At 35.3% G+C, this 142,743-nt stretch overlaps 7 protein-coding genes and 1 long non-coding RNA gene across 13 annotated transcripts; 2 read left to right on the plus strand and 6 right to left on the minus strand.

Moving 5' to 3' along the window:
* Window positions 1-3,176: 3,176 nt before the first annotated feature.
* Window positions 3,177-56,559, minus strand: LOC127839769 (receptor-type tyrosine-protein phosphatase T-like). Its single transcript, XM_052368155.1, has 20 exons — window positions 56,362-56,559; window positions 21,698-22,073; window positions 14,175-14,261; window positions 11,584-11,718; window positions 11,104-11,267; window positions 10,821-10,908; window positions 10,620-10,684; window positions 10,293-10,329; window positions 9,943-10,046; window positions 9,473-9,598; window positions 8,884-9,032; window positions 8,299-8,434; window positions 7,527-7,655; window positions 7,277-7,379; window positions 6,874-6,950; window positions 6,289-6,423; window positions 5,539-5,676; window positions 4,735-4,889; window positions 4,183-4,318; window positions 3,177-3,780 (listed from the first exon to the last, which is right to left on the minus strand). The coding sequence occupies exons 1-20, from the start codon at window positions 56,557-56,559 to the stop codon at window positions 3,691-3,693; spliced, it is 2,628 nt and encodes an 875-aa protein (XP_052224115.1). The 3' UTR covers window positions 3,177-3,690.
* Window positions 56,560-60,441: 3,882 nt separating this feature from the next.
* Window positions 60,442-62,136, minus strand: LOC127838140 (uncharacterized). Its single transcript, XM_052365712.1, has 2 exons — window positions 62,000-62,136; window positions 60,442-61,874 (listed from the first exon to the last, which is right to left on the minus strand). The coding sequence occupies exons 1-2, from the start codon at window positions 62,000-62,002 to the stop codon at window positions 60,867-60,869; spliced, it is 1,011 nt and encodes a 336-aa protein (XP_052221672.1). The 5' UTR covers window positions 62,003-62,136; the 3' UTR covers window positions 60,442-60,866.
* A 1,323-nt stretch (window positions 62,137-63,459) lies between these two features.
* Window positions 63,460-77,811, minus strand: LOC127838139 (uncharacterized). Of its 2 annotated transcripts, none has more exons than XM_052365710.1 (4): window positions 77,627-77,811; window positions 76,062-77,258; window positions 68,954-69,145; window positions 63,460-64,412 (listed from the first exon to the last, which is right to left on the minus strand). In XM_052365710.1, exons 2-4 carry the CDS (start codon window positions 76,848-76,850, stop codon window positions 64,209-64,211), a joined length of 1,185 nt encoding a protein of 394 aa, XP_052221670.1. In that variant the 5' UTR covers window positions 76,851-77,258; window positions 77,627-77,811; the 3' UTR covers window positions 63,460-64,208. The 2 variants fall into 2 exon arrangements, with proteins under 2 accessions (XP_052221670.1, XP_052221671.1); XM_052365711.1 differs by lacking the exon at window positions 77,627-77,811 and adding an exon at window positions 77,506-77,585.
* On the plus strand, window positions 77,339-87,148 carry LOC127838141 (uncharacterized). Of its 4 annotated transcripts, none has more exons than XM_052365716.1 (5): window positions 77,339-77,357; window positions 81,320-81,396; window positions 82,761-82,906; window positions 86,333-86,500; window positions 87,037-87,148. In XM_052365716.1, the coding sequence occupies exons 2-5, from the start codon at window positions 81,344-81,346 to the stop codon at window positions 87,093-87,095; spliced, it is 426 nt and encodes a 141-aa protein (XP_052221676.1). In that variant the 5' UTR covers window positions 77,339-77,357; window positions 81,320-81,343; the 3' UTR covers window positions 87,096-87,148. The 4 variants fall into 4 exon arrangements, with proteins under 4 accessions (XP_052221676.1, XP_052221673.1, XP_052221675.1 ...); XM_052365713.1 differs by lacking the exon at window positions 77,339-77,357 and adding an exon at window positions 80,384-80,513; XM_052365715.1 differs by lacking the exon at window positions 77,339-77,357 and adding an exon at window positions 80,568-80,637.
* Window positions 87,149-89,582: 2,434 nt separating this feature from the next.
* Window positions 89,583-100,626, minus strand: LOC127839146 (laminin subunit gamma-1-like). Its single transcript, XM_052367345.1, has 7 exons — window positions 100,584-100,626; window positions 99,611-99,725; window positions 98,534-98,733; window positions 97,296-97,454; window positions 95,423-95,522; window positions 94,742-94,869; window positions 89,583-93,925 (listed from the first exon to the last, which is right to left on the minus strand). The coding sequence occupies exons 3-7, from the start codon at window positions 98,552-98,554 to the stop codon at window positions 93,788-93,790; spliced, it is 546 nt and encodes a 181-aa protein (XP_052223305.1). The 5' UTR covers window positions 98,555-98,733; window positions 99,611-99,725; window positions 100,584-100,626; the 3' UTR covers window positions 89,583-93,787.
* A 45-nt stretch (window positions 100,627-100,671) lies between these two features.
* LOC127839770 (laminin subunit gamma-1-like) lies at window positions 100,672-115,807 on the minus strand. Its single transcript, XM_052368156.1, has 4 exons — window positions 115,761-115,807; window positions 102,177-102,314; window positions 101,554-101,731; window positions 100,672-100,704 (listed from the first exon to the last, which is right to left on the minus strand). The coding sequence occupies exons 1-4, from the start codon at window positions 115,805-115,807 to the stop codon at window positions 100,672-100,674; spliced, it is 396 nt and encodes a 131-aa protein (XP_052224116.1).
* A 1,246-nt stretch (window positions 115,808-117,053) lies between these two features.
* Window positions 117,054-119,159, minus strand: LOC127837346 (uncharacterized). Of its 2 annotated transcripts, none has more exons than XR_008029244.1 (4): window positions 118,945-119,159; window positions 118,468-118,672; window positions 118,007-118,169; window positions 117,054-117,498 (listed from the first exon to the last, which is right to left on the minus strand). It is a non-coding gene; the product is annotated as an uncharacterized LOC127837346 (long non-coding RNA). The 2 variants fall into 2 exon arrangements; XR_008029243.1 differs by having other exon boundaries at window positions 118,003-118,169.
* A 13,738-nt stretch (window positions 119,160-132,897) lies between these two features.
* Window positions 132,898-136,198, plus strand: LOC127837344 (piggyBac transposable element-derived protein 4-like). Its single transcript, XM_052364302.1, has 2 exons — window positions 132,898-133,641; window positions 134,286-136,198. The coding sequence occupies exons 1-2, from the start codon at window positions 133,234-133,236 to the stop codon at window positions 135,513-135,515; spliced, it is 1,638 nt and encodes a 545-aa protein (XP_052220262.1). The 5' UTR covers window positions 132,898-133,233; the 3' UTR covers window positions 135,516-136,198.
* Window positions 136,199-142,743: the final 6,545 nt, after the last annotated feature.

Raw genomic sequence — 142,743 nt, forward strand, 5'->3', positions numbered from 1 at the left:
CAGCTACATTATCAAAGTTTCGGGATTAAAAAATGGTCTAAGGCTTTATAGTTTAACATATTTTAAATACTTATCTGGGGCAATAAAGGTGATAAATATAAACAGGATTATCTTTAACCATATAAAAATCAGCGGGCGTAATCTTACTTTAAGGTTTATGTGACATGTAAGAGGGATATGTAAAAACTAGGGATGTCAACGAATATCCGAATATTCGAATATTCGGTCCCGGACCGAATATTCGGATACTGTTTTCCGAATCGAATATTCGGAAGAAAAAATAAAAAATCGATTAATTTCAAAGACTTTGTATTCGTAAAATTTGCTTCAAACATTGTCAAAAAAGTTGTTCCTCGTGTCATAATGTTTATTCCGGTAAGCGCGATAATGCGTCGCTATGGTGATGACAGTATACCGGTCATAAATCCCGCCTAACAAAGCCAGACACTTTGTGTCTAAATTATAATAGTTGCAAATCGCGTCGGCAATCAAAACACCGACCTGCACTTGATCCAATGACTCGAATTACATTTAAAATTATCAAAGATTAAATGAGTAAAGGAAGAGCCAACTTTGTGTAAAAAACAAATAAGACCGTATGGCAATTAAAACACCGACCCGTCTTGATCTAATAACTCGAATTACATTTAAAATGATCAAAGATTAAATGAGTAAAGAAATAGCCGACTTGGTGTGAAAAACAAAACAGATCGTATGGTTATAATCACGTTGTCCAATCAAAAAAGCTTTTAGAAAATAATTTACTCAATCTCTAATGAGTACCTCTAATGAGTATTTGCGTATCGTATGGTCCAAATTTTAATTAATTACTCAATATTCAATCAGGTATTATACTATAAGAAATGTTTTTGGTATTTCACCCTCATTTTATTGAAAATATTATAACTGCTACACGCATAAAGTAAATATCTGTCCAAGCAAAATGCCACCTACGCCTTCCACTGATTGGAAGTATTTCACGACATCATCCGCAGTCGCCGATACAAGTGTCTTTTAAACGTGGCAACTTTAAAAGACTGACTGTTTAGTCTGTTAAACAGGTTCAAAGTGTGTTGTGGCTATGTACATAATTCGTTTAAGTTCAGCATAAATTATATTTAGATCTAACTGTTTTGTCATGTAATTATTTTGTCGTCTTGTAATATTATGTTTCTCGTTCTATTGTTGATGTACACTTTTAATAGTTTAAAAACAGTTTTTGTCATTCAATTTTAACAATAAAAAGTAATCATCAAAATCAGCTTCGAATTAGCGACGGCAACGCTGTGTCAATATTTAGTCACTTCCGGTGAACTTCCGGTAAAAACGAAAGTAGAATTCATGGAGTAATGGTACGGTAAACAAAGTTCACTTTTTTCCAACAGATGTTGACCGAATATCCGAATATTCGTTCGGAAGGGTGACCGAACATTCGAATACCGAAATCGGTATTCGTTGCCATCCCTAGTAAAAACTTTTCATTTGAATTTTCCGAGAAGGATAATTATTGTTTGCAATATTTTACCATATTCCGAAATGTGCGAGTAGATTGTGTGCTCATATATGCAATATTTGGTTACGCAATTATTTTTGTTTCCCAAATTTATTTTCTAACATTAAAAAGAAGCTTATTTTTATCACAATAATCACAACATACGTGTTCTTAGCAGTATTACATTTATGTTTGGCTGATTTACAGTCATTATCAAACCAAATAATTTTTCTGAGGGACTATCATATTTTTAAGCAAAGCATTTATTTGATATAAGTTAGAGAATGATAAATCGTGTATATTGTATTTAGAAATTCCGACATACACTCCTCGGCATACACTGCTCGATAATATTTATTGCGTGTGAACACTTTTTTAAACGTTTTTTGTTTAAAGAGCAACTATCACTTTTTAAGTTGGATTACTGTTTCACAATTTTCGATTGCTTGCTATTTCATATATCAGACAACTCTGACAAATCAAGCCATTTATAATTATTAACAGATTCATACGAATTCTAATCACAAATACCATAGTCAATATTATTCATACGAGGCTATTATTTATATAAAAAACATATGAAGGTAATTTCTATAAATATATTTAAATGAACATGTGCAATCATCTTTTATTAGTTTGCATAAACAGTTACACAACGTTGGTAACTTATTTCAAAAATAATAACATTTTGTATAAAATTTATGTCTAGTCGGCCGATTATTATCGAACGCTCTATCGGCATGTGAATATATTGGTCGAGGTTTACACGTAAGTACAATTAAGTTCAATTCATCAATGTCCTTACTCAAATCGGGTTCAAAAGGATTTCCTGTTATCATAAGGTGTATACGAATTAAATTAGAATATTGAACACAATCCAATCATACAATATATGCTTTTATCACATGCCATACCCTGTTTCCCATGTTTAATGTACTATTTAAGCGTTTTCATTTTCTTAGTTTTCGTTCGATTGATCGATCGCATTTTTTTTATTTTGCTGAAATGACGTTGCAACGTCAATTGGCGTCACGTAATGTAAACAATATTCGGGATTTATCATTATGTCTGCGTAAATATTTATTTAATTTGCTCATTTAAAAGCATGTGATAAAACAGATCTGAAACTCGTTGTCGTTTCATACCATATTGTATTAAACTCGTCCAGGAAATTCGTAAGTAAGCTCGCTTACTAACAACATTCCTGAACTCGTTTAATAAAATATGGTATGATATGACAACTCGTGCAAGATCCTATATATAGAGTGAACACAAATTAAGCCAATATTGGCGAGCGATAAATCATGCAAAATGTTTATTATTATTCCGTTATTAACATTCAACTAATAAAGCTATAAGTAAGCAGTTATCATTAGTTAATATACATATATATATTCATCATTAAACCTATTATATATTGTACAATGAATCTATTATTTTGCGATATGTAAGATACAATCATTATACAAACGTATTTGGAATACCAATACAATATAAATATTTGTGCGATATGCAAATGTACGATGCAATAACTTTGTTTTAAACGCAGTCTCATCAACGACTTGAAAAGATGGTCCAACTCCATGTATGTTAAAATGAACGCGCCATTTAAAAAAAAAAGATGTGTCATACGTGTAAAAAACAGTATCTAATACAAGTTTGATCTTTTAGATTTTTGGCCTGAACTTTATGACAATTTGTTATTGTTATTTTTATCTCATATAATAAGCAAACATATGTGCAAGGGTTGTTTTGTTATTTTCAAATAAAGCTTCAAATAGCATTCAAATTATACTTAATATGTTGGTGTACGACCTAATGAAAAATACGATGAATATAATTACCATGAAGAAAATAGTTTTATTCACGCTGTTTACTTTGCCAGTAGGATCTTATAATACGAAACTGACACATTGATTTGTGAACATGTACATCACAGTTACAAATTCTTATGTTTTATCTAAATTGTTCATTACGTTATTTTCATCAATGTTTTGGTAAATAGTATTGACACTAAAAATTTGACCCATGAAATCATATTCTTCAAAGATGTGGTAATAAAACGACACAATGAAATGATACCTGAATAAAATAAAAAATATGTAGACGTATATTTGCATAATGACCCACATTACTTTGTTTTGTTGTTGACTATTAATGGAAAATATCCCCTGCTTATGCAAATCGGATCTATGTTCCTAGATTCGTAAATTGTTCACATAGTTTGAATATGTGTCGAAACTGGAAATGTACTCCAAAATGCATTCGTGGCAAAAAGCAAACTGCTCCTGAAAAATAATATAACACGTGTACTTAAATAATTCACTTAAGTGACAATAACTAATATTTAAAGAGATATAATAAATTATTGTGTCCGCGATAGTGAAATAATACGCGATTCTGTTGTACGACCAATGCTTTGAATGACGAGGCGATGTCCCCTATCCATAAATCAAGTAATTCTAAGTGTATTAGTGTGTATATTGTCCTATGATGTATAGGCCATTGGTCGTTTGTCTCAACTAAAACACTTTGTTATAGTTAGAATGATATCTCTTCTGATAATGCTTATTGAGTTTCATAATTGAATGGTTGCGATTAACTTAAGTTATATGCATACAAAACTTCAACAGAGTCTCCGATGTTTCCGTTTGCAAGCATTTCACTAATGTTAACATAGTTCTTCATACCTGATTTGAAACCACTCCTCTCCGCCTGGTCTTGACCTTTGTGATGGCGTTTACCACGCTGACCTCACGTTCTACTTCCATCATCTCAATTAGCATTGCGACGACAGACAATAGTCCACCCTTGTCTGCACCATTCCTAATAATATCAATCATACAGAACATTATAATCAATTGAGATCTGTGGTCCAACTGATTAAACATTTATGAACGCATGCCTTTGAATTGTTTTTTGTGGTAAGGCTATATATTTATAATAATCAGTTTTATGTCTTATTATGATTATGTTATAATGTATGTTTTAGCTAAGACTTAACGGTGAATGATAATATTCGACAAAAACTTGACAGTATATATAAAAAAGCTTTCATTTTACATGATCGGTAACTTGCTTTTACTATATAAGCAAATGTTTAAATAACACAAAATTGCCAACAACTTGTGAAATATTGTTGTAAACCCGAATTTTATGTTATATCATATGTTCCATATTTTTAAATAAATTTTAAATAGAAATATTATTTTAAAGTATTAATTATTTACAATGCGACTCACAAGCAGTGTATCAAAACAGGACCACTGGCATGCAGGCTATCCTGCGCCTCGACGTCCTTGATGAAGCGCAAGAAGTTTGAAGGTGAACGTGGTACGTTTCTGTCCATGTCCCAGTCAGTGAACTGAAGGTGTTGGATCATGTGCTCCTTGCTTGGCTGATATTACAATCATAATCTTACTTTCGAAATATATATAAAAAAACACATGTTTAATAATCTCTGGACTTCGTAAACTAATGTCGAGAAGTATAAAGGTATATTGCATTAACATTGTACAAATCGTAAAAGCGACGTTTTCCTATGATTGTTTGACGAACAGTAGTCATATCTTAACATCAGAACTTACACTTTCGTATTGCATCAGCAATTTATTATACAACTGTGAACTTCAAGGGAATAACAAGATAATCTCATTTGCAAAGGCAAGGTTTGAAGCTCGGTGGCCGATAAACCGATTCAAACCAAATAATTCATGTGTAATGGTCGTTCAAAGGTGTTGATTCGTGTTGTATTCAGTTTTGTTTTCTTGTCGTTTTGCGTAATGGCAAATTATACACAACATTCAACGTAAAATAATCAGTAAATTTCTATTCGCTTTAAAAATCTCTGACCGTAAGCATGACTATCAGTGTTATTTGTTTTACTTTTTTTGCAAATTTTTGTATTAAGCATGCACATTAAAATATGAACAGTTTTCTAAACGGGAAATAACTAATAATGCGAATATCATATGTTTTTATTTAAATGTGAAAATAAACTGTACTACCATAATGCGTTAATTGTGTTACAATATAAGATCGTATACCTGCCCAGGTGCAGCCCTGTACGATATCGTCATTGAGCGTGTGGTCATGTAGTCGTTATCTACTGGATCTGAACCACTGACAGCAAACAGTCCTTTCTTCATCACTTGGTTGTCGGCGGCGATGTAAACTCCCACCGTCTGTTAAATGCGTTAATATAACAGCATCGCTTTAATGCAGATAAACTTATACACGATTTTTAATGATTGAGCAACATAAAAAACGTACCATCCCACATTATATCAATATATGTTTGCATATTATGAAAAAGAATGAATGTTTAGTTATGCATTTTCCAAAGATTTCTAAAATAGTTCCGCATTTTGACTCAGTACATAAGGCCTTTTTACATTTAAAAATATCAATTTCAATTGGTGGAAAAATCACAGTACGCGTTTCTATAGTTCACAACAAAGTAAGTTGGGCTCGTTCAAAAAATTTCTTATTCTCATTCAACTAGGTAGACATTTCTCGCTTTTGTTCCGAAATGGCAACATAATATTTCATCTAAATATAACATACCACAACTGCAACAGCGACGGCAAACGAGCAGCATGCAGTAGAAAATTTGATTTAAGATACTACTATTGCTGCAATACGCACAGGTACGTGCAAGTGATTTTATTAGTTGTATTTAGATTTGGTTTCATTAATTCATTTATATCATATATGTATTCATGTTTTAAAATTTTAAGTATGGCATTTTGGTTCGCCTTTACATGATTGAAAACTGCGTTTGTTGAAATAACTACCTTGTCTCCTTCTTTGTCAGGTTCCATGCTGACAATACATGAGCAGTTCTCCTGCAAGGCCAGTGTGAGGAAGTCGGTCACAGTGCCTGGAAGTGGTGTCTGGGCAAGAATCCAGTGCTTAGCTTTCCTGTAACTCTGGAAAGAATATAAATCAACGTTATTGTTTAAATAAAATGCTCATAAAGTTAAGGTTGATGTCAGGTTTTTGTACTTGTATTTGACGTCGCCATGGGAGTGCAGGTGGCATCATTTTAGAGAGCATTATATGTGCGATATTTACAAAGGTAGTTTACCATCTAAAATTGGTAGCTGAATACATTATTTCAATGTGGTATTTGTTTAGGTGGCACTCTTTTTTAACAGAAGGACACAAGTACAAATTAACTGATATTCAATTCAACAAATAGTGGGCAATAATGTCTAACAATTGTCTAAAACATATTTACAATATATTGTAGGTCATGAAATGATATACTATGAATCTTAGCCTTTGAAATACATTCACTTAAACATTACTAGCTTGTCCTAAAAAATAAGTATGCGCATATCCAAAGCATGAGATCATGTGTTTGCATTCGAACTTACATTGATATAGACGGCGTTTATGTAGTCAGAGGCACCTGGCTTAAGGTTCAAGTGCAACCTAGGTCGGTTGTCGTCACCTATTGTTAAAACATCTTTTTGTGAAAATATATGTACTTGCATCTGTTAAATTAAGCGTGAAATATATTTATGTTTAATAACAAAAGTATTTAGAACATTACACGTTGAAGTTATTCTAGTACACAGACTAATATAAACTATTCGTAAATTCGGAAAAATATTTTATAGTTTCAACCTATTGATGCATATGTGGAGCATATGATGTTTTAATAGCAGGGTAAGAATTGCCATTCAAGCAGGGTCAATAATACGTTTGTCTTATATTAACTTGGATATGGACGGAACAAAGGAAAAAATATATATACCTGGTGGTAACAAATAGTACCTGGAATATCCGCTCCATCTCTGTTCTTGTCTGTGTGGTTTCTATTTCTAGTCTCGGCTTCCTTTTCTTCGCTGGGCCGTTGAGATACCGTTGTCTGCAATTGCTGCATGTAAAGTAGTAAACATATGCAGTAATGAGCCGTACAACTTTTTCCAGTTTGCCGGATTAGCACATTACAAGAGTATATACATTTTAAGTAAATAAATCAAACTGCCTAAATATAACGCACACAATCCTCAAATTTCTGTACCGTAAATTTCCTGGCCATCGTCTCATCCGTAATGCCGTCCATGTATTTTTGGAATTCATCCCTGGCCACTGGTTTGCAGTCGAATGTGAGAGCATGGATAAGCGCGTGATGAATATACTCGTACTGTTCCTATAAGACGAAGAAACATACGGCAATACAAAACCTGTTCCTTAACAAATGTCGCAATTTGTATTTATATTATCGTTGTGCTTTATTAACACAAAAAAGTATTTTGACAATACAATTTTATTTACTCGAATCTGATATAATGTATACAGTGCCCGTCATGTTTATCATATTTGTTACATAATATTTCATCACTATGATATGGGACACACAATTTAGCATACACATGATTAATGGCCACCAGGTAATTATATTTAAGTATTGCTAAGATTTGTTAAATACGTGTACAACGCAGCCTTTCAAAGTTGTATACATACGCTTTATAAAGACATTCGATTTCTAATTAAACAAGATATGTGTTTGTCAGAAACACTATGTCCCCTTTTGCGCCGCTTTGAAGCTATATATTTGACCTTTGACCTCGAAGGATGACCTTGACCTTGACCTTTCACCACTCAGAATGTGCAGCTCTATGAGATACACATTCATGCCGAATATGAAGTTGCCATCTTCAATATTGCAAAAGTTATGGCAAAATGTTAAAGTTGGAGAAAACAAACACACAAACCAACCAACCAACAGACAGGGCAAAAATGTACTGAGTCGCTCATTTAATTGTGTCTTTATTTCGAATGTCAACACCTACCACTGTCTGGACCATGTTGGGTCTGTTCTGTCTCATGTTTACAACGCAGCCTGGTATGTCCACCATATTCTCGTTCTCCCCTTCTCTTATAAGGATATCTAGAGCAATGTAAGTGCCCGTGCGCCCTATTCCTGCACTGTATGAATTGCAAGCATGTTTGAGAATTGAGTTGTGTTAAAGTAATAAAATGTAGTAATGGACAGAGAACACATTTGTTCATGCTTTGAAAGTACAACATCGGTTAAAATATCGGGATAACATTATGTCATGTTCGAATACTGTGAAAACTGTACAAGCAACCAAGTATCGAAGAACACTCAACGGAAAACACCCGTTTCACAAACGCTTGTCCATCCGTTGTACACATGTTGGTCCATTAAGATTACAATTTCTGAAACTGTGTTAATATGCCTATCATATTTATTTGGATTAATGCCAGAATGTGCATGCGTTTTTTTAATTAAGAACTGTAAAATGTCAATATATAAATTGCTAATGTGGCCATATGTTTTTTTATAATATTAATGATACATCCTTATTTTCGTAATGCATTTTAAGCACATTTAATAGATTGGTTTCCTATACCTGCAGTGTACGACAGTTGGTCCACCAAGAACAACCGGTACATTTAACACTTTTTGTCTGAACTCTACTATAGAGGTCACATCTTCTGGAATCCACTTGTCTGGCCAGGCAGTGAAATGGAGATGGTACACATTGCGTTGTTCTTTCTTCTGCGAATAAAATGAATATGTAATAACTACACCCAAAAGAATACAAATCTGAGAACCTAACAAAACTTCATACCAAAATAAAAATGATAATGTATTGAAGCAATATTTTATTCGTACAAATGTATTAAAACACATAATAAGGCGGTTATGGTACATTCTTAAAAAAAATCGAATGGTGACACTCAATTGTATGATACGTTCATAAAAAGCGAATGATGGCACTCAATTGTGTGGCACACAAAAAGATTGTTATATATATATTTCATATACAGATTAATATATTCATCTTTCTTAAAATCTTTCTCACAACATCTTATTTTTAGTTAGATATACCACGTATGAAGAACTTACTTTATTTAAAACAGAATTTAATAGTCTATATTAAGATCTTGGCTGAATGATATACGTTAATGTTTAAATTAAGTTTTTCAGAAACTAACCAAATTTATCACAAACGTTCTTCGTATGAACTCTGCATGCTTGTCTTCAGTGGTACATGAAACTCTGATATCCCCGTACAGAGTACTTGATTCCACATTCGGCCAGTACTGCTCGCATTTGTCTTTCTGTAAAAACGCTTTGCTAAGTAAGAAACACAATCACGTTTACTCTTGTTATTCAGAGCTTAACATGCTTAACTCAAATGAGGTAGAACATAGTTTATAATGACAAATCGCATTATGATGTATACTAGCTTTGTTTACAACGAATATATGTATAAAAAATCATCATGGCTTGGTCATAACAAATCATGTTTATAATTGCTCAGAAGTACATTAAATACCCAAGGTCAATATAAGTTCAATTAATATATTCTAATGGTGCTTTTCTTTTTACGGACAACGCAGCGGGTTTACAGCGCTGCAGACCACAAACCATCGACCTCTACAAATGCATTCCAAACACATACCCCCTCCTCTACGAGGTTTGTAACCATGACGATGTTATCAACTTTCTGTTGCCATATCATTCTCCAAAACGGTGCAAAATCGTCAAGCTGCTTTGACATGGGTCCTTCAAAATATGCTTTGAAACTGTATACATGAACCTTTACATGAATATGCCTTATAAGGGATAATGTGCCTTATTAAGAATAAGGCCGTACACAAGAATGTTGCAATATAGTTACATTATACGTACGTGAATTATAAGTGGGTGTGACAATCATTACATGGTATCTAACGAATTTTTATAACATTTGTTAATATGTATGCCACGGACTTGTTTTAATCTCGTCAATACAGTTTCTTTACTAATTACCTAATGTTGCAATGAATGCATTCCTTCTCTTGTAGCCCTGTAAAGATACAGATATTAATTAAAATATTAATTAAACATAACTTAAACATATTCAACTACAAGCATATGTATGGTTACAATACAATATGTTAATAGCTTAAATTTCATATATATGAAATAAACGTTTCAAAGTTATCTAAGGTATTTCAGTCCGGATGTACCATGACATAACACTTCAAAAGTTCAGAATATCGGGCTTAACGTAGTATATTTATAAAATAAAGTAAAGAACTATAAAAAGTTCCAACATAAGCGTTTTAATCAAGAGCGATTGTATGAGAAACTTACGTCAATAAAGCTTGCGTTTATATAGTCTGTATGGCCCCCAAGAACTTTGACCCTGCTGTCATTATCTTCAATATAAAAACAATGTGTGTTTTCAAGTAATTTGCATTATTTCGTTTTAAATATTAAGTTTCTAACAGCATGTAAAATAATTGAAAAAAATATATTTTAAACCTGATATCGGTGATGGGAAAGTTTGCTTACAAGGATAAATGCCTTTGTATCTGTTCATGGACATGTTCACTGTGCGCTGTGATTCGTCATACTTTTTAATTAGACCGTACGGTAATTTCTGAAAATGAAATGCATAGTTATATAATCATCATTTATTTAAAGTGTGTTAACAAACCATGTATTATGTAAAGTAAAGCTACATGTAGATCAATCATACAATTTTATAGAACGCTTACTAGATAATAAAAAAAAAAGAAAGACAAAGAAAAAGACTGCTGAGATGAATACAATACATTAACAGTATTGATAATACTTCAAATTCTTCTTCAAAGATGTCCGTGTCCTTGTTTGCGACAAACTTTTGAAGTTCGCTGACTCGGATCTTCCCCGTTTGTATTTCATTCGCACTATTGTAGTACACCCCGCCTTGTTCTTCAAACTTAATTGCACGGATTCGGGCCAATGCCTCATCTGCATCTAAAAATAATATAAAAAAGTAAGTATACTTGTGTTATGCAGGAGAGATAGAATGGTTTAAATGTGCGGTTCATGTAGTATTATGCCTATTTGAGTTTGACGGTTGCACGAAATTGGTTTAACAAATTCCAGATTAGGAGATAAATAATCATAATATCACATAAAAGATCACAATTACGACACTGTTTACGTTCAAAAGAAGAAACACATATGCTTAGAACAAATTGTACATATTTTAATATCATAAATTGGTATTGTTATTTGAATCACACTGAATAACACAATAGTTAGTTGCTATATAACGAAGTATACAAACCGATTTCGAGATTTTCCTCGTTCATCGCAATATCAATGTCGGTTTTCGAACCTGTGTCTCTTTTATCCTTAGGCGCAGTTGTACTGTTCTGGGTTGCGACGGTTACCGATTTGCCATTTGAATCATGGGATACACCTTAATTTGTGAAACACAAATAATAACTCATGAATAACTTTCCTATCTGAAGTACATATTCGAATGCATAAGTCCATCTTTATAATATAAATATTTAATCTACATTATAGTTTAACCACAATGTCTTTCCGCATAAAAAAGTTTGCGGTAAATACAAAAGTAGTACACGAAATTAATACAAACAATGGATAATTTTGGTATAAAACACTCAATAATGCGTAATAACTTCGAATGAAACAACGTGGTGTTTTGTTCCAAACATTCCAAACATGTGTACTTACTGCTTTCTCTTTGAATAGTTGCATACACAGGTATATTATTCCTTTCACCATCAACGGTTGCCAATTCATTTTCATTTAATTCGTTTTTTCTGCTTTTCCTTAAACATTCGGATAAAAAACAACACTTTTTATGGCCTTTACAAACACATATTTCGATGTAAACCTTTTCTATGGTGTGTGATGTAATACACATTAATTACGCGTGTCAGCAAATTATTTATTATAAAGGTTAAATGAAGTCCGATAGTAACAGAAACGCAGTATTTTTTAGGAATATATGTATATTCGCAGTAGTGTACATAAAATGGAATAGCAACCAATATTTACTAACAAATTACAAACTCTTCATGGTCATGGTATTGATTTGATTATTTTAGAATCGCAAAACACAACTCAAATCATATAAGCTCTTATTGGTGTATATCTGTTAGTAAACTCGGAATCTAATTTGCGACACTTAAGGACGTACGCCTCAGTTTTATTTTTTGTTTTTGTTACACATATATTTGTTTTAGTTTGCTTGTCTTTTGTTTGCATAACAACGAAATAAAAATACAGGGTCACCATTTTTCATTTTGTAGTTGGCCTTGAATAACACATTGTCACAATTATTTCAACGTTTGAGTAAAGAAATATGCCATACAGGACAAATATGAGCATATATGTGAAAACACTGTTCAAAATAACGTTTAACTTCATATGCAATTATAACTATGATAACAATTTAATTTATTATCATAACACAACAAATAAATATCAACAAGTGATACTTTTTTGATAAATAAAATAAATTATAACGTTCACAAGTTGTAAGTCATGAAACTCAAATAAATCTGTATTTTCTTATTCGTTACCTTTCGTTACATTGATTTTCACGCAACTTACAAAAAAGGTTAATGTGTTATCAAAAACATGATGTAAAAGGGAAAAACTTGGTCACGAAAGAGTTTCATTCCCATTTTCAATTCAACTGAGGTTTAAAAAAACTCGCCGACGAACAGTGCCCATGCTAAACTTCAATATAGTTAAACTATTGAAAAGGAACTAGATAACTATCCGTTCCTGAATGATCAAATTTATGTTGTTCTTTGCTCTGTTGTTTGTCAGACACAAATGTCTCACGGTCAACCCATAATATACTTGCAAGTGGTTCATAAGTACCAGAGCATCGTGGATGAATGAGTTCAATATATCTGTGCAGTAAATGATATTAAACATCACTAAATTTAAGTCGACATGTTCGCCTGTAGTTTCAGAAAATAAAATGTTAAAGGTATTGCGATACATGTACGATGGATTGTTTAACATAACATGTAATGTGCCTTACGATTTTGATTATAATTTATTTATAATCACATATATTTTCATGGCATGTTTTAGTAGATGACTTATTAATAAAAAAATATGCTTAATGCTAAGGGAAGCTATCCGTGTCACACTGGTCTGCCTTGCGGCCCACAAGTCTTCAATTATTTGGATATATCAACTGTTTTACCAGTTGGTCAAGACATGCCATACCGTTATTATCACGAAATAAAAAAGACTTGTGTGGTGTTAAGAATGATGGTTAATGGCATTGTTCAAATTATGTGACATAAATTATATAATCATCTGTATTCCTATATTTAATATCCGTCACGTTTTTATTCGAATATCCGAAAAAGCATGCGTCTATTACGCAAGCGGTGTTGAAGTAAAACCAAATGTGTGTCAAACTAAACTGCAGCGTACGGCCATAATATTTAATGATAGATGTAAAGTAAAAATTGTGAGGAAAACCTCGTGTAGATAACGCAGTAATGATTTTAATTTAATTACATCTTTCGTTGGTTAACGTATCAAAAACTTGCGATAAGAAAGGTTATACTAAGACTACATAGAGATATGGAGATCTTGTTTCACATCAAGTGTGGTTGACTTATCATTAAAATATTTAACGCTAATGAAAAAAATACAGTTCAAGTTCAAAAAGCATTATATAATTTGAAGATGGATTATGTCACGATTGAATATCCACTATGAACTAATGTGCTCTGTTATTTAAGGTATGACATACACATCCACGGAAAATCAAATACATATAGAGTACAAACTGTATTAAAAAATGCGCATCCTACCTTCTTCGACAGATTACTACTATAACTATAACAACGACAATAACAGCAACACCACCACCAGCCCCTCCACCTATCGCGGCTAGAGGCAGTGAATCTTTCGCGGGACCTTCTGTATTAGGTGCATACGTCGTCACGATGTTCTTTGCTAAATAAGAAGTCAATACAAAATTGAATACATTTTTATAAAACAATTCTATACAATTCTGTATAAAAAACGTTTAACTCATTACCATATAACAAAATCACTTATATAGTCACACTTTCTGTTTTAGCATTAACTCGTAAACTGGAACGACAATTGGGCTATGTCGTGTTTATTCAGAGAATACAGATCATAATTGAAAAAGTTTTATTTCAAATTTGCTAGTGTGATTTAACTGTATTATTTGAAGCGAAATGGAATTACCTTTCAAACATGTGTGACCATTGTCACATGTTAAGCACTCATTCTTACACGTCAGCGTACAGTTTGAGCCATAATACCCTTCGTTGCAAGCAGAGCAACTTCTGTCGGTTTGGTTGCACGTAGAAGGTACACAATTAGGAGAACATTTTGAAGAACAATTTTCCAAATAGTTTCCATCCGTACATCGGTCACACATTGGCCCGTCAAATGAAGACATACACGTGCAAGTTCCATTCATTTTATCGCACGCACTAGCATTGCATCCTTTCGAGCAAACCTTATCACAAGATTCGCCATATCTTCCCGGAACGCATTGATCACACTTATCTCCTGCAAAATGTGTCGAGCACTCACAATGTCCATCTGTTCTATTGCAGGCGTTGTTAACGCATCCAAGTGAGCATGATGTATTGCAATACGTTCCATACATTCCGGAAACGCATCTGCCACATTGTGCCTGTACAAAGTTTTCCAAACATGTACAGGATCCATCTATTTGGTTACATACCGACGCATTGCAACCAACAGAGCAAATATTGTTACAAGCCGTACCAAACCTTCTTGTGGTACATTCGTCACATTTTTTTCCATTAAAATTATTAGTACATGTACATTCGCCGCTTATTGCATTACACAATCCATTAGCACATCCCTTTGAGCAATTATTTTCACAGAACGCGCCGTATCGTCCTGTTACACATTGAACGCACGTACCGTTACTTTCAAAACATTCTTTACCACCACATTCTATAGGACATGATTTGTCGCAATAAGTGCCGTAAATTCCACGCACACACTGATTACATTGGTCTCCTGTATAGTTCGTATTACAGCTACATGTTCCGTTATATCTAGTACATGCAGTACCTGTGCATCCTTTCGAGCACATCTGTTCACATGAATTACCATACATCCCGGAAATGCACTCCATACATTTAATGCCAGCATAATTTTTCTTACAACTGCTGCAAGTTCCATCCGTTCGATTACACAATCCACCATCACATCCAGCAGAACATGTCATTTCACATGATTCGCCATACCTGCCATATGCACATTGGTCGCATTTAGAGCCAGTGAAATTTGTTTTACAGTTGCACGTACCATCTATTCTATTACATGATCCAATAACACATCCTTTGGCGCAAAGCAACTCACACGACGTACCAAATCGTCCTGAGACACACTGGTCGCATTTCGTTCCATTAAAATGTGACAAACAGGCGCATGTCCCATCTTTTTTATTACATGTGTTAGCGGAGCATCCATTCGAGCATGCCATTTCACACGATGCTCCATACTTTCCCTGCTTGCATGTCTCACACGAATTATCGTCTAAGCAGGTGTCACATTCTGGAATGCATTGACCTATGCAACTGACAGACGTATTAAAATAACCGGCTTTGCACCCACTGCATACATCTTGATTTGTGCATATGCAATTATTAGATGGGCATTGTGTAGTTTCTTGACAGTTACTCCCCGTGTATCCGTTCTTGCATGTTATGCATTGTGTGCTTGAGCATGTTGAACAGTTTTTGTTAACACAGGGACGGCACAAAACGTCCTTGTAATACCCTTCTGTGCATTGTAAACAGTTCTCTCCATTATTACATGTGCAACCTTCTAACTTACATTTTGTGCATGCGGTATTGTTCCACCATTCATCAGGAGCACATTGGGAGTTTACTGAAAAATAAATAATACGCTTTTACTAAAAAAGCACGAGTATTTTTACCTTTTGCTTCGCATATCGTATGTGAGATAAATACAATCAAACATACTGCAGTATAATTAAATGTATTACCATTGTGAAGAACGCATATTGTACTGACAATCAGGCAAGTAAGCCAAACTTTCATCTTTATCTGAAACAAGAGGAAATGCGTGAGTTTATTCTAGTGTTTCTTTATATATTATAATTGCTCCAGAAAATAGCTCTATGTGTGTATTTGGATATATGTTATAGCTAACGTCACATAAGAAACATGTGCTCACCTCTTACTTATACGATCACAGGGTATTAATAACTTGCACGTAAATTGAAGTGTTGATTGAGGCTAGCCTAAAACCAGTTTAAATCTAAATGCATGGCATAGACCGTTTGAAGGCTTTATCATAATGATGTTTAGTAATGTACTTCAAGTTCCATTTCGGAACCGACTTAATAGTAACACGTATTCCCTTCCTTATAATGTTCAAGTATTGATACAAATTATTACTTTTACCATTGTGGGATATGCAAAGAGCATGTGCAATACACATTAACGTAATTATGTTTACGTTACATTTGATGAAATATTCAAATGAAATCAAGCTTTTAGAAAGTATGAGTAAAAATGAAATACAAGCTTTTAACTTTGACTTTGAAACACATTTTATGTGCACAAATCCGAGAACGGCATATATCCTGACTCGAATCAATAAAACAAACATTATAAAAGAGGACGCTGTGGAGCAAAAACCAAATTAAACATTACCTATATTAAAGCAAACTCTCAGTCAATTACTATTTCCGTCAAAATGTTTTCTTTTCATTTCGACAAAAACGAGTGAATGGGCAGTTCACGACAATATGTCAGATGTAAACACGACAAAATTAATGAAATTAAAACTAGTTGTGCAAAGGCGGTTTATGTGACAATTCAATATAAGTAAGGTATTGAGTATGAAAGGTACAAGTTCAAAAGTAATACTTCACATTTAACCATTAGGACGTCGTCTTACCTTTAGTCCAAAAAATACATGTTCCAATATTATAAATCTATACCACGTATTTTTTTCCCTACGCGAATACTCACGTTATTAATCTTTGACTACGGATAAAGAGGTTACAAATTCAAAACAAGACGCATAATAACTGAACGCAATTTGTTAACACGCGTATTTGGTAAAAGTTGGGTTCGTCTCCTCGAGTGTTTTCATGACAACTAATGAGTCCTGATTGCACGTTTAAAAAATGCTCTTAAGTCTGCAGGTTCATCTTAACAAGGGAATAAAAAGTAATTTTCGAAATTGCGTTTCCGCAGAACCGTCAATATAATAAAAATAATATTGATGACTTGTTAAAAAAGTTTTACTACAAACGAAAAGACTGTGTTTAATTTATACAGTACTCAGTATACAATCTACAAATATACAAGTGTTTACAGAATCACTTATTCTTGTTAACCACTTATATAAGTCATTTGACGTGGTCTAAACTGCAACTCTGTTTGATCATACCACTTCATTGATATCTGGCTTATAAAACTCTGCAGTATATAATTTTTGTTTCATGTAAAACATGAAGCTTAATATCAGTCGATCTGTAGAGGAATGCCATATTCCTAGGACTAAATAATTAAGTTTCATTTTATTGTACAAATTAATCAGATTTATCAAAACCAACATTTTGGTACGAAGATTCACAGAAAGCAACACAAACAGAACAAAAAAACGTATTTTTCAAATATTAAGAATGAATGTGTAAATGCTTATGAAGTCATGTAACAAGCGGAATACTTTTTAGCACGCCTTCCTACGCAAACTGTCAAAGGTCAAAGGATATGTCAAAATTTAAGCACTATAGAAATCTGAAAAGATTATGATTACCTTGACGTCCGCCGTATTGTGAATACAAATTATTGTGTCTGTTTTGTCTTAGAAGTTTAATATAAAGTCGACAACTCTACATTTACAAAGTATATATATATATTATTTATCATCAGTTTTCATTTTGAGCGTTTGCGGTCTTCCGAAGACAATCAACCGGCGACAACACCGCATCCACGTATCCAACCCGCAGCATCACAGACAACCCACATGGCAACACGGCTCGAACACGGACTGTTCAGGTTCAACTCGGGAGATACACGAATAGCCACTAATAAACACGGAACAACCCGTCATCTACATGGACCATCCCGGACCAGCACGAACACGACGCGGCTAAACAAATCAGACGCATGGATCAAACACATTTTACAAGGATCGACAATAACTTGTATACAAGCAGGTTGATTTTTGGTGATACAATCATGTTTTCTGTCCGGTTAACTCACTAGTTTGGACACGGGCATCTCGCCTACGCGACACGGGTTCAAAACACATTCATGGCAGCTTGTGAGTTTGCATGGTGTTCACCATAGCGGACAGGTGGGGTTTACTCTGGGTACATCGGCTTCCCCACAACAGCACATGAACACACCAAAATTGAGATCGTTCAGTAAAACACAACTAGTTAGAAATTGCAACTTTGATTCAAAGTTCGTCAAAACTTACGTGAGTCAAGAAAGTAAATTAGGTTCGAGTGTTGTGAAACACTACAGGTCCTAACATAATGCTGCCTTAAGCGCGGAATGACTAAATAAACTCCAAAATACACACACACACACACACACACACACACACACACACACACACACACACACACAAACACACACACACACACACACACACACACACACACACACATGTGTAACCTCAGAAACAAGAAGAAACAAGCTCGCGTTGATCAAGATCGCCATACGATTTAAAATAACATCATCAAGCATCATCGCAGAAACTGTCGCTTACAAGAAAGAAGTCGTCCCTCGTCCTTTTAGTCGAACAGAAAGTCGAAATAGCCGATTGCCATATGGTGAATCATATGTTGTTCACGGGGAGTACGAATACATACAAAACAATACAAAGATGAAAGACGTTTGGAATTAAAACTCAGCATAGCTTCGTTTGGAGTTCGGAGTTATATTACAGACCAGATGCGAAAGCGTCATGAGTTTTAGACAAGAAGAGAGGATCGGCATCAAAAGACATGGCTGATAGGCTAAACTTGCTTATGCAGAACTGTGGACCGATCCGGACCCTTACCAAACTTTCGCGTTGGCCTTCCGGAACCCCAATGACATTTCCGGACGTTTAAAAACATACAAGGACGGACTCGGAACCACACGGCGGCTACACGGCTCAAATGCCGGATCGCGCCGAATATGACCCGTTTTGATCCGGCATCAATATTGTACTGGGGCTTTAAATAATCTGGTCATTTTAAGCCGTAAACAGTCACAGCTAGTATATATTTTATTATCCTGACATTAAAAAAACATGTTTAGCGATTGACATTAAGATGTTGGTTGTTTTAAGATATAATTGTACAAACTACTCAGACGCGCGAAATTGCAGTTTTTCTTGTTTTCTTTTATACATATCATTCGTTAACATAAAAGGTACCGGGACAGAAATGTAATTTTAAGAACAATGCGTTTATTTAAATATGCTGATATCGACAATATTACACATTTTAGATGGGGTACTTTTACACACATTGAAAAAGTATGTGCTTTTAAACGTCTACATATGATAAGTATAGATAGTAGGGAGATATGACATGTGTATATATATATACCTATTACATACGCTGTGATGGAACGAATCAATAAATATCGATATTTAAACACTAATAGAGAAAACAAGAATAAAAATAATTAACTTCTATATTTAAAAGAACTGTGTTATCATGGCATAAGTATCCAGTCAAATGTCATTTTTTGGTGTTGTATATTTATCTTATGTATTCAATCCATATGCTATTGGTTCTATAGAGAATTTAAAATTTCAATTGGAAATTTTGATTGTTTCATATTGTTACTTATAATCGAAAACGCCATCTTCAAAATAAGTGTAACGATTTCCATTTAAATTCCGTGTTCTCGTACCTTACACTAACCATGTCATGCGATATGCGGCTAAAAGGTTTTGCTGTTCTCACTGGATAACGATTACCAAAACTGAAATTACGCATCAAATAAGAAAAGTATATTTTTATTTTATTTATTAGACATCATACATCGCTTGTGATTACAATAGACATTTAAATTGCACAGTTAAACGTGTGTAAATGCAGAAAGGTAAACCAGATTAACGTCGATAACAAACTGGATGCAATCGCTTATTTTTAATATTGAATGAAATAAGGAAAGCACATGCTTGTTTGTCACAGAGTTGTTACTGTTGAACCGTTTTAAACGTTCATGATAAATGTTGTGTGTTTATTTTGGTTTTTGTAATGTTTTGTGCCAGGCAGTTTATAAATGTTTAACTTTTTGTAAATAAACGGCCATTGTGCTCTTTAATTATGTATAAGAATGATTATAATCCCATTATATTGTAAGGAGAAAAATTCGTAATATCACCCGCTAACAAAATTGTTGTCTTACAGTATTTTCTTGAACCTTTTTGTAACGTTTTTATATTTTATATTGAAATAATTTCGCACAGACCAATCTGTCCAAGCTGGAAGAGATATTTGGTTTGACAATAGTCCAACACAGCTGTTGAACTGTATTTTTCAACTTGATCGTTTTCTTTTGTTTAACTCAGTGGTAATTCATACGACAGACACGATTCAACTCGTTAGTTTAATTGTGATCTTACTCAACGGTGGAACAGCACATCAAGTCGATGGATGAGCAAGAGATGTTCAATATTCGAGGTTGTGTTTTCAATTACTTTGTCGAGATATAACTATCAGTTCTGCTTTAACTAGAACAGGTAACTATGGTAGAATCAATCGATACCGCTTTTATATAATCTTACGCTTATATCACCTGACCCCGGAATGCGACTGACGAATTGACAAGAGTTCCGCTCAATAAACGTAATGAATAGCGCAACTAAGATTCCGAATCAATGGAGTATCCTAATATGTATACAAGCAAATGTCAAGTTAGGGAAATCAAGGAAAAAGAATTACAAAAGATAGTCGGCTTATATTTAGCTTTTACCGATTGGTTAACATTATTTGCCATTTGACTACGCAATTGTAAAGATATTAAAGCTCTAAGTATGTGCTTAATCATAATGCTACTGTAGAAGTGTGGTAGTTGTTTAATGTAAACAGGCTACAAACAACTAGACTTATAAAGCGCGTCGGAGCATTTTTGTCACACTATTTAGCTTTGATAAACTTTAATAATTAAAGTATTTTGAATACGCCAAAAGCATATTTCAATGAAGTTTAGTACAAAGTCGAATACCGGACAAACCAAGAAAAATTGTCAATTTCTTAACACAGATTAGGGGCAGTTATATTTTTGTAGAAGAATTTTTTAGCACAAATATAGCGTATGAAAGGTAACATTCGCGTTAAAGCTTTTTATCGCAAATGGTTTTGCGTTTTGGAATCGAGATATTACATGCCTTAACGCTGACGGTGATGACCTGAACACTGGCGGCGATGACCTTAACGCTAACGGTGATGACCTGGGCGCTGGCGATGATGACCTGAACGCTGACGGTGGTGACCTGTGCTCTGGCGTTGATTACATGAACGTTGGATGTGATGACCTGAACGCTGACGATGATGACCTGAACGTTGACGGTGACGACCTGAGCGCTAGCGGTGATGACCTGAACGCTGGCGGTAGTGACCTGAGCGCAGGTAGATATGAACTGTGCGCTAGCGGTGATGACCTGAACGCTGGTGGTGATGACCTGGACGCTGGCTACCTGGGGTCGCTCAATATCAGTGACATTACGAGGTTGCAAGAAACGGTATAGTTTAAAAGGAACCTTAAAAAAACGTTCACCAAAACCGTCATGTGAACTTGCCGTCTTATATTTGGTCTGTAAGTGTTTATATTGGTCTAAAACTAAACCCTTTGTCAAGAAAGGTAAATAGGATGTTTAGAGATTTAATAGGTAAGACACCGCCTCCGCGGTTGTATCTATGCCCTAGTCGGTTCGTTACCGTATCGCACATCAGTGTTCGGAAATTTCGCAATATCTAGCTCTGGCAGTTGACTGGTCCAGGCGATTCGCCTTATAAGGCATTCCTCGTGGGTAAATGCATGGCTATTTCTGCGTTTAGCTACTTTATGCGGCTGGTACACGGCAGAAGAACTTTGGTATAGACGGCAATGGCGAAATTAATGCAATGGATATGAATAAAACATAATAGCTGAATACACAATATGTGTTACCAATTTATTTTCTCACTTTGAAAATTAACACGAAAGTATGCATTTGTTCTTAGAATGTATTCGCAAAAACATCTTACAACCTTTGGCCAATCTTGATAAAAGCATTCCATTCAGCAAACGGAAATCAATATTGACCACAACTGACCATTACGGAAATACTGTCCATACTGACTTTTTCGGACGAAACTAAAAACTTACAATTCTGGTGGAGGTCGGCCCAAAGAACCTCGTCGGGTAATCTAGATCTTACCTTAAAGTTTTAGTTATTTTACTTCAACTTTTCATTTTAAACAAGACTTACAAAGGTATGCGACATTTATCGTATATGTTGCGACATATATCGGTTGTTTAAATTTTTGCGACATTTATCGCTAAAGTTGCAACATATATCGTCAGTAGGATTTGCGACATGTATCGTTCCTTGCGACATTTATAGTCAGCGTTGCGTCAAATCTCGTAGCCTGCGACATAAAACGGCGCTGCGACATTTAACTGCGCTACGTGTTGTATATTTAAATTTTTTTTTGAACATATATGAAAATTTCAGACATAATTATGAAATTATACAACACATAGTTTATGCCATACATATATATGATTTTACAACATTTATGACTCTATACAATATAAATGTGCAGCTATACCACACAAACATGGAAATATAGAACATTTACATATTGCATAAACAAATCACACATACCAAAATAATCTTAAATAACATTGAAAACAATATGTTTTGTTCATTCGACATCGACAAAATAATTCGATTATTTCAATACAGTTCAAGGTTGTGTTTTACATATGCCTCACTCGGTCATCATCCGAAATGACGAGGCTTTACCTTCGGATAGGCAGTTTTCGTTGAAGGTACATAAACACTTACATTTACAGCAAAGTCTTTTGAAAGTGTTGAGTAAATAACCTTAACTTCATTGACGTTGCCAATAAAATAAAGCTGTTGTCAAGAGAGTGCAGATGGTATAACTTGAAAATTGGATTGATATAGTCATTATCCCTGCATGCATGAGGAAACTGGTGCTTATTCAGTTCCCCATTTATGCTTGGAAAGTCGTCGAAGGCTGGAGAAGGGAAGTAACTGCGCGTGGACCAGATTATGGATATGAAAAACACATAACAGGGCTTGAACGGCACGTGAATCGCATTGTTAATACACGATTTATCCCGTTCAAGCCCTCTTTTTGCCAAGTTTCTGCACCCCGCCAGAGGGCATAATAGATAGAGTTTATGCAATAATATACATATATACCATATAATTATGGAATATTGAATTTGCAACGTTTGACACTTCATACTCCACAAGCACAATAATATGACATAGCTTTTTTTACTTACGACATGTCGGGTAGATTTAAATACTTTTCTTCAGACGCAACAGTATCTATAAATGTAAACTTAGCGTGAATAATTGCGGCGTGTTAATTCACTTAACTCGCGCGTGCTGGACCACGCCATTTCGGCTACGTGTTAAACTTCCTCGTTTGAAATAAGTATTCAATAACAAGAACACAAAAGCTAAACTGTAAATGAGTACCGACGTTTATTATACACAAGGGTGCGGTTCTTGGGTGGGTGGATGTCTTAGCTCGGGTATTGTATTACCAATCTGTTGAACAATAATCGTATGTTTAAAATGAATATGACTACCTTGTTTGAAATGTTTATAGTAATTGAACAACACAGTTTCAGCGTGCGTATTTTTAAGAGTTAGATGTACACATGCATGTGGTATGTGTGTTTATCATCTACATACGAGAAAGTAATTTAGCAATATTTAACAACATGATACATACATTCAGGTCAGATTTGATTAGTTTTTTGATATATATTCAACATTTTCAAAAAGAATGCATATTGATTTAAGAATCATAGGAGATGCAATTATTTGGTATCTTAACTATTCAATTGAATGGCATTATATATTGTTGCTAGAAATATAACATTGTAAGTCTCAATGAACTCCTTTTCTACTACACCTTTTATATCAACGATGATTGTATATGTGTGATTTAAGGTTACTTTGGCAACCACCTGATACAAAATTTTACTAAAATAGTTTACCTGAAATACACATACTATTACTGCCGTTTATTTGTACTCAGTGTGATATGTGTTGTTATGAGAATGTACACATAAACTATTTTTAATCGATAGAAAAGCTGCCATGAATAAGAAAACATAAACTAAATGTTACTTTAGCCACGCAAATCCGTTGTTCAAAGAATAAATATTTTCTCTTATCCAGTAAAGTGTTTTATTTCAATGTTAATAACTGAACCGCGACATTAATGAAAATCACGCACTCCGAATTTCGACAACAACGTTTAAAACTTCCTCATTTAATAGATTTTATTGTGGGTTTCACTTAAAAATATCATCATATTTCAACATAATGTAAAAGGTTTGTATCTATTCGCCTTTTAAGCATACACAAGGTAGTATCGTGTGAGTTGAAATAAAAGGCATTGCGTAAATCCACGGTTGAGTAATTTATAGTAATTTAAATACTATCAGTGCCATTTAGATGAAATAGATAAGTTGAAAGCTTACAAATGTTTGGCAAAACTTGTTGAATAGGATGTTAAATAAAAAGAGACACTTGATTTGGTAGCTTCACAGCCTTCGTTAAGGGTCATTTTTTATCTGTGCTGAACAGTCAGCTATAAAGGTCAAAAGTTTACCTTTGAAAACACTAATGCAAATTTGATTTCAAATTAAACCTTACACAAATTTCGTCAATTCATTCACTTTATACTGGACTTTAAATATGTTTATACATGCATACATAAACGTTTGATCTTTTTGGGATATTTTGTATATGGCAAAGTAACTTGTAAACTATACGGATGTAAAACTTTATGTACCGGATAATACAGAGGAAATAACCATGTCGATTTCACTGCGGAAATCCTTTATATTGATACGTTTAACGTTTATGCACCAACACCAACTTCGTCGAGGTAAACCATATCCTACAAGAATTTAGACTATTTTAACATGTTTTCTGCATAATGATCGTTTCAAAGTGTTCTAATGATATTCAAAATCCGCATACATGATGTGCAATTATATGTTTATTACATAACTGATTAAGCATGAAAGATTACGGAATAAATGTTACTTTGTATTATTGATTGGTGTACCGATTAAAAAACAAGGATTCAGAATAAATTTGTGTTGATTGTCCTATGGTTAAATTAGCTGTTTTTGTAAAGGTCTTAAAATCGGATTGAAAACTTTGATATCAGAAACATTCCAGTATTATTTTATAAAAGGCAGTATTTAGACAAGTCTAATCATACTTATCATAAGTGCATTTAAATACAAGGGTTACTGTTCTGTTGTTTGTATGTGTAAAATTATATTGAGCTAAAATTACAAATATACAGTATATATTTATATATATATATGCTTTTGCACATTCATTGATCTTATAAAACGCGTATGTACTTATATTGATTGTTGGAACTCTCAAAGTGAATAAAATATAAAAACCTAAACATGATTGCTTCTCATACACCTCCATCCTGATCACGGATATGTGTTCACGTGCATGTAATATGTTCTTTTTAATTTATATAACACGAATATAATTTAACCATTATACCTAAACATTTACGTTAGAATTGTTTGTTAGTATGTGTATAAAAAATAAAACTCGTTAACGCACACAATGGCGTTGACGTTTTATGACGCATTCACTATTTACAAATTGCATGCACGTGCATTTAAGATGCAAACCAGATACACTCTAACTTGGCTACTAAAATGGCTTAACTGAAATAAACAGCTTTTAAATAGCTTAACTTTTTATATAACACAAACTATTATTAATGCCGTTTATGTATACTCAGCGTTATATGTACCATTATGAGACTATACAAACAAACTATGTTTATTTGAAAGACGAGATTAACTTAATTAACTTAAAATCAAAATGTTACCTTATCTGCACAAGTCCGTTGTTCCGAGAATAAATATCAAATCTGGAGATGGTTCTTATCCTTAGTATTTCTTTTCTTCACAGTCAATAGCTGAAACACGACATTCACTTAAATCACGAACTTTAAATTTTGTCTACAATGTTAAAAACTTCCTCGTTTAATACAATTGTATTGTGTTTTTGACAAATAAATGAGATCACATTGCAACATTGCATTATTGTGAATGGGTGTATCTATTCTCTAAAGTATCGTACACACGGTGGTATGGAGTTACTTGATTTAAATGGGGGTTTTCACGTTTAAGTAATATGTAGACAATTGCAACAAATTCTTACCTTTTAAATTTGATAATTAATGTTTTATCCCTGTGTTTGAGTGTCAACACTGACCAGTTCGTAGATGGTAAGTGTATGATGATTTTTATGTTGATACAATATTCTAGTCTCGTATAACTCGATACTTCCGAGTGGCAGCATTTTACTATGATGCTTATGTTTTATTTTATGTTGTGATTGTATATCTGCTGATGAGACTGTAACAAACTAATAAACTAAACTGTGTTGTTTGATCTGTTTGAGCTTGTGATTCAGGCGAGCCAGTATTTGCAGGGGTGTAATAATGGATCTGTGACATTGCGGATAATCCGTGAAACAAACTTGAACCATTGATTCAAATGAGATTCCAATCACATTAATGTACGACATACAGAAACAACTAATACCAATTCTACTAAACTAGGTAAAGAAGAATATGTCTTAATTAAAGTGTATTGTTTTGAACCTGTGACAAAAGAGTACAATACAACTACGGTATTATAAGTGTCCTATTAAATATCACAATTGTCTTCTTTACTTGAAAGCAATGAGTGATATTCATTGCTCTACCATTCTTAAGATAAGTTTGCACATTTTATCTTAAACGTTATTTGTCAATTGAGTGCCATTAATTTGTTGATTTTAAGGGTATGTTAGTCGAGATAAAATTGATGTTTTATACGTTAGATATTGAACACCGCAATAAAGTGGCGCAACGTTTCAAAGTCCGTTGGGGAATGGTAAGACATTGTTGAAACAACTTAGTGACAAGTTATGAAAAGTTAATTTCCAAAATGTAATTATTGGTCATTCACTGAGCTGGGATCACGCGGTAAAATATATCTTATAGGGTATTATGTTATATATTCTTACAAATAAAACTTACTTATTTCAGATGATTGTGGCAATTTTAACAAAGAAAATATAGTGAGCGTATTTATGGATTATTTGTAAATAAGGATGGTCTCTCTTGGCCGTGAAAAGTCACTAACTGGCAGGGTGTATTACCAAGTGAATGAATGACACCTTTAGCTCTTGACCGTTGAATCTAAAATGAATTTAAAGATCATTTGTACATATAACTTAGAAATATGTAGTTGCAGCTTTCGTTAGTTATTGCAGATAATTTGTTAACATTATACATATCAGAACAGCAATGAAATTTGAAGGCACAATGAACAGCTTAATAAATATAGTTGGTATTCGGTGCTCTAGTTGCTAACTAACAAATTTTAATTTAAATATGCAGATCTCGTTAAGATTACACCCCAAACATCGGGTAATAATAAAGACCTTGAAATTAATTTTAGGGTTATATTTACTATTTATAAAAGGCAAGAAACGTGTAAATAGAAGGGTTTCATAATCGAAATTCGTTCAGGCGAAGTACTATGCCATTCTATTCGTGTGATGGCTAAATTTGTTCGATGAGTTACATGTGTGATTAGCACTTCTTTAAATAAGTTACCAAAAACGAACTGGAAAATATTGTGTATACCTATTTATAAACGCTGTTTACTTCCAAACATATATATATATATAGATCATTTCGGAACTGGTTGCGTATACGACTTATAAATGAGTTACTGAATTATTAACCAAACTGGCATTGTGTTTAGCGTTACAAACGCCCTTATTTGTTATATTAGATATTTGAATGCCTCGTTTTATTTATTGCTTTAACAACAGTGAACTAATCGTTAGTCGTATCACAAAGTAGACATTTTAAAGTAATATTGTTAGACGTTTATTTAATCTTAACGCATTATATATCGTTAGCTATAAAATATAAAGATGAAACTATAAAGATGATTAAAAATGACCCATGGTTAATGTATAGTACTTGGCATAAAACTACATTAAAGAAAAGATTACCTCAACCGTTTAAATCCCTTGGTCAAAATATAAAAATATTTAAACTTGTGTTGATACTTATCGGCAATTCAATTTTAACGTATTCGTCACATTCAATGAACTCGCAAAGTCTGAATCTCACAAAGGTGTTTTCTTTTAAACTTCCTTATTGAAGAAACTTTATTGGGCATGTCAGCTGAAACAGATCATATTGCAGACGGGTGTATCCGTTTGTCTTCTTTGACGTCAGAACACGTGTTTTTTTTTAACTTGCTGTTACTGTGCTTTTTCATTGACAGTTATAGGTAATGTATTCGGTACACAATTAATACGTGAATAACGAGTTTATTTATGCGCCCTTTTTAGTTTGGTTAACATGTGATGCAGACGAACCATTTAGCAGACGGGTAATAACGGGTTTGTGACTTAAGCCGTAAAATATGAGCAGGGCATTTACGTTTATGCGAACACTACTTAAGTAGCAAACAAGTAACTTATTATGAAAAGGTATATAGCACTTAGACCTCTCGAGCATTATGGTGACCAACCAGTCGCCAAAACACGCCGTACCTGAAGCCACACTCAGTCTGAGTTTCGTACTAATAGCGTTAAAGTGGCGACTCGTAGATCATTGTAAAGCATCGAGGTGATTGAAGCTATTTATTTATATATATATATATATATATATATATATATATATATATATATATATATATATATATATAACGCAATTAACGCTGTTTTCATATACAATAACAGAAACCACAGGTATAAACACAACACACTTTACAAGTTATGTATTCATGTAAAAGAGGTCTAAGAGTACGTTGATATGTGCATAACTTTTTTCCGACAGTGTATTCGAAAGAATTAATTTCACATTTCTTATCCTCAAAATGTTCGGTCAACATCAACCATATATCATTGTTTCTCTTCTCATATTGCATTTACGAAACTTTCGTATCTAGTTACCACATTTTATTAATTATCGCTAAAATCTTTTTTAATTTGTTAACACTTATGGTTTGAATAAAGACTTATAAATCGTCAATGTTGCGGAAACGATTCAGAAAAACTGCGCTTAGGAACCACGAAAGTTATCTTTCATACACCCGCTGGTAAATGGCCTATACACGTGTGTCGGTCCTTAAGCAAATTATTTGGAAATACAAATTAACAAGAGCTCCACGGTCGAAGACATATAACCCCAAACGGGGCTTAGAACAAGTGACCCCTATTTCAATAGGTGTCATCTACTGTCCAAGGTCAATGCATGCAATGTATCAAGCCAATTGGTACATTCGTTTACTGTTATTGATCCAAAACAAGTTTCACGCTTATTGAGACAATGTCCGTGACCTTTTACCAAGTGAACCAAATTTCAATATGGGTCATCCATTGTCAAAGGCCAATGCAAATGTGAAGTACCAAGCCGATTGGTCATTTCGTTTACGAGTTTTTTTATCAGAAACTCCATTTTCCCGATTATTTTTAAACAGTTACCATGACCTTTGACCTAGTGACCACAATTTTTATCGGGGTCATCTACTGTCCAAGTCCAATGTACATGAAAAGTATCAAGCCAATCTGTCAATTTGCGAAAGAGTTATTGATCGAAAATGATTTTCATACTTATTGTGAAAGTGACCTTGACCTTTGACATAGTGACCCCAATTTCAGTAGGGGTCATCTATTGTTAAATGCCTATGCACATATTGAGTATCAAGCCAATCGGTCAATTCGTTGATGAGTTATTGATCGGAAAAGATTTTCACACTTATTATGACAGTCACCTTGACCTTTGATCAAGTGACCACAATTTAAATAGGAGTCATCTACGTTTGTTTGTTAATGCACATGTGAAGAATCAAGCCAATCGGTCTATTCGGTGGTGGGTCATTGATCGGAAACGATTTTCACACTTATTGTGACAGTGACCTTGACCTTTGCCCTAGTGACCCCAATTTCAATAGGGGCCATCTACTGCCCGAGGCCAATTCAAATGTGGAGTATCAAGCAAATCCATTGACGAGTTTGAAACGAGCTGGTCTACCGACAAACAGACAGACAGACAGACAGACAGACAGACAGACAGACAGACAGACAGACCGACATGCAGCAAAACAATACCCGCCCTTCGCCTCTTCTTCGAAGAGGAGCATACTAACGGACCGTGGACGTTAATAAGTTTGAAATTTAAAAATGAGTTATTTTCTTTAAGTTTTTGTTTCTTAATGATGATAATAAGAAGTAAATACGCACCTTTTAGAGATGATATCACTTTTCTATAATAAAACATTCCATGAAATACATGTACCGTATAATCTAACACAATAACCTTGGTCTCTGTACTTAAAATTCGAATCTCAAAATATAACATCATATTTTTATCCGCATGATGTGTTGGCTTGATTTAAACGAGATGTTACACAAGTTGGCTTGATTTAAATAGACATTCAGGAGACAAAACGTTACTTAATGATATCATAGTGTGAATAGCTACGCCGTTTAATTCACCTTTCCTTTTTGCAATATTTTAAGGGTCTTTATTTGAAAGATGTTTTCTTTCAAATGAAATACATAATATTAGTGTACATTATTGTATTGAAACGCACTCGAGTCCGTTTCCTGGGACTAGAACCAGTGCTTGGTGTCTATGAATGAAATCTAAAGAACGCTCACACAGTGGAGATCAAACTCGTAACCTCCGGTCGCTATGCGGACACCATATCCATTATATATATTAACTTAAGGTATGGATGTAAATCGCTACTACCGGTACATTACTTTACTGCGATGTAAAATGACGCGGTTGCTTAAAATGATCGACAAATGGGCGTTAAAATTATTTTGTGTTTTGTATTTTGGTTGTTTTTAAACACATGCACGTAAAATACAGGCATCCGCATCTGAATGTTTTAGTTATAGTTATCGCGGATTATTTTTTTACTGTTTATATATAACTTTGAGATGTAATCACATGAGACCCGTGAGATGTAATAACGTGAGAACCGTGAGATGTAATCACGTGAGACCCTTGAGATGTAATCGCATGAGATCCATGAGACGTAATAACGTGAGACCCGTGAGATGTAATCACGTGAGATCAGTGAGATGTAATTACGGTAGACCCGTGAGATGTAATCACGTGAGATCCGTGAGACGTAATCACGTGAGACCCGTGAGATGTAATCACGTGAGACCCGTGAGATGCAATCACGTGAGACCCGTGAGATGTTATTACGTGAGACCCGTGAGATGTAATCACATGAGACCCGTGAGATGTAATAACGTGAGACCCGTGAGATGTAATCACGTGAGACCCTTGAGATGAAATCGCATGAGATCCATGAGACGTAATCACGTGAGACCCGTGAGATGTAATCACGTGAGATCAGTGAGATGTAATCACGTGAGACCCGTGAGATGTAATCACGTGAGATCCATGTGACGTAATCACGTGAGACCCGTGAGATGTAATCATGTAAGACCCGTGAGATGCAATCACGTGAGACCCGTCAGATGTAATTACGTGAGACCCTTGAGATGTAATCGCATGAGATCCTTGAGATGTAATCACGCGTGACCCGTGAGATGTGATCACATGAGACCCGTTAGATGTTATTACGTGAGGCCCGTGAGATGTAATAATATGAGACCCGTGAGATGTAATCACATTAGATCCGTGCGATGTAATCACGTGAGACCCGTGAGACGTAATCACGTGAGACCCGTGAGATGAAATCACGTGAGACCCGTGAGATGTTATTACGTGAGGCCCGTGAGATGTAATAATATGAGACCCATGAGATGTAACCACATGAGATCCGTGAGATGTAATCACGTGAGACCCGTGAGACGTAATCACGTGAGACCCTAGAGATGTTATCACGTGAGACCCGTGATATGTAATCACGTGTGACCCGTGAGATGTGATCACATGAGACCCGTGAGATGTTATTACGTGAGGTCCGTGAGATGTTATCACGTGAGACCCGTGAGATGTAATCACGTGAGGCCCGTGAGATGTAATCACGTTCACGTGAGACCCGTGAGACGTAATCACATGAGACCCGTGAGATGTAATCACATAAGATCCTTGAGATGTTATAACGTGAGATCCGTGAGCTGTTATTACGTGAGATCCGTGAGAAATAATCAATAGAGACCCGTGAGATGTTATTACGTGAGATCCGTGAGATGTAATCACGTGAGACCCGTGATATGTAATCACGTGAGATCCTTCAGATGTTATTTCGTGAGATCCGTGAGATGTAATCACGTGAGACCCGTTAGATGTAATCACGTGAGATCCGTCAGATGTTATTTCGTGAGATCCGTGAGATGTAATCACGTGAGACCCGTGAGATGTTATTACGTGAGATCCGTGAGATGTAATCACATGACACCCGTGAGATATGATCACATGAGACCCGTGAGATGTTATTATGTTAGGCCCGTGAGATGTAATCACATGAGACCCGTGAGATGTAATCACGTGAGACCCCTGTGATTTAATCACGTGAGACCCTTGAGAGGTAATCACATGGGACCCGTGAGATGTGATCACATGAGACCCGTGAGATGTAATCACATGAGACGCGTTAGATATGATCACATGAGACCCGTGAGATGTTATTACGTGAGGCCCGTGAGATGTAATCACGTGAGACCGTGAGATGTTATAACGTGAGACCGTGAGATGTAATCACGTGAGACCCGTGAGAGGTAATCACATGGGACCCTTGAGATGTGATCACGTGAGACCTGTGAGATGTAATTACGCGAAACCCGTGAGATGTATTTACCTGACCCGTGAGATGTCTTCACGTGAGACTCGTGAGATGTTATCACGTTAGACCTGTAAGATGTTATCACATGAAACCCGTGAGACGCAATCAAATGAGACCAGTGATATGTAATAATGTGATAGTCATGAGATGTAATCACTTGAGACCCGTGGGATAAAATAACGTAAAACCCGTGAGATATGATCACAATAGACCCGTGAGATATTTAACACGTGAGACCCGTGAGATGTAGTAACTTGAGACACATGAGACTCAGATGTAATCATATGAAATGTTATCACGTAAGACCCTTAAGATGTGATCACTTGAAACTCGCGAGATGTAATCTCGTGAGACCAGTGAAATGTAATCACGTGAGACCCATGAGATGTAATCACTTGAGACCCGTGAGATGTAATCTCGTGAGACCAGTAAAATGTAATCACGTGAGACCCATGAGATGTAATCATTTGAGATCCGTGATATTTTATCAAATGAGACTCGTGTGATGTAATCGCATGTGAACCGTGAGAGGTTTTACACGGATTGTACATAAAAATCATAATACCTATTTCTCAATTCGAACCCTTTGTTAACAAACATTGCTGATTTTTAATTTATTTTCAAATAATTACAATAAAAAAATCAATAAATGTCGTTACCATTGTTCTGACATAGCAATAGATGCTTATGTATTGATTTCTTAAATCAATGAACAGTTTATATTCTAACAAAAAATTAAACGCATCTTCTTAATTGTGTCAAAAGCGATATACTATGTTTTCACGTGAAGAGATTATGTCCGCCTACCAGCGTCTATTTCGAAAAGTGAGGACATGAATTTTTTAAACAAGAGAAGGTCATTTTGCAACAGTGAATGTTAAATTGATGTTGATATTGGCATGTAATGGATATATTAGAGCCTGGTAAATGTTTAGTTTTGCTGTTTCCTCGCAAATATCGAAATTTATTACTGTGCGGTCACGAAGAAATTGTATACATGTATATTAATGTGGCCTCTCTCGCATAATTGTGATCGACCAGTCAACTAAACACGACAGACCGATGCCGAAATTTGAGGTCTGTATATCGTTTAATAGCTTACTGGGAGGTCACTGTTCCGACGTGGTGTGTTGTTAACCACTCATTTGAAGCAATTATAATATAACATCATATAATATTTTGAAACCAGTATAAACAAAACGCTCTTAAAAGTTTATGTGTGCATAGTTTATGTGTGCATGGAAAAGAATGTACTTATTGCGTGCACCATTTTCCAGTATGTTGTTTATTTAAAACAGAGTACGACGTAAGTTTAAATTACTTTTCTGTATTTGAATATTTCGTCAACACCAACTTATTCGCATATGAATATTGCATTGGCATAACTGTCGTTTCTTATTCCAAAAAAATGATGAATAATCGTGAGCAATGGCATTAAAATAAATACGTTAGGAAGCCCGTAGACTTGAAACTCGTCAATATTGAGACAACGCAATCCGAATACTGTGGTTAGACATCACCCGAGATGACCTTGTATCAACACGCTCGTTCCAGGCTATATTTATATTATGACGGTATTTTGTTTGAATTTTAAAATAAGCAAATAATACACGTTTAAATACGCAAAGAAGAAACATAAGTTAGATAGGGCTTAATATTATTTATCAACTGTTTTTATAAAATTTGCTCATTAGTTTCTTTGCACTTTGAAAGTGAATTGTTTTATTTAAAAAAAAAATAATAAAAAGTAACTACGCATCTCAACGTGAATATGACAATTATCTTTAACAAAAACATCGTACGAATAATATATACCGAAACATTTAAGACAATGCCCGTGATCGTGTTTTAAAACTCCGAAGCTCGAAGGATACCAAAAGATTGTTGTCCATGTGTCAAATCAAAATAGTAATTCATCAGTAAAAAAAATATTATAATTTCTATAGTATTATCCACGTTAAATGTTGGGTAGATTTAAATAAATATTCAAGGGCCGCAACAGTTTGTCTAGATATTACCTAAGCGTGAATGACTGCGGTGTTTTCATTCACTAAATTTCGCGCACGCTGAACCGCACCATTTCTTGAACATTTTAAACTTCCTAATTTGAAATAAGTATCCAATTACACGAACACTAAAGTTAATTTTTCAAGGGTCTCGGCGTTTGTTATACTCAAGGGTGTGTTCTTGGTTGGGTATTTGTCTTATCTTGGGTATTATATAACGGACGTGTTGAAAGATATTCATATGTTTAAAATAAATATAATTACCTCGTTTGAAATGTTCATGGTAAGTTGAACAACGAAACTACGTCTAGCGTTTATATTAGCTTCGTGTTAGACTTGTATTTTTAGGGCGATTGTGTGTATTTCAAAGTTGATAATGTCCTTCCGCGCTTTTGGCTGCATTATTTGTGGACCCAGAGTGTTCCCTATCACTTCTTATTAATTTGCTTTTTAGACTTATGAAGGTTTGGGACCCATTTTGAATTTAAGGTGCAATTTCAATCTATTTAACTGTCACTGAAAAATGTTCAATTTTGAAGTGATCTTGTATTTTGAGGGGGAGGGGGGGAGCCGGAGTACCTGGAGGAAATCTCGCCTGTCCGTTATGGTGACCAACAACCAAACCCACATGCTTCCGTGAACGATTATTGAACCCGGGTCGCCTAGTGTACTAGCCACTGCGCTAATAACGTCGCATTTTAATTGTTAAGGAATCCCTTGGCTAATTCACCTTTTATTTTAACAATACTTGTACAAGTTTGATAAAAGATCCATTGGGCAACCACGTGATATTTTATTTTATTAAAGTGGTTTAACTGAAAACACAGCGTTAGCCTTGATTTTTCTATATAACAAAAAATATTACTGCCGTTTATTTACGCACAGCGTACCTTAATATGAGTATGCAAATAAACAATGCTTATTTGACAGTAGAGCATATATGCATCAGGAATCATAAACTTAAATGTAATCTTAGTCGCAAAAATCCGTTTTTAACGAATAATTATACAATCTAGAGATGTGTCTCATCCTTAGTCTTTTTTCAACGTTGATAACTGAACCGTGGCACCCATTAAAATCACGAATGCCTTCTAAAATGTTTCAAACTTCCTCATTGTAAAGAGTTTATTATGCGTTTCACAAAATAAGGCGATCATATTTCAACATTGTCATTTTGTGAGCCAGTGTATCTATTCGCCTATTTGCATATACACGGTGGCATCGTGTGACTTGATTTAAATGGCTTGTGTATGTCCACAGTTAAAACAAATAAGATAATTGCAACAAATTATGTGACGTTTGAGCTGTTTTTAGCCTGTGATTGCATGTGTGTAACACCAGGTCTGTGGCATTGTGTATAATCACTTAAATGAGCATATATTGTACTAACTATGTACCGTATATCATGTATAAACAATTATACTTGAGAGTTTATCCATCGTTCATTGAATTAAATATCACAGTTCTCATAGTTGACTTTGATATGCAAAAACAATTTGTGTAAAAATAGTTTGAAAAGTGCTCTATGACGTGTTATTGTTAACTCTGTATGTAAACTTAACGGGAACTTTTCACCGATTTTGGCATGTGTTGTCAATAAATGCTTTATATTGATAAATGTAAACATTGGATCTAAAAAGGTCCAGTTAAAAAAAAACAAGAATAAAATTAAAGAAAGAACAAAAATAACCCTCAACTGGGCTCAAATCGCTGACCCCTGGAGTAAACGTCTATCGCTTAGACCACTCGGCCGTCCGTGCTCATACAAACAGTGATGAAATTTATACTCTCTATAAGCAATCGCCGTAGTATCAAAAACATCACGACAAAAACAGAACTCTCCAAATTATTCAATCGCTTCGCGTTGCGACGCTCTATAATTTTCAGGTTTTTAAATCGTCAAAAGATTCATATACTGGATATTTTAGAGCATGGTAAATGTTCAGTATTACTGTTTCCTCACAAATACCATAACTGCAACGAAAATTTGCGAATCTGAAACAATTTTTTTTTATTTTTTCAATTAACCAAAACGTGAAAATGCCCCTTTAAGGTTGAGATAGTAACAAGAGCCACATTTATATCGAGTATATTAACTTTAATTCAAAACTATTAATCTGATTGACGGTGACAGCAGACTAAATAATATCACTGTACTGGAGATTTAATAGATAATTTAAAAGCTTACTTATGCTTGGCAAAACTGATTGAATAGACTGTTAAAACATAAGTGACACTTGATGTCGATCGCTTCACAGCCTTCGTAAAGGGTCAATATTTTATCTGTGTTGAACAGTCAGCTACAAACGGTCAAAAGTTTACCTTAGAAAATACTAAACAAATTTGATTTCAAATTAAAGCTTACACATATTTCGTCAGTTCCTTCACTTTATACTGGACTTTAAATATTTTTATATATTCATATTCCCAGAAACCACTAAACAGCTCAGACCCGTTCCCGCATTCACAGTTCTTTTTTACCTCGTCGACATAAACGTGGAAATACTGAGCTCAAATCGGGGATTGAACCCACGACCTCCAGAGTGGTAGTCAGACACTTTAACCGCGTCGCTAAAGAGCTAGCCCAAGAGCAAGGCTGTTGGAAGTGACCTTATTTCACTACACTCCTCCCCCTTTTAATTACATATATAAACAACTTTTACTGCGCCAAACAAGTATTAGTTACTTTAAATATCGTACTGGTCTATATTCTGACATCTTGGACATCTAAAGTGTATTCATAGATATAACTATACAAGGAATAAAATATACTTTTTTAATATGCAAATACCAGTACTTTTGCTTTATATCAGCTCATATTGTCAAGACACTGATATTGTAATGTATAACAAATACATGGCCTAACTCGTTTTAGCATGATACGCATTTTCCAATTTAAGAAAAAAATATAAATTGGTATGCTTCAGGTCCACATCCGGGATTGTTTATGATTTTTAACCAGTAAAATACCCAATCTGATCCGCGCAAAACGATATTGAACAATGTTGCCTTTTGTATGCAATACGTATATATTATATACGTTTTATCTTTTTGTGCTATTTTGTATATGGCAAAGTACCTTGTGAACTATACGGATGTTTAACTCGATGTACCGGATCATACAAAGGAAACAACCATGTCGGTTTCACTGCGGAAATCCTTTATATTGATACGTCAAGCGTTTATGCACTAACACACACTTTGTCGAGATAAACCATGTCCTACAAGAATGTAGACTATTTTTACATGTTTTCTACATAATGAACGTTTCAAAGTGATCTTATGATATTCAAAATCCGCATACATCAGCTTAGTGTCTCATGATGTGCAAATATATGTTTATTACATAAATGATTAAGCATTAAAGATAACGGAATATATGTCACTTTGGTTGGTGTACCGATTAAAAAAACAAAGATTCAGAATAAAATTGCGTTGATTGTCCTATGGTTAAATAAGCTGTTTTTGTTAAGGTCTTAAAATCGATTTAAAAACTTCGATATCAGAAACATTCCAGTATTATTTTATAAAAGGCAGTATTTATCAGTTTATAAATAGTCTAATCATACATATCATAAATGCTTTAAATAAAAGGGTTAATGTTCTGTTGTTTATATGTGTAAAATTATATTGAGATAAAATTACAAATACTGTATATATTTATATACTTTGATTTTACACATTCATTGATCTGTACAACTTATAAAACGCGTATGTACTTATATTGATTGTACAAGGGCTATCATGCAGTGAGTAAAATAAATAGCACCAAACCATGATTGCTTCTCATACACCTCCATACTAATCACGGATATGTGTTCACATGCATATTATATGTTCGTTTTAATTTATATAACACCAAAATAATGTAACCATTATACCTAAACATTAACGTAAGAATTGTGTGTATATATGTAAAATTTTAAAGTCGTTAACGTACACAACGGCGTTGACGTTTTATGACGCATTCACTATTTACAAATAGCATGTACATGTATTTAAGATGCAAACCAGATACACTCTCACTTGGCTACTTCACCAATTGTGTTTAAGAGGCTTTAACATATATTATTTAAGATTTATTGAGTAATCACATGATATTTCATTTAAATAAAAAGGCTTAACTAAAATAAACAGCGTTTAAATAGCTTAGCCTTTTATATAACACAAACCATTATTAATGTCGTTTATGGATTCGCAGCGTTATATGTACCATTATGAGACTATACAAACAAACTATGTTTATTTGATAGACGAGAGATAATTAACTTAAAATTAAAATGTTACCTTATCCGCACAAGCCCGTTGTTCCGGGAATAAATATCAAATCTGGAGATGGTTCTTATCCTTAGTATTTCTTTACTTCACCGTCAATAGCTGAAACACGACATTCACTTAAATCACGAACTTGAAATTTTGTCTACAATGTTAAAATCTTCCTCGTTTAATACAATTGAATTGTGTTTTTGACAAATAAATTCGATCACATTGAACATTGCATTATTGTGAATGGGTGTATCTATTCACCTATGTATCGTACACACGGTGGTAAGGAGTGACTTGATTTAAATGGGGTTTTGTCACGTCTAAGTAATATGTAGATCATTGCAACAAATCATGTGTTGTTTAAACTGTTTGAGCTTGTGATTCAGGAGAGCCAGTATTGGGCGGGTGCGTAATAATGGATCTGTGACTGACATTGTGGATCATCCGTGAAATAAAAATGAACAATTGATTCGAATGAAAATTCGAATCACATTAATGTAAAACATAAGGAAACAACTAATCCCAATTCTACTAAACTAGGTAAAGAAAAATATGTCTTAATTAAAGTGTATTGTTTTGACCTTGTGACAAGAGAGTACAATACAACTACGGTATTATAAGTTTCTTATTAAATATCACCATTGTTTTCTATACTTGAAAGCAATGTGTGATATTCATTGCACTACCATTCTTTAGATAAACTGCATATTGTATCTTAAACGTTATTTGTCGATTGAGTGCCATGTATTGATTTTCAGGGTATGTTAGTCGAGATAAAAAAAAATTATACGATGAGATATTGAACACAACAGTAAAGTGGCGCAACGTTTGAAAGTTCGTTCGGGAATGGTAGGTCATTGTTGTAACAACTTAGTGACAAGTTATGAAAAGTTAATTTCCTAAATGTAATTATTGGCCATTCACTGAGCTGGGATCGCGCGGTAAAATATATCTTATAGGGTATTGTGTTACATATACTTACAAATAAAACTTCCTTGTTTCAAATGATTGTGGCAATTTTAACAAAGAAAATATACTGAGCGTATTTAAGGATTAATTTAAAATAAGGATGGTCTCTCTTGGCCGTGAAAAGTCACTAACTGGCATGGTGTATTACCAAGTGAATGAATGACACATTGAGCTCTTGACCGTTGAATTTAAAATGAGTTTAAAGATTATTTGTACATATAGCTCAGAAATATGTAGTTGCAGCTTTCGTTAGTTATTTTTGATAATGTGTTAACATTATACATATCAGAACAGCAATGACATTTGAAGGCACAATGAACAGCTTAATAAATATAGTTGGTATTCAATGCCCCAGTTGCTTGCTAACAATTTTCCTATTTAAATATGCAGATCTCGTTAAGATTATACCCCAAACATCGGGTAATAATAACGACCTTGAATTAGTATGTAAATTAAGTATATTATTTTAGGGTTATATTTACTATTTATAAAAGGCAAGAAACGTGTAAATAGAAGGGCTTCATAATATAAATTCGTTCAGGCGAAGTACTATGCCATTGTATTTGTTTGATGTCTAAATGTGTTCGACGAGTTTCATGTGTGATTATCACTACTATAAATAAGTAACCAAAAACGAACTTTTTTGTATACCTATTTATAAAAACTGTATACTACCAAACATATATACTTAGATCATTTCGGAACTGGTTGCTTATACGACTTATAAATGAGTTACTGAGGTATTAACCTAACTGGCACTTTGAATGCCTCGTTTTTTTAATTGCTTTAACAACAGTGAACTAATCGATAGTCGTATCACAAAGTAGACATTTTCAAGTAATATTGTTAGACATTTATTTAATCTTAACGCATTATACATCGTTAGCTATAAAGTATAAAGATGAAACTATAAAGATGATAAAAAATGACCCGTGGTTAATGTATAGTACTTGGCATAATAATACAATAATGAAAAGGTTACCTTAACCGTTTAAATCCCTTGTTCAAAATATAGAAATATTCGAAACGTGTGTTGATACTTATCGGCAGTTCAATTTTAACTTATTCGTGACATTCACTGAATTCGCGAAGTCTGCCTCTCGTGAATGTATTTTCTTTTAAACTTCCTCATTGAAGAAACTTTATTGGGTATGTCAGCTGAAAGAAATCATATTGCAGACGGGCGTATCCGTTTGTATTCTTTGGCGTCAGCATACGTTTTTTTATGTTTTGTACCTTGCTATAACTGTGCTTTTTCGTTGACAGGTATAGGTAATGTGTTCGGTACACAATTAATACGTGAATAAAGAATTATTTGTGCGTCCTTTTTAGTTTGGTTAACATGTAATGCAGACGAACCATTTAGCAGACGGGTAATAACGGGTTTGTGACTTAAGCCGTAAAATATGAGCGGGGAATTTATGTTTATGCGAACAATACTTAAGTAGCAAACAAGTAACTAATTAAGAAAATGTACATATCACTTAGGCCTCGCGCGTAGTATGGTGATCAACCAGTCGCCAAAATACGCCGGACCCGAAGACATAATCTGAGGTTCGTATTATGGCGTAAAAGTGGCGACTCGTAAATCACTGTAAAGCACCAAGGTCCGAAGTGATTTAAGCTATTTCTAATTATATTTAACACATTAAACGCTGTTTTAATATACAATAAAAAAAATCAAATGTATAAACACACTTTACAGTTTATGTATTGATGTAAAAGAGGTCTTAGAGTACGTTGATATGTGCATAACTTTTTTTGATCGTGATTTTTCGACAATGTATGCGAAAGAATTAATTTCACATTTCGTATCCTCAAAATGTTCGGTTAACATAAACCATATATAATAGTTTCTCTTATTAAATTGCATTTACGAAACTTTCGTTTCTAGTTACCACACTTTATTAATTATCGCTTACATCTTCTTGAATATTTTAACAGAACAGAACAGAACAGAACAGAAGTTTATTACGACTTGTACATAGTACATCGTCAGTCTTAACCTTGTAATTATACTTGCATCAACAGGTCATGTGAATAGAAAGTGATCATACAGTTATAAGTAATATACATTCAATCTAACGTAATGCATGCAAGTAGTTTGAGGAAAAAGAAAATAGCATTTTAACAAACTATTTATGTGGCAGGGTGGCTATCTAGTTATCAACATTTACGGAAATATACTAAATTGGAATTTGATTATCTTGCGCATAAAATGTGTAATATTATGTTAATAATAATAGTAAGGCATATAACATATAACATATGATTCAGTATGCTCACAGTAATACTATTAAGTAACGAATAGCTATCTAATTGATAGGATTACATACATACACAAAAAACAAACAATCACATAAACAATCAAAGAAGCGAACCCGCGGAACAGAAAAAAAATCAGCTGGTCGTATTATGTACAACATTCAATAAGGACTTTCTGGTAAAAAGAGCTTCTTTCACAAAAACCGATAACTTAATAACGTCTTTTTTAGAACATTATCTCATAAGGCTTAGGAATTTATATACTGATGGTCGCTGGTAATTATATGATTTTATATATTTTTTCCTGATATCGTTATAACAAGGGCAGATTAACATAAAGTGGTATTCATCTTCTATATCACGTGAGTTACAACAACTGCAATACCTTTCTTCCCTTGCTATGCGATTATTAATGTACCTAACCGTGTGAATTCTTAATGGATGGCATGACATTCTTAATCGACAGAAATAAAATCTGAGGCTTTTAGGTAAGACATCTAAATATTTTTCATCCTCGAACGATAATTTAAATTCTTTGTACAATATTAAAACTGGACTTTCAAGTGTTTGAAGCCAGTGTTGTTTAAAGCAATCTATGACTCTACATTTAAATTCAGTTAGAAATGTGTTTGTGTTAACATAGTGACCATTTTCAAACACGTAAGCGAACCCGTAATCGTTGAGCAGCTTTTTCACATTTGATACCCATTTTTTATTGCCATTAATGCAATCTTTAAGAGCCTCATTATAAACAACACTTAGTATAATATTATCACTGTCTTTAATTTTAAACCAATATTTAATTATTCTCATGTATCTGTGTATATATAGAGGATATCTGCCCAGTTCACCATATACTGCAGCAGAACACGAATTGCTTTTTACTCTTAGTAATCTTTTACAAAATTTAAGGTGAATCCTTTCTAGTTCCTTAGATTTGGTGTAACCCCAAACTTCGCACGAATAGTTAAGTATTGGTGTTACAAATGCATCAAATAGTTGACAAAGGGTTTTTGGCGAAAGATCAAAGTCGTTGCATTTGCAAAATAGAACATTTAAAGCTTTCAAGGCCTTTCCATTGAGATGTTCAATGTTTTTACAGAAGTTTCCTGTGTAATTCAAAACAGTACCAAGGTAGTTAAAATCATCGACTACTTCTATTGGTTGGCTATTATAGGTCCATTTTTCGTTTGCTAATAACGCCCCACGTTTTCGGAAAACCATTATTTTAGTTTTTGATGTATTTACAGTAAGACCCCATGTGTTACAATATGAAAACAAAAGATCTAAATGTCGCTGGGTTTCCTCAGGAGTTTTACCTATAATAGCCATATCATCAGCAAACAACAACAAAATCAAAGTTAAATCATCAATACTTAAGCCGGCATCAATGTCACACTGCAAATATAACTCTAGATCTTCAACAAATAGTGAAAACAAAAGGGGTGACATCACCTCGCCTTATCGTAAGCCAACAGCATAATTGAAATATTCAGAATAAGAAGAGCATACCTTAACACACGATTTAACTTTTTGGTACATATCTTTAACAATTCTAAGTAATTTTCCATCAATACCAGTTTTAAACATTTTTAACCACAGTGCATTTCTATAAATGGAATCAAAACACTTCATCATGTCAACGTAAATGACATAGAGCCTCTCATTTTCATTGAGGTATTTCTGAACAAGAGAATGTAAAATAAAAATTGGATCTACTGTGGAACGCCCTTTACGAAATCCGAACTGCGCATCCGAAATACTGTTATTGTCCGTACAAAACTTTTCAATGCGTTTATTTAGGACTGTAGTAAATAGTTTTGACAAACAACTTAAAAGTGTAATACCACGATGATTATTAACCTCGCTTTTGTCGCCTTTTTTATGTAATGGTATTATCAAGCCTTCCATCCAGCTTGCTGGGTAGTAACCTGAATTTAAAATACCGTTAAAAATATCACATAAATGACTGGCTAGAATATCAATACATTCCACGAAATACTCGTTTAATAATTGGTCATTGCCCGGGGTTTTATTACGCTTGAGCGATTTAACTGCACAGCGTATTTCACTTACGGTAATAGGCTGGTCAAGTTCAGTGTTAAAACTAGATAAATTATTAAAATCATGTTTTCTACAAAAATATTCTGCTTCTTCGTTGTAACAATTAGATAAATCGTTACTTAAATTGGCAAAGTATTCTTTAAATGTATTAAATAGAAATGCCAGCATTGTCAGATATTAAACACTTATGGGTTGAATATAGACTTTCTATGTTGAGAAAAAGAATCAGAAAAACTGCGCTAAGAAACCACAAAAGTTATCTTTCATGAACCCGCAAGTTAATGGCCTAAACAAGTGTGTCGCCTCGGCCCTGAAACAAATTATTTGGAAATACAAATTAACAAGAGTTCCGCGGTTTGAGACACATGCCCCCAAAACGGGGCTTTGAACTAGTGACCCCAATTTCAATAGGTGTCATCTACTGTCCAATGTCAATGCACATGTGAAGTATCAAGCCAATCAGTAAATTGGTTGACGAGTTATTGATCGAAAACAAGTTTCACACTTATTGTGACAATGACCTTGACCTGTGACATAGTAACCCCAATTTCAATAGGGGTCATCTAGTGTCAAAGGCCAATGGACATGGGAAGTATCAAGCCAATCGGTCGATTCGTTGACGAGTTATTGATCAGAAGCGATTTTCGCAATTATTTTAAAACATTGATCATGACCTTTGACCAAATGACCACAATTTTAATAAGGGTCATATACTGTTCAAGTCCTATGCTCATGTGAAGTATCAAGCCAATCGGTCAATTTGTAGATGAATTATTGATCGGAAACGATTTTCGAACTTATTGTGTAGTGACCTTGACCTTTGACATAGTGAACCAAATTTCAGTATGGGTCATCTACTGTTCAAGGCCTATGCACATGTGAAGTATCAAGCCAATGTCAATTCGTTGATTTGTCATTGATCGGAAACGATTTTCGAACTTATTGTGACAGTGACCCTGACCTTTGACCTAGTGACCACAATTTTAATCTAATGCCTAAGGTCAATGCACATGTGAAGTATCAAGCCAATCCGTCAATTCATTGACGAGTTATTGATAGGAAACGAATTGGTCTCCCGACAAACAGACAGACCGACCGACCGACATCCAGCAAAACAATATATCCCCTCTTCTCCGAATGGGGGGGGGGGGCGGGCATGATAACGGACCTTGGACGTTAATGAGTTTGGAATTTAAAACTGAGTTATTTTCTCTAAGATAGTGTTTCTTACTGATGATAATAAGAGGTTTATACGCACCTATAAGAGATTATATAACTTTTCTTTAATAAAACATTCCATGAAAAACATGTACCGTTTAATCTAACACAATAACCTTGGTCTCTGTACTTAAAATCCGAAGCTCAAAATAAAATATATGTTTATCCGCATGATGTGTTGGCTTGATTTAAATGATCCTTCACAAAATGTTACAAAAGTTGGCTTGATTTAAATAAACCTTCAGTAGACAAAACGATACTTAATGATAGCATAGTGTGAATAGCTAAGCCGTTTAATCCACCTTTCCTTTTTGCAATATTTTAAGGGTCCTTATTGGAACGATGTTTTCTATCAAATGAAATACATAATTATTAGTGTACATTATTGTAAGATGGGGTAATAATTGAGGCTCTGTTATCGGTCTGATAGGTGTCTTGTCTCTGGAGAATTTTCTTGATGTAGTATTGAAATATAGTCGTATGTTTAAAAAGAGCAGGTATTGCTCTATGTAGAGTTATTTGAACAACGAAAACATAGTGTAAGCGGACGTACGGACGTATCTCTTAACTAAGTTTAAACCTATTTATTTCAGCTCGATTGCAAAGAAAGTCTTAGGCTTATTTGAAACGCTCTCGAGTTCGTTTCCTGGTACTAGAACCAGTACTTGGTGTCAATGAATAAGATCTAAAGAACGCTTACACAGTTAAGATCAAACTCGTGATACCCCGGTCGCTATACGGACACCATATCCATTATATCTATTAACTTAAGGTATGGATGTGAATCGCTACTACCGGTATATGATTTTACCGCGATGTAAAATGACGCGGCTGCTTTGTGATTGACGAATGGGCGTTAAGGTTCTTTTGTGGTTTGTGTTTTGGTTATTTTTAAACACATGTAAGTGAAATACAGGCGTCCGCATCTGAATGTTCTTGTGATCGTTATCGTGGATTATTTATAAATGTATGTGTATATATATAACTGTGATTGGTAAGAAATACAAATGACAAAAGCAATATAACACAGGTAGAAAGCATTGCCTGTTAACACTAGTTTTACATTTAAATATGATAACTTTGATTATACTTCACATTTAACTTCATCTTTTACCAAATATTAATTATTTTAGCATTTTAATATCTGAAGAGTAATATCATACTAATACTCACATTACCGAGTTCATATGTTATATAACAAATGAAGATAGTTTTGAAATGTGCCTAGCCTAGGGTTCGAATCTAAGACCTATATAAGCAAAAGCTATCGCATTACCATAACACTACGCTGTCTTTTTAATATGGGTGGTACCTTAATGTTATGTCGGCGTTTGTTTCTGTTCTATTATCATTAACAAGGGTTCTAAACGCATATTATTCATCTGATTTCATTTCATTCTATTCAATAAACCAACATATATGTTTAACATTCTTTTCAGTCAATAATGTTCTTTAGCTTTTTTGAATATATATGATAATTCTGTATTTAAGTTAGGTTGTTTGTGAAATTGTCCTTGTGAAATAGTCCCTTTCAGCTTTAATTAATCGGTCATATTGACTAAACAATTATCAATAAAAGCTCAAACATTAGCCTTTGACAATCAACAATTATTTCAAATAAAATCTTACACTATCTATCTCGCTCATTATACACTGTTTGTTTGTTTTTTAACAAATGCTTAAATAACCTTTGTTATTTCGGAATAAAAAAGTAAGGCAAAATTATTCATATGCAGGTGAATACGAAAGAAACAACAATTTTGACATCACTTAGGAAATCATTTCTTTCAATATTTACAGCGTTTATTTAATTACACACAATTGAAAAAGATAAACCATATCCTGCTAGAATATGACCCTCTGAGCCTTTTGTTTACAGATCGTATATTTAAAGTGTAATTAATATGTAAGCCCAGCCTTATATTATCTGCAATTAAACTATTAGTTTGGAAATGTTTAAGCCTTATTTAATAATGAATACATACATAATTTTGTATAAGTGTTTGGTATATCGATAATAAAAAAGCACAAATTATTCGGTTTTCTGGAAGTCCAATGGTTGAATCACCTGCGATTATTTACGTCTTAAACCCCACATGACTTGCACTGACCGGTCTAGGTTTTGCTCATTGTATGTTAATAAAGTTCTTGTATAAAGGTAGAGCTTGATAACAAGAATTTCTCTCCTGATAGAGTTTTCAGAGTTTAAATAGTTGATATATGAAACTAATTTTGAAAACTCTGATATCACAGAGAATTCATTATTGCTTTTATCAGAAGCAATATTAATTAGACATAATACACACATCTTTTAATAGTCTGTTATTTGCATGCATAATTATATTTTAGTGTACGTGTGAGTTGCAATTTAAATATATGTATGTATGAAAGATATATGCGAATGTCACTTTTGATTATATTTACAATTAAATTGTAGTCCAGTAAGTACTGCTGCAAACAAAACGCATAACGATATTTAAATTTAAAGCAGCCTATTTTCAACATTCATAGTGTGGTCAAGATGATTTGATGAACGATACACTTTAATTCAGTTTACTAATATTGCTTAAGTGAACATACCCGTAGCCAGGGGGGGGGTGCGTTGGGTGCGTTCGCACCCAATGTTTTTTGACAAGTAAAACACATGTGAACTATAAGTTGCACCCAACTTTATTCGACGCAAAAACGGTTATTTATCTTTTCCATGTTTCCAGTGAGTTTTCGTATTTAAGCGTAACAATAATGTTGAATTCAATAGGCTACCGACAGGTCACCATATAATTAAATTTCTATATGAAGTCATTTCCAAGATAGACCGTGATTTTTATTTACAATTTTTAACCGCAAAATTGCTGAAATCAATAGAAGTTTTGACAGCAACATGTGAGAAGATCTATGCTGTTATAATGAATTTAAACCTTATAACATTTGATCAGGTGGACGTTAATGTTTAATGTTCATTAAATGTGACGGATCTTGAGCATAATGGGCAAATACGTCCTTTTTTCAATGTCCTGGTATACTCTGTTAAGGACGTTGAGACCAAAGGGCCAGTAGTTTGTGGTTATAGGGTCTTTATGAAGCCTTAAGTTGTATATGTTTCTGAAATTCGTTTAGAAAACAGTAACTTATTTGTTAAAAAAAGTTGACAAAAGTAAAAGTAACCAGTTATACCAGTTTGTTTCTGTTTAGTACTCAGGGTGCAGAATAAGCCTGGTTTTCAGGTATTTACACACGGGCTGGACAGAATGTAAACACTCCGTTCAGAACTTTATTTTTACAAATATGCCACGTTATTGAAATACATTTGCAAAAATCTTAAGTGCATAAAAGACAGTTTTTCTTGCAGTTTGTGCCGATCCTTGAGAATACGACTGAAATCGGTGACAAAATTTGCGTGAAGGATATTTGTGCAGTATAAATGAAATTTTTGAAAAAAGAACACATGCTCATTATACAAAGTAATTCTGATGTATTTCACATTGACATACGCAGCTCTTTTTATGCACTAGTTGAAATTCTTAAGAAAAATTGTTTTACAAAGTTATTTGGAAAAAAAACAGCACTTACCGGTGTGTTGACTTCCATTAAAAAAGTCACGTGATCCTGCACCCTGGTATTGATGCAAATAAGAGATGACCCAGTTTTGTTAAACAGTGTTTGTTGTACAATACACTATTAGCACGTTTAGAGCTATGCTAGGCCTCTGGTACTATCCATAGTAGCAGACAAACAATTGTTTTGAAAAAAGTCAAATATTTCCTCTTAATTTGCTTGACTTATGAATGATATACTTTTGGAATGGTAAAATACACTTATTTTATCAAGATACCAATAAATAATGATATTTTGCATATGTAAACAAAGTATGTGCGCGCATACTAGTGTCGGGTTAAACGCCGTGTAATATAATGTATTTCCGTGACTGGTCGATAAAGGTGGTAAATGAAAACGGTAATTGCAGGAGGGGAACACCCCCTCCCGCACATACCCTCTTCGCCACTTCGTTGCTCAATAACATTAGTTGATGGGAAAATTCGCACCCCCCTTTTCAAAACCCTGGCTACGGGCCTGGTGAAATTAAATAACTATGGCATTTTCCATTACACAAAGAAGTATCCATGCCATTGATTTATACCCATCGTCATATGTACCAAGATTAGCCTACAGGCCCGTAGCCAGGGTTTAAAAAAGGGGTGTGCGAATTTTCCCATCAACTAATGTTATTGAGCTACGAAGTGGCGAAGGGGGTAGGTGCGGGAGGGGGTGTTCCACTCCTGCAATCGGGTGTTTGAATGTCCTTCCCCCATAAACATTTTGAAAATGAAACGTAAAACACTGCATTCTGGTGACTTTTAGTCTATATTTAGAGTCTGAAGTTATAGAGCATTTTTATATGAAATTTCCCTTTCATTGATCATACTCAGTGACTGATCGACATATATATGATATAACATACATGTATTTCCCATTACCGTTTTTCATTTACCACCTTTATCGACCAGTCACGGAAATACATTATATTATACGGCGTTTAACCCGACACTAGTATGCGCGCACATACTTTGTTTACATATGCAATAACACATTTATAGAAAGTAAAATCAACAATAAGAACGATATAAAATATCATTATTTATTGGAATCTTGATAAAATTAGTGTATTTTACCATTTCAAAATTTTACCATTCATAAGTCAAGCAAATTAAAAGGAAATATTTGACTTTTTTTCAAAATAAATGTTTGTCTGCTACTATGGATAGTACCAGAGGCATAGCATTGCTCTAAACGTGCTTACAGTGTATTGTACAACAAACGCTGTTTTACAAAACTGTTCATCTCTTATTTGCATCAATACCAGGGTGCAGGATCACGTGCCTTTGTTAATGGAAGTCAATACACCGGTAAGTGCTGCTTTTTTCCTCCAAATAACTTTGTAAAACAATTTTTGTTAAGAATTTCAACTAGTGCATTTAAGATAGATTTTTAAGCTGCGTATGTCAATGTGAAATACATCAGATTTACTTTATATAATAAGCATGTGTTCTTTTTTCAAAAAATTCATTTATACTGCACAAATATCCTTCAGGCAAATTGAATTTGTGTCACCGATTTCAGACGTATTCTCAAGGATCGGCACAAACTGCAAGAAAAACTGTCTTTTATGCGCTAAAGATTTTTTCAAATGTATTTCAATAACGTGACATATTTGTAAAAATAAAGTTCTGAACGGTTTGTTTACATCCTGTCCAGCCCGTGTGTAAATACCTGAAAACCAGGCTTATTCTGAACCCTGAATACTAAACAGAAACACAATGGTATAACTGGTTACTTTTACTTTTGTCAACTATTTTTAACAAATTAGTTATCTGTTTTCTAAACGAATTTCAGAAACATATAAAACTTAAGGCTTCATAAAGACCCTATAACCACAAACTACTGGCCCTTTGGTCTAGAAGTCCTTATCAGTGTATACCAGGACATTGAAAAAAAGGACGTATTTGCCCATTATGCTCAAGATCCGTCACAATTAATGAACATTTAACATTAACGTCCACCTGATCAAATGTTATAACGGTTTTAATTCATTATAACAGCATAGGTCTTCTCACATGTTGCTGTCAAAACTTCTATTGATTTCAGCAATTCTGTGGTTAAAAATTGTAAATAAAAATCACGGTCTATCTTGGAAATGACTTCATAGAGAAATTTAATTACATGGTGACCTGTCGGTAGCCTATTGAATTCAACATTATTGTTAACTTTGATATACATCGTACAATTAATTATCCTCTTAAACGTTATTTTCTTTAAAAAAAAATACACGATTTTATTGATACGTAAGGTGTTTGAGTCGAGCTAAGATACTAAGACGAAGAGTTTTAAACTGTGCATGATAAATAGATGTCTAATGAGAACTGCGTAAATTGTTAAGTTCAGATGTTTAGGTACGAACGGCACGATATCATCTTACTGTTCACGGTTCACAAATTACGATAAGTACACAACACTGTGAGAGATATAAAGTGTGGTGTGAGATATGTTTATAATGCAGTGTTAATCGAGAAAATTTAAATGCGTCATTAAACTCTTTGAAATGTTACTTGTGAATCAAAAATAACTCAATAGTATGTTGTAAATTGTAAAATGGATCGTGAAGTGTACAGTGTTGAACTATGAACATACATGTTAAATATGAAGGGTAATCTGAGAACTACGAAGTTTTTATATGAACTATTTCATGTAATATGTGAACTTAACAGAATAGTGTGTATGTGAACTAAATGTAAAATGTAAACATGGGATATGAGGTTTGAAGTGAACTTCACTACTGGATAGCATTGAAACGGAAATGCAAATAAATTATAAGTTATTTATATATTACCCAAGAACATGTGCTCTCATGTATAAAAGGACAGTTTAATATTTAACAATAGTGTTCACCAATATCAAGAATCGATATAATGCATACAGCACTTATTAACGAAAAGCTTTATCTGAGATAATTGATTTGTCTGTTACTGTTCATCTTATTAAGCGGTCTTTACCGTACTGAAACAAAATCAACGATATTTAGTATTGTATAAAGTCTCGTTTATAATTTTCACAAAATCAGGTAAAAATCAATGCGTTTTTAAGTCGCTTTAGTAGATGGTCTGTTAATTGCTTGCTGTGTGTTCAAGTCAAACGATCAGTGAATGAAGAGGTCTTACAAGCGATCTGACAAAACGATAGTACGTGTGATGTGATGAAGACTGCGTTATACATGTACGTTTATTATCATGCTGCATGATTCTATTGCAGGGGTACCTTAATATATTGCATTGTAACTGAACGCCGTTGTTGTATTACTTTGTTTAGTAGTTCAACAGTTCCTTTTATATAACCAGTGAGATATTTCCCAAAATGTTCTCTTAATAATCTCCTCTTCTAATTATACAATAAATTAATTAATTGGATATTGGTTACCTGATAACATTTTTCAGTGATGCAAATATAAAGAATCATTATAACCTTAACATTATTGTGCTTATAATACATAAAAATAATTTAATGGTTGGTTGAAATTTGGATTCTCAATGAAATCTATACACAAAATTCGCTAAATAGTTTTCATGTTTTGTTTTGGTTTGGTTTTGGGAGTTTTTTTTATAATCAAAAATCATTGCGGACACTTTTATGTATGAATAATTCTCTATTAAGATTCAATAAGAAAGGTAAGCAATGCATTAACTATAAAAAGCTTACACAAAAATAGAACCGATATAACGCCATGCGACAACATATACATATGATAACATAAAAGGACTCTTAAAAATGCGATAGTGAAAAACAAACAAGCACAATATGTCAAATACATGCGATGAAATTTGACTAAAATATAAAATTGAAAAACCATAACAAGCATTTCCAAATATCGTGCAAAAACTAAGACAGAAGGCCCCTATTTATTCTAAAGAAAATCAATCAGTAACACAAAATGAATCAAAATGAATATTTTAAAATTTTAGGCACAATACCACACAGGCTGCTGATTGTCTTTAAAAATATTGTCCATAACGTACTTAATTTAAAAATTGGTTGCCATACTTTGAAAAGGTCATTTATGTGATTTTAAATATAACGAAAATGTTGAATCGAATGAGAATTATGACAAGTATAGGCATATTTAACTAGAAATAGCAGTCATTTTAAGTGAGTTTGTTTACTCTTCAGGTATAATGCCATAGAAGGGCATAAGAGTTGTTTGGATAATTATTTAATGCATATAAGATAGCTAAAACGAGTATTATATGACAAGATGAAACATTTACTTTTCCATTGTCAGTGTGTGTGTTGTGCCTTCAATACAAGTCTTTCTATAGACAGTTTAGTTTCGTCCCTCTTTTACCACTTCCAAGTAACGCATAGCCTCCAACTTCGAAAGCATCGTACTTAGCTTCATGATGGGCTATTATTTCTCGAAAACAGCCTGTAAACGAAACAACAAGTAAGTGATATCACCAGTTTGAGAAAGGTTAAATATCACAATTTAGTTAGTTAGTTAGTTAGTTAGTTAATTAGTTAGTTAGTTAGTTAGTTAGTTAGTAAGTTAGTTAGTTAGTTAGTTAGTTAGTTAGTTAGTTAGTTAGTTAGTTAGTTAGTTAGTTAGTTAGTTAGTTAGTTAGTTAGTTAGTTAGTTAGTTAGTTAGTTAGATAGTTAGTTAGTTAGTTAGTTAGTTAGTTAGTTAGTTAGTTAGTTAGTTAGTTAGTTAGTTAGTTAGTTAGTTAGTTAGTTAGTTAGTTAGTTAGTTTTTTATTTATTTAAATATATATATTGTTCCTTCACAGCATGGGTCACGCAAAACATGATACATATTTGTATTGACACGAATGTCAGTTGTACCTTTTGCGGAATTTCCAGACGACAAGCCCAATGGCTATCGCGCAAGTTGCTATCCCCAATAATGGGGCAAAGATTCCTTCGAATGGAAGATTAGTCATCATCTAAAATAATTTATATAATGGCTGCACCAAGTTTTTCGGTATGTTACTTGAAGCATTGGGTTTCGTTTTTTAAATATTGAACTCTATTAATACACTTTCATCTTTTAGTTAATATTGAAATCTCAGTTGTTTTCAAATGCTTAAATAATAATAAAACAAGTTCAGATTATAAATTAGGCTATGTGAATTGTTACATTGTCTGTTCAGTTGTTAAATAAATAATATATCCATTTACAAAAATTAAATACAATAGTGTTTGCAGTTCACAGTTTTCTAATAAAGATTTAAGATGCGCTTGATGAAGGCATATATTAATATTTACCCTTCTTGAAGATGCCATGGTCATGCTGTATCTCCTCTGAAACAAAGATTAAAGTGGATTCATAAACACGACATCTTTACCGACTCTTTTTAAAACTTGTACAACAGACACTTATGACTGCAATCTTCAACGAATTAATTTACGACTCAAAGTATTACATACCCTTTACAAACACGTGTACTTCTTCAAACGAGTAGTTGGCTACAAGATTTCCGGCCACACAATAATACGTTGCGACATCTTCTTCCGACACGCTGGAAATCGTCAATACCATCTGACGATGATTCGGCATAAGTTTCCCGTCTTTATACCACCAGAAGTCGGGGTCAGGAACACCCGTCGTGTTACAAGTAAGTGAAACATCAATACCAGTCTTTGCGGTTTGGTTGCGCAGTGGTTCGATCATTTTCGGAGGTTTAGAACAAAACACATCGAGTTCCTTCATACGCTGCAAGGTTAAAGACGTCGCAATTTCATCGAGGTCCTGAATTATGTGAGAATTGTTTCCTAATAAAAGTAAGAACATATCTTCAAATTCTGAAATCGTATCAGTACTTTGTGATTGATTGTTCGTATAGAACGGCCACCGCGTAATGAGCGCAATCCAGAAATGAAACACATGTGTCATTATCAAAATACACTTTTCTTACATCATTCATAGCAGCTATCAACTGATTCAAACTCATGATTTTATTCACGATACCGACCTCTTCTTCACGAAACTTATGCGCTTCGTCAGAAAAGGCAACTATGTTTGTCAACAGGGGATCATTGGATAGACATCCTCTTCCGCCCTCTATTGTGGCCTTAAGCGTCGCAATACTTACATTGAAATCATCCTGTTCAACTTCAGGGTAAACACCAAAGCTTTACAAGGAGATGTTGTTCAAAAGTGATTCAATACTTAACGACTGCATGTTTTCTTGTATATTTTTCCGCATATATATGCATCCAATATGTGTACTCGTCAATATTTGCATCTGAACGATTATCAAACGCATTATTCTCGATGTATTGAAAAGTGTAATTTGCAAGCATATCGATAACGCTAAGAGCTGTGTTTCGTACATCACGACGTTTCTTATCAGATTTTTTTGTCAATCCCTTCCAGGCTCTTCTCAAAAGTACCTTTCGCAGTACGCCATAAGCACTGGACATGGTCATTAAACTTAATATGTAAGCCACTGAACAAAATCCTGTCCTAAATAGATTAATTTCACAGTCAACACCAATTATAGGCAAATCACGTGTCGAAAGCTCAATTTCAAAACCACAGTTTCTGACATCAAACAAATTCTGTAAGCCATGGTTAAGGACGAAATCAATGACCATAACACCAAGCCTAACCACGACTTTACCGCTTTCAAAGCATATTTAGCCCCTTCTAGAACCCACTTTGCCCCTTCCAAACCGAGCTGTGCAAAACTAATGGCAACCTCGCCAATATCAAGAAAGACCCGAGATTTGTCCACAATAACCTGAGCAACCGATACGGCAACCTTAGCAGTATCCAGTATGAACGTTGGAATACGCACCGCAATCTTAGCTACTTCCATAGCAGTGTAAGCTAGTCCCCGAACTATATAACATCCGGCGTTCTTCAGAACACATATTGGGTCGGGAATTGTAAACATGCAATTCGTAAAGGAACAACACGGAAACCGAAATCGGAGTCTAACCAATTTGTGATCACAAATTCTGCATTTTATTCCAGGTACAAATTTGGTTGCATGTTTTTATCCTATAAAGCCTTCAACTTTGCGTTGCTCCTCATCAAGCCGATCAATTGCATGTTGGAAAGATATTTTAGCTTCTTCAAGTTTTACCTTTGCTATTTTCATTGATCTTATTGCATTATCGAAGTCTTCATGTGCTGCTCGCATAACAGATTTTGGGGTTTCAAGCCAGATTTGTGCAGAAGTCAAACGTTTTCGTGAAAGTGTGCAACAAATCATAGTTTTGCATTGCTCAAATTATCTGCTTGTACCAAATATCATGTCAACATTATTCCTATAAACTGCATTCGAAAAATACCAATATCACCGTACAATTTTAGTCCAAATCCGTGTTTTATAGTAAGCACTTCTATCACTTGACGCAACATTTGATCGACAATTCTTCCAATCTCCGTTTTTATATCATTGACGCTTTTCAAATCCATGCAAAAAAAGTTGTATTTAATATTAAAATAGTTCATTTTTATTGATTGTATAAATGTGTTCGTTTCTTTTCTTAGTGTGCCTATTTCGTACATACGTTGATACATATGTTATTGTCTCAGTAACAAATCGTTCTGTAGCTTTTGTCAAGGCCGTAATGCCATTTATTATTTTTACTTTATCGCCGTTAGAAACACGGGTGCTGGTATTACTAAACACGAAAGCATAAACAATTGTGTAAGCGTTCATATATAGAAAGTTCAGAAACGGAATGCTCCAAAAAGGATTCGAACTTTGGATAAATGAAAATTAAAAAATCCATATGGGTTAGCCCGTTGTCCTCACTACTTACGCTCCATCGTGCCTGAAAATGGGATTCGACTTTTATTTGGTCGCATTTTTAACAAAATAATAACAGTCGTTTACTTTTAAAGATCAAATAGACAAACATTGTGATAATTTCCGTATTTTAAACACATTGAAATGTGTTTGTTAACACATTCAAATGTGTTTGTTACAAATACTCCATACCTCCTTAAAGATCCTTACAGTATGACTTCACCTTGTGGTGTAAAATCTATCGTTTCACGTTTGCCAAAAATTTGCAACTCGTATTTGAACGACCCCACCGTAACATTTGCTCCAAGATGCCATGCATCAATTGAATTACTCTTAAGCATCTATATGAAACATATAAAATACATTTTTCACTTCTTGAAAGTTTGAATTATTTCTGCAAAAATATTTTGATAAAAAAATGAATTGACTTGTGATTCATATTTACATAATTTAATGTTCCGAATATAAAAGGAAGATAAATCAGACAGTCCTTTGCAATTTAATTAATCATTAAATAAAGTTGGTTGAGGACAGACCTGCTTCATTTTTTACGATAATAGTATATGTTCGCCATTCCGTCTATAATGCATTTTGTTCCACGCGAGAGTTCAAAAATAAATGGATCCAATAGAAAAATGTAAGCAGTATCCTTACGTAAAGATTATCTTATATGTTTTCGCTTAAAAAAACAATATAATGAGCGCATACAAATGGCATATTGGTAGACAGTTATTGGTACAGATTAGCTGCTTTCTTCTCTCGATTAACATTAACTGACGGATTTTAATAAGATTTGTAAATCCAATCAATATGTTAATACACTCAAACATTGTGTTAATATACTGTAATATAATGTCCAAATGATGGTTATATGTAAAAAAAAAACACATACACATGACAACATATCTACAACATACGTCATACGGTCACTTATTGTTCAAAGGTTGTGTCTGCGTTCCTCGTGTTATTCTACCAATATGTATTATACATGTTAATTGTTGTTATTAATACGTTAATAAAAATAAATACACACTTATATTGGCATACACATACGTTTTGAATATGTGTAACAGAAATAAAAGCGTTAGCTTTTCCAGATAATTTATATACATACTATCAGAGGTTCAGACAAAAGTGATTTTAACAATTATAGACCTATCTCTATATTCCCAACCATGTCAAAGATACGATACTGCACAGCTTTCAGTCGGGTTTCCGCCAAAACCATTCTCGTCAACATCACTGATTCGACTTGTAGAATCGTGGCTTACAACTATAGATTCGACGGGTTGTCGACTCACTTTTCCTTAACCTTCGGAAGGCCTTTGACTTGATAGATATTAATATCTTACTTGAGAAGTGTAATACGTACTATTTCTCTAAAAGAGTTATTTATATCAATGAAATCATACTTGTCAAATAGAAGACAATGCATTAGAGTAAGATGTAAATTAAAACATCTTTCAAACTATTTCGTCGGGGGTACCTCGCGGATCTGTTATCGGTAATATTCTGTCCCTTTTGTCAATATAAATGTATCAACGATATCATATACTTTCTACATAATTTTACATTCTTTAACTATTGACCTGCTTGCAGATGACCCGACAATACACTTGTCGGATGCAAGCATTCAAACTATGCAACTTTCATTGCAAAACGAATTAGATACCCTATATACTTAGTGCGCTTTTTATATATTTCTATACATCGAAATAAAACTTAACGATTTGTATTATCAATAGCTTAATGTTCATCTAACAATCTTAAACGTTCATCTTCATCAAATAAACTACATGTACTTCAGTTTACATGGGATAATTATCGACAAACATTTCACTTGGCAAAGAAATTACTTCTGTCGTTAACTTAATTATAAACTGGCACTGTTTAAACGTATTAACAGCTTCATTAACCTTCAAACACGGACATAACTGTATAATTGTTTTATATCAACATCTTGTTTCGCTACATGGGGCAAACCAACACGAATTAAATAAGCCGTGTTTAAATCCATCGGCTCCTAAATTCAAAGAATCTAAATTGATTAACATTTAGGAATAGGTATACTATAGGGACTTCAATGCATACATTTTCACTCGGATTTATGCCCTCATATTTTAATGAGGTTATTCAATTCTCTTATACTAACGACTACGCTCTCATATCCACCACCCAAGTTGATATAGATTATGTTCCTTTTGAAATTAATTATGTTAAACGGTCATTTTCTTACCTTGCAATAAACATGTTGAATTTTACTCTACTTTTATTAGTATATTTTAAAAAGAACTGCAAACACTTACTACCTATACATTATAAATCTTCGATCTAAACGACTTTTTACCCTGTTTGATTATTGCATGGGATGTGTATGTTGTGTTGGTTTTTTTTCTGCGCGAATGCTAGGCATGTGCCTTCATATCATCATAGACATCATCATCATAAAAATCATCATCAACAGAAGCAGACCAGCAGCTTAAACTGCAGTTATAATATCATTTAACTGTCTAGTACGGTGGTTCATTCGTTCACTTACAGAGCGGGAGGTCGAATGTTTGAATCGCTCAAACGGCATGTTCAGATATGTCTGTTTAACTACTCAGAAGAAAGTTAAAGTGATGGGTATCCTGCCAGGTGCCTTGCACTACGGGTGTGAAGAGCTCGTCAGTAGTGTGTGTCAAATGTCAACGCTGCCTGATCCTTTCGAGTGTGATATGAGAAAGTATTATACATTGAATTACTTCTATATTATTCAATATCAATGTGATCTTCAACGGTGCTTCTGAACTACTTTTTAAAGATGTTTATTGGCAGATCTACGTCAAATGTTGCCAAGATAATTATGAAATCAACGTTAGCATAAAAGTAAATCGTTCTGAATCGGTCTCAAAATAACGATTTTTTCACTCCATTAGGTGGCTATTAAACAACTTGGGATAACGTCATCTTGGTTTTATTCTTTACTCTTTAAAACTCCAAGTTGGTGAGTATTAGCCGATTAGCAACGTGACGTTGATAAAACTAAGTAAATGCACAGATATTGTATAAAGAAAAAATATTATATAATTACTATAATTACCAAAACAATTATAGTTGATCGTGTTTTTACTTTATTCAATAGTTTAATGTTCTATTAGCCTAACCACTTTATACTTTATCCATTTCTTGAATGACCACTCATAAAAAACAGGTTTTACAAATAATGAAATATTGGTATGCCAGAAATGCTACATTGCTCATTTACACGCAATTTTATGTATGTTTTTAAACAGACGATATATGATACAATGTCGATTTCTCATACGGTCAACATTTTCTAAGACAATTCCAATAAATAAAGGATCAGTGAAATCCTGTGGAAGTTATTTACACAGCGCGGCCAGAATCCGTCTCGGCGGAGTAAAAGAGCGGCGTCCGTGAAGGACTTGTCTGTTATCAATCATGACGACATCACCCTTCTCCCACCTGAAGTCAATAGCCAATTCTTCGAAGACTTCGTTTAAGGTTTGCATCGATTCCTCGGGCATCGGAGTTCCATCTGGAAACGTGACAGCTAACTTCCGGTCGTTCCTCACGTCGCTCCAGCCGAGGTATGCGGCGATTATTGAATTAAACCAGGTTTTCTTGTCGGTGCGCGCGTCCACCCTGACTGCCGGAAGTACCTTAGTCTGTGTGCGCAGGCAGCCGTTAGGTAACCACTCGATTTTCGTTCCTTGTTCCTTGCATTTGGATTCGGCTTCTTCCCGGCTCGTGGTCTGGTAAGTGGATTGCCATCCGCGACCGATGGGCGACTTCTCGTCATCGCCATCCGGCAACACTCGGTTGTATACCACGCCTTTCTCCTCTAGAGCATCGACAAACATGCCATCGCGTGCACGCATCGCCTTGTAGACCTCGGTCGAGATCACCAGGGGCGTCTGGCCGCCTTCTGCCGGAGGATTGTCGCAGTAGAAAAACAAGACTGATGGGAAAGTGGGCACCTGCGCCATCTCGTGGTGAAAAGGTATTAACTGATCCGGTGGCGCCTCGTTGGCGGTGAACACGTTTCCGGTGACCACGCGCCTAGGCGCCGCTCCGCCCACATAGGGCAGCGCCTCGTACGAAAACGACTTCACAAAGGAGTCGAAATCTTCCGGAGAGTTGACCGGAAACCCACGAAACAGAACAGCGCCGTGATTTAACAGCAGTGATTCGATCACTTCCCGTTTTTCTCTCACCCAAGCGGTCGCTGCCTCGTTGCTTTTTGGTCCACTCTCGATTAGCGGCCGCAGAATGAGCGGGAACGGCTTTCCGTCAAATATTTTCTGTTCCGGGGATTGTAATGATATTGGTTCTGCACAAAAGTCATCGGGGACAACGCTGGCCTCAGTCTGAAAAACAAAATAATGACGAGGCTGTTCGGTAATAATATCGTTTATCAAACACATTGGATGTTGTTGCAAAAATATCGTATTTAATAGTTTATTCAAGAGAAAAAATCAATATGAGAACCTACCATTTTGTTGTTTTATCCAACCTGTGTTTGGGAGTTTGCGTTTATTATTACTAGTGTATTTAGCTCCTATCCTGTTATCTGGGGGATTGAACGTGTTATCAGTACGGGTATCGTTAGCATGCTAATCAAAGGTCATTTAGGATACGTATCGCCCTATCGTGGAGTGTCGTTTAATCAATTAGATGTACATAATCGAGTATTTTAAGAGTCCGCACAAATTTAATATCTGTATTGTCTTACCACTAATAAAATACTTTTTTTTTGCTTTGTTCTTAGTATATTGCAATTTTTTGGTTGATATTTTCAATAATTTTTTTTTCCTTCACGTGTATCTATCTAGATTAAGTAGAGCGTTACTGGCTTTAACCTTCTGCAAAAAAGCCTCGTTAAGTTAAACCTAAACTATGCGACAATTCTTCAAAAGGAATAGGAGAGATGAAGCGAGCACGAAATGCATGTTCATACACGTGTGGCCTGGGCCAAAATCACCCAAAGCTCAATCTTGATGCTTCTATAAAAAATATTCTTTCTTTCAACCACACCATTGGATGATATTCATAATATTTCAGTACTCGTAGTAAATTGTTCGCATGCGAAATGTAAATCCTCATTTACGATGAAAATGTTGCGCCATGTAGTGTTTTTTTGTCACAGTAAACATGTCAGGGAGGGTCATATAAACTTTAATTTTAACGAGGCATTTCTGGATCATCAATACATGTAATGTAAATGTATCTGAGTCATGGAATAAATGTAATAGTGCCATGTTTCACGAATCTTTACGAATATAAACATGTCCAGTATCAGATTTTAATGCATACCTTTATCTTGTATGTATTGGGCACGGACTTTGACAGATTAAAAACCCATTAAAGGGGTCGATGTATCTAACTTGATAAACTTTAAGTAATAAATTGGTTATAAAGTAAGCATTAAAAATATCGCTAAAAAGTTCAGTTAATCTTGATATGACAACCTTATTGACACCAATGTTGCAACATATAATAACAGTTTTATTCCACCGTTTCATATAACAGGCCGAGAGTTATTGCGAATGGGTTATTATGTTACTTTTACAGCCATTATATGGTACAATATAGCGAAACGTGATAAATATTGTTGTGAGCATTATTTATGAATAGCTCTATATATATTAAGTATATACAAAAGCAACACTATTTTGATATAATATATATGTTTCAATGTAAATGATAAAGCTGTAATATCCTCATTATATGTAAGAAACATGTGTGTTTCTTTCTGCTTAAGTCTCATTTTTTGTGTTATAAAGTATATGCTATGCTCTTTGAATCCGGAAATAGCTTTTTTCATCAGGAGATAATTATAAAAAATATTATAAACACGTCAAATGAAATTGCGAATATTTCAACAACAAAGAAAATAAACCACGAAATTGCATGCCGACGAATATAAAAAAAGTTTACCGTAATCAAAATAAATTCATCTATAATAATCTTTTATTTCCTTCACATCATAATTTCAAATTGCTGCAGAAGTTGTGTTGGGCCAACAATGACCAATAGTTACAGTGTTAATATACGTTCTCAATCATCACATAGTTCTAATGTGGCACGCGCGTGCTTGTTTACCGAATTAACGCTCGAACTCCGAAATCACAAATATATGTGAGTTTGTCCAGGAAAAGATAAAGTGACTATTAACGTTCCACAATTCTGTGCACAAATTTATGAAGGCTTACAATAATCGTGTGCATTAAATAGCGGTTATAACGCTCATCTTGACAAAATGAAATTTTTATTTAAGTATTTTTCTCACATCCGGGGAAACTCTTACAGTTAAATGTTGCACAGTTAAAATGAAATCATGAAATTTTATTTACCGCTGACATCGTGAGATTGAGTCTCGTGCTGGTCAGCACGAAATATATCTGAGAACAATTACATATTAATTAAAGTTTCAAATTAACTTTTTCTAAATTCATTTTCTTTACATACCGATAGGTCGCATATCAGCCTTTTTATTCAAAGTAGCTCTTTCATAGCCGATGTGCAAAAAAGAATAAGATGACAAAATCAGGGAGGGCGGTATATAAACCGAAATTCAACAACTTGTTGACGCCCTACTATAAAGTCACCACTATTTATCTCCACTATATTGAAACTGACGGGCGCAGACAAAACAAAATAAATGGTGGAATGTATATGAAAGTGGCTGACAACGTCGTTCACTATTTCGTGGTTTTGGTTTTGTCGTCTTTTTCGAATATTTCCTTGACGGACAGTTCCTTATCCCGCTCGAGCTGTTCTTTGGTCCGGATGTACCGAGCTTTTTGGGCCTCCGCCCAGGCGTCTTCGAAATTTACCATCTGATGCACAGTGCGCAGGGAACCATCCGCGTTGTATACATCCGGGTCAAAGGCCGGAAACATTGCCTGAAAACAGGAGAACTAGGATTACGGAATGTTCCGAACCAATCTCCGCACTTTCCGAGATTTCATAGATATTGAAATTATTGTCGTCATTACAAATCTCGGGATTATGATATAGAGAATAATAGGTTAGTGTTGATTATAGATCAGGTTTATCATGCGAGGCTTAGAAAACAAAAAGCACGAGCCTTGGCGAGTGCTTTTTCGTTTTCGTGCCGAGCATGATAAACCTGATCTATAATCAACACTAACCTATTATTCTATTTATCCCACTTTTTATTCAGTAAACTATTTTTATTTAAACAAAATAAGTTTTCATGAGTGTTTGTCGTACTTTGATAATGACTGTAGTGTAACCAAGGTCAGTGTATTACTCCGCGTTCCAAAAATAACCGCTGATGAAATAATCATTTTTTTTTAATCAGAATATCGTTCTGTAACAAAGTGTCGAGCGTTATTTATTACTATTTTAATCATATTGAATTGCAAATCTTTAAGTTTTATGATATCAATATGGCATTAAGTTGTTATATACAAGGAACTACATTTGTTTACAACGTAGCCTAACACCACACACAATTCACTTTCGATATCAAACTATCGAGTCGATCACGAGGTGCACAATATTTGCTTCTTTGTTATAATATGTGGTTATTCGTGACGAAATAACAAATATTACTTGGATTTAAGCTAATTATATACATTAACATTTTGAATGTTGAAAGTGGCACCAAAGAATTGTGAGGCAAAGTTGTTCGAATTAGAGAAAGACATTTGCTGGTGAAGTGACTGGGTGGGGCGAACATCAAGATCAACTTGTTCGACGGTAGACAGTGGTTGTCTAGGCTGCATTTCGGCCATAGTTTCGGTGCATGAAGGTGAACAAGAGGAATCTGTTGGATTGTTACATTAACTGGACTGAGCAAGAATGATCACTTTTGCTGCTGTTCAACAGATATGTTGGAATAATTGGTTATTGACTGGACATTTTTGTGCCCTGTTATGGCCATGGTTTCAGTGGGTGGAATGTTTGCATTTCGAAGTTTTTGGACCAGGAATTTGCGAACTGAGTGGTTCGTTATTCTCTTGTGCTTGAGAAAGCCGGCGTCTTTTGCCATGGCCTTCAGCATCTGACCTAACTTGTTGACACCCAATTGTTGACGCAAGAATCACCGGGATGCAGTGTCATTTGTGCGTATTGATAGGTAGAAAAGATGCTTTGAAGAAAAATCAGATGGACGCATATCCGAGTACAGCTTGTAAATGAACACAGGATTTCTTGGTCCAGACGATTGTTTTCTACGGTCAAAGGGGAGCAACTCGAACTGACTTCTTTAAAGGGGAGCAACAACAACAGAACCTATTGCATAGTGTTGATTTTACCTAATACTAGGTTTTAATGACAATAAATGACAAAAAACTCGGTTTTTTTGCTACTTTCCTTTGTTTTAAGGTCATTAAGATTGACAAACATTTGAGATTGTTTTTATTATTGATGCACTTGGCAAATACAGGTGACGAGTTGCGTGGGAAAAAGTAGTCCCGGTTCGGCAGTTCATGACGTCATTTCGTGCCATTGATTATAGCCTTGCCGTTGATTATAGATGAAATTTAATCAACGGGGCTTTAATCAACCGATTTCGCTGTAAAAGTGGGATAAAAGATCAAAGTGTTATTAGTATTTTTATTCATTCTTTTAATAATGTTTATTCGCTCAAGAATAAACTGTCTTATTCAACGCAAACGCTATTTTGCTAAGGGATCACCGAAACCCAAACCCCAATGGTATAACCCATCCTACCCAGTCTACTGTAACACATAGACTCGTCCACTAAGTACAAAACCACTGCCCGTGCAAATTGTCGGTCTTTTACTAGCTCGTCGCATCACAGGGTAGGTCGCGCTTTGGTTTACAAGTTTACATTTACCACCCACCCTCCCACTTAATTTTTATTGTAACACGATGCTTGCCAGATTTTTGTTATATTCCAGTGTTGTCGAGAATAACGAGCTCCATTAGAAACTCACATCGTCATGGCTGGGACTTAACAGCGTACGGAACACCGTCAGTCTGTCCAATGGTCTACTTAGTTCGGCCTCCGACGACAGGTTCCTGCGTAATTGACTGTACCAGTGTTACAGAAATTTCAGTTCTGTTCGTTACGGAGTACAGTTCAGAACGTATGTCTCAACATAACCCACCGGACAAAACAGGTACATGTGCGGTTCGTGCATGCGTATGGTTGTCACGTGAGTGATGGTCACTCAGGCGGACATATGCGGGAATATGCACGGTTTTCATTATTTGATCAGTTCTACGCTATACTTTGATCAGTAAACTTTTACTTTTTGAAATTCCAACCACATTAATAAATTAGTAAAAAAGACCATGTTAATATTGGTTGTTTTCGGGTACAGTTTTCCAGAATTATTTTACATTGAGTGAAGTTTTATCTCTGGTTTTTACTCTAGCCTTGAAAACACCATTTAAGGATAAATAATAGAAGTGATGTATAAAAATTAAAGTTGTACTGTCATGTTTTATACGATTATACTTGATTGTTATATATTACGATTGGTAATATTCTTGTATGTATGTAGTCAAAAACTGATCGCAAGTTTTGCCGAATGCAAAACGATTTGTGTGTTGAGCTTAGTTGTGTGAAGACCAAATTATTGTGTTCATCGGCATAGTTTCCACGAACACATTTCCCGCTTGTCACGGGGGATAGACATTATGTACTTAAATTTCCCGCCGTTCTCGGGGGAACCTGTATAATACAATTGATCCCAGCCTTGACATTATTATGCCAAACCTTTAAGATAATAAATTGCGTAGTTAAACTCTTTTGCGTTTGTCGTTGAATAATTAGTTATTTACTTTTACTTTTTTACTTTAGACTGTTCACCGATATATAACATTGCAATCGATGTGAAACAGTTGCGCTGATTTTTATACGTTTTAATTTGAAAAAAAAGTTACAAACTGATAACACTTGTGAAAAGTGTATGTCTGTCTGTCTTTCTGACATCATGAGAGGTAACAATGCGAGGAATTTTGTTCCGAACAAAACATGATCATCTCTCTTTCGCGCACCCGACAAACAATTCAGAAATAACTGACAAGAGATTATAGCAATTATTGAAATTCTCTGTTTTTACTTTTATATAATTTATTTTTTGAGACAAGAATCTGCTGCTGTTTGTTTTCATTCGAGACTTATGAACCGTAAGTGTTTGGTCATGTTTTATGCAACAGTGCGTGTGTAATTCGAAGTTTATAAGGTCCTTCCGAGCCTGAGGCTGCATTATGTGAGGAGTGTCGCCCAGCACTCCTAACTAATTAACTTACTAGACATACGAACGTTGGGACGGATTTGGAAATACGCTGTTGTGTTTCTGAAAGATTTTTTTTTATTTTGGTGTGGTCTTGTAATTACGGAGTACCCAGAGGAAACCCTACCTTTTCGGTATGGTGACCAACCAAACTCACATGTATCCGGGGACGGCGATTGAACACAGGGTGCCCTAGGTGAGAAGCGCGTGTACCAACCACTGCTCTTACCGGACAGTTATTTCGTGCAACAGTCAACTGTTATTATACGAAAGCGAGACAGGGGAGATGACTGTGAGTAGTTTTCAAGCTCTTCGCAACAGTAACTTCCCCTCTCAATACTCAGCAATCCTTAAGATCCCAAGGCAAACAACCCTCACAAATCTGGCATGTATACGTTGTTGTAATTTGTACCTTATTCATAGCAATTCAACTTATTTCTATGAAAATACATTGTTTTTCATGTTATGTCATCAGCAATAAAAAAAACTATGAGGAAACAACACGACTTATTTAAAGAGACTTGTTCGCAGGTTAAGGCAGTTTTAGTGTGTAAATAAGTGTCTTATCTTAAACGATTTTGACCATGGAAGTGTTGAGCTCAATCATATTGAATAGAATAGCATTATTTAAAACAAAAGAAAACTGTGTCCTTAGCAGGGATCAAAACAATGTCTTTTGGATTTAAAGCGGACAGCCACATATTTGAAATCATTCCATTATTAATATAAATTATCAACGTTTTGAAACAAAACTTAAAGATAAGAACCAAATCGTTCCAATTTGTAACACTGTATAATTTTATTAATTTCAAATCTTAAGAACGAAGCTAAATAATCACTATCAGTCTATGTTTATATTGGTATTTCTCTTCATAACGTAATTTTATTTCTAAATTTGTAAATCAACGTTGGAAAATTGTTATTCCTGTGCACAAGTCCCTTTAACTCATAAAATATTACTTGTAGATTTCAATCGTGATTTGTTATGCCGACACGGATAATTTAAAATTAACATTTAAATAATAAATGAACCTGTACACAGGATGTGTAATACCGGGCGTTTTCTTTTGCAAATTGTGTGTGCCACACACAAACTAAATAATATATCGCGTCGGCTGGAAAATAGAACAGGAAAACAAACATCGTCACCGTCTTACTATGATCAAAATGTTGTATCGTTGGTATAATTACTGTATATTTAGACGCACCTTTGGTTGTATCTTTGGTTTTTTATCGTCTGGTTTCGTAGTGGAGTCTTGCGCGCTCTGCCCATCCGCCGGTCTCTGCATATCGGCCGACGGCCGTCGGGATATCTGATCGCGTGGAGCCTGCATGTCTTTGTCCGCAAGATGACCGGGCTGTTTCTTTCTTGGGGTTGTCGAGTCGCCTATACGCTCGGTCTGCGGAATGAAAATTCATAAAAAGCAATTTAAGACATATAAAATAAATTAGTCCCCTTATAAATGAATTATTCAGAATCGAACCTCTTCGTTTAATTTACAGGTGCAGGTTTTTAGTACAATTTAACGTAAGTCAAAGCAATGCATACATGATATAGAGGATCAAAGGAGCAGCGTTCGGAGAAAACTGGGCTTAACGCATGTGCGTTTAGATTTATCTGTACATGCAAATCATGGACGACAATCCTCTGCCATTGGTATTTTTCTTCAAATGAAGTATCTTCTTAACGAAAATCCAAACTAGGCGGAAAGTGTTGTTCCGGATTGCCTGTGCGGATTGCAATTACAATTTACGCCCACGCATTTAGCTCAGTGTTTTCCAAAGCGAGATTCACAGTATCATTACCGTTGCTGATTCAGAAGAAAACCTATCTGCATATATCTAAAGAATGACGAACTTTTATGTTGTGATCATTCCAATTTAAGAAGTAAATACGCCCATTGATTACCGGTATTTACCTTTTTAAAAGTCTCTCACATTATGTACAGAATATTGGAGCCTCGCGTGAGCTAAAAGTTTCTCGCTTCGTATAAAGATTGTTTAATAACTGCATGAGCAAATAGTCACTACGTACAAAGATTTTTAATAACCGCATGATCAAATAGTCTCTCACTACGTACAAAGATTTTTAATAACCGCATGAGCATATAGTCACTAAGTACAACGATTTTTAATAACCGCATGAGCAAATAGTCTCTCACTACGTACAAAGATTTTTAATAACTGCATGAGCAAATAGTCTCTAAACGTACAAAGATTTTTAATAACCGCATGAGCAAATAGTCTCTCACTACGTACACAGATTTTTAATAACCGCATGAGAAAATAGTCTCTCACTACGTACAAAGATTTTAAATAACTGCATGAGCAAATAGTCTCTCACTACGTACACAGATTTTTAATAACCGCATGAGCAAATAGTCTCTCACTACGTACACAGATTTTTAATAACCGCATGAGCAAATAGTCTCTCACTGCGTACAAAGATTTGTAATAACCGCATGCGCTAATAGACTTACCATTTGCACAAAAAAATGTTTAATTCTCGCGAGCTGAATAGTATCTCATTTCGAATACAAATGTTAAATGATCGCTTCAGAAAATGATTATCGTCTGCAAAAAAGTACATTTGTATTTAATGAATTTTGTTTTTCAGGAAATTCCGATAGGAACACTATCTACTGTCTATCAGTGCATGAAAATACGGATGTCTGTAACAAAACATACCTGCAAATCACATTGAATCCTTGGTTCTATACGCAATCTTAGTATGGTCCTTTCTAGTTGATATTAGTAGAAATATTATGAAAGTTATGTTTTGAAGCACCTACTATCTCACATAAATTACACTCATTTACTGTCTATTTTGAATTTGTAGTGCTTTAAAGTATAATTTACCTTAACACGTATGTATTATTTAGCAGAAAAGCTGCATTCACTTCGTCTAGTCTTTGAACGTATGAATCTATCCGTTATACATGAATAGACATATCCAATGTAATTTCATGCATTTATTTATCATCTTCTTTTAATATTGTGCATCTTTACTTCTTACTCACACAGCCTGGTGCTCGAGAAAAAAAGGTTTCATCCCTGCGAGTATGTAGAATCAAAGTTTGTGTTAATTATGTCAGAATTCCTTTTAAATTCGATATACAGTTAATTGGATTTCCACTGATTTTATTGAACGCGAAATCCGATATTTCATTCAAACGACGGCTTTAAACGGTCGACTGAATCACAAACTTTATTGAGCATCAATTTTTGTTTGTCAGTGTAAATAAAAGGCCGGATCAGCCAGGGTCGCGTATTTAATATTTGCCATGAATACCCCGGGTTGTCATTTGGATATTAAATTGGCCATTTAACAGATATAAGTATATTGACTTTTCTCTCCAGGGTACACAGAGAACTATTTAGACCACTCCACCTATTTGATCAATATCTTAAACTGTTTAAAATACGTGTTTCACAGATAAGTGTTTGACGAAATATTCGTGAAATATCGCTTAAAACTACCTTCATGTATACATATATCTGCTTAATACAGTTAATTGCGGTTGCAAAAGTGTGACTGTTTGCACCGGCTAGTGTATTTTAGTCGCGCTCTGGCGAAATCGGGGAATAATGAATTGTCGTCCCAGACTAACCTGTGCAGTCCTCACATGTTCATCAGGGACGACACTTTCCGCTTTTATGGCATTGTTTTTTGAAGAGGAATTATTTCTTAAGAAAAGTCCGGTCCATTCTGAGAGTGTCATCCCAAATCAACCTGTGCGAACTGCACAGGCTAATCAGGGACGCCGCTTAAAGCACAGGCTTAACTCCGTTTTCCAAAAGCGAAGCTCTAATGTTTTATGTTTAGAAATTCAATTTAATTCTTTAAGGAACTTGTTGTTGGTATTTTTTAAGGTTGTAATTAAAGGGACTGTCAACCACGAATGACTAAAAAATAAAAGTTCATAAATACCGTATGTTTTTACAATTGTTAGTTTATATTGGTTAAAATAGCACGAATGTATATTAAATTACTTGAAAAAAGTTCATATTTTCAGTACATTCGGTAATAAAATTTCGCGATGTGAAATCGAAAGTACATCGCGAAAAGATGTGACATAACGATTTACACACTATAAATAGCGCAAGTAGTTTGATCATTTTATATATAAATATAAATTATTCACTAATACGTGCCTATGCATGTACAATATGCATTTCTGGGATAACCACGTGTTGATGATGATCAAGCTACAGTCGTTAATTATATTTAACTGGTAGTTACCTGGTAGACATACCCAGTAAAATTTATTACCAAATATACAGTAAATATGAAAACTTAACAACTTTTTTCAAGTAATGTAATATACCAGTCGTAATATTTTAATCAATATAAACTAATAATTGTAAAAAATACAGTATTTTACAACTTTTCTTTTCTTCGTCGTCGTGGTTGACAGTCACTTTAATTGCTTAATATTGAAAAATGGAAATATCGGTACGTAAAGGCGCAAGAATAATCAAAAAAAAAATTAAGAAGTCGAACAAAAGTTTTCCCCACATGGGCAAGAACCTATGACCTTAGAATTAAAAGTTGTTCGTATGAGCCACTTGGAAATTACTGCTGTTTTGGGTGTATGGTGTTTGTTTTGTGCGTGTTTTCAATATGTGACAGAAAGTTGGAAAATTGAAAATTTGTTAACCCATTTATGCCTAGCGTCTAGAAAAACGGCCTTGGAAAACAGCGTAGACCCAGATGAGACGCCGCATGATGCGGCGTCTCATCTGGGTCTGCGCTGTTTACTTAAAGGAATTTCTGTAAGAAATATTCTAAATATAGAAATAAATATACTAGACATCCCTAATTTAGGAAATAAATTGATCCAGTTTAGAAGGATGGGAGAGTCCACTTGGCATAAATGGGTTAACAAGTCACATTAATATGTGGTTTACAATTGAAATGTCAGTTTCATTTAATCACGGACGTTGTTGCTGTTGTTTTTGGTCGTCCTATTTGAATTGTTACCGTACACAATTTCTATTACAACGTACCAAACTTTTGTTTTTAAGTTAAATGATAGTTATGTTATTGCTGTGTTGTTGTTTTTGTTGTTGAATGAATCTTAAGTTCAAGCTCCGTTCTTGCTTATTTAAAATGACTGCGAAAATATGTTACTGTAAAACGCAAGTATCCAACATTTTATTGATACCAATTTGACTTCACGTTAATCAATAGATTTAAGCTAAATTTAAGAGTCAACCGCATGTAAACATATCTACTGTTACATGTACCTTAACATCGCAGCGTTACGCAAAATCAATCGAATACCAATAATAATAAAGTATAGTGATACCATACGTTTCATTGCGTACATTTTATACTGGGACATCATCACATGCAGCCCCAAACTACGACATGAACACGGAAAACAACCTCGCAATTTAAGATATTCAGTATTTGCGGATTTAAAGAAAAAACGCGTGCGCGAATGATATATGTGTTTCATTGCTAAAAAAATATGTAAATAACCAGGCTGTTATAAGAAGAATACATAATCTTAGTTTAATAGTATTTTTTAGACCGAAATTAAAAGGCACACTTTGTATAAATTACACCATTACGCATACGTTATGTTTATCTTTTATGGAACACTAAGTGTTTAATTCCAATGCACCAGCACTCAAAATAGCTTTTTATTTACAGGTATCCTCAATGACACCAGCTGGACACCTGCTAATAAAATATTTTTTTCCATGTATACATGATCATTTTATTACATGTTCTACTGTCATGCCATATTCAGATTATTAACACGGTCTAGTGGGTCAAGATTTTACTGGTTATAAGGCAAGAAGGGTAATGAAAATGTATGAGGATATAACAGACATGGATATGACCTTGAACGTATGCACCAAAAGGGAACACGTACGTGAATAACATATATGTTCTAAATGGCGTGTAGCTAGGGCCCACATACGCGGACAATAAACATTGGTACTTTCTAAAAGAAATGCATTAAAGACGCACACATGTGGAATACCAACATTGCCATGTACTGAAGAAAAGGCAGCATAGAAAAGTATATCTGTATAACGCATTAATGGACTTCTTAATCAATTATCTTGATAATTTACATGGTCAAGTGTTACATGACACGGTACGTGATCATAACTTGTTTTACTTTAGACAGGCATCAATTAAAATATGCCGAACGCACACGATTGGTACCAGTGACGTTTGCATATTTCTCACATGCGATGTATTCGACAGCCCATTCCAATGTTTGTACGAAATATTGGAACGTCAGAGTATGGAACGCCATAACTGTCTTACGTTGTCACATTTCTTTCCGTCTTCTTTAGAAGGTGTGTTATTATGTCAAACCGTCGTGATATTTTGTCAATATGTGGTGTTGACTTGTCAAAATACAGCCTTATTATGTCAATCAGTCGTGTTATCATGTTCAAATGTGGTTCTTACTTGTAAAAATACAGTCCTATTATGTCAAACCGTCGTGTTATCTTGTCCAAATGTGGTGTTGACATGTCAAAATACAGTTCTATTATGTCAAACCGTCGTGTTATCTTGTCAAAATCTGGTGTTGACTTGTCAAACCGTTGTGTTATCTTGTCCAAATGTGGTGTTGACTTGTCAAAACACAGTCTTATTATGTCAAACAGTCGTGTTATCTTGTCCAAATATGCTGTTGACTTGTCAAACCGTCATGTAAACGTGTCCAAATGTGCTGTTGACTTGTCAAACCGTCATGTTAACTTGTCCAAATGGGGTGTTGACTTGTCAAAACGCAGTCTTATTATGTCAAATAGTCCTGTTATTTTGTCAAAATATTGCGTTGACTTGTTTAAACACAGTCTTATAATGTCAAATAATAGTGTTATCTTGTAAAAATGTGTAATGATTTGTCGAGACACTGTCTTATTATGTCAAATTCAGTGATGGCGTTCACCTCGGTGATGTTGTTCACTTTCATGATGTTCGTTTCTGTATTGATGACCAAAATATAGTGGTTTACAACCACATCCTGTGACAAAATGGCGGAAAGCAGTCCAGCCGAAATCGAACAGATTTTGTCACATGCCGGTTGCATGGCTTTGTTGGGGAGATTGACTGTTTGACATAATAAGACTGTATTTTGACAAGTCAACATCACTTTTGGACAAGATACCACGACTGTTTGACATAATAGGACTATACTTTGACAAGTCAGCACCAGATTTGGACAAGATAACACGACTGTTTGATATAATAAGACTGTATTTTGACAAGTCAGCACCAGATTTGGACAAGATAACATGGCGGTTCGACATACTAAACTGTATTTGACAAGTCAGCACCAGATTTGGACAAGATAACACGACGGTTTGACATAATACGACTGTATTTTGACATGTCAACATCACATTTGGACAAGATAACACGACGGTTTGACATAATATGACTGTATTTTGACAAGTTAGCACCAGATTTGGACAAGATAACACGACGGTTTGACATTATACGACTGTATTTTGAAATGTCAACATAACATTTGGACAAGATAACATGGCCGTTCGACATAATAGGACTGTATTTTGACAATTCAGAACCAGATTTGGACAAGATAACACGACTGGTTGACATAATAGGTCTGTGTTTTGACAAGTCAACATCACATTTGGACAAGATAACACGACGGTTCGACATAAAAGGACGGTATTTTGACAAGTCAGAACCAGATTTGGACAAGATAACACGACTGTTTGACATAATAAGACAGTACTTTGACAAGTCAACATCACGTTTGGACAAGATAACACGACGGTTCGACATAATAGGACTGTATTTTGACAAGTCAGCACATGATTTTGACAAGATAACACGACTGTTTGACATAATAGGACTGTGTTTTGACAAGTCAGCACCAGATTTGGACAAGATAACACGACGGTTTGACATAGTAGAACGGTGTTTTGACAAGTCAACATCACATTTGGACAAGATTACTGTTTGACATAATAAGACTGTGTTTTGACAAGTCAGCACCACATTCAGACAAGATAACTCGACGGTTTGACATAATAAGACTGTGTTTTGACAATTCAACATCACATTTGGACAAGATAACACGACGGGTGAACATAAAAAGACTGTATTTAGACAAGTCATCACCACATTCAGACAAGATAACATGACGGTTTGACATAATACGACGCTGTTTCGACAAGACAACAGCAAATATGGACAAGATATCACGACGGTTTGACACCTTCTAAAGAAGACAGAAAGAAATGTAACAACGTAAGACAGCTATGGCGTTCCATAGTCAGAGTGTCTAGCTAACTAGTATGTTAACTTACATTGCCTGTTTGAAGACGGTCTGTATTCTTGTCATCTTCGGCAAGATCTCGTCTCGGAGTTGCGTTGTTCTGATCTGTCCGCGCAGTCTGGATCGGTGGCAAAGGGGCCGAGGACCGGAAGGTCGGGCAGTCGGGGCTGTCACGATTCGCCCTTTGACTCTCCCGTCCCAGGCCAGTACGCGAGACGTTGCCTCGTAAAATTGGACTGTTTCTGTTTAATAGTAACGAATACCTGTTTAGTAACTCTGCCTTTTCGGTGTCATTGTAATTTTCCTGTAAGTACCGCGGTACAATTGGTTTTGACTTAGATTCCTCTGGTTCAAGAAAAGGCGTGAGACGCCCTAAAGTGTTTAAGTATGCGTCACTTTGCGCATGCGCGGCGAGGATGGGCACTAATGCTGATGGGTTGTTTTTCAAGAACACGATAGCTCCGTACAGCTTCTTTTCGTCGTTTGAGTACGCGGTATCAATGTGATGCGTGACCGGTGACACACCGAAGTCCTTTATCAATCTCGATGTCACCGCGTTCTTCTGACGTGGTGACGTCACAGTCAGCACGTGCTTGTCCCGCTCTTTGACAATCTGCCCGACCTTCGGCGGTTTATGGACTCCCTGGCGGATACGCTCGAGCTCTTTCTCAATGAGCCTCTTCTCTTTATCGAGTGCCGCCAGCCGGTACTGCGCCACAAACTCCGCTCCTAGTAGCTGACTCTCGGCGCGCTTAGCCTCCCGTCTGTTCTTACTGCGCGCTAACTCCTGTGACTTGATCATCTGGCTGTACCAGCTCATTTCCGTCACGCCAGATTCTTAACTAGCGCCGACTGTTTAACCAAAAGCCAAATTATTTTAAAATTATATTTAAGACGGCAATATAAGTTTCCTTAATTTTATCTGGCTATACAAGACCATTTGCCGCATTGTTTGCCGTTCAAGTGAGTTACACAAAAAAAATAAACTTCAATATTATATTGTAACCGCTGTTTGCCGTATGAGCAACTTTCCGCACGAATTGGATGAACTTCTTTAATTACAAACGTATATATCGACTTCACTTATTTCAGGTTGAATGTCTGGCAGTACTGGCATATATCTGAATAGTCGACACGAGTAACTTAATCAAATTAGTACATTAAGAAACGTTGGGTTTGTTATCCTCGTAATTGTCATAGTTGCGATCTACGTGATAACTGTGCACATCTGAAACGATATAATGTTTATGTTTGATATCCATAAAACTTCATTGTTCTTCATATCTGAAATTAAATTGCTGAAAATTTTATTTCACCAAAGAACGAGGTATGTCTTATCTGTATTGTCGTTGCTACTGTTAATAATGTTGTTGATGTTTTAAAAGAATAATATATATCTAAATTTTTATTTAAAAAAAAACAACACATAAGCACGATATTTACTGCTGCTTAAGATTAAAAGATGAAAGTTTTACAGGAAATTATGAAATCTGAAAAGCCATGAACACAGCTCGAAAATTTGAACACTTGAAATATGGTATTTAAATCCGAGAGTCTGATAAAACATGTATACAATAATCCGTGATATAATCTTACAATGTTAATAAGTCTCCAATAATGTACTTTAACATGCCATGAACGAAATAAGGCTGACTATTTTTAAGTATAAACACTTTATTGTTATTCCCCAAGCACAGAAAATAAAATGCAGGTGCCTCACTCCAAAAAGAAAAAAAAAATAATAACTACACTGTGCAATTGCACTCGACGTTAGGATTGCTTAAGAAACATTTCCAATTAGAAACCAACATGCTTTCAAAAATGTGATAGGGAAATGGTCCGCATTTGTGAGCATTTGCGATAAACCACTAATAAGCACATGGGGGCAAATATAATTAATGTCAGTTGATCATAGCATTCAAAGACACGAGAAATATAAATAATCGTTTGAGATAACCGGACTTATTATTTACGCAAAAATGTAAGTCCTGTTTCTATTCGAATTATGATAACATTGACTGTTATCGGAGTTCATTCAAGTTGCCCACAACCTGGAGTGTTGCCTCCACAGCGTTAACCCTTTGCATGCTGGGAAATTTGTCGTCTGCTAAAATGTCGTCTGCTGAATTTCTAAAATTAGCATTTTCTTCGATTTTTTTTCAAAGAATACTATCAGAATAGCAAACAGTTTGGATCATGATGAGACGCCACGTGAAAGGGTTAAGCGAAGGTTTTTGGAACTGATTAGTAAACAGCTGGTATATGAAGCATAAGGGCCCGTGTTATCAACTCTCTTAAGACATATCTTTACTTTACGTTAGTGTGTGGAATACATAGCCTAGTAGCTATTAAAGCTACTATGTAAATCTGTAAGTCAAGTCTTTTTGTTTGTGAACTTGTACGTTATACTGATAATATATTTCCGTAGCAAATAATGATTCGTTAAAATTGCTATACTATTTTTTAAGTTTTACATTTTAATTGATTATATTTGCCCTTAATCAAATAGGACAAAGTTGTAATACATTTTCATTTTAATCTGTTTTTCTTCGTATGTCTATGCTCTATATACATATATATTCTTACCAAAACATACGCCTTGATTAAGTTCCTTCGAGTTGGTGTGTTTACTTGGAACTGTCCGATTGGTATTTCCAATTTCACATGTAAGCAATGCTATATTAATTACTCGCTCGTTACAAGATCCTGTGATTCAGACGGGACAAACACGCACGTGCACGTCTTCTGTTTGCTTAATACCATGTGCGACAAAGAAAACTAATATAGCACATAATTTGCTTATTTCCAAAACAACAACTGACTATACAACTTAAGCGTTTCCAGATTCTTGAGTAGTGTTGAATACTGCTGAGTAACACGTGCGGTACTATTTTATTGTATGAATGGTATTTAAACGCCGCGTTGAGTCGATGACACGGTCTCAGATCGTAAGATTGTTTCTTTTGTCTTTGTAATCAGCACATCTTACATTTTGTAAAGCGTGTTTTGATATCATAATGACCGTTGGAATGTATATATTAAAGTTGAAATGTTTTTGTGGCGATTTAAATGAACTATATACGTACTGTTTGTGTTGATGCCAAAAGAAGTTGTAAGGTTTTTATAAACTGTTTTTGTTTGTGTACAATGTAGGATTGCCTGTGACCAATTTTATGACAAGTTGTTTGACATAGTTATATCACGATTAAATTTGGAATCAATTATTAAGTCTTAGCACATGAGACTATCTTCTCAGTCCATGTTATCACGACATTAAGGCTGGTATTTACCTTGAGAATTGTGTCGTGGCTGAGAGTTCGACAATGTGGACGATGGGATACTTTCACTTTTAACCGATTTATCCCAGCCTAATTATATGTCTATTATTTTCTTTACTTCGTTGTATTATAAATAAAAACGAATAACCCCTTTATACTAAGAAATGCACATTTCGACAGTAAATTGAACTCTTCACTGAAGAAGACCTATACAACACCCCATCTATGGACTCGACAGTAGAACCCTTCGACATCACTGAAAACGGAATGAGAAGGCATTTGCTAGACCTAAACCCCAATAAGGCACAAGGACTACCAGGCCGGGCGAAATCGTCCCTGCACTGACCCTACTGTGTTAAGCCTCCCTGACACAAGATCGAGGACCCGATGATTGGAAGCACGCGATGGTAACTCCAATATTGAGGAAGGTCGATAACACAGCTCCTGTGAACTACAGGCCGATATCCCTGACCACAGTCTGTTGTAGTCATTGTAAGACCATGGAGCACATCGACCACAGTACGGTTATGAAACACCTGGAGCACCATTGTATGCTCCCTCACGGTCAGCATGGTTTCATGACAAGACGTTCATAGGAAAGCCAGCTTGTTCTTATTATACAAGACATAGCGACAATCTCATACGATGGTGACCAGATTGATGCGCGGCAACTTGATTTTAGCAAAGCATTCGACACTGAAGGTACCCCATATGCGACTCTCGTTATATGGAGATATAATAAGATTCAGTTGTAATAAATAAAAATGGCTTTATAGTTGACACCGATAATATGTTCAACCTCCGATTAGGGACATATTTAGCAATAAAGTGAATTGATCTATACAGAAGCATATAAGACACATTCTTATCAGGCAGATATCTTTAAATTGGTATGATGCAAATGCCATGTAACAGATTGTAAGAAAAACCCACTATTCAAAATGATGAGCGTCTGTGTTTAGCGTCTTTGTTTTCGCACATTATCATTATTGCATTGAGTCGCATTTCAACTTATCGAACAAGTTACACATTACTGTATATAGCTATCATTGAAATTCCGATTCTCTATCAAGATGAACATCTGTGTGTTCACACGGACGTCCGCACAACTGATATCTCAGAGATCAGGCATTTTGACAGTGATCCCTTTTAAAGTGAACATTCATTTATACAGGCGTGTTGGAAATACATTTACATTTTTAGAAGTAAGCGTTTCTCCTGTTTTTGTATGTGTTTTGTTTGTTGACATTTAAAAGTGTTTTTATTTTTATTTTACTGCTAGGTTTATAACAAACCTGTTTGACCAATTAACAGACCGGACGATAGGAGGCTAGTATAAGCTTTGTTCTTGTTTAAATACAAGATATTGATTCTTGAGTAAATTTTGAATATTTCTTCTAAGCTTTATTTCTTTCGATGTCGGTTAGTAAGATGTAAGAACATGGGAACAATTTGCGCTTTTAATTACAGTAATCAGTAAATTGAATTCGTATAGCTTTAATCATAAACAACAAAAATTACTAGGGTTAAGAGTCTTTTTTACTTACTTTTTTTATTTCTGGCTTTTTAATACAGTTGTGAATGAATTGTTATGCAAGCGATGTCTAATATTTCTGAAATCTAACAAACCAAGCCATACAAGTGTAGACGGATTGTTTCTTGATTGTATTTGACGTATACTTTTGAAGGCCTGGTCTCATATATATGTACGGTATGTCAACATATTACTTTAAAATTAAACTATCACATGAAACAGAAACTTGCTGATTGAACTAAAAGCAAAGGACAAATTGATCGCTTTTTATTGATCGTTTCTCAATTATAAAATAAATAACTGAAAATCATAATCGTGGTCTAATATATATATATATATATATATATATATATATATATATATATATATATATATATATATATATATATATATATATATATATTTGGCAAAACCGGTTAATCTTTATGAGTCCGTAGTTGTAGTGTTTTTACGTATTTGATGCATATTTGATTGCAGGTCTGTGAACGCAATCCACTGTAAATGCAGCAGGTGGCATACTGTCTGGCCCTAGGCCTCTTCGTCCTCATCATGGGGTACGTATAAGAAAGCATACATTTAGCCTCATTTTGGGAAAACTGGACTAAATGCATGTGCGCAAAGTGTCATAACAGATTGGCATGTGAAGTCCGCATTTTCCGCCTAAACTGGATTTTTGCTAAGAAGATACTTTCTAAATGCCGATTAGCCTGTATGAACAACGCATGTGGTCATTCATGAGCATTCATGGTTTATTTTAGATTTCCAAAAGTTTTTTATTTTGTATATGGTCATCATGTACATCGCACCCTGACATGTGACTTTGGTTCGTGGTCACCATATTGAAAAGGTGAGTTTTTTTCCAGTTACTGCGGATTTTTCCCCAAACGCAAGAACAACCCAACATTAAAAATAATTGGTCATTCCCCCCCTCCCCCCCCCCCCCCCCCCACAGCCCCTCCCGTTCTGGGAAAACTGAGTTTAATGCAGGTGCGGAAAGTGTCGTCCAAGAATAGCCTTTGCCATCCGCTTATATAGAATTTTTTGTAAAAAGTCTCTTCTAAACGAAAATCCAGTGTACGAGGAAAGTATTGTTTATGTTTTGCGTTTGCAAACTGCACAGGCAAATCTGGGACAACACTTTTCGCACGTGCATTAAGCCCAATTTTCCCAGAACGAGGCTCGACAACAAAAGCTTAAAATTTCATTTCTCAGTAAAATACCGCCACTTGGGGCGGTCCGACAATCAACGCCTCTGTCACTAGAGTCAGTTTCAAAAACAAATACAAATACATAACAAAAATAATTGTATTTAAAAAGTGCAGTTATGAACCAACGAATGTCAAAACTTTCAAAACTCGAAAATGCAATAAATCAGGGACTATGACACAAAGCCCAGATCCTCACAGCTTTGGTTCGGAGGGACCTTATTATAAACTTATTTCAAAATTCAATAACAATGAATGCTTTATTCTTGCGTTACTCTTCCCTCCAGTATCCAGCGCCTAATATCTCTTATGAACCGGGTACTCAAATAAAGCTGTACAAGTTTAAAGGCCCAGTTCAATACTTCTTATTTTACCGCTTCCACCCACCCACCCCCGCCACCATCACCTACACCAAATCCGGTCTTTTATATCATATGGCATTCTATTGTGGACCCATTGCAGCGGAGATCAATGCACAGGCGCAGAGGAAACAGTACAGTAAAAACTTTGTAACAGGTGAGGCTGCTGAGAGAAAAGATGATCATTACAAATATTTTATGGTGGAGTAGTGCACGGAGTGGAAACCGCATGGAAAGGCCATACACTCTATTAACTCGTTAAAATATCTGGAAATTTAACGCGACGATTTGCCCCAACTTGCAAAGAGTTTGTAATGGTATTAATTTGTTGCATTACCTTGTCCTCGCTTCCAGTATCCATAGTCACCCAGAACGGCCCAACATCCCCGTCGACCCGGTGGCTCAAGCCATCTTTCAGACGGCGGAGGCGAACCGAACCCCCGACGGCTTCCTCACGCAGGAAGAGATGACAGAGATCTTCCAGCGCTTCGACATGAACGGTAAGAAACACGCAGCGGTAAGAAACACGCATCAGTAAGGAACACACATCGGTACGAAACACGCATCAGTTCGAAACACACAACGCTACGAAATACGCATCGGTGTGGAAAAAACATCGGTACGAATCACACATCGGTACAAAATACACATCGGTACGAAACGCACACCGGTACGAAACATACATTGGTCCGAAACACACATCGGTACGAAATTCGCATCTGAATGAAACACACACCAGTACGAAACACGCTTCGCTACGTAACAAGCATCGGTACGATACGCGCTTCGTAATGTAACACGCCTCCGTACGAAACAAGCATCGGTACGTAGCACACATCGGTTCAAAATACACATCGGTGCGCAACACACATCGGTTCGAAACAAACATCGGTTGAAAACACACATCAGTCTGTTACAGTTATACGATAATTGCATAACTGTTACATGTTCTCTTATTTATTTAAAAACTATTTATATCGAGGTGTTAACTGGCTTGTATACTATTACAGAGTAATTTTAGAACCTGAAAATATAACTGTTAAAACCATATAGTAAATATAAATGTAGAATATCCTGTTTACTTTAAACAGCTACATTTTCTTGCCAAATCAACTGTTTTGAAAAGTGGATTACGACCAGCGTGCTATAGTAGAAACAATTAAACATGAAACGGGATAAAGTCAATATTTGACAGAAACGATTGCATCAGTCTAGCGTGTTTAGTAGTGTTGCATACCACGTGTTTACTAGTATCGTCTACCACACGGCTGATTCCTAAACTATGGTTTGAGTGCATCTTTGACCCGTATGACACTCTACCAGAGGGACTTTTAAACTCCTGACAGAGCACCAAAGCTGGGAATGTTGAAGGGTAGAGGACTGACGAATATCAGCCACCTCTCCTCGAGGCTAATAGGTATGAGGAGGATCACTCAAGACAGAAAAAAACAAGGGCTGGAGACGCTCTTAAGCCTCGACCGGCACTGACTGATGCACTGGGTAAAAGTGCGCATAACTGCGGTGCAACGCTTTCCACTCCAATAATGGAGTGATTGAGAAGAAGTCCTTTTATGCAATAGATAATAACATTATTCGATACTATATTTGATCGTTACATAAATTTGTTTAATGAATGCCTATCTGTTGAAGAAGAAGCCACTATATAATGATTAATGGTTCCCCCTGCGGAAATCTCGTGAACTATATCTCTGAGTGGGACTGACTTTGTTCACTGGGAACCAACTTAGCTTAACAGACAAAACAGTGCAGAAAACAATGATCAGTCAGCTTAGAGGTTGATTGTAGATCATATGAGCCGCGTTTCGTGAAAACTGGGTTTAATGCATGTGCGTAACGTGTCATCCCAGATACGCCTATGCAGCCCGCACATGCAAATCAGGGTAGGCACTTTCCGCTTTTATTGATTTTTTTGTTTAAAGAAGGCCTTTTCTGAACGAAGATTAAGTGTATCCGGTAGGCGAAAAGTGTCGTCCCTGATTAGCCCGTTCGGACTACACAGGCTCTTCGGGACGACACTCTATGCACATGCATTTAGACCGGTTTTCCCGAAACGTGACTCATAGTTTGGTAGATCAATGCAATATAGTGGATTCTACCACGGCACGTGACTTGTTTTCTATATACAAAAAAGGAAAACTACTGTTGGTTATTACCCCGATATACCAACGGTTGTTTAAAGTGACGTCATTTTGATTGTCCGCGCACTGTTTATGAATGAAGACGACGTCATTTGATTTTATTTGCTGTGGTGACGTCACGTTTTCGCGGAAAAGTGGAGGACGTTCGGTTAATATAATTCTTATTTATAAACTTTAAATGGCGGATAACTTATTAATGAAATCGTGTTAGAATCGAAATAATCGACGGGTAACCGTTGGTTATTGCGGTAATAACCAACGGTATGGCGTTCCGATGCTTGTTATCAAACCACTCGGGCTACACCCTCGTGGTTTAATTCCTACGCATCGGAACTCCATACCGTTGGTTATTACCGCAATAACCAACGGTTTCCCGTCTATTATTTCTAAATTCTACTACGGCCCGTGACTTGTTTTCTATATACAAAGAAGGAAATCTACCGTGGGTTATTACCCCGATATACCAACGGTTGTTAGTATGACGTCATTTTGATTGTCCACGCACTGTTTATGAATGAAGACGACGTCATTTGATTTTCATTGTTGTGGTGACGTCGCGTTTTCGCGGAAAAGTGGAGGACGTTCGGTTAATATAATTCTCATTTATAACCTTTAAATCGCGGGTAACTTATTAATGAAATCGAGTAAGAATCGAAATAATCGACGGGCAACCGTTGGTTATTTCGGTAATAACCAACGGTATGTCGTTCCGATGCTTGTTATCAAACCGATCGGGCTACGCCCTCGTGGTTTAATTCCTACGCATCGGAACTCCATACCGTTGGTTATTACCGCAATAACCAACGGTTTCCCGTCTATTATTTCTAAATTCTACCACGGCACGTGACTTGTTTTCTATATACAAAGAAGGAAATCTACCGTGGGTTATTACCCCGATATGCCAACGGTTGTTAGTATGACGTCACATTTGATTGTCCGCGCACTGTTTATGAATGAAGACGACGTCATTTGATTTTCATTGTTGTGGTGACGTCGCGTTTTCGCGGAAAAGTGGAGGACGTTCGGTTAATATAATTCTCATTTATAACCTTTAAATCGCGGGTAACTTATTAATGAAATCGAGTAAGAAATGAAATAATCGACGGGCAACCGTTGGTTATTTCGGTAATAACCAACGGTATGTCGTTCCGATGCTTGTTATCAAACCGATCGGGCTACGCCCTCGTGGTTTAATTCCTACGCATCGGAACTCCATACCGTTGGTTATTACCGCAATAACCAACGGTTACCCGTCGATTATTTCTTAATTCTACCACAGTCGCACACGCATGCACATTAGAATGAGAAGGAGCTTACCGTGGTTTATTACCCCGATATACCAACGGTTGTTTAAAGTGACGTCACTTTCATTGTTCGCGCACTGTTTTGAATGAAAACGACGTCATTTGATTTTCATTGTTGTGGTGACGTCAGGATTTCGCCGAAAAGTGGAGGACGTTCGGTAAAAATAATTCTCATTTATAACCTTTAAATCGCGGATAACTTATTAATTAAATCGTCTTAGAATCGAAATAATCGACGGGAAACCGTTGGTTATTGCGGTAATAACCAACGGTATGTCGTTACGATGCTTGTCATCAAACCACGAGTGCTTTGCCCTCGTGGTTTAATTCCTACGCATCGGAACTCCATCACGTTGGTTAATACCGCAATAACGAATAGTTACCCGTCGATTATTTCTTAAGTAACCGTTGGAAAGGTAATATATTCTTTAAAGCAAAAGGTAGCCTTTATACTTCTTCGTAGCTGACGGCAACATAGACGAGACGGAGTTCATCGCGCACTGGACGCTGCTGAAGCTCGGGGACCTCGAGCACGCGGTGACGCTCTTCCATCGGGCAGACACGGACAGGAACGGGGAGATCTCCAAGAACCCCGACTTTGCGAGGCTCTTCTATTACTTCGACAGAGACGGTGTGTAATAATTCTCAATATAAATAATTGAGCTCCGCTCTGGGAAACCGGGGCTTAATGCATGTGCGTAGTGTCGTCCCTGATTAGCCTGTGCAATAAGCACATGCTATTCAGGGACGACACTTAACGCTTTTATGGATTTTTTTGTTTAAAGAAAGTCTCGTGTATACAAATATCCAGTTACGTTGGAAAGTGTCGTCCCTGATTAGCCTGTGCGTACTGCTCTGGCTTGTCAGGACATGCCCGTTTTCCCAGTACGCGGCTCATATAATTATAATATTTAATAATAATCAAGGTCGATTGGTCATATGTCCGCACGAAACAGATACTAGTTCCTGTATTCACATCTTCCATCTATTAGGTGTGTATAGTTTCCTTAACAAGAGTACATTTTTATATTATCAATGGTGATTAATTACGCAAAAATGCAAGAAACATGTCAATAGATGGCAGTGAACAAATGATACATCTACGCAAATTAGTCCCATTCTAACTGTTTATATTTTATACTTAAAATTTTGTTCCGACCTTTACAGGTGACCATAAAATCGCAGAGTCGGAGTTCCTCGCGGTTTGGTACAGCTTGTCCACATAAACATATCGCGTATGTGTCACTGACAATAAAATAAATTACTGACGTATCCGCTTTGCGAGTGTTATCCGTGTTTTTTGTTCAGGTATTTGGCATGAATACTATAACGAAAGCATGCAGTTAGTCTATTCTTCGCAAAAATCAAATTTAGGCGGAAAGTGTCGTCTCAGATTAGCCCAACTACACTTGACGCACACGCAGTAAACCCCCCTTTTCACAGAGCACGACTCATATACATGTCACGTTCTCAAGCGTTCGTGGTGTAAAGATCAGCACAAAGTTTGTAAGTTAGATAACAGCTATCATATTTGTATAAACAACATGTATCGGGTCTTGAATCAGAACATAATCTAGTTTTTGAACAAGGGCTGTTTGTAAAACATACATGCCCCCTATATTGTCTGTCAGTTGTAGTGGCAGCCATTGTTTGAATACGTTTTTGTCACTGTGACCTTGACCTTTGACCTAGTGACCTGAAAATCAACAGGGGTCATCTGCCAGTCATGAACAATGTACCTATGAAGTTTCATGAACCTAGGCCTAATTATTCTTGAGTTATCATCCTGAAATAATTTTACTGTTTCGAGTCACTGTGACCTTGACCTTTGACCTAGTAACCTGAAAATTAATATGGGTCATCTGCCAGTCATTATCAATGTACCTCTGAAGTTTCATGATCCTCGGCCTAAGCTTTCTAGAGTTATCATCCTGAAACTATTTTACTGTTTCGAGTCACTGTGACCTTGACTTCTAACCTAGTGACCAGAAAATCAATAGGGATCATCTGCCGGTCATGATCAATGTTCCTATGAAATTTCATGATCCTAGGCGTAAGCATTCTTGAGTTTTCATCCGGAAACCATTTTACTGTTTCGAGTCACTGTGACCTTGACCTTTGACCTAGTGACCTGAAAATCAATAGGGGTCATCTGCCAGTCACGATCAATGTACCTATGAAGTTTCATGATCCTAGGCGTAAGCATTCTCGAGTTGTCATCCGGAAACCATTTTACTATTTCGAGTCACTGTGACCTTGACCTTTAACCTAGTGACCTGAAAATCAATAAGGTTATCTGCCAGTCATGATCAATGTACCTATGAAGATTCATGATCCTAGGCCTAAGCATTCTAGAGTTATCATCTGGAAACCATTTTACTGTTTCAAGTCACTGTGACCTTGACCTTTGACCTAGTGGCCAGAAAATCAATAGGGAACATCTGCCGGTCATGATCAATGTTCCTATGAAATTTCATGATCCTAGGCCTGAGCATTCTTGAGTTTTCATCCGGAAACCATTTTACTGTTTCGAGTCACTGTGACCTTGACCTTTGACCTAGTGACCTGAAAATCAATAGGGGTCATCTGCCAGTCATGGTCAATGTACCTATGAAGTTTCATTATCCTAGGCGAAAGCATTCCTGAGTTATCATCCGGAAACCATTTTACTATTTTGAGTCACTGTGACCTTGACCTTTGACCTAGTGACCTGAAAATCAATAGGGGTCATCTGCCAGTCATGATCAATGTACCTCTGAAGTTTCATGATCCTAGGCCTAAGCATTCTTGAGTTATCATACAGAAACCATTTTACTATATTGAGTCATTGTGACCTTTACCTTTAACCTAGTGACCTGAAAGTCAATAGGGGTCATCTGCCAGTCATGATCAATGTACCTATGAAGTTTCATGATCCTAGGCCTAAGCGTTTTTGAGTTATCATCCGGAAACCATCTGGTGAACGGACCGACCGACGACCGACGGTCATGTTCAAAACAATATACCCCCTCTTCTTCAAAGGGGGGCATAAAAATAATGCAACAAGTATTCCTTTGCTGAACACGTGTTTTATTTCTCATACATGAGACGTGACAATGCTTTCTACGGACAAAAACGGAATCGGTACTGTCGGACCTTACTTGTAAAGAGCATACTATGAAAACGGTAGGTCTTTGCTGGGAATTAATTATTTCTTCTTATGTTGGTGTATGAAATTATATGTTATTATGTTTATGTTATTATAGTGAAACGTCTATTGATCACAGTACTCAAATATTTTCAATATCAAATTCTGAAGTGTGATTTATTTACATCGAACAGCAAAGTAAACCATGTGATGGGTCGGTTAAGAGACTACTATGGAAACTAGTGGTTGAAGAATAGCTGGTGAGGCGTTTGAATGCATTTGAACCGCGCTCTATAAAAATGGGACTTAATCATGTTCGTAGTGTCGCCCCAGTTAAGCCTGTGCAGCCAGCCAAGGCTAATCAGTGATGGCGCTTATAAAAGACTTATTTTAAAAGAAAATTCCATGAATGCAAACAGTGACGTTCCTAATAAGCCTTCGCAGACAACACAGCAAAATCTGGGACAACACCTAACGCACACGCATTCAGCCCCGCTGTATCAAAGCAGGCTTATGTAAAGAAAACTTTTAGGTTCAGGAATATATCCATTGTTGTTATAATAATGTATGATCGAAGAAACTGCGGTCATGTTTACAGATCAGTTATATTTATAAACAATCAGTACAAAAAGGAAAAGTAAATAAAAAGCAATACAAAATTAAAATGAACTGAACTGATATTTTATGTTGAATACAACTACATGTACATACAGTATAAATTCAATAGTTGTACAAGTTTATAAATTCGCAACATCGAAAAGCTACATTTGAATAAAATCAACAGAAATCAGGTAAAAATCTATATGAGTAAACGATGCATACAACCCTATACAATCCTTAGAAACGGAAGCGCTAACATGGTAAAACTTCACGTCGACACATAAACTAAAGGGTTCGTAAAATTACTATGTTTTTGAAACTTGATAATGACTCGTTCTCTGTTATAACTGTTGATATGTACCTAAACAAAGATTACGTTAACAATGATAGCGAAAATCACTGAATCATCTGAGTACCTTTATATAAAATTGGGATATTAAAATTAATTAAAGGATGCTTGAAATGGAGATAAATATTTCCATACAAATGAATATTTCCCACAAATTAAGTTGTGTTGGGTCAAACAATTTTGCCTTTTTTCGCCAATCAAGTAAAATTTCCCATCACAACCAATAATATGAGCAAAGAAAAAAATCCTGAAGTTCTGACTGTGCAGGTTTCTTAACCCTTTGCATGCTGGGAAATTTGTCGTCTGCTAAAATGTTGTCTGCTGAATTTCTAAAATTAGCATTTTCTTCCATTTTTTTCAAAGAATACTATCACAATAGCAAACAGTTTGGATCCTGATGAGACGCCACGTTCTGTGCCGTTTTGCCAATCAAGTAAAATTTCATATCACAACCAAATAATATGAGCAAAGAAAAAAATCCTGAAGTTTTGACTGTGCAGGTTTCTTAACCCTTTGCATGTTGGGAAATTTGTCGTCTGCTAAAATGCTGTCTGCTGAATTTCTAAAATTAGCATTTTCTTCCATTTTTTTCAAAGAATACTATCAGAATAGCAAACAGTTTGGATCCTGATGAGACGCCACGTTTTGTGCCGTCTCATCTGGATCCAAACTGTTTGCAAAAGCCTTTAAAATTTGGTTCCAGCGCTGGAAGGGTTAAGGAAAAATATGTTATTGATGGAAAAAAAGTTGTTTGGCACAATAATTCTCCTTGAGGCATTTTATCTCAGAAAAATACTTCAAAGTATGGCAAACAGTGAACTTGAATATACAACACTTTAAAAAAACACACAGTTTAGTTTGTTCTTGCGGTTCTTTTCTTAAATAATATTGAGAAATAAATCACAACGCAACTGTCATGAGGAGATTCGGTTACAAATTGTTATAACTTAATAAGGGCAAGGTTCAAAGTTTGACGATTTAATAATTTTCCAAATTGTTGTTCACTTTTCTTTTTTACACAAACTAGCAAAATATATAAACATATGTGAACAAGCACCTTTAATATTAATTAATGATTATTATGCATGTGAGGAATTCCAATCAAATTTGAATTATGCTACATGATAATTAACAGGTATAGAATGTATATACCGATGAGCACATTTTATATTAAAATCTTACAAAATGGACGAATTTGCATAACAAATTATACATGATCTGTTAAACATTGTGTCAATTACAACCTGGTGTCTAACATTATGCTGATTAGATTTTAAAGATGCAAAATTCTCAAACTGATCATTAAATTGAACCAAGGTAAAAAAACAAAGTACATACATTTTACTGGCCTTGAATATGTTAACATCAAAACGACTACATGCAAAAGACATCTGGAGAACTTTTTTGATCATATAATAATATAAAACAAAGGCTGGACTTGCAATATAATCCTTTTAAAAATGTGTTCAAACTAAACGTGCAACATAGAAAGGATAGAAAATAACATAAACATGCAGAAGAAAATTAAAAAAAATCACAAGATGTTTGCAAAAAAATCTTTCAGCTGAAATAATTGCTTCATAAAAATGTAATACATATGAAATATACATATATATTTTATATACATGAACAAGCTTATGTTCTACAAACTTACAGCATTATCTAAAATTTTGCTAAACTGCAATACAATCTAAACACAGAATGGTCGAGTAACACAAATATTGATATAAACTCAACACAAGAGATAAGAAACATGCCACAACAATTTGTTACATAAGGACGACAACTGAAACATATTTTGGCACTAAACTATCCTGACACATCGAAGGTCTGTACAATGCAAGTAGTCCTACAATTTAATATCAAAAGATTAAATACGTAAGTATGCCCATATCTTATAGACAAAACAAGATGTGATGACATATTAATGGTTAATCTTATACCATATTCTTTGATTTTCATGTGAAACTTTTAGAAATCCATATAATCCAGAATAACAAATTGTCTTTATTGAAATAAAAGTGTTAACACCAAAATGGTGTCACCTATTCTGTAGTTGCAAATAAAGAAAACTATTCAGGAATTATAGCAAAACATTAAAATAAAACGTATTAAAGACCAAGTTAAGATGCTTAAGGACTATTAACTTGTTGTATAAACTTCTGTGCTACATACACTTGTACACCCTGTCGCTTTAAGAAACGATTGTCAGGTTTGAACAAAGACAGAACCATTGTACACATTAAATGAAATCGTTTGCTAATTAAACCTTAATATTACACATAAATTTACATGCTACCTTCTTATAAACTGTGACCCATTTCGCTCATGCCATATGACCTTTATCAGAGCTTCCCACTGCTCAGAAAATAGTGTAGACAAATAGTATTTTCTTAACCTTAAAGTGATTATTTGTGGCCATGGGCTCATTAGAGAATAGGAGAGTAAGCACTGCTTTTTAATCAACAGTGTTACAGTAATAATCAGTCACTGATTTGAACAGTAGATGGGCAATTGTTTATGGATTTGTAACTATGGATATACCTAGTTTTTTGTGCTGATGGTAGTAAACGTGCTGCACACAAAAATGATCAACCAAGTGCTTGGTAATGCTAGGTAGAATACATAACGAGGTGGATTGTCTTTATTATTCTAGTTAAATTATCCACTTTAATGATACCCTTAAATCATTTAAAAAACAGAATTGGCAAGCTAAGCTTCACAAAACATAAGCATAAGAATGAATGTAAACATGCAGAGTAACAAAACAATATTTGTGTGGCCAGCCATGATAAGGTGGGTAAATATTAACAATTAAATGCTATAAAAACATCTTAAACTGAAGCCAAAAGCAGATTAAGATAAATATATAGCCCATAAAGCAAACAGTAAAGCTCTTGCATGATGTCTTTGGTTTAAAGCAAAGACATTAAATGAAGAACACAAGCCATAGATTATGTTAAAGAACAAAATATCAAATAAGATCATTTTTATCTACGATTTTGGAGTAATCAGTATTTTGACAGGAAAATATCTAAATGCATACTCTTTATACATTGCCAGATATATTATGATTTTAATAAGATTGTATATTCTTTGTCATAGAATCAAATCATGAATAACAATAATAACAATAATATGTTCCAAGCAAAGTGTCATAACTGTCAAACATATGAATTGCTGACTTCTTTTCTCATCATAATCAAATAGGTACATAATTATGTAATTTATTCTTGCAAAAATATTTCTACTGATCGTAACATGAAATGCAGTAAAATCCAAATGAACAGCATACTGGTTTGTTACCATGACACATGATATCTTAAACAGTAAAAACTTCCAAACATAAAGAATACAGGCACAAACAGCAAATTATGCATGCAAAACATTTGCAAACATCAAAATCACTGTTTGTACAGATCTAACCTTATAACCATATTATTCCAATCAAAGGACTACATCATAATAATAAGTTGCATAGGTCAGTAAGGTTTAGAAATACAACAGTTCCTAAAAAAAACAAGACAAATACGTGAACTTTCTACTTGTTTAAATCCTAATATTTAATAACAACAATGACAACAGTATGCCGTACATTCAAGCAGACATGTCATATTGTTGCACTAACATTTCTACATTCATGACAAGAGTAGCTCCGTCAACAAACACATTTCTGTTTTTTCAGGATATTATATTTGATGAAACAAATGCCTTTTGAGGGACACTTATATAGAGTTCAAGGTTTGGGTAGTTCGTTGTTCTCTAAGGTCAAGTTTGCGCCAACCCCAAGGTCATGGTGGTCATATCACCAAGGTAATAGTTCTGGTGTTCCATAACCTTGGTTACTGTGCAGTGGGTGTCTCTATGTCGATGTTCTTGAAGCAGCCGGTGGGCAGCGAGTCCATGATGTCCTTGACATTCTGAACGTCCTTCTCCAGCTCTGACAAGTCCTGGCTGTACTCCTGCACCCACACCTTCAACTGCGGCAAAGGAAGATAACCATGTGTTATTGAATTTGTTTTAATAAAAATGTTAAATATGTATGCAATACCTTCATCTGCGGGAAAGGCAGAAACACACATGTGTGAATCATGCTCTGTGAAAATGGGTTTCATGCATGTGCGTAAAGTGTCATCCCAGATTAGCCTGTGAAGTTCACACAGGCTAACCAGAGAGATTTTCCACTTTCATTATATTTTTGGTTTAAAGGGAGTCTGTTCTTCGCGAAAATACAGTTAAAGCAAAAAGTGTCGTCTCTGATAAACCTATGTGGACTGCTAATTTGAAATCAATCTGGATAAAAAAAAAGTTTAAAAGTTAAAAACCAGTAACACAAAACTTCATCTGTGGAATGGTTCATTATTGGGTGTTATCAATTAAAGAGAATTAAAATTCTGAAATTGTTGTTACACATTTGCATCCGTGTTTGACCAGCAGAAGATCATCTTCTGAGCAATCTTTCAGTCAGTACATCACAGCCTTGCATCAGCAGTATTATACAGGGATCCCTGGCTGTAGTAACTAAACATTGATATTTAATTGAGCATCGCTTTGGGATTAATGCATGTACATAAAGTGTCATCCCAATTAGCCAGTGCAGTCCTCAGGCCAATCTGAAACAACTCTTTCTGCTTTTATGGATTTTTTTGTTTGAATGAAGTTTCTTCGAAACAAAAAATCCAGTGTAGGAATTGTTTGTCCCTGATTAGCCAGCACAGACTATGGGGCGACACTTAACGCACATGCATTAAGTCTGGTTTTTCCAGAGAGCGTCTCAATTGTAGTTGCCAGCATACCTGGTTATTGGCTGTGGTGAGTTTGGCAAACTGTGCCTCCAGGTCTGCATTCTGGAGCACTGCCTCTGCAGCGGCCAGCTCAGTCTCCAGGCGATCAAGTTCTGCAGTGTCAAGGTCACGCAGCGTAGCTAAAATACAAGGCAGTGAAAAGTTACCAAGGAAACCAACATCTTGGACCATATATAAAAATTCATTCTAAGTTAAGCATACACTGCTGAGAGTATAGATGGCAGATAAGAATATGACATTTTAAAATTGATTAATACGTTGAATGGAAGACTCCATAAATGGGGCTAGACAAATCTAATACTAGGCCTAATGAAAATTCTGAAATTATAATATTCTAATAGCTAAAATGTAGAATAAACCAGCTCCAATAATATCAATTGGTATTTATAGCAGTTTGATTATGACAGCATGTGTAGTCTCTTTGTAAGATTTAGTATTTGTTCTCCAATATAAATAAATCTATGCTGTATGAAATCTATGAATGGATTGCTGAATATTGACTACAAGGTACCATGTTGATATAGCCAACGTGTAACAAAGACTTCTGTGGCTGTATGTGGAAAACAACTGGTATAAATGGACACTGGGTTATCAACTGGGAGAAAGGGACCCTTCAGCTGGGAATTTCACATAAGAAGTAGCATAAAAAAACAGGACTTAGACAACACTTACAAAGTATCTGGCTGATGTTTTCCACCTTGGCTAAAGCGTCTGCCACTCTGTCTGCAGCTTCCTTAGCAGACTGCTTGGCGGCACCTGCCTTCTGTAAGGCCTGAAACAGACAACATGGGAGGGGCATGAAAGAAGTCAACCACTCCGGTGTGTGCGTATTTCAAAGCTAATTAGGTCTTTTCTGCGCCTTAGGCTCCATCATGTGTGGCCCTGGGGGTCTGCCCCAGCACTCCTACCTAATTAGCTTACACGTTTCATGAAAGTTGGGATGGATTTTGATTTATAGCTGAAATATCCAGCTATTTCTAGTTTTTACTGAAAAATGTTCAAATTTTGTAAGGTCTTGTAGTGTGGGTGGAAGTATGAGTAGGTGAAGGAACCCCACCTGTCCTGTATGGTGACCAGCACCTACTCACAAGCACTGGGAGCAGGGATTGAACCCAGGTCACACAGCTGTAAAGGACATGTACCAACCACTGCTTTTATCAAAATACCAAGATTGCCCAGTCACATAAAAGACTGGCTTTTATAATACCTGTAACTCAATTACAATCCATTTTGCGAGGGTCCATATAATTTCAATTTCTCTGGTTCATGAAAATGATATTAATTTTAGCTAGTTTAGTTTGATATGATTTGGATTGTTTCTGTTTGCGAATATTGCTGACAATACATGGATCACTTATATGAAATAAGAAATGAAGCTACTTTTACCCTTTCCCCCATAAGAAGCGAAGTGAAAATGACTTTTGCAACCAGCATAAAACCAGAACAGCCTGCGAGTAACTCGCAGTCTGTTCAGGTCTTATGCTGTTTGCTGCTCATCAGTTTGGTCCCTGTCAGTATTTAAGGCCATACACACATTATTGGCTTAGTCCCTGTCAGTATTAACGGCTATATATTCATTTTCGCTTTTGTCCCTGTCAGTAACAAGTCCATTATCTTCCACACAAATATTATCAGTCTGGTCCCCTGCTATACATACGTTATCAGTCTGGTCCCTGTCTATACATACATTATCACTCTGGTCCCCTGCTATACATACATTATCACTCTGGTCCCCTGCTTAAAATACATTATAAGTCTGGTCCCCTGTCTATACAAACATTATCTCTCTGGTCCCCTGCTGTACATACATTATCACTCTGTTCCCCTGCTTAAAATACATTATAAGCCTGGTCTCCTGTCTATACATACATTATCACTCTTGTCCCCTGCTGTACATACATTATCAGTCTGGTCCTCTGGTCATCTGCTATACATACATTATCACAATGATACCTGCCTATGCATACATTATCACAATGGCCCCTGTCTACACATACATTATCACAATCGTCCCTGTCTACACATACATTATCACAATGGTCCCTGTCTATACATACATAATCACAATGGTCCCTGTCTATACATACATTATCAGTCTGGTCCCCTGCTTTACATACATTATCTTTCTGGTCCCCTACTTTACATACATTATCTTTCTGGTCCCCTGCTATACATACATTATCAGTCTGGTCCCCTGCTATACATACATTATCAGTCTGGTCCCCTGCTTTACATACATTATCTTTCTGGTCCCCTGCTATACATACATTATCAGTATGGTCCCCTGCTATCATGCTATACATACATTATCAGTCTGGTGCCCTGCTATGAATAAATTATCAGTCTGGTGCCTTGCTATACATACATTATAAGTCTGGTCCCCTGCTAAACATACATTATCAGTCTGGTGCCCTGCTATACATACATTATCAGTCTGTTCCCCTGCTATACATACATTATCAGTCTGGTCCCCTGCTATACATACATTATCTGTCTGGTCCCCTGCTATACATACACTATCAGTCTGGTGCCCTGCTATACATACATTATCTGTCTGGTCCCTGTCGGTATCAGCCTTCAGTTTGAGGTTGTCCACCTGCTCCTTGGAGTCTGACACGTCTTTGTCCAGCTGGTCTGCATCATCCAGCAGCTTCTCAGCCTTCTGCTTGGTTTGGCCTGCATCTTGACGGATACGACTCGCCTCCTGGGATACCAATATACACACAATAATTGTTCAAAATTGTTAAAATTGGAAAAGATAGCATTTAGTTGGGTATGGGATCTTGCCTCCTGGGGAAGCAATATATACTTGTTTTTGTTAAAATTGGATGGGATGTTGGCGTTCTTATGTTAATTGATGTAGCCTGACAAGGACTTAGCTGACAAAATACCAGTGTAAGAGGGACAGGTCATGCTAGCATGTTGATGGATACGACACTCCTCATGGGATACCAATTTATGTGATCCGAGAGCTAATCATGTAATGTATACAGTTGGTGGTCTGTTAAAAACAGGCGGACAGGAACAATATTTGCTTCTCCTGATATAGTTTCTGGACCTTTGTTGTTTGCTATATTAATGTCACAAGCCTCCATCTGGGAAAACTGGGCTTAACCCTTTGCATGCTGGGAAATTTGTCGTCTGCTAAAATGTCGTCTGCAGAATTTATAAAATTAGCATTTTCTTCGATTTTTTTCAAAGAATACTATCAGAATAGCAAACAGTTTGGATCCTGATGAGACGCCACGTTCTGTGGCGTCTCATCTGGATCCAAACTGTTTGCAAAGGCCTTCAAAATTCGGTTCCCGCACTGAAGGGTTAATACACATTTGTAAAAAGTTGCAATCTGCAAACCTTTTTATGTGGGTATTCTGTATCTGTGCATTCATAATATGGACAGAGTTTATACTGAGTATGATAAGGCAGTTCAATAAAGTTATAAGCGACTGCCATTAATATGTATGGCTCCTAAGTCATGGTTCCATACCAACTAGGGATATTATTATTTCTGACTTTTTCTATCAATTTTCTCTTTTTTTTAAATTGTATTTGATGAACTTAATGAATCTGTTAAAGTGGATTAATGCAAAATAATAAATAATTAAAAACACAGTAGGAATCCAGTTTCCTCTGTCCCTTGGAAGTGAAAGAGCAGGGTAAACATGTTTCTGCCTTAAGCCACCTCCATTACCAAGTAAGAGAGTGCAATACATTCCATAGGAACAAGTAACATAATAATAACATACGGGTAACTTCACCAACAACTTAGAACACAACACTTACATCAGAGGCCCCTTGAGCCATTTTCTCAGCCTCCTGGGCGATACGTAGGGCCTCTGCCGCGTCACTTCCTGCCCCACTGAGTGCATCCCTGGCCTCCTGGGTTCTAGCCTCGGCCTCCCTGATGTTTGCCTCAATCTCTGGAACCTTCTCAAGGGCATCCTCTGCCTTGCCTCGACTGTCCTGAACAACCTGGTTGAAACCTAGGGAAAAGATATTTATATAACAAGGATCATGCTTACAAACAAATTTACAATGATTTGTGTGCTTTTTTACCGTTTGATTTTCACAAATAGAACTCGATATAAAAATATAACAAGCGATGTGTTTGTGAAACACTATGTCCCCATATATTTGACCTTTGACCTTGATGGATGACCTTGACCTTTCACCACTCAAAATGTGCAGCTCCATGAGATACACATGCATGCCAAATATCAAGTTGCTACACTCTTCAATATTGCAAAAGTGTACATTAAATGAGCAATTTTTGACCCATATATTTGACCTTTGACCTTGAAGGATGACCTTGACCTTGACTTTTGACCACTCAAAATGTGCAGCTCCATGAGATACACATGCATGCCAAATATGAAGTTGCTATCTTCAATATTGCAAAAGTTATGGCAAATGTTAAATTTTGGGCAAACAAAACACACAAACCAACCAACAGACAGAGCAAAAATGATATGGGGGACATAAAAATTACTATTTTTAACTTTAAGCTAACTGAATCTTTAACTGGACGTCATGTTTAATCCATTTCAGGAGGCAGACAGCTTCCCTGGACTATACATAACCCAAGTCTCCTAGCAATTTAACATTGTTACAGAGTTATTATTGTAAAAATGATTTCCCTACATGGTTGACCTGCACAAAGCAAGAAACGAATTTGTTTGCTTTTATATTTATTTTTCACAAACTGATATCAGGATGATAATAATAAAGCCGTATCCGGAATGAAATGGGTTTAAACTTGAAAAAACTACCCAGAGATATATTTTAATTATGAATAGAAGTAACTGAAGCTTGTAAAAGATACTTCATTTTATGGATACCCAATAACTATATTTTATATACCTAGCAGAGTCTGGAGAGTTTCGTTGGCCTCGCGTAGAGTCTCCTCTCCTGTTTCCACGGCTTTCAGAGCCTTGGCCCGAGCAGCATCAACCTCGGAAAGCAACAGATCGGCACGCTGAGGATAGGAAAGAAAAGACAATTGTTTGTTGGCTGAAATGACAGTAAAATTTCTTGGGCATATCTTGACAATTGAGAAGAATGTTTTCCAATATATTTCTGATATGGTACAGAAAATTCATACAAAAGCAAAATGAATCCACAAGATGAAAGAATGCTGTTTTTATTTCAAATCTGTACCGTAAAATTGTGTCAATATTTGTGTAAGTTTAGAAATCTAAAAACAAATATTTAAATGCCCATCAATAAAAATGTTCATTAGCAGAAAATAATATTTTCCTGATATTAAAGGGCTTTGACTTTCTGCCTTATAAGCCTCTGACTGCAAATCTAGCATTATCTATGCAGTAAGTTGGGGATTTATCCCTTTAACCACTGTCCCTAACAGTCTTGCAGTAAAACTTTTTCAATGGTGCTCAACTGATGGTGGATAATTCCACTGTACCTAAGTAAAATACATGACATGCTTAACACCTTTTATTAGGCAATGCCCCTGTCCCTAAGTGCAATAGTGACAAAATGCCTCCTCACCTGCTGATGGGCAATTCACTGTCCATAAGTGCAATACCATGCATGCTTCTCACCTGTTATTGGTAATTCTACTATCTGCGAGTGCAATATGCGACATGGTTCCTCACATGTTGGTGAGTAATTCCACTGTCTAAGAAGCAATACCGTGACATGCATCCTCACTGTTTCTGGGTAATTCCACTGTTCCTAAAAGCAATACCATGACATGCTTCTCACCTGTTGTTTGGCGATCCCACTGTTGGGAGTGCAATACGGGAGATTGCTTCCTCACTTGTTGGTGGGTATTTTAACTTTCCCTTAGTGCTAAACCCGACACGTTCCTTACCTGTTGGTGTGTAATTCCACTGTCCAGAAGCTTCTGCACCTCCTCTCGTGAGTGGCAGCCTCTTCGAACAGGTTCTGGTTCTCAGCCATTAGACGGAAGCAGCTTTCTTGATACGGGCAGCCTGCAGACCAACCATAAACAATGTGGAGTTACATAACATACATGAATAAATAATAGCAAGCTAAGTAATTTGGAAGAGCACAAATCTGACATTCCACGAGTTTATTACCAGGAATAAGTATGCCCATTCACCACTGACAAAAAGCAAAGTAGGCAAGATTGCTCAGGACCCGAGTGACGTCAACTGACAGACATAAACATTTGTAAGGTCTACTGACTTATGTTTAGACCAAACAATACGTACTCATGACAGCCAAAGGAAGAAAAGATATGAAATATTATGTTTGAGGTTAACATGATGTGTAACGTGTCATCCCAGATAGTCTCGGTAGTCAACATAGGCTTATATGGGAAGACATATTCTGCTTTTATGTCATTATTTGTTTAAAAGAAGTCTCTTCTCAGAGAATGTCCAGTTTAAGCAAACACAGTTGTCCCTGATTAGCCTGTGCGGACCACATGGGCTAATCTGGGAGGACACTTTATGCACATGCATTAAACCCCATTTTCTCCGAGCAAGGTTCAAAACTATTTTTAACTGAAGATGCATGTTAAAGGCATTTAATCTATAAGTGTAAAAATGTGTCTATTCTGAGAAAACTGGGCAAATGCATGTGCGTAAAGTGTCGTCAGGCTAATCAGGGACGACACTTTCCGCTTAAACTAGATTTTCGGTTAAAAGGGACTTCCTTTAAACGAAAATACCATTGAAGCGGAAAGTGTCGTCCCTGATTAGCCTGTGCAGACTGCACAGGCTAATCTGGGACGATACTTTACGCACATGCGTTTTGCCCAATTTTCACAGAACAAGACACAAATTATAAATCCAATGGTGTAAAGATTACGAGACCTCCTTCTTGATGATGTCAGCCTCCAGTACCAGCTGCTGTGTGTTCACAGAGGGCACCTGCAGGGACACAGCCTGGCTGTACAGGTCCAGGGCCTCATTGTACGCCTCCGTGGACATGTTCAGGGCCTTGTTGGCAAAGAACTTGGTACGGTCATACAGCTTGCTGGCATCCTCAGCTCTGAAAGTGGGAATGTGGGTTTACATAAGTCTGGTTCTGGGAAGACTTGGCTAGAAACATAGGCGTTAAATATCATCACAGATAAGCCTGTGAAGTTCCCACAGGTTAATAAGAGAAGACACTCTCTAAACAACTTGCTGGCATTATCAGCTCTGAAATAGGAATTGTGCGTAAATTGTCGTCACAGATAAGCCTGTGCAGTCTGCAAATGACCAAAGTCATGACAGATATGGCAGGTGCAGTAGTTTCGAAAATTGACAAATTGATGTCCACCTTTAAAAATAGCTTTTGCGAAAAATAAACCAGGACAATAATAGCAGCACAATGTTTCAATGTCAATTATGTTACATATTTTGTCAGTATATATTATCAGTTATCATATGTCTTTTATGAATTGCCTTGTCACAATAAATGGTTCATTTACACTGCTAGTGGCTGTATGTACCTCTTTTTCAAGTCCTCTATGTCCCTCTTGATGTCCTGAGGCATCTGCATGGTCTCCCTGGCGAGACGCAAGGCCTCATTGGATGTCTCCAGGGCCTTCTTACCCAGCATTTCTATACGCCTGGCTTCCTCAAGTTGGCTGGAACATATCAGACACATTCTTAGAAAACTGGGCTTGAGCACATGGACACTCACAATTCAGTCCCGTTAAAGGATCAATGGGGAAAAAAAACAGCATAAAAAAACAAGATGTTTTTGTGAAACAAGATGTCCCCCTATATGACGTTTGACCTTGAAGGATGACCTTGACCTTGACCCTTCACCATTCAAAATGTGCAGCTCAATGAGATACACATGCATTTCAAATATAAAATTGCTATAGCTTCAATATTGCAGAAGTGACATTACATGAGCAATTTTGACCCATATATTTGACCTTGAAGGATGACCTTGACCTTTCACCACTCAAAATGCGGCTCCATGAGATACACATGCATGCGCAAATCAAGTTGCTATCTTCATGCAAAAGTATTGATAACATAAGCGATTTGGGCCACATATATGTGACCTCTGACCTTGAAGGATGACCTTGACCTTTCACCACTCAAAATGTGCAGCTCCATGAGATACACATGCATGCCAAATATCAAGTTGCTATCTTCTCAAGCAGTGGTTGAAGTGTTGCAGTTAGACTTGGTATTAAAAAACCAGTATTTAGAGGGCGAATATTAAATTACAAGAATTTAATGTGACCATACAAATTGTTCAATTAAAACTTGTAATATCGTTTACATCGTATGTGCTTTAATCTTCGAAATGGCGTTATTAAGTCTGAGAAAAAATCACACACTTTATAATGTAGTACAGTGACCACGCGTTTATCCATACACGTCCGTTCCGGTACAAAATTTCGGAATTAACAAATCTTCCGGATTATCAAACCAGTGCCATTTTAAGAATTAAATATTTACCTTATGACATAAACCTTATGTGTATGTACATTTACATACTTATTTTGCATCAAGAATGATATTTTCTTGTTACTGAAACATTTATTTTGGTTAAAAAATAAAATGTTTGTTAAACAATGTAAATACAAAAAAGTGTAACTGAATTTTCGAACAATCATGTACATGTGCACACATGATGTAAAGCTTTGTGAATGTTACAATCACACTGTTAAGCATTGATAGCGTAGTATTGAATCAATATTTTGTTGCTGTATACATTTTCCATGAGGACTGCGTGTATCTCGTGTGATACTGCCGCAGTGAAAAAACGTTGCCATGGGTGGAATGCGAGCTGTAAGCTGGTGGTGTCACAGAGACACAAATCAAGGGTGTTGAAGGCAAATGACAATACAATATAAAACTGCTATACTGTTTTAATATCCTCATTTATAACCCGTCTCATACAACAGAATATTGAAATAATTTAAATAGCGACACGTAACGTTCGATGCATTTTAAATGGACTGCTTAAATAATCCTAGCACAACTTTTCACACACGATGACGGTCCGATTGTAATCAGTGTCTGAATTAGTCGCGTGTTCAGCTCATTAAAGACATTGTGTCATTTAATATGCATTGTGTAATGCCGATATCAGTTTAAGTTTTAAGTTGGAGTCGAACCATGTTTAGTCATGCATATTAGCTATTACGCCTAAACACAATATTTCAGCGCTTTTGTTTAAACAACGGGATGGCGATTAAGCCTAAAACAACAATACTTCACGCCTCAGTGATTGCACTTTTGTTTATACGGCGGGTGGGCGATTAAGCCCCCATTTTGGGAAGCATCCGGATTAACGAGACATAATTACAGCTAAATACACAGATCGGTGTCGCGAAATCTACGTCCGGATCCAGAACGCAAGATCTCGGACTTAACGGGGCAAAATACTGCATAATAAATCTGTTCCCCTTGACTTTCGTCCGCATCGCGAGATTTCCGGACTATCAAGATCCGGATAAACGCGGGGTCACTGTATTTATATTTATGCAAATGTGGAAAGTGAAAGTAAAAGCACAACAGTGATAATATTTAACAAAATAGATTCATTAAATTGATTCTACAATACTCTTAATTAAGTGTTCTCACAGTCCTTATCATATAAGAAAAACAAGAATATAAGTAAAACTTACCAATGCTCCTCAATAATGCGCTATATAAGTTAATATATATGTTTATTTTAAGAATGAGTTCCAGAAAAAGGCAATATATGTGCAAATCCATGAGCCAGAACAATTAGTGATATCTGCATTGAGAAAAATTGTAAAGGAAAAACCTGACAATATGCACAAGTCCACCCTAACAGGACACTGTGATCAGTTTCACCATATAGGGATCATGATCAAGTTTCTGCGATATTTGTGTAGAGTATAACTTTTTTTTAAGAAAACATTATGTAAAAATTATACATATCAGAATTATAAACAAGACCTGTCAGATGACAGCGCGCTTGACTGTTAAACCATTAAATTTCGTGTGGTACGAATTTTCGTGGATTTCGTTGGTCTGCTGAACCACGAATTCAAGTACCAACGATTATTTATACATTCCTAATGCCATTTCCGACATTTCTTTTGTTGTCGGTCATCCGAGATATTTGTTTTTGTAATATTTACTTCACTTCAGTAGGTCATATTACACTATATCTATGAGTTTTTCTTTTATATTCATAATCGTTAACAGTTTGCAGATTTCTCACATATGCCAATTAGTGCCAATTTAAGATAAAAGAGACTTAACATTTTTCACACATGTATTTTGGGGACCTTATTACTCAATTATTACTACTAGGGGACCGATTGCGCTGAGAATTGCAAATATTGTCAAAACAACATTGATTGCAATTAGCGAGCGGGGCCCCACCAGTGCGCCGCTTTATCGCTCTTATCGACAATTATCAGCAACACTTTAATGCTTCAGTGCACATTAACCTCAAGTCTTGCTGACAACACAGATTAGCAGATTATGCCTCATTATAACTTTGGTTGTTTTAATAACAGTTTAATTATTATGACGGTCAGTTTTTCTCGAAAATTAGAAATCCACGAAATTACGTTTTCAACGATAATTTGTATTTTTTAATTGCAATCCACGAAATTACGTGTCAACGAATTAGTTGTTTTTTATTTAACCACGAAATTTCATACAGACGAATTTCTATATGTTTACAGTATTCGAGTGCTTGACAGTGTAACGTAAGCCATCATGGAGAAGTTGTTTATATTCAATAATTAATAATGGAAGATCTTTCAAAAATAAAAAAAGGAAAAAAATTATTTATTTTTTTTTGGGGGGGGGGGGTAGGGGAGTGAGAGGGGGGTATAAATGTGGGGGTGTGGTCTTTTATTAGACGATCTTTCAAAAATTAAACAAGGAAAAAATAAATATTTTTTGGGCGGGGGGGGGGGTAGAGAGGTTGAGAAGGGGGTATAATGTGGGGTGTGGTCATTAATAAATCTTTCAAAAATAAAAAAAGTTAAAAAAAATTGGGGCGGAGGAAAGGTGGGGGGAGGGAGGCAGGGATTCTGGGTTGGGGGCGGGGGGTATTGTTTGGGTGGAATCCATTGTGGTATTCAGGTAAGTGTTGTTTTGTCAAAGTATTAATAAAATCTAATTATAAATAAAGAAGTTATGGCAATTAATTTAAGCAAAATGTTTAATTATCTAAGTATAAAAGAGGCCATAATTCTGTAAAAATGCTTGAAACAGTTGTCTGCTCTTGTTTATAGGTTGGGGTCATGTTGGTAAACAAGTATGCAAATATGAAAGCAATATGTCAAGGGACATAGGAAATATTTGGGGTAGTACGCAAACTTTAACATAGATTTATCAATAATATGCATATTCTAAGTATAAAAGGGGCAATAATTATGTCAAAATGCTTGATACAGTTTTCTGCTCTTGTTTATAGGTTGGGGTCATGTTGGTAAATAAGTATGCAAAATATGAAAGCAATATGTCAAGGAACAATGAAAATATTTGGGGTAGTACGCAAACTTTAACATTTGCACGCAAACGCCAACGCAAACGCTAACGCCGACGCTGGGGTGAGTATACAGTACAGCCAACATGGCACAAACATAATCCCAGGCTACGCCACAGCAAGATTATTAGAACGCAGCGGCCAAATAGTGTGTTCACGCGGTGTATCGCCGTGGCACTCAGCATCGATCCGCGCAACAACGCCAAGTCTGTATTAACCTTGCGTACTTTCGCGGAGTAAATCTGCTGCATACGTAGGCGGCGGATCGAGTGAAAAGATATCCACCTAAATGTACATTTAAATTGTAAATTTTCACGTTTTAATAAGCGATTTGACACGTTATGCGCTTTAACAAATTATCGTTGAATTAATTACGCACAACTTTAAATGTTTCGTTCGATTCTCAAATTATCATTATTAAATTTGTAATCTGAAACACACTTCCGAATGTGGCAAATTATAGCGTCATATACACAGTGCTAAAATATCCTATGTCTCATAAAAAGCGCACAATTATGCAGACATGTAGAACGTCGTTTGGAAAATGTGGGTGTATTTTGTGTTGTATAACTTACATGAACATCACGTCAGGCATAAAACGCGTGTTCAGTGTGGAAAAAAACGCCCTGATTAGATGCTATTTCATCATCTCTTTAAATAGTAACAAATGCCAAAATGTATTTGATACTTAAGAAATATGGAGAATGTTTGTGTATCTTAAATATTTACCAGCATTTGCTTTAAAACTGGAATATACAGGATTATCGGGTAATGAGTAGCGATATTGACTGTATAATATGAACAAAATGAAACGAGTTTATATACCCATATTCAAACAATAGTTATAATAAGCTGATAATTAACAAAACAACAAATACCTCTTCACCGTCTTGATTATTGATGTGGCTTCAAACTGCTAATTTTCTCAGCTTAAATATAATAGCAGAAACAACATGCAATTAATTTATAAATCCACCATATGCTGGAGCCTTGACCACTTGTATCGGTATGTGGGAAAACATAATTACGTGACCTTGTTTATGTGTTAAATACATACACTACGGGCGGGAAGCAAACTTAATTTGCAAGACACATTAACTATGCTTATGTGTATATGCTAATACAATCCAGGCACAATAAATATATTATGATTTTAAATAATAATATTAATATTACTATAATTGTTCTTTTAAAATTTGTGAACCACATGTAACGAATAATTTTAAAAAGATTTTTTATTTTATGATGTGCATCAACTCGGCATCATGTTGCGGAAAGCGGCATGCCTCGGCAGACAGATGCGAAGTTTCGCGGCAAAATGCGACTTGCCGCCGCATACGGATGCGGCTTCAACGACTGACGCAGCATCAACTCGTTTCGCCTTGCCGCCGCGGATCGAAAAATAAGTTTGTTCCGCGTTGGCTGTACTGTAGGATATAGCTCCACTATATATATTTCATATATAATAGTCGAGCTTAAAAACAATAACAATACAAACAAGGGACACGCACAGAAATCAGGTATTCCAATTATAATGCATTTTTCAATCAATGTTATAATATATTAAATCATATTAATAATATTTTAATAATCTATCAGATTAATTGAGTGTCTGTATTATTGGCTGATGTTTTAAGCAATTATATTTGTTCATTTTATTTATTATAAATATACATGTATATTCAACATGTACAATCTTGCACTTTCGGACCAGCATAACTTTTTATTTGGGAAGCAGTACTGAGTAGCAAGCATAAAAGAGTCGGATCTCAGTACAGAGATGTAAGCTGGGAAGCAGTAATGAGTAGTAAGCATGAAAGAGACACATTGGAAAACCATGAGAATTTCGGGAATCAGTACTGAGTAGTAAGCATGAAAGAGCAGAGAATCAGTACTGAGTAGTAAGCATGAACGAACCACACTGGAAAACCATGAGAATATCGGGAATCAGTACCGAGTAGTAAGAATGAAAGAACTTCTATGGAAAACCATGAGAATATCGGGAATCAGTACGGAGTAGTAAGCTTGAAAGAGCCGGGAATCAGAACTGAGTAGTAAACATGGAAGAGCCGGGAAATAGTACTGAGTAGAAAGCAGGGAATCAGTACTGAGTAGTAAGCAGGAAATCAGTACTGAGTAGTAAGCATGAAAGAGCCGGGAATCAGTACTGAGTAGTTAGCAGGGAAACAGTACTGAGTAGTAAGCAGGGAATCAGTACTGAGTAGTGAGCATGAAATAACCACAATGGAAAGCCATGAGAATATCGGGAAGCAGTACTGAGTAGTAAGCATGAAAGAGCCGGGAATCAGAACTGAGTAGTAAGCATGAAAGAGCCGGGAATCAGTACTGAGTAGTAAGCATGAAAGACCCCGGAATCAGTACTGAGTAATAAGCAGGAAAGAGGCGGGACTCAGTACTGAGTAATAAGCAGGAAAGAGCCGGGAATCAGTACTGAGTAGTTAGCAGAGAATCAGTACTGAGTAGTAAGCAGGGAATCAGTACTGAGTAGTGAGCATGAAATAAACACAATGGAAAGCCATGAGAATATCGGGAAGCAGAACTGAGTAGTGAGCATGAAAGAGCCGGGAATCAGTACTGAGTAGTAAGCAGGAAAGAGCCACAATGGAAAACCATGAGAATATTGGTATGCCATGGTTGAAGACAAGACCATCAAGGGGTTAATTGGGTAAACATGTTACTTCTAGAATGCACTTTTTTTTTCATTTGACGTAGCGATCTAGTTTTTGGACCTAGTTTTGTAATAGACATATTTTTTATTTAGACCAATGTTCTGACAAAGTTTTGTGAATATTTGAAATAAATATAATCTCTAGTGTTTAAACAGTGTAATTTTTGATAACGGGCAATGCATGTTTAACAATGGGAATAATTGTCATCACAAAATCACTACGTAAGCACATTGTGCTAATGTCAGCTAAGAAGAAAACAAGCTAGGTACATCTGTATTAGAATTGACAGAGCACTGTGAACAGGGTTTTTATTCAACAAGTTTGTAAATAGGCTGGGGTCCTTGGCGTTGAAAGGCGTTTGACTGAAACTGGTTAATCAAATTATTTTTTTTCTGCTTACATTAACTATAAACTTTACTATAAAAGTTTTTCCGCATAATAATAAAATAATGTACACATTAAATATTCTGAAAACAAAGTTGTTGACCGAACTGGGGCTTTCATTCCATAAAAGCAAAATACTTTTTCTAGTGCATACTCACAATGGTGGTATTGTTCTATTCTGTGTATGCTTCCGACATCACTTAGTCTTGATTGAACACTTCTCACTATCAACAGACCAGCTGTCACTAAACTCCCTTGTTAAAAGAAGAACACTCATGGTTTTCAAGCAGCGGTTAAAGGGTGCTGACAAGACTAAGTATTAAAATCTTCCTTTCGCAGTATGTAGATGGTGTGTATGTAGAGAGTGAATATTAAATTCTTACAATTGTAATGTTATCATAGCAAATTCAATTACAAGCTTCTATATATTTGACAAGTTCAGTGTTTTAAACTTCAAATTGGCGTTGATAAGTCAATGTTAACTTCATAACGTAGCATCCCTGTTTTATGCTAAGTTACTATTGATGAATATATTAAAATATATTTATATTAAATGTAATTACCATGTCAGTCAGCAATTTAGAATTTAATCAAATAATATATTACGTTAAAAAGTACAACATGTTGTGTATAGATGATTGCTCCCGAATGTAGTAACCCTTTACCACTTTGATGCACATTTTGACTCATTTGAAGTCCCTTAGAAAGTTTAATTTAATACATTATCTTTCTTACTAGTTTTAAGTTTTAAAGGCTTCATTCCCAACCATGAGCCACTGATGAGCAGCAAACAGCATAAAACCTGAAGAGCATGCGAGTTACTCGCAGGATGTTCTGGTTTTATGATGGTTGCAAAAGCCATTTCCACTTTTATTTCAAGTGGCATGATATTAAGACACTTTATTTAGGTTTAAACAAGATATGTGTTTGTCAGAAACACAATGTCCCCATTTGCACCGCTTTGAATCTACAGTCCACTCTCGTTATCTCGACATCGGATATCTCGATATTCTCGATGTGTCGAAGTAAGCTCAATGTCCCATTTTTTTCCCTTCTTTTTCTATATAAATAAACATCGCTTATCTCGATTTTTGTTATGTCGAATAATTCGATATGTCGATATAAAATTTTGTCCCGAGTCCCGATTTTACATGTATTTACTGTGGTTTATCTCGAAGTGCGAATAACTGCCCCAGTGTCGGCAAAAGGTGAGAAAATTTTTCTTTGATACTTCACCGTCTCGCTTCGCCCGGCGGCTCCCGATACTGTGCGGTAGGAAATTGATCCGTTAATTGCATCACTGATCACACATGTGTAACGTCGTTAGCCATTAACACTTGAGTAAGGCCTGTCACTTTAACTGTCACTTTTTAACATCAATTAACTTCAATTAATACACAGCCTGCCGAAATGCCGAAAGACTATTTGTTTTTACAAACAACATTTCAAAATGCATTGAGTTATATTTTTGCGTATATAAACCGTTGCAAATTTACTGAGTGTTGTTCTATCCTTGAACTCCATAAGTCATTATCAAGGCTAACTTGAAAGAATATTTCAAACTACAAAATGTACATGTACAGTTCAGTATTCCGGAACGTGATTTACGCTTGTTCAGATGGAAAACCCTCGTCTTGATTGGAGGTAAATTGCATCATAACTTTAAATATCAACATTACCGGCTGTTTAATCGACAGTTTAGAAAAATTATAACCGCATGTGTTCATGCAATTCTGTAATACTTAAAACGTCATTTTAAGCATTTAAATAGCAAAATTGATCTTGCCTTGTAAAAACGCGTATATATATATCATGGAAGAGAGTATTATGCCACACGGTGACGGCTTTAGTTAGACCACTTAGCAGGTATTTAGATGTTAAAACAAGGTAAATTTTCGTCTCATTTTTTCTTTGAAAACGCCTTATCGGATATCTCGAACTCTCGTTATCTCGATATTTTTTCTTGTTCCCGCCGACTTCGAGATAACGAGAGTGGACTGTATATATTTGACCTTTGACCTTGAAGGATGACCTTGACCTTTCACAGATCACAATGTGCAGCTCCATGAGATACACATGCATGCCAAATATCGACTTGCTATCTTCAATATATTGCAAAAGTATTCATAAAATAAGTGATTTTGGCCCATATATTTGACCTCTGACCTTGAAGGATGACCTTGACCTTTCACCACTCAAAATGTGCCGCTCCATGAGATACACATGCATGCCAAATATCAAGTTGCTATCTTGAATATTGAAAAAGTTATTGCAAATGTTAAAGTTGGAGCAAACAAACAAACACTGTAAAAAACAAACCAACTCACAGGGCAAAAACAATATGTCCCCCATGTTAGTGGTGGGAAATGTACGTTGCAATAGAGGTGACATTTACTCCTCTTTTGTTTTAAATTCAATCCTCTTTTTCTATCGCGTTCCCACGACATAATCACTCAATGGAACGAGTTAGCTATGTCGTGGGAATGACTTACTGAGTCGAGAAAACAAGTGTAGATAAGAGGTGTATATTATAACGACTAATAAAGAGTGATGCAAAACTAAATGCGAGAGAGAGGCAATGAAAAAAGAGCAGTGCTTTAAATAAAGGAGGATTGCATAAAACAATATACTGCACTCCTCTTTTATTTTGTTTTGCACTCCTCTGTTTTTTATCTCGATTTTTTCCCTATACTAAGTAAGCCGTTCCCACGGCATAGCTAACTTGTAACATTCCCACGAAAAATAGGTCAATCCCTTCAATCAAGCCAATAACCACATTAGCTAAAACTATTTTTAGAGGACCAAAATACAAGATGCAAGGAATATACTAAAGCAAAGAATATTTAACAGTTATTTTGTTATACAAATTATGTCAACCTCTTTTTGTGACCAGCTTATACAACTGCATTCAAATTTAAACCACTGTTGAAGAGAATCACTATGCATTTACAACAATAGAAATAAATTTACAAAACCTAAGTGACAAGCGGGTTCAGAATATAACAAGTTATAAGTAGTTTTTGGTCTATCTAAGTGTTTAAAAGGATGTGATCCATGCAGTGCGGAATGTAATCTAGACTCCAGGATCATAAGGATGTTAGTCAACGTAAAAAATAATAATGCTATTGGCTTTGCATTTTGAGGGCGCTGATGGTGCATTGTATGTTGATATTTATAAAATCTACATAAACCATGTGACCCTTAAACATTCAGACCAAGTTTCATTTGACTAAAACAAAATATAGCATTTTTAGTGTCTATAAGCTTTTTCTAAGAATTTAAATGGTAAAGTTGTACACTTCACTTAGAAATGACTGTTGTTGTGATATTGTGATGATACAAATTCGGACCGAATTTCATCGACATTGAATCAAACGAGTAGCTTCTACAGTTTCAGCAATTTTTGCGTAACCTTTAACCTGTTGACCAGGTTTTTAATATCAATTGACCCAAATTTTACCTCGACCTAAATATTGTTCAGATAAACATTTTTATTTCTGTAGTGAAATTATGTGCATGAATTCGCTTGGAATATGCTTTATTTGACCTTATTTGAATGTCGGAGTTTGCTTTACTAGATCTGTACTGTAACTGTGATCTACTTTTAGTCATTTTTTGGGAACGGGTCCAGTGTACATATGCCATTGGGAATTTTTCGCGTCGTGAAATCATCAAATTGGGGAAAAAACAAGTCGAAAAATCTTCCAATTGGAAAAAATCAAGTTATGAATTGTACCAATTGAAGAATCAGTGATTTTTTTTGCCCAAAATTACCGCCGATATTCGGCTGCTTCCCAATGGCAAAAAATGATGTTTTTTCCCAAAAATCTGACCAAAATTTCCCAAAAAATTACCAAATTTTCCCAATAAAGCCAAAAAAATACAATGTCATTTAGCGTTAATTTCATAGAACGAGTGCCGATCGAGCTTGTCGAGTCTTCGCCGAATGACAACTGACTTACGAATGTTCACGAACGTAGCCGAATCCACACATCTCTCTCTATATTGCTGAGGATACCGATGATAGTCGATGTATCCCGATAGTTAACGCCTGTTTTTACACACGTCCAAAATGGCGGCAAGCAGACATGAAGTTCGCGATGAGCAGCGAAAATGATAAATAACACTCAAATTAACAGCGGATATCACATGGTTATTAGGAGATTGTTTAATGTGTGTGTCAATTAAAACAAAATACTACGTTTGAGATGAACAACAACAAGTATTTATAAGAAATCTTCACACTAAATGTGCGTCACAGAAATCAGTGTTGGGAAATTGGAGTTAGTTTAGTATACTCACAAAGTGATGCTTTAGGATGAGAATCGTTCGAAAATGGAAAGAGACAAACATGATTTTTATTTATATTTGAGTGGATCTGTGTATAATCAGATTCATTTGAATATTCTGTTTTATTATGTTTGTCACGCTGTTTGGTGAAATAGCATTGAAGTGAGGATGTCAATTGTGCAAGATATAAAAAGGTAAACAAATGAAATGTATTATTTTAGCTCCATTTAATACAACAATAACACAGCAAGAACACTAAAGCTTGTTTGTTAACATTTTTTAATGTTTTCACCATATCATAATTTACTTTAAAAAATATCCTGAATTAAAATCATACTCTTAAAGAGATTATGATTAAATCATAATGGTACATGTATATTGAAGAATCTTTAGATTATTGCAAGTTTAATATGCATGTGGAAGGATATTAACTAAACTTTGTAAGAAGACATGAAAGCAACACTTTATTATATAAAAATGCTGACAAAAATGAACTTAGCAATTTTTATTCTGTTCTTATAATCATATTTAGGCCACGACTTTTATATTTCTTGGTTTACAAAACCGCCGACCCTAATTTTTGGAAAATGGGAGAAAAAAATAAAATCGGAAAATCGTCTTTTTTTTATATATTTTATTCCTGACCGCACTGAAAAACGAGCGAAACGAGAAAAAAAACGATCCGGTTTGAGTACGGTTGCGAATAAAATCAAGTAAGTACAATCAACGATTGGTTCACATATATAACAGAGATCGGGATATTTTTCAATGTGACACAGTATGTACCAGTCCTTTTATGGGCACTTCTCAAAATTTATTTAATTACAGACAATAGGAAAATCAGCGTCAGTAAAATGTCGACCGCATCAAAATTTATTTCCGAGTCTGTGACGCAACTTTATTGTTTAACATGTTTATTATATTAAACAAACCCGATATAGTAGATAAAAAAGTATTACCTTGCAATTTGATAATTAGTATAAATAATCCAATAAAACACTGCCATTATTTACGATATATGTGTTTAGGAATTTTGTAAACACGTCCGCCATAGTTTATAGGAACTGTACAGAAAGTTTGGAAATCGGAACAAATCGGTATATCTCAGAAAATCATTAATAAATGTATTTGTCGTTTTAATGCTTAGGGCCGAGTAATTTCGGCAAATCGGAACTCAACTTGCGTAAAATACTAGCTCAATTAACCGTCAAACTCCGCCTCTGTTCTCTGCAAAAGATTCGAAGGCGGAGCTATGCACGTGCTATTATTAAATTGGAGGATTGCAATTGAGAAACAAACGCACGATTGGTTCGGCATGTTGATTGCTAGACAAAGGAAGCCAATTTTGTCTGCGCGAAATTTGTCGCTTTATTGCTTCAGACAGCAAGCGGCTTTCCTTTGATGACGTCAAACTGTCAATTCACACAGACTGCACATTTTCGGAAGACTTTAACTGGCTCCTTGTTTACAATTCCAGTAAAAACACTTGCTAACATTAAACTTTGGATTAAATTATCAAAATAAAGCAAAAGCCAAGTTGACAAATATGATTGTATTAATTCGCGTCCGTTCAAATAAGACGTTTTGCGTTGTAAATCAACGAGTTTTCATGACAACAACAACTTTAACAAACATTACCGCGACGACGAGGGGATCGATCTACCTCGATTTTTTTTCATGGACGATGTCATAAGTCCAATAAGAGCAAACACATACTTTGTGTATGAGTAGTTTATCTTATATAAGATTTATGCAACGGGCATCGCATTGCGTAATGGTGCGCATCGAATTACGGAAATGAAGCGCAGTTTTTGTTTTAATGGGAGAAGAACGCATGTCATTTAATGGAGTGTTTAAAATTGCCTGATGTTACAAAAGGTGCTTTTAGGTGACTCATTTCATTTGAAGATATAGATGTTTTTCATTGCATAATTTGATTTTTCGTCTCTGTGTTAAGGTTATAAAAGATATGATGTCTTTGTTCTGATGTTATTAGTATTAACTTATTTTTCCAATGATGTTTTTTTTTTGTTTTTTTTTCGACCGCCCGATGGACCATTTTCAAAATAATTTTTGTAAACTAATAAAAAAAAAAGTCGTGGCCTTATAATGTTTCCCAATTTCATGGTTTATCGCGCTAATTTTCCCAATCCAAATGCCACAGGCTGTAACAAAAAAAAATCCAAAAAAATCACTGAGAATGGTAGTTTAATGATTTTGCTTACACCATCTTCAACTTGTACAACTGTTTCCAGTGTTTCATGAGCACCATTGCTCGGTGCATAGACTTTGCCATCAACAGTCTGGCCAAGAATCATAGGACTTGTACCAATAGCTTCGTCATGTTCGTCGTCAATCTGCATTTGGCTACTGTCATCTTTGACAATTTTTGTTGCAATTTGGGTGTGTTGTTGTCATAAAAACACATTTATTTATGCAAGATCATGAACAAAGACCCAACAATATTAAAATTGTGAAAAATTTAGTCACAATCTCCTCAAAATGTTACAAACAATAGTAATATAGAAATTGTAAAATTATCTTTCTTTGCACAGATATAGTACAATATTATCATACTTTCTTTGGCTTAACCCTTCCCAAATAAGTGTGTAAAACTCGAGTTAAACACGAGTTTTATCCGTGTTAAACCAAGCGGTATTGGCAGTTGGTTTTTAGTGGGTTTTGGTATGTTGGTTTTTGTGAGTTTTGGTAAGTTGGTTTTTTCTGTGTTTAAAGTGGGTATTTTTACCAACTTGGTTAAAACTGAGTTAAACACAGAAAAAACTCACTTGTTACATAAATGTGGGCTTTGGTAAGTTGGTTTTTTGTGAGTTTTGGTAAGTTGGTTTTTTGTGAGTTTCGGTATGTTGGTTTTTTGCGAGTTTTGGTAAGTTGGTTTTTTCTGTGTTTAAAGTGGGTATTTTTACCAACTTGGTTAAAACTGAGTTAAACACAGAAAAAACTCACTTGTTACATAAATGTGGGCTTTGGTAAGTTGGTTTTTTGTGAGTTTTGGTATGTTGGTTTTTTGTGAGTTTCGGTATGTTGGTTTTTTGTGAGTTTTGGTATGTTGGTTTTTTCTGTGTTTAAAGTGGGGGTTTTTACCAACTTGGTTAAAACTGAGTTAAACACAGAAAAAACTCACAAAAACCAACATACCAAAACTCACAAAAAACCAACATACCAAAACCCACAAAAAAACCAACATACCAAAACTCACAAAAAACCAACATACCAAAACTCACAAAAAACCAACTTAAACACACTTCTGTCTACAATAGTGTGTTTAAGTTGGTTTTTGTGAGTCTTTTGTTCGCTTAAGGGATCATAAAATTTTGCTTGTTTGACCTGTAACCTTGGTAAAAAAAAATATTTACACCTTAATGGTGAAAAGGTTATTTGAGATAAAATCACAACAGATCATTACAAGCCCCATGTGATTATAAATAAAAGACACACACAATTTGCAAAAAACAATGTTTATATTAAAAACAACAAATAATGTGAACATTTTAACAGTGCATTTTTAACAAAACCAGGAAAACATCTACCCAAGATACATTATCACAATATGCGAGCACATTTAACATAATAAATTAAAATAAATAACATTCTCCTCTTTGGGCTACCACAGGTAAAAATGGGAGGAAGGGTATGAACCATGATTATATACAGTTTCAGTTAGTGAGGGGTGATACAGAGGATAAAATTAATAATAATTGTTTTTAACTGTGTTGGTGGTACCGGATTTATAAAATGACAACATTAAGGAATCCTTCATCCTATCTTTTCCTGGAATAGCCCTTTACACATATTTACACCTATGAACAAAGGAACATATTGCTCAGCACTAAACAGTTTATATATTCTCCCCGCAGTACATGACACAAAGCCTCCTCAAGGCCCATCTCATGTTCTCTTCCACTGTTGATATGGGCAGGGCAAACTTTTTGGAGATGACAACTGAAATGTATATGAACAATCAATGCAGGATTTTACTGTACATTACAGTATTAAAAAAACATGTAGAAGTTTATTCCACCCAAATCAAGTCTGATCTGAATGACTTGATTTTGGTGGAATAAACTTTTACATCAATATCATCAGTTCAGATATCCCATTTTAACATCATCTACATTAGAAGGATTTCAAAAGAGGTTTTTGAAACAAGGAGGCAAATTACTGTTGCTTGAATTTTTTATATCGTTCAAAATTAGAGCTTGATCGTTAACTTTATACTGAGGTTATTTTTGTCTGCCTATGTGTTAAATTCTCAAAACTTTTATACACAAACACAATTTTTAGTAACTCTTAAATTTTAGCAGTAGTATTAAATTAACGCAAGACAGATTATGTGCTGGAGTCAAATTTGAATCAATTGCATTATGTTTGTTTCAAAATGAATATGGAGGCAGTAGAACACCTATATATTTAAATCCCCTTTTTTCCTATAAAAAAGAATCATACCAACCATGGCGTAGTGTTCAGCAATCAGGAGACCCTCTCGAATCTCCCCCTTAGGGGAGGTTGAACAGCACTTCATAGAGCAGTCACCAGCTGATCAGGTCTGAAAACTATACTATCATGGCCTTTGCGAGGTGCGTCTTGTGCATGATCTCATTTGAGATCAGGTCCTGAAAGATATTTTATAATGTAAGTGATAAATATTGCTGTTATGGTATATCTTGTTACTATAAATATTATTAATTTAAATCAGAACAAGTTTGTTTGCTTGTTGTTTTTGTTTGTTTATTTTTGCAATTTAAATCCTGTGATCACATGTGACTTAACGCTTGTCATAAATAATTAAAAGAAATTACGTGTGGTAGAAAATACTGTTTGAAAATGTACCAAGATATGTGGTCTCATTTGGCTGTGTGGACTGGTCGGAAGTGTGACGCCTTTCAAATACTAAAACCTGTATAGTTTTACCTCTCAACAAATCCAACTTTCCTTGGTCAAGGACAGGGCTCGGTTTTCCCACTCCTGATCTACTCAAGTTGGACTGCTCGTGCAGGGTAAAATCTGGTGTCAAAATCCATACATCAGTAATAGTCCCCCTTCTGCTGTCTTTTGGCAGGAATATTCTATCCAAAGAATCTTCCAATCAATGTAAATTTCACCTTGGGAGTTTAACCTTCAAATTTAAAATATAAAAGTTTTCATTGAATATGTGGGAAAGAAATCTGTTCATTAATGACCAGAAATAGGTATAAATAACATTTAAGATGACAATAATCATAAAATACAGCCATAATTATTCAAATGGTGTTGTTTTTCCTTATAATTGCATTACATTTATACTTATCCATTTACATTTCCCAGTGACAATACATAAATATGATAATGATCATAGTTAATTCAATATAAGACTTAATAAAAAAGTGATGTAAAAATGAAAATACAAACCTAAAACAACTGTTCTTCAGTATTCCAAGATAACAGGCAGTTGATGAATTATGAGACCATATCACTTTAACCATCCACTTTGAATCTCCTTTGCAACAAACTTATTGTTGATTTACACATTGTAGTACATACACATTGTTTTCACCACACAATACTTCATGCTGAAAGTTATTCAAGACATTTTAAACTAGAATTATAAGTCTAAATGTTACTCAATTATACCTTAAAGCTCAAAGTCAGTTGATTAAAACCCCCTTTGTTTTCAAAACATAACTTCCTGTCTCCAGCCAATCAAAGTTGCTTGTTTTCAAATAGATGGTGGCTCAGCCAATCAAAAGTCTATCAACACCCCTTTGTTAGGCCTATAGATGGAGCACTGATACTCTGTGATAAGAATTAATGTTTATGATTTAATTGGGGGGGGGGGGGGAGGGCTAATCTCTTATGTGTGTCAGCCAATTACTAAATCTGAGAAATATCTACTGATTTCAACACCAACATATATGTATTTATTGAATAATACACAGCACCCTTAGCATATTATATTTAATTGTGAATATTAAAAAAAAACATGCTGAATGGTGTTAGCAAATAATATTAATAGTATAAATATTATTTATTTTTATTGCCTTTTAAATTGTATGTTAAAGGTCAATGTGGTAGGCATTAATTGTATTGGGGTTAAATATATCAGTATAAGAAAGTTAAAATAGTTATTGTTTTTATAATTGATGCTGGCAAGCCCACATAAGTTTCCATATATTAATCAACACTTTCACACTGAAACTAGTTTTATTTATTATAAAAACAGTGTCACTCTCCCCCTCAAAAAATTAATAAAAAAACACACTGTAAGTCTATTGAATTATCCAAAGAACATGAATTAAATGGAAGTATTCACATTTTTATAGATGTGTGATTGTTCTTATAATATATTTAATATTTATGTATTGATTCAAAGTGAAAGACAAACAATTTCATATTCAGGTATAAAACTAAGTTTGAACATTTTAACATTTTTATAGTATCTGTGAACCTGTGATGTTCTGAAAGAGCAATTTTTATCCAATGTTTCCTTAAAATTATGGGGAGCCCATAAATGTACAAAAGGTGCAATGGCAAACAAGCTGTAAAAAAGCCCCTTTACAATTCACCTTGATAATATATGGCTATAAACATGAAACAAAGATCTAGTTGAAGAATTATTGTTTTATTGTTGAGTTATGTTAATAAACAAAAGACCAACTTATTGATAAGTGTGTTAAAGTGAGTCTTTTAGCCTTGTTGCGGCTTTCAAATTATTTATAAAAAGACCAACTTAAACTCGCTTTAACCCACTTCTGTTTATAAAAAGACCCACTTCTGTTGTAAAAGACTCGCTTATGAAACAAAAAGACACACTTAAACACACATAAACCAACTCATAAATAAAAAGACTCACTTTTGACACATAAAAAACCAACTTCTTACAGCAAAAAAACTCGCTTTAACACACATCTACTTTAAAAAACCAACTTTAAACTCAGTTAAGCACAGTTTAGCTCACATAAAACTCGCTTTTATTAGCAAAAACCAACTTCCGCTCAGAAAAACTTAGAAAAAACACAGTTTTATGTTGGTTTAAGTGTGTTTTGGTATGAAAGTGGGTTAACTTTTTGCCAGGGTGGGCACTTTTGCTTTCAAAAAACAAAATCATATATCATATGAGCAACATTATTCTGACAGGTTAACTGTATCATCAAGGATCCATAGTCAATACTTTTGACAAACACTAAAATGTTGTCTATGTTATGTCTATTGTTTGGTTTGACACATTAGTAATACATTGAATTTAGTTATCTTGTGAAGAATATGAGCCATATACTGTTTCCAAGTTTAAACCCTTTGTCAATAACTATTGTTCCATGTCACATGCCTGCAGGATTCCCTACATATCATAAATACTTACAAGGTCTGAAATGTTAAAGGGATCTTTTCACGTTTTGGTAAATTGACAAAATTAAAAAAAAGTTGTTTTAGATTCGCAAAGTTTCGTTTTAGTTATGATATTTTTGAAGAAACAGTAATACTGAACATTTACCATGGTCTAATTTAGCCATTATATGCATCTTTTGACGAATTAAAAACATGAAAATTATAAAGGGTTGCAACATGAAACGATTGAAAAATTTGGAGAGTTCAGTTGTTGTTGTTTAATTTTGTGAGTCTATGAAGATTGCTTATATACAGTTAAATATACACCTCTTATCTACACTTGACAGGATGGCTTAGCGGTCTAATTGGTTTTTACTACAGGACTCCAGGGGTCACTGGTTTGAGCCCTGTTACAGGCTACTTTTTTTCCTTATTTTAAATTTTATTCTTGATTTTTTACTGGAGCTTTTAAGATCCAATGTTTAAATTTATCAATATAAAGCATTTAATGACAAACTTCAAAACATGCCAAAATCTGTGAAAAGGCCCCTTTAATGTATTTCATGAAAATGCAATTTAATCAATTTGAAAAGAAATGATTCAAACAATATTTAAACTTATAAATGGATAAGAATACAAAATCAACTCCAGATTGCTGCACTTGTCTCAATATCAGTCATCACTACATAACTCATGTTTTCAGTGTGTCTCATGATCTTTCTTATTCGATGCTATTCCCCTTGTAAAAGTGCATGCTTTAATCTTACTGTGATTTCTTTATAGTGAATCTAGACTGACATTTTTTATCAAAGGATCTCAAGTTTTACTTTACAATTTTCTTATGGTTTAATGCAATGGTGTGGTTTATAAGCCGTGCTTACGTTACAACACTGGTTTCACTAGTTATAAACTTGTAATTCCTTAACAACAAGCACATTTGTTGAATGGATATCCCCAACCTTTTCCTCATTTATATCTATACACCTATGAAGTTTCATATTGAACACTTATATAGTGTCTGAGATATAGCCCTAAAAAGTAAGTGACTGACAGACGGGTGGACGGACTGATAGGCGGACTGATAAACTGACGCACGGACTATGTAAAAACTATATCACTCTACCTTTAGCATTTAAACAAGTATAGCCTGTTACCTGAGTAGGAAAGCCAATTTGCAAAATCAGAAATACAAACAAAAAACAGCAACATATATTGTGCTTTTGAATGTAAAATGTATGTTTTTGACAGTGTTAAGCTTAAAAGTTCATGTCAAACAGTTTAGAAAGGCTGTTTTTTGTAACACATTGTGAATATATTTGAATTGTAAAATGCTTGCATCAAAATTGTGAGATGGCTGACCCAGGCCACAATCAAAGAAGTAAAAAAAAGCCCTACAACATTTTCATGGTTTTGATTGCAGAATAACTCCATGATTTATTGCAGTGTAACCACATGATTTATCGCAAAACACCCTTTAATTTCATACTCTGTCTACAGTAAATAGGTTGTGGTGGTGGTAGAATGATAATTTATTCAAGCAAAGATAAAATTAATAATGTAAATTGCAGTTGAATTTTAAACTTGTTAAAATTTACTTGAGACCACAATTTAGACCATAACGTTTGCTCAAGACATTTTTATAAGGCAAAAGGGAAATTATTGCTTGTATCGAGATATGAAAACCATTAAAATAAATGATAACAATTTTATATGCAGCAATATGCACGTACTAAACTGTCATAGATGGTCTAGGAGAAAACATAGCACACTGATATATTTCATGTTGTTTTTTTATATCCGACATTTACAAATTATTTGCAATTTAGTATCTGGTGGAGCTTGTTTAAAATTGCATAATAAGAGTACGAATTGAATCTTCTAAAAACAAACCTCTTTAACCAATTATGAGTAATACTAAAAATACGTTTTCAAGTAAATAGTAACATTGATGAAAGCATTGTTTAGACTTTAAAATTTGTCATTATTAATAGACTTGCCAGCCTAAAATCTTCCTTGTTACCGAGAACACTGATTGTTATTAACTAGTGGTTAAAGTGTGCATTCTCCACTCTGTATTGAACCACTAAAGAACAATGTACCATACATCCTCCTCCAATCTAAATGTTTAAACATCAAAAGTGCTTTTAGAAGAGGCCATAACACAATTTCCAACTAAAGGCTTTTTTCAATCATAGATTGAACAATAACAAGCATTAATGTTGGTAAATAAATGTTGGTCTTCAGACTGAAATCTGCAAACGAAATTAAAAATGCCTACACACAAAACAAGAGAAACAAGAATATTAGTGAAACTGATGGATGCTAACCGATGATGCGCTTTGTCAATCTATGTGTTAATAACGCCCTAAAAAATCTATTATTAGCCTCGGTGACCTTGTACTTGACCACAGTGACCTCAAACCTCACCAAAAGGTAGAGATCCATGCAAGGTACGTACATGCCAAATATGAAAGAGATCGGTAAAGTATTGAAGGTGGTATGAGAAACTGAAAAAAAAGTGTGACGGAAAAATGTAATATTAGCCTCGGTGACCTTGACCTAGACCCAAGTGACCTCAAACCTCACCAAAAGGTAGAGGTCCATGCAAGGTACGCTCATGCCAAATAAGAAAGAGATCGGTAAAGTATTGAAGGTGCTATGAGAAACAAAAGGGTGACGGAAGGAAGGAAGTAAGGAACTACAAACTGGCAACTACATGATCCCCGAAATATTTCGGGGAGCATAAAAATGTGGGAAAACAAGTTAATTATGAAAAAGAATCCATTCAAGTGATTATACAATACTCTTAATATTTATATTTCTCAACACATGAAAAATGGCAAACATCAAAAATTATGCTAAAATATATGTATCCTGGAAAAAAGCAACTATTTGGAAAAACCCACTATTCTGCTGGTACAAATAAACATGACCCATTTATAATCCTTTCAAAATCACACACGATATCAACCCTTATAATTTAAAGTAAGCTATCATTGGTTGATTCAATGGACCAGCGTTGTTTGTACCTGGGAGATAAGTGGGGTTTTCTAAACTCGTGCTTTTCCGGGATAGATATATTGATTGAACATGGAATGCCTCTCTTTTTGATCACTTAAACATGATCTTTCTTAGGGTGTTAAATTTGCAAGACATTTAAAGAAAGTCGAGTTAAAAAACAATTTTTTTTATAATAATATTTTCTGGATTATAAACTAGAAAAGCGCCAAAAACACTGATGCCCCCATAGTGCATGTTTGGACACCAACCAAGTCCACTATTATATTCTACAAATGGCAAAAAACACAAAGTTCAATAACTCAGGAAAAATGGGTGGCTCTCAAAATTCCATTATTTACGATCATATACCCATATTTGTTATCAAACTATGGAAGTTGGGGCAATATATTCACATAACAGTAAAAGGGGAAATAATAACAAACATTTCTGAAAATATATATTCTTAAGTGGAAAAACAGTCAAAGGGTCATAATTCTAGCAACACTCCACGCATCAAAATTCTTTTATTTAAGATCATTAACACAGTAGACCTCTCATCAGTGCTTAATCCGCTCAGAAGGGAAGTTGTTCACACCCGTAGATTACCATTCCTTCAGACTGCGCTCTTCCTCCTCCACTTCTGCCTTTAGTAAGCACAGACTGTTGGTGCTGTTTGGAGATGTCCTTTAAAGCTAATTGACAACTGACCTCACACAAGTGACAACAGAGGACACGCCGCTGGGTCAGATACTACCATAGCTCACCGAATTTTGTGCTTAGGTGAGTTAAAAAAATAACAAACACATTCGTTTAATTGATATCCCCCGCAAAATTAATTGTGTTGTACGTTGGTGCAAATCCTTTGATATAAAGGTATACTCATACAAATTAAATAAGTTTAGGGTAATTGTTTTATGAATTCTCCTCATTGATATATTTACACCCATGAAATTTTATGTTGAAATCTTGTATTGTATCTGAGATATAGAATTGGAAAGATACATCATTCAAAAACAACAAATGGCACTCCTTCAGTACAGGCAATGTGTACTTTGACAAAAACGCGTGTCTGCGGTGTTCAATTTTCCCGATGGGTGACATTTCGCGGGGGGCGGACACGCTACTGATCGCGGTGTTTGGCGAACACCGAAATTGCCGCGATTGCACGCTATCGTTAACGGGAACACCCGCGATCACCGCGATGCTGCGCAGCCACCGTAAACACCTGTCTGCAAGGGTCATTCACACGTTTTAAATGTACATGTACATGTACAAAATAAAATCATATACTTCATGTACATGTAGATATTATGTGCACATTTTGTATGTGTACTTAAACTCGGGCAGTACGTTAAGTCGGAAACTAAAACTAAGCGTTTAGATGATCAATACGATTAACTTTTATGGTGTTAATCAATGCAATTGCCCTTTTTGTTTTCACAAAATTGGGTTTCATTTTTCCCCATTTCCAGAAAATGACTTGTACATGTTGCATGAAATCTAAATATAGCGTGTTACAGCGTGTTTGATTTTTATTTTATTCAGATGAAATGTCAATTCCAAATCATTCGCGAGCTACCCCGGTACTTGAGAAGAAATTCACTACGAAACTTTAAATCGAAATTAAAAGATCCCAATGTTGTCTGCACTACGAAGATTTTGTGTCAAAAATAAACACACCCACGCCAATTTTGGCGCGCTTTTTATGGTTCAGAACAAAGAAAATGAAAATATCATGGGCATATATACATGTATTTATTTGTGGCTACAATTTGTAACAGAACATGAACTCTACACAACGCGCACACTAGGCATCAGGTGATTTACGAATGTTGGAATACACCTGTTCTGATTGGGCGCTTATTTCATCAAATCTATAAATAAAACATATTCAGAAATTCATTTGATATTTTAGAGATATGGCGAACGTTTGTGATTTTTGCATTTCTATCACACTTTTATCGTCAACATTGACCAGAATTTGCATGAAATCGGAAATCTCGGGATTATCGGGTAATGGACAGAGACGGGAATGTTTGCATGTATGCGGTAATAGTTTGTGATTGTTCGTAATCGTTGTTAATTTTTTTAGACACCAAATGACACCTATAACATTCAAACGCACGGTAGATTCTTTCTGCAAATTGGTACCGACCTATGTTTATGTTCAATTATTTTATTTCTAGCGAACACGATGAACACTGCGGTAGATATTATTGGTCCGCGGTGATTCGCGGTGTCCACCTTATGGAAAACGGCCCCCACAAATATTTGATCTGAACACCCATCGTGGGGGTCGTTTGGTAAATGAACACCGTAAAATGAACACCGCAACGAGTGGCTTTTGTCAAAGTACACGTTGCCTGTACTGTAGTTAAGAAAGTGGAGGGTTATCATTTTGTGCATTTCACTACTTCCAATTGATTTTAACACATCAATGAAGTTTCATGTTGAAATGTTGTATAGCATATGAGATATACCGGTAACTCTTAACAGTTTAATTTTGCAAAAATAACAAAGGCAAATATCTCTTATTTAAGATAGTACAGGGCCATGGTTCTTAGTCATGGCACTTCTCCTAATTAATATCAATACATCCATGAAGTTTTATGTTGAAACCTTGCATGATATCTTAGATATTGACCACAAATGTAACATGGTATGATAAAGAAACAAAGGGCAATCACCCCTATTAAAGAGTGTTTGAGTTATGGTTATTGTGCATACATGTATCACTACTCCTCATTGATGTCTACACACCCACAAAGTTCCACGTTTATATCTTATATAGTTTCTGATGTATAGCCCTTACACGTTTTTTTTACAGAAAGATGGACGAACTGAAGGACTGACAGCAGGGGGTTTTTAGCACTGTCTGCGCCTCCGGAAAACGGAGGCACTCCCATAGCGAAAAAACTATAAAAAAATTTAAAATACTTTTTTTTTTTTTTAAGAATGAAGTGTCTTATAACTTGTGTGACTAACCAGTGTTTGTTTTGGTAAAAAATACCTGCTATAAGGATTTGACTGTTCAGTTCTTATCACAGAGTGTAACTGTAACTAAAAAAAAACTGCAGTACTTGAATAAACGTTGAACATGCCCAATATTGCATCTGTTTATATAAAGAAGACAAAATAACAAATAAAAACAAATTATTTGTTAAACCACTGAATTATTTAAGCATAATAAATTCACATTTTTTTCCCAAATGAGCCGTTTCATTGAAGCAAAAATTCCCAAAATGACCAATTAGTCGATAAAAAATTCCCAATTTGGTCAGACCACTCCTTTTACCAAAATAGGCAGAAAAACCCCTGGTCAGACCGACGTAGGGACAAAAGACGCCATTTCTTTATCCCTCTGCCTTGGTGGAAGATAAATAGGACCATGATTCTGCCAAAATGTGTTTCAGTTAAAAAATCTGAACGATCATCTACATATTAAAGACATTGAACAGTGAAAGCTTGAGATAGATCCATCCAGTAGTTATAAAACAGAAGTATACATCATAAGCTTCTAGACAGACAGTGTTAAGGACAAACTGACGGATGGACAGTTGGATGGACAAGTGCACTGCTAAATGCCTCCCACTATATGGGGCCATCAAACAAAAGTATACAACATAAGCTTCGAGACAGACGTTGTTAAGGACAAACTTACGGACGGACAGTTGGATGGACAAGTGCACTGCTAAATGCCTCCCACTATATGGGCCCATCAAACAGAAGTATACAACATAAGCTTTGAGACAGACATTGTTATGGACAAACTTACAGATGGACAGTTGGATGGACAAGTGCATTGCTAAATGCCTCCCACTATATGGGCCCATCAAAAGAACAAAAAGGCCTTAATTCTGCCAAAAAAAGTCAAAGCACGCATTCCTTTCTATATAATCATATTTACATTAAGGTCATGCAAATGTAAAAGTTTGAGCAAACTAGGCTTAGTTTAGGAGGAGTTGAGTACATACTTTTGAGGCCTATAGAGGCCATAGAAAAATAAAAGCTCTGAATGCACTGAAGTTATTCGCCATTGCTTAATACATGTATTAGACGCAATTCATTTTTCAAAGTTAATCCCAAGTAAAAAGTTAACACAAGTCATTCAAATTTATAAAGAGTGAGTCTTTCTCAGCACAGATGAGGCAGTTTTAATTATCAGGTTTATCATACCTAAGAAAACTGGCTTAAAAAACGTGGTATAAACCTAAGTTGTTAGCAGGCAAACAACTAACAAGAGGCACATGAGGGCCTGAATCGCTCTACTGCTATGAACACGGTGCAAGTTTGGAAATATTAAGATGGAAACTGTGTACTTAAATCGCGCAAACAAGGAGAATTTTCTGAAATACAAGGTGAGATTATTCTGTACTTATTTCTCTGATACTGCACATATTCAATAGCTAGGGTTTAAGTCCTCATTGATATAAAGATACTGTGCAAATTTGGAAATACTTGAATGAAAACTTGAATTAATTGTGTAAACAAGCGGGATTTCAATTTTTTTTATTCTGGACTTATTGTTTCGATATTGCTCTTTTTAAACAAGGGCTGTTTGTAAAACATGCATGCCCCCCATATGGGCTGTCAGTTGTAGTGGCAGCCATTGTGTGAATACGTTTTATGTCACTGTGACCTTGACCTTTGATCTAGTGACCTGAAAATCAATAGGGGTCATCTGCCAGTCGTGATAAATGTACCTATAAAGTTTTATGATCCTAGGCCTAATTGTTCTTGAGTAATCATCAGGATACCATTTTACTGTTTTGAGTCACTGTGACCTTTACCTTTGACTGGAACATTAATAGGGGTCATCTGCCAGTCATGATCAATGTACCTATGTAGTTTCATTATCCTAGGTGTAAGCATTCTTGAGTTATCATCCAGAAATCATTTTACTATTTCGAGTCACTGTGACCTTGACCTTTGACCTAGTGACCTGAAAATCAATACGGGTCATCTGCCAGTCATGATTAATGTACCTATGACGTTTCATGATCCTTGGCGTAAGCATTCTTGAGTTATCATCCGGAAACCATTTTACTTTGTTGAGTCACTGTGACCTTGACCTTTGAACTAGTGACCTGAAAATCAATAGGGGTCATCTGCCAGTTATGATCAATATACTTATGAAGTTTCATGATCCTAGGTGTAAGCATTCTTGAGTTATCATCCGGAAACATTGTACTGTTTCAAGTCACTGTGACCTTAACCTTTGACCCAATGACCTGAAAATCAACAGGGGTCATCTGCCAGGCATGATCAATATACCTATGAAGTTTCATGATCCTAGGCATCAGCATTATTGAGTTATCATCCAGAAACCATTTTACTATTTCGAGTAACTGTAACCTTGACCTTTGACCCAGTGACCAGAAAATCAATAGGGTTCCAGTCCTCATTAATATAAAGACACTGAACAAGTTTGAAAAGAATCGGATGAAAACTGTGGACTTAATTGCGTAAACAAGCAAAAGTCTTACGCACGCACGGAGGGACAAAAACCACGCCATCCCATAAGCTCTTCTGGCCTTTGGCCAGGCAGTAGAGCTTAAAACACTGACAGAGAGCCATGATTCAACTAAAACTGGCTGCATACACAACATATCTCTTAATGATCATGTACACATCCAAGACTTAAAGCTGTGAAAGTTTTTGACAAAAATCTGGCACAAACTTAAGGAGGAATTAAGTACACAAAATATTTGGGCTTATATATAATAAAAAAATACAAAGGGCCATAATTCTGCCACAGCTAGTTGCAGCCAAAATGTCTTTACATGTATTTAAAATCATCTGCCCACTAATATATTTCAGCTGTGAAAGTTTGAGCATGATCCACCTACCAGTAAAATGAAGTTTAAAATGATATTGGATACAAAATAAAATGTCCTTTTATTAATTTAACAGCAATAACTAAGTATACAACCAAATTATTCAATTTGTGATTGAAATATTCGATAATTATAAGTTGCATTACCAGAACACTTCATGTTATCGCCTTTTTGGAAAAAAGTATACAGTCCAACCTGCCCGAGCGACCGCCTGTTAATAGCGAACAACAGTCAATAACGACCACACCGATTTCCTACCGAACGATTTCACTATATATTGAACCTGCGAATAAAGCCCACCTGTGAAAAAAGACCAACGACCACCCTTTTACATTCCCAAATCTCCATTTTGATAGCTTACAACGACCACTGCAATCATAAAAATCAACGATTTCGCAACTTTCAAAAACGAAATGGCCACCAGAATGCTGCATAGTCACGTGATACACATCTTACCAGTGGACTCGTCGGTTGCTATGGAGATATTGGCAAGTGACAGTTTATTGCACTCGATAGCAGTTGTTTGTTTATTTAACAGGCATTGCTAATTGGTAGTCGCCTGCTTCTTTTATGCATTTGAGAGTTTGTCAAAAGTGTAAAAATTTGCCTTTGTATTTAAGTGACTCGCGATTAATGTACTAATTGCCAAAAATATCAAAGACACATTTGGGGCTTTCATAAAAACTCATTAAGGAAATTAACGGTTTCATATCATTTACGATGCCTATTAAAGACAAACATTTTGATAGTCATTCTCTTCTTAAATTTCTCCGTAATAAGACGTTCATAGATTATAGAAAAGTAAATTGTCTGTTCAAGTTAACCATCATGGCTTCCAAGCATAAGTTCTTGATGTTGGAAGAACGCGTTTAGGTAAAGGACACAGTTGTAGATGAGTGGCTAGTGATCTTGGTGTAGGCAAAACTCAAATCCAGAACATTTTAAAGCGTTCTAAAAAATGACTGCTTGCTGAAATCAATCATGGAAGCACAGGATGTGTCTATCAAATATAGGATGGACTCTAGTGTCAAGCAGAGTAAAATAAGTGATTTTCTTAAGTAAGTGTTTTAATTTTGTGTGTGTCTTGAGTGAAGGGGGACGGGGGTCGTAGTGCTTATTGTGTTTTGTTGTTTCTACTGGTACGTTGAGACGTATCTGTCTGGAATCGTATTCTTGGATGTTTTCAGTCTAGTATAAATATCAGATGTCATTTATTTTCCATTATTGTCAACTTTACTGGTTTCGTAGTAGTGATTCATGTATTTCATGTATAAATGTTTGCTATGTTACGTGTATTTTGTACTTTGTTCTTTGTAGAATTACATGTACATGTACGTATACATGTATGTCAATAGTTATTTATACAGTATATGATAAATTAAATAAATAATAAAAACATAAGGGAATAGAGTTACAACATGTAATAAATATACAAATGTAAAACAAAACTGTGTTTTCAATCCTTTATTTCATTATACATGCATAAGTATTCAAACATTTAAACAATAGAGCACATACATAAATAAGGTACCTGTTAAAAAACTACTAGCATATTTTGCAAAGTTTCGATCGACCCTGCGAATAAAGACCACCTGTAAACAAAGACCACAACGACCAAATCCCTTGAGTGTTCTTTATTGACAGGTCGGACTGTATTTTACAAGACAATTTCTTTAAATGAGAAAAATGTCATTAAAATTATAACCGACAAGATGTTTGTCCTAAATATACCCGGTGTTTTTTGCACTATTTTGGGAATAGGGCCGGTTTGGATGGGGAAGTATAGCGTCTCATTTACTAACATTTTGAAATTTATGTTCATTTTATGCTTATAACTCATTTTATCCTATTTCAAGAATGAAATCACCCTATTTTTCAAAATCAATGGATGAATACCCTATTTCCCAAATAATAATCTGGAGCACTGCTTCCATATTGCAATTACTTAAACACTTTGAAATTGCATAGCTACGCAAGCATCCATAATTCTAACTGTTGACTTAACATCATGCACCTTGCAGATATTGTTAATTGTTGGCATGAAATCTACTAATGTTGACATGGAAGGCAAATGCAAAAAACATGAACATGCGAAAAACATAAACATGCACAATTTTATCTGCCACTAATTTACTCGCTGAATACAATTGTGGTAAGAAATCTAGGTCAAAACCTCTGGATAAGACAGCTACAGTACAACAGGAGGGTCAACACACATCCTTGTTGACTGCAAGTACTTAGACAGTGGATTGGTGGGAAAAGCATTTAATTAGGATTGCATCCGCTTTCTGAATAAGTGCCTCTTGACTCTTGAAAGCATGTAGAATACTATTAAGCACAAATCTTTCACCATCACATGATAAAGATACCTAATTATGTATCTTGACAATCTATTATACAAATGTGAGCTGGTAGGGTGTTTAATAGTTAAGCAGGACTTTTAACAAACATGATTAGACAGCATACTTGAACAAGAAACAGCTTTTAAGATACGCTGTATAGATCAGTATGGTACAGTCTGTAATTGGTCACTAGCCTTTAATAGATAAAATACACAATTTTGGATACAATTGCAATTGTATAATTTAATATGAAAAACTAGACAAATAGCTTGTGCACTTTGATCAGAGTGTTACTTATTTATCAACTATGTTGTTATTGTAAAGTTTAATTTCAAATCACTTGTGGCAAAACTTCAAACTTTGATATGATGTTATCTGCGCACACGACATTCTTTTGTTCATATTCCTAAGCAAATCAAGTACCAACTAATAAATTGTCAGCTAAGATAAGCAATGTTAAGTGCTGTTAAACTAAAAACATTATTGTTATGATCCAGGCCAAGGCATGACTGGCCTTGAAGGTATACAAGAAAAGACACAAGAGCTCAAATGGTTCTGAAGGTATACAAGAAAAGACACAAGAGCGCCAAATGTTCTAAGGCACTCATCTAAGACTGCATGGAAATAAAGCATTAATAGCAGGTTGTTTTCGCCAGGTTTTATACAAAAGAGGTGTTAGAAGACAGCGTGCTCGACTATATAAAGTACTTGACAGTATTAAAGTAAGCCATCATGTGGAAATAGTTCATATTCAATAAGGTAATACACTTCAACACCGTTATTTCGAACACCGATAAGCCGAAGTCACCGTTATTTCGAAGTATTATTCGGGTCCCGATTTTGGTTCTTCTTTGTTTAACCCATTCCATACTAGCGCCGTATAAATGCGTTCAAATAACCTTAATTGGAATACCGACTGACGTATAAATGCGTCCGATAATCTATAGCGTGAATACCGAGTGTCGCAATAATGCGCACCTGCAGATGTAGCTCTGAATGCCTAGCGACGCAAAAATACGTCCGTTTTAATTGGTCTCTAAAATAAAGTTCTTTGTTTGCTGTCAGTTATCAACCAATGAAAATTCTTGTTACAAATGCTTTCTGAAACAGAAAGTAGATTTTTTCCCAACTTCTTCCGGTCATAACTTTGACAAAATACGACGAGAACAGACACCTATACAGAGCTTTTTTCAATCATGGATTCCGATTCTTCGGACAATGAGAGTAATTTCAGTGGATTTGAATCAGATGATTTACCATTAGCAGATTTAATTGACTCGGATGATGAATTTGATGATAGTGACAAGGAAAATGAGTCTGTTGTAGAAGACGAAAATTGGACTGTAAATGATCGTTCTGATCGTTCGAAAAAGGCATTCTGTGGACCTGAGCCTGGCCCAAGATTCGATCTTGACCCTGACCAGACTGAATGGAACTTTGTTGAAATGTTCTTTCCAATGATGTTAGTTGAACTTCTTGTTGAACAAACCAACTTGTTTGCAAGACAAAAAATGGAAATAAAACATGACAAGTCATGGCGACCTGTCAGTGTGAAAGAGATGATGGCATGGCTTGGCATCAGGATCTATATGAGCATTGTGCAAGTAGGTAGAACCTCTGGAAAATCATGAAACTTTCACGAAAATAATACACGTTTTAAATTATAACATTATTAAAATTCATTTATATTTACTGATATTATATATATATATATATTATAAGATTTCTTAACCCTTTGCATGCTGGGAAATTTGTCGTCTGCTAAAATGTCGTCTGCTGAATTTATAACATAAGCATTTTTGACAATTTTTTCAAAGAAAACTATCAGAATAGCAAATAGTTTGAACCTTTTCCCCTTATCTACAAGATGATTGCCGGTATATCTTTTATTTTGATCCTGTACAATAATTGTGAATGTTTATGCCACCATGTGCACATTCCAAATCATGATAATTATTTATACAATCAATGTATTACATACAAAATGAAACCATGCATATCAAACAGACATTGCTAAAATGTATTTGATAAAAAAGTCTGTGTTCTGGTGTTGAAGTTGATTCAAGCAGCAGTACCTGAAAAATAGCAATTATTTTATATGACATAGTCTGTGTTCTTGTCTTGGCTGTTGAAGATGATTCATGCAACTTTATGCGTCCTGAAAATACATATAAATAAATGTTAGACATTATTTTCAGAAATTCAATTTTTTTTTTCGAAACTAATATTTGAACTGTTCTGTTTTCAGCTACCTCAGATGGCTATGTACTGGTCAACGGACATCTTGTATGGGAACTTTAGCGTCCGGCGAATCATGACAAGGGATCGGTTCATGAAAGTCTTGCAGTACCTCCACTGCAATGACAAGACCAAAATGAAGCCCAAGGGACATCCTGAGCAAGACAAACTGTTCTTGATTCGGCCATTTCTTGATGTGGTGAAAAAAATGTGTTTGACCCTGTACAATCCTCACAGAAATGTTTCGATTGACGAGGCGATGGTCAAGTTTCGCGGTCGTCTTGGATTTCGACAGTTCATGCCACTCAAACCAGCCAGGTACGGTGTGAAAGTGTGGGTACGTGCGGACCCAGTGAATGGATATGTCAATGATTTCCAAGTTTACACTGGGAAGGATGCTAACACGGCTGAAGTTGGGCTAGCAACAAGAGTTGTGTTGGACTTGAGCCATGAACTTCGGGGGAAATGGCACATTGTGAATGTGGACAATTTTTTTACGAGTCCCAAGTTGTTTGATGAACTTTTGAAACAAGAAACATATGCGCGTGGAACTGTTCGATCTAATAGAAAGGGCTATCCTGTGAAACAGCTTGGAAAAAAAACTGTCAAAACGCAGGGGGACTTTGTTTTTGCTACAAAAGGTGAACAACTTGCCAGTGTATGGATGGACAAAAAGGCAATTTACACGTTGTCTACAGCAGAAAACCCCAAAGACATTGACGCAACAGTTCTGCGTAAAACACGAAGTGGTGAAGTTCATGAAGTACAGGCCCCACGAACCATCCCCGAGTATAATCAGAATATGAACGGGGTCGATCATGCGGACCAGATGAGGACTGAGTATCCCACATTTCGCACATCAAGAAAGTGGTGGACGTACATGTTCTTTTTTCTGCTAGATACAGCTATCACCAACGGGTACGTCGTGATGAGGGAATCCCCTTTTCACCAGCAGAAGAGTAGAAACGGAAAACCCAAAGACCGCACAGTTCTGGACTTCAGAATGAACTTGTCAAGGCAATTGATAGGAGACTATTGCGACAATGGGAGTGCTGTTGCAAAATTGGCCACGGTAAAAGCAGGACATTTCCCTGGACAGGCCGAAAAAAGAGGACGCTGTCGTCAGTGTGCAAAAGAAAAGAGACGGCGTGAGTGTCATGTCATTTGCCTTGAATGTCAAGTGCATATCTGTGTTCCCTGCTTCAAGGACTGGCATGTGGATTTGGCCAACTCGATGTAAAAAAATATGATAGGACTAGATGTTGTTCTTTGTGAACAAAAGATGGATTATCATTTCAAGTGATCAGTATTGAATTTTGGAAAATTACTTATTTTAGAATAGTTATTTTTATAAAATTTAATTTATAAAGATCTCATAAACTTGAACAAACTTATCTGTGACATTAATTAATGTTCTTGATAATCTATTTTTGTATAGATGCATTTTCTTGTATGTACTGTTATTTTCAGGTAATGGGTTATGTAAAAAATCTTGTTATTATTTATAAGAGTATAATATTGTTATATTTGAAAAAAACTTGTCATATTGTTTTTATTTAAAAATATGTTTCTATTTGTAATGTGTTTCTAATTTGAAATAATTATGGTAGTGCCAGTGGATAAACTAATTAGGAAATAATTAAATGGCTTTGTTCTGATTTTAATTACACTTTTACATTTTATCATTTTCATTGTCTTTATGGGTATTTAAATAACAATAAAATGCCAAATATCTGTCTCAAAATATGTCAACCAAATAACAATACACTGCCTAATTGACCCCTTTCACATTTCACACCACTGACAATAAACAGATAATCTGTCACTCAGGCATACAGAGCAAAACAGGGTATTGACTATCCAGGTGCAGATAAGGCTATTACTGATAGGGATTGCCTAGAGATAAGGCTGTAGTACGGAATGGGTTAATGTAAAATTTCATTGTTAATCCGAACTTCGTTAAACCGAAGAAATCGTTATTTCGAAGTGATTCAGTCGGTCCCAACACTATAATTCGCACCTTATTATCAATCTTTAATCCGAAGTCAAAACTGCAAAATACTGAGCGTATTTTCACACCTTGTCGTGGCGCGTCAAAAGCCGATAATTACACCTTTGTCGTCTGTGCGAAAGCTGGTGTTCAGAGAGACATTGCGTATTGGTAAAAAAAAGTTAATTCATTTCCGAAAATGTATTCATATGTTTGTATGTCTGATAATTTGTGCTATTCGTTATAATTTATATGTTCTGTAATAAGACAAAAATACAAAAAAACAAGAAAAAGAATATTTTTATTCCTCCGTTTGTTACAAGTGGAAATCTATTGCTATATGACTAGTTTACGCTTTTAAGTTAGAAACGTTCTATTTTAACAGAATCAAAAAAGCCTTCTGTCAAATGTTTATTTCGAATTATCGTTAATCCGAAGTTTTTTTAACGGTCCCGACGACTTCGAAATAACGGTGTTGAAGTGTATAGTCAAAATCTGATAGTTTTAAACCAATGGTAAGCATGGTTAAACCCAATTCCTGATTGTTTTAAACCAGGCCAAGGCCTGACTGGCCTTGAAGGTATACAAGAAAGAACACAAGAGTGACTGGCATTGAAGGTATACAAGAAAGAACACAAGAGTGACTGGCCTTGAAGGTATACAAGAAAGAACACATGAGTGACTGGCCTTGAAGGTATACAAGAAAGAACACAAGAGCCCAAATGGTTCTGTGGTATTCATCTAAAACTGCATTAAACTTTAAAAAAAAGCAGGTATTTCACAGGGTTTTACCAAAAACTTTTAAAGAAAACTGCCAAGCACCTGGAAGCCATGTTTTTGAAAAACATAACAATAATCATGCCAATAAATAATACCAAACAAGAGGGCCTGAAAGGCCAAAAGTCGCTCACCTGAGATAACAAGATATTATTGGAACAAATCTTCTGACCAAGTTTCATGACGATCGGACAGTAAATGTGGCCTCTAGAGTGTTAACAAGATTTTACTTTAGCCATATATAGCCATATAAGGAAAAATGCCCTGCCCCTTGGAAGCCATTTTTTTCAAGCGAACGTAACCATTTTCAAACTCATCCAAGATATCATTGAAACCAATTTTCTGACCAAATTTCATGAAGATTGGACACTAAATTTGGCCTCTAGAGAGTTAACAAGGCAAATGTTCACGCCGCACACCGGACAGCGGACGACGGACAAAAAGCGATCACAAAAGCTCACCATGAGCACGTTGTGCTAAAGGTGAGCTAACAACAATGTGTGTTCATGTGCTTAACAACTTTCACGATGAGTGTGTTACTGTAAACAAATGTGACTGCTAGAGTCATCAAATTTATATTTTCCTATAGCCATGAAAGATAACTGCTGCGCCTCATTGCAGTTTGCTTTTTTACAGACATGAACCGATTTTCACTCCGCCGATAAATAACTATAGTTCATCTTGATAATTGTATTAACAACACCAAGGGCCCTCAATCCATTTTAGGGGAAGTGGGTCGCTACCCTCATGAGGGGGAATTTTCGCGGTGTTTTGCAAAGTGAGTTGCAGTTCTTCGCGTAGCTAAGGCTTCTAAGCACATACTGATTTGCAAAATATGCTCTGTAAATTTAGTCGGCGGCTAACGCAACCAACTAAAAAAGTATGTTAGACTCATAATAAAATGATGCATGTTTAAATTTGTTGGCTGTTCTTACAAGAATTCCAGGACAATTCTAATTATGGTGTTAAGAATCGTTTTCTAAAATTTAATATACGGATCTAGTTTTCAACCCCAAGTGATTCAGTTGTGAAATCATCAAATATATCATTGTGATAAATGTTCTGGCCATGTTTTATGAAGATTGGGTCAAAAATGACGCCTATACAGTGTTCACAAGGTGACTATTGATGGCGCAAACAGGCTAGAAGAAGGACAGACAAAAGGGGAAAACACAAGCCTTGACTTTTTGTGTTAATGCACTCATAATTGACAGCACTCTATGAGTTATTTGAGATGTTTCATCATCATCATCATCCGAATCATTCTCCCCCTCATCCTTATCATCATCACAATCATAATCATCATCATCACCATCATGAGCAACATCATATTCATCAATCTCCATCATCATCACCATCACCATTATCATCATCACCATCATCATCATCATCAACATAATGATCATCACCATCATCATCATCAACATAATGATGATCATCATCATCATCACCATCACCATCATCATCATCATCATCATCACCATCATCATCGATGCCATCAGCATCATCAGCATCATCATCATCATCAATCATCAGCATCATCATCATCATTAACGCCATCACCATCATCATCATCATCAGCAGCAGCAGCAGCATCAGCATCATCATCATCATCATTATCAACGCCATCACCATCATCACCACCATCATCATCATCAATCATCATCAATCATCAGCATCATCATCATCCTCATCATTATGATTATCATCATCATCAGCAGCAGCAGCAGCAGCATGAACTGGCAGATGTGGACTATGAACGTGAAAGCAATGATCATAATATTTTGGTCACAAACATAAAAAATAGTTGTATGATATTATATAATCTATACAATTTATAGGAAATATCATATATTATCATTTACAATAGACATTTGTTTTAAACCAAACAACACTTGCCTTTACTATATGTTCTTTCCGGAACATATTGTTTCAATTATTTGAACATGCTGAAACAAATTTGTGTAAATTATTATCTGTCTTCCTTTTAACACAGACCAACTCGACAAAACTCCACAAAACCTTTTTTTGTAATATTATTTATTGTATTATTTATTTTAAACAAGAGCACGGCATAGCGGGTGCCAACACTCGGCAGTGGGTGCAGTTGTGAATAAATAAAAGCTTGTCAGAAGTTTTATATTAGAGGTCACAGTGACCTTGACCTTTGACCTAGTGACCAAAAATGGTTGTTTTGTATAAAACTCATCAAGGTGCATCTACATATGAAGTGTCAAAGTTGTAGGTGGAAGCACGTGGATTTTTAAAGCCTATGTTAAAGATTATATTAGAGGTCAAAGTGACCTTGACCTTTGACCTAGTGACCCGAAAATGGGTGTGGCGTGTAGAACTCATCAAAATGCAGCTACATATGAAGTTTCAAAGTTGTAGGTGAAAGCACTTTGATTTTAGAGCCAATGTTAAGGTTTTAACACGATGCGGAAGGTGGACAGCATACGGCAGACGCCGCAAGGCGGACGATGAGCTGGCTATAACAATACCTCGAGTTTTCTCCAGAAACTGCAGAGCTAAACATGTACAAATATTCCTTAATATCATTGATTGTGAAAGCCAAATGTTTGAATATGTCATCAACCCAAAAGCATGAATAAATGGTTTTCTGTAAAATCGTAGTATTGAGCATTTGTTTACAATCTTTAAATTGTGCTATTTTGACATGGCAGAAGTGGTTGCATTTAATTCTTAAAGATATATATGCCCGATCTGATAAGAAAATTATTTTAATAAGCAATTAGCATTCATTTTTATTTGTGAGCAAAGCTCACAAATAATGCAGACGCAATTTTGCAAATCAGTATGGATCAGTATGGGCTTAGCTACGGCAGGAACTGTAACCTGCGACTGCCTGTTTGGATAACTCCAGTAAACTTTAGCAGACGATAATGCTAAAAGCGTCTGCATTAATCAACGCATCTACCTGTTCTCACTGGTACAGTACATAGAGTGTATTTAACAACTTGAAGTAAAATCAAAGCGCTGAAGGCACTGAAGATGTTTGCTATTGCATAATTTAACACGCAATTCATTTTTCAAAATCAATCGCAAGTTTGAAATGAACACACGTTATTCAACTTTATAAAGTGTGTGTCATAGCGCACGGGTCGAGTTTTGTGTGCACTTTTTATCATCCTTATTATTTCATAGAAATAACCTAGTTATACAAAATAAAAACAACATGCTTTTTGGACGTTCTGAAAGCATAGAAAGTATGATGAAAATGGTAATGAGAACTTAATATAAAGAAAATTTGCAGTCACCATCATATTAAAGGAATATTTTTACTAATATCAAATAACTATCTCACCAAGAATATAAATTCATAATGAAAGTTCTGTGTACAAAACTTTAGATTTTTGACACCATATACAAATTCAAAATATACAATAATCTTCGTATCTTGTATATGGTGGAATAAAGTATATAAACATTGCTGTTTATGCTTTACTTGTTACCCGAGCAGTTCACATGGTGTCAACAATGCTGACATAAACATAGGTATAGAGCACTTATGCGCTTTTAGGCGTAGCTGTTTTAGTCAGTTTTCATCTTAGTGACTTTTACATAACGCCAACAGACACGCATGAATATTTTTGAATATTTAATAAGCTAATTCGAGATACAACCTCTTAATTTTTGCTACATCACTGCGTATGTGCTCAATTCAAAGCATGTAGCACTGTTCAGTGTAAGGAATTCCGCACCACTCTCTGTATGCTCAAACGACACAAATTGTGGCCCTGTTACAATTACCCGTTACAATCCATCTCGCAGAATTTCACTTTCGCCTCCAAGATGAGAAAACAATCATTAGGAAAATAGTATAGTGTCACGATAAAAGAAAATCGTTTAATTATCATACCACAATGTTTGCCGTACTTGGTCAGCACGTCTGGAAATCATTCCTTAATGTGTGGATAGGCTGCCTTTATTAACAAGTTTGCTATTTTGAATTCAATTTTGTATCAAAAAGCATTGTTCTTAAATGTGGCATTTTCAATTTGCAATGAGATTTGTAATGACCCTCGTCATGGGAAAATGGGTCTTATTCCATATGCGCTCATCATATAAATAGCCCACTCAGCTATCTCTCCTTCTGGTAAAGAGATACATAACATATTGAGTGATTTTATCGCGAACAACATCGCCTATATGGCCTGACTGCAAAAAAGCACATGTTGGGTTTAAAAAACGCTTGCCGAAACGCATAAGACCCATTTTTGCATGACGGCGCTATTGACGTGTGATTTCAATGTGTCGAAAGAAAACTGCATTTAAATCATATATCAACATACGATATATTTCGATAGTGAAGAAAGATACTCATAACATTAGGCATATGAAGACACATATGAAGTGCTCTCCCGTAGTATATTTTTATCTACTCACACTAATATGTGGTTTGACAATGCTAACACACCTTTCATGCGGTGAATAATTATGCAACTTACAAGTGAAAAACACAACACAATAGTTTAACTTTTGTTTAATTGTATTTATTTATTTAGAAAAGTAAATTGCAAACTTTATTTCAAAGTCAGCATATACGCCGACTACATTTTAAAAAGATACTTATTGTTATAAATATACTTAATATAATATATTTAGTTGTTTTCGGTTTTAGCGATTATAAAGCATTTTCGAGGTTGCCTATAGTATGCCTGTAGTAATTGATGAACTCATATCCAACTGTCTATGTATTGAGAACTGTGAATATAAACAAGATAAACCTTCTACTAACCTTCTACTATTGCGTTGCAAGCACCCGTAAAAACAAAAGATCGCCGCTATCTGTTGAGAACCAAAGAACGTTTTCCAGAAAAACCCGCTGCAATAGCAAGAACGAGGTCACGAAACATGTCATTCGTATTATTATTATAAATTGTTTGTTATATTCGGGTTTAGCGATCATGAAACATGTTTTTGTTTTTGTCTATCGTATCGCTGAAGTTATTGTTGAACTTATGTTCAAAGTTTTATCAATTGAGAATATAAATAAGTGTTAACTTTTTCCCGAATCTATTAATAGCCTCAATTTACGACCTGTATTAGTCGTCATTGAGGTGTATGTGAGAGCGTAACCTATTGCGTTGTTTTCGCCCGTGGACTTTCCTTTGTTTATCGACATTAATAGCCTCATATTATGATTGCACTGAGCAAAAATACTATGTCATGAAGACGCTTCAGAAAGTGGACTATTTTATTTATTCATAAACAATCTCCTCAGCGACACGTACAATACGATCATTGTTTATTGATTCTTTTCTATAAAAGCACCGTTCGAAACTATAGTTGCATTTAACACAATATTAATATCATGTTTTCATTTGTGAATGAATATAATTGGAGAACTCAAACCTCTTGCATAAATTATACAACTCTTTCTCATAAGGATATGCGTAGTAAGCGGGTATTGGGCTCCTAGTAGCAAAGGCGTATCGACCTGAATTTCAGACTTACCACCATAGACGGTCGCTAAGCGACCATATAACAACGTTGGCCAGTCTATAGTGTTTATCATTGAAATCTGTACATATTGGCTGCTTTCAGGGAAAACGAGGCTTAATGCATGTCAAATAAGATTAGCCTTTTCACACTGATTAGCTGTATCAATGATTTGAAAATAACAACACACATTTTCACCTGTGTTTTAAGACACACTCTTTATAAATTTGAGTGGGTT

Source organism: Dreissena polymorpha, chromosome 7, assembly GCF_020536995.1.
Source record: "Dreissena polymorpha isolate Duluth1 chromosome 7, UMN_Dpol_1.0, whole genome shotgun sequence".
NCBI lineage: Eukaryota > Metazoa > Mollusca > Bivalvia > Myida > Dreissenidae > Dreissena > Dreissena polymorpha.

Excerpts from the sequence above, each read along its gene's own strand:
- LOC127839769 (XM_052368155.1), bottom strand. The coding sequence starts at position 56,559 with ATGGAAGTAGCTAAGATTGCGGTGCGTATTCCAACGTTCATACTGGAT. Across the intron at positions 10,909-11,103 it reads TCTTTGAAGAAGAATTTGAA|AAATTACCGTACGGTCTAAT; the intron begins GTATTATCAATA and ends TTTCATTTTCAG. Across the intron at positions 10,330-10,619 it reads TAAACGCAAGCTTTATTGAC|GGCTACAAGAGAAGGAATGC; the intron begins GTAAGTTTCTCA and ends GTATCTTTACAG.
- LOC127838139 (XM_052365710.1), bottom strand. The coding sequence starts at position 76,850 with ATGAGCTGGTACAGCCAGATGATCAAGTCACAGGAGTTAGCGCGCAGT. Across the intron at positions 69,146-76,061 it reads ACCGTCTTCAAACAGGCAAT|ACCGAGCGTATAGGCGACTC; the intron begins GTAAGTTAACAT and ends TTCATTCCGCAG. Across the intron at positions 64,413-68,953 it reads AACCAAAGATACAACCAAAG|GCAATGTTTCCGGCCTTTGA; the intron begins GTGCGTCTAAAT and ends TCCTGTTTTCAG.
- LOC127838141 (XM_052365716.1), top strand. The coding sequence starts at position 81,344 with ATGCAGCAGGTGGCATACTGTCTGGCCCTAGGCCTCTTCGTCCTCATC. Across the intron at positions 81,397-82,760 it reads CTCTTCGTCCTCATCATGGG|TATCCATAGTCACCCAGAAC; the intron begins GTACGTATAAGA and ends CCTCGCTTCCAG. Across the intron at positions 82,907-86,332 it reads CCAGCGCTTCGACATGAACG|CTGACGGCAACATAGACGAG; the intron begins GTAAGAAACACG and ends ACTTCTTCGTAG.
- LOC127839146 (XM_052367345.1), bottom strand. The coding sequence starts at position 98,554 with ATGGCTCAAGGGGCCTCTGAT. Across the intron at positions 95,523-97,295 it reads ACAGGGACCAGACAGATAAT|GCCTTACAGAAGGCAGGTGC; the intron begins GTATGTATAGCA and ends TGTCTGTTTCAG. Across the intron at positions 93,926-94,741 it reads TCACCACAGCCAATAACCAG|TTGAAGGTGTGGGTGCAGGA; the intron begins GTATGCTGGCAA and ends CCTTTGCCGCAG.
- LOC127839770 (XM_052368156.1), bottom strand. The coding sequence starts at position 115,807 with ATGGTGCTCATGAAACACTGGAAACAGTTGTACAAGTTGAAGATGGT. Across the intron at positions 101,732-102,176 it reads ATAGAGGACTTGAAAAAGAG|AGCTGAGGATGCCAGCAAGC; the intron begins GTACATACAGCC and ends TCCCACTTTCAG. Across the intron at positions 100,705-101,553 it reads CTGACATCATCAAGAAGGAG|GCTGCCCGTATCAAGAAAGC; the intron begins GTCTCGTAATCT and ends GTTGGTCTGCAG.
- LOC127837344 (XM_052364302.1), top strand. The coding sequence starts at position 133,234 with ATGGATTCCGATTCTTCGGACAATGAGAGTAATTTCAGTGGATTTGAA. Across the intron at positions 133,642-134,285 it reads TCTATATGAGCATTGTGCAA|CTACCTCAGATGGCTATGTA; the intron begins GTAGGTAGAACC and ends TTCTGTTTTCAG.